The 113,739-nt window shown below is 53.1% G+C and overlaps 3 protein-coding genes across 8 annotated transcripts; 1 reads left to right on the plus strand and 2 right to left on the minus strand.

Moving 5' to 3' along the window:
* Positions 1–1,235: 1,235 nt before the first annotated feature.
* On the minus strand, positions 1,236–11,159 carry SET (SET nuclear proto-oncogene; the record flags this gene model as incomplete). 2 transcript variants are annotated; one of them, XM_084236756.1, is made up of 8 exons in its annotated part: positions 1,236–1,265; positions 1,953–2,099; positions 2,179–2,349; positions 2,921–3,034; positions 3,140–3,243; positions 3,553–3,695; positions 4,319–4,376; positions 11,051–11,159. In XM_084236756.1, 8 exons carry the CDS (start codon positions 11,157–11,159, stop codon positions 1,242–1,244), a joined length of 870 nt encoding a protein of 289 aa, XP_084092882.1. In that variant the 3' UTR covers positions 1,236–1,241. The 2 variants fall into 2 exon arrangements, with proteins under 2 accessions (XP_084092882.1, XP_084092883.1); XM_084236757.1 differs by lacking the exon at positions 11,051–11,159 and adding an exon at positions 5,663–5,735.
* A 22,704-nt stretch (positions 11,160–33,863) lies between these two features.
* DYNC2I2 (dynein 2 intermediate chain 2) lies at positions 33,864–48,514 on the plus strand (the record flags this gene model as incomplete). The annotated part of the gene is given in 10 exon segments (XM_084238433.1): positions 33,864–33,997; positions 33,999–34,146; positions 43,289–43,537; positions 45,561–45,670; positions 46,108–46,265; positions 46,579–46,688; positions 47,121–47,288; positions 47,456–47,688; positions 47,934–48,091; positions 48,276–48,514. Coding segments are annotated over 10 exon segments (1,707 nt in total).
* Positions 48,515–48,613: 99 nt separating this feature from the next.
* Positions 48,614–103,716, minus strand: SPTAN1 (spectrin alpha, non-erythrocytic 1; the record flags this gene model as incomplete). Of its 5 annotated transcripts, XM_084236758.1 has the most annotated exons (58): positions 48,614–49,042; positions 49,249–49,396; positions 49,475–49,621; positions 49,705–49,758; positions 49,889–50,085; positions 50,398–50,452; positions 51,554–51,616; positions 52,621–52,638; positions 52,953–53,065; positions 53,299–53,595; positions 53,911–54,120; positions 54,627–54,703; positions 55,161–55,320; positions 56,531–56,629; positions 58,119–58,251; positions 58,580–58,701; positions 58,891–59,011; positions 60,032–60,240; positions 62,243–62,347; positions 63,019–63,156; positions 63,355–63,486; positions 64,969–64,983; positions 65,319–65,481; positions 65,556–65,659; positions 66,337–66,483; positions 66,569–66,766; positions 66,916–67,015; positions 69,320–69,501; positions 69,585–69,729; positions 70,002–70,093; positions 70,751–70,798; positions 72,451–72,486; positions 73,250–73,273; positions 73,696–73,800; positions 74,788–74,986; positions 76,049–76,108; positions 77,109–77,257; positions 78,193–78,327; positions 78,583–78,675; positions 79,399–79,616; positions 80,040–80,162; positions 80,330–80,573; positions 81,200–81,381; positions 81,846–82,050; positions 82,228–82,383; positions 82,514–82,591; positions 83,414–83,524; positions 84,034–84,171; positions 84,973–85,074; positions 86,808–86,943; positions 87,532–87,686; positions 87,764–87,908; positions 88,054–88,187; positions 89,479–89,625; positions 89,918–90,058; positions 93,929–94,054; positions 95,249–95,488; positions 103,684–103,716. In XM_084236758.1, 58 exons carry the CDS (start codon positions 103,714–103,716, stop codon positions 48,917–48,919), a joined length of 7,533 nt encoding a protein of 2,510 aa, XP_084092884.1. In that variant the 3' UTR covers positions 48,614–48,916. The 5 variants fall into 5 exon arrangements, with proteins under 5 accessions (XP_084092884.1, XP_084092885.1, XP_084092888.1 ...); XM_084236759.1 differs by lacking the exon at positions 51,554–51,616; XM_084236762.1 differs by lacking the exons at positions 51,554–51,616; positions 76,049–76,108; positions 103,684–103,716 and having other exon boundaries at positions 95,249–95,485.
* Positions 103,717–113,739: the final 10,023 nt, after the last annotated feature.

A 113,739-nucleotide genomic window follows, 5' to 3' on the forward strand; every position in this document is an offset into this window, starting at 1 on the left:
GCATGAGGCACCAGGTCTGATGGTGGCAGCAGGCACTATTATATCCAGGTAAATAAAGGCCTGTTTAAAAACGCCAATTTGATAAAACTTAAGGATACGACATAACTCAGAACTGCGTTTTGAGCAATCTGGTATCCGGCATGATGTGACAATTTTCACAAACTGATGGCAAATTGTACCCATGATGCTTCCAGCTACGGGGACATTAATACATTGATTCAAATCCCTTTACTCAGTCCACATAGCCCTGAGGTCATCCTGCAAAGTGCGTATCAAAAAATACGAGTTAAGGTGACAAAGTTTGACGATATGTTACATCAGTCAAACTTGGAAAGTCATATTAAGTTTATCAGTTCTGAGAGAAAAGCATCAAATCCTTTGTGTACACATTTAGTTTTATTGTAACAAAGCAACTTGTACACTTTTAACGTTTAAAACTGAGCATCATCTTTCCTTTCCAGTGAAACAAAAAAATTTAAAAATAAAACAGGAACAAAATTACAATAGAGAATGTCAATTCCAAATAAGATCCTACAGGTTCTGCTGATTCTCCCATTGAGTGGCAGGGCTCAAGTCATCATTAGGAGAGAATTTTATTTTAAAAGTGTCATCTTAAACTGCAAGGATGTCCGTTAAACATCACAATGAAACATGCCAAAGGAGAAGCCATGTTGTCAAAATGCCCACTTAACCCACCCAAACATCTCAAACCCACCCTTTTGCTGACCTTCTATAACCCCATTTTTTTAAGTTTTTTTTTTCTTTTTTTAAACAAGAGAAAAGTAGACAGATACATGTTGGTAAATGCTAACTGTCCATATTCACATAGAGACACAGTGTAATCTCTGAGCCCAATATACAGAGAAAGGAGGAAAAAAGCTAGAATTCTATGCACTACTACACAGGGGCCTAGCACCCTCCAGCTTCCAGCAGAGCTAAGGGAGCAGAAGGTTTTTCTTTTTTCCCACAGAGCACGGTGGTGTTGATTCCATAAAGTTTTTGTTGAGACAGGAAGGGATAAAAATGAATTTGGAACAGAAAGGAGTAGAGAGAGATTCTTTTCCCACTGTATTCTGCTCAAGGTATTTCCCCCCAAAATAAGTTGAGAACCATGGTATAAAGGAGAGAAAAGAGACCTCAAAAAACAGGGCGACTGAGCACAAGGGGGAAAAAAAAAAAGACTGCAACTTGCTCCCAGGGACTGGAGAAAATTAAAAAGGTTGGAATCCATCAGTGTTCCATTAGTCATCTTCTCCTTCATCCTCCTGTAAGAAAAAAACGGGAGGGGGGCAATTAATCTTCACTTCAGGGTTAATTCTAAGGTCTTCTCCCGAAGTTCACATGGCCCATGATGGATTCCGCAGAACCTAGAGACAACCTGCTACAGGCCATCTAGTTTTATGAGCCTATACATCAATCTGCATCAAATTGATGGTTAAGACCTAGTGAGATGTATTTCAAATGAATCAGTCAACTTTGCAGCACTAACCAAATCACTGGATGTCTTTCAGACCAAATGATCTGAAGCAAAACCCAATCAATCCCAACGTCACAATTTTTAATTTTGCAAAAGATACTAATTTTTTGTTATTTGGGGGAGATTTCTCAGAACTTGACCTCCTGCATGCTCCACGTTGCTTTCGTTAAGTACTGTTTAAGGAAAGATGGGACTGATTAGTCATAACACTAACCACAAAAAGCAGAACTAGTTAAAAAATCATTGATACAGTGAGCTTCCCAAACTTCCTTCCTTCAATCTTAGCTAAATACTTTATCTTTGCTATGAATTCTCCCACCATTAGGTGAGTCTGTTCCATTACACTATATATATATATATATATATATATATATATATATATATATATATATATATACACACACACTCCCAAGTAACTTGGTGAGTTCTTTATCTTTAATGATTGCCTTTTTGGATTTAACCAATTTTCTTTTACCTCTCCTTCCTCCCCCTCATCATCATCTTCATCTTCTTCACCTTCATCCTCATCCCCTTCTTCATCAATGTCTTCCAATCCTTCTTCTTCTTCATCATCATCATCATCTTCTTCTCCTTCCCCTTCTTCATCATCCATGTCAGGAACCTTCAAATAAAAGTTTCTGTAAGAACTCATTTTCAAACAAACAAGTGGAAACTCAAATAAAAGAAGGTTCTCAGCTCACCAAGTAGTACTGTAATGGATTTGGCCAGATATCATCTTTGATGACCTCTCCTAATTCATCTGCACCCGCATCAGAATGGTCAGTAAACCAGGTAAAGAAGCTCTCTGGCTCCTCATGCTGTCTCTTCCTGCTGGCTTTATTCTGTGTTTGACTTGAACGTTTCGTCAAATCCTAAACAAGGACAGAACAATTTACGGCACACGTTGTCAACAACACTGAAATTAGGGTTTAAACAAAACTTTAACCCCAAACAAAACATAAACCAAAAACAGTAAACGACGAACATGGGCATATTGGCTGTTATTTATTGATCTGAAAGAACTATCGTTTACAACAGGTTGAAGAGAATCGTCCTCAATTTCTAGGTCTGCCTTTAAAGACTTGTCAAATTTGTACGACAAACCTGTCCAAAAAAGGGTATCACATAAATTTGGCTTTTACAAGTCTTTCTACCAGTACCTTAACACAATTTACAATACATTTAACTCTCAAATGCAGACAAGAATTACGGGAAGTGGTAAGCCATTGAAAGAGCTCAGCCACCCAATGGAAAAACCAAAAGGGGGAAAAAGAAAAAAGAACATTTCTTCAAAATCTTTCATGATCATAAAGAACGCCAAACCATAGTCTTTATCTTTAATAAAAAGCAACTTGTTATAAGGATCTGCCTTTAAAACAGCATCAAAGCACAGGTAAATGATTCAATATGCAAAATGTCATCTTTACCCAACTTGCCGCCTACCTTTCCAGATTTCCATTTGATTTCAGTGGACTTTGAAGAGGGATCACCACTCTCATTCAGATGAAATTCTTTGGAGAGAACTTTATTTTCGAAGTAAGGGTTTTCATCAAAATACTGTAATAAATGATTAGACAATAAGAAATCAATACCAACAGCTCCTCTAACCAAATCTCAAGTTAATTTCCACAGTAGCAAACAAGATGTATTACTGATACTTACAAAATCTATTCTGTAACCTGATTTAATATCTTCAAATTCTGTCACTTCAACTCTTGTCAAATAATGCAGTGCCTCTTCATCTTCCTCCCCAAGCAGTGCAGACACTAGCATCAGGAAAATATAGGTCAAGTGAATATTAAAAAGGCAAACAGTAAGTAACTGCTCTTGTGATTTCTTTTAAGATTTCCCAAATTCAGTATCTTTAGGGCCATAGATCTATTAGCTGATATCAAATGCCTGAATATCAGAGCGGTGACTATCTTTTATCAAGTAATTAACAATCCTGCATTTACGCAAATAGAAAGATTTAACTCTAAATCTTCACCTAGTGTTTCAACTTCTGCATAAACCCAACACGTTGGGCCAAGTGCTCACCAAGGCCCTCTGTTCTGTACCAAGTGGACATACCATACCTTGTGGATGGTTGACAAATGTTGTTACCCAAAAATTTGGGATTTTGGCGATCAATTCCGACCTCTTCTGAAAAAATGGTTGGCGGAGTTTGTTATATTTCTGTTCTACTTTCAAAATCTCCTCACTGGCTTGTTCGTTAAGTCTAAAGAAAATTAAATGAAAAAACATGTTGACACCAACGGTACTTGACAAATACAAAAATTACCCAGAATATACAATATTTTTAATTAGCCTTAGGGCATTAAAAGGTACCTATTTATAATAAGTCAGTCACCACAAAGATTATGGATAGCTGCTCACTCACATCAAAACTCAAATAACAATCTAGCCTCCATCATCAACTCAACTGACATTTTCTAAAGCTCGCAAGCTGAGTATGTCAGCAACACTGTATTTCCTGCCTCTACTCTATCCACAGACTATCACCAATTATTTCCCTCAAGCCGTTCAAGTAGAAAACAGTTGCTAGTCAAGCAACAAAGTTGTAAGTGGGCACCAACACGAAGCCCTAACTGGACTATCAGCAGTCCCCACATACATTTCAGACAAATTGTAGCCTTTGGAAGCAAACTCAATCTGTACAAGGTTAATCAAATGACCCTACGTTTATTTCACAGAAAATTACCATCTCATTATTTCAAACTAAATTATAATCCTCTCCACTTAGCCAGGGAGTACTTATCTGACCACAGCAGTTTCAATGATTACCAGACTGCAAGATGCATCTCATAACTTTTCTAAAGTAAGTTAACAAAAAACAGTTACCTGTCTATTTCATTTTGTACTTCATCAATATGTTCAATTGCTTCTTGCTGCTCTTTTTCTGAAAGAAAAAGGTGCGTAAGACTCAGTATCAAGTGGAAAACAAACCTAGCCAGTCCCCCTGATGCCAACACTGCCTGTGATATGGGAATTTATCAATAAAGCTGCTAAAAAAGAAACCGCCCACTACAACGCATGCTCTCCACGTGTTCCATGTGTGTGGCTGACAAATTACTTTTTAATTAAGTCTATTCGCGAATCATGCGGTTAGGCTACTCAAAATGCCGAGTTCCATTACAAGAAACAGACCAAGTGTTAAAATCTGTTAGGGAAGAAACAATTCAGAGATCTGTCCCGCCGGCCACACCACCTGCAGCAGACTAGGAGCCACGCACGACCCCCCCAAATGCCCCGACACCGCGGCGCAGCCCAGGACGCCGAGCCGTCGATGAGGCTCCGCGGGGCAGAGTCACTTTCGGAAAAGTTGGGAGCAGCGCGGCGCCCGGCACCGCCTCCCACCGAGACCCCCGACGCGGCCGCAGGGGCCGGCCCCGGCGCCGCCGCCGCGAACGCGCGCTGGACCCTCGGGGACCGGGCACCCCTGGGCGCCCATCCGCCCGTGCTCACCCCTCCGGCCCCGGCGCGGCCGGGCCCGCGCGGCCGCGGCCTCCCCGGAGCAAGCCCCGGCCGGGAAACTCGGCGGCGCGGGCGGGGGGGCCGGGCCCGGGGGGGCCCCGGGAAAGGTGCCCTTTTGTCCGGCGCGGGCCGCGAGGGCCGCGGAGCCCGGTGGGCGCGCGGGGCCCCCCGGCGCGGCTCATTTCCGGCGGCCGCGCCGCCCCCCGCCGAGGGGCCCGGCCGGGCCCGCGGCGCACCCCTCGGCCCGCCGCGCCGCCGCCCCACGTGGGCCCGGCCGGCCGGAGCATCCTCCGCGCCGCGTGCCGGCCCGCGCCCCGCCCCGCCCCGCCGCCCGCCCGCCGCGCCGGGCCCCGGGAGGGGGCGCGGGGGCGCCGCGGCGGGCCGCGCGCGGGGGGCGCCGGCGGAGGCCCGGCCGGGGCCGCGTCCGGCCGCACCATGTGGCGGCGGCGGATGGAGCGAGGCATCATGGCGGAGCACAATAAAGAGGCTCGCGGAGGGAGGGCGGGGGCGCGCGCGGGCGGGAGCGGAAGGGGGGTCTCCCCGCCCGCCGCGCAGGCCGCAGCGCCCCCGCCTCGCCGCCGCCGCCGCCGCGGCGCCACCCGGCCCGGCGCGCGCACAAAAAGGGCGCCGAGCCCGCGCCCCCCGCGCCCGGGGCCTGCGCCGGGCGGGCGCGAAGATGGCGGCGGGGCCGGCCCCCGCCCGCCGCCGCACCTGAGGTCTCGTCGGCCCCGTCGTGGTTGGAGTTGAGCTCCTTCTTGCTGACTTTGGCCGCCGGCGCCGACATGGTGCCTCCGCGTCGGCTCGAGCGCGGGCGGGCGGCGGCTTCCTCACGCCACGCGCGGCGCCCGCTCGGTCCGGCCGCTCCTCGGCGCTCGTCCGCGCTCCTCGCCCCCCCGGTCGCGCGCGGCCTCGCGGCGGGCGGCGCGGGCGGCTGCGGCGTGCCGGGCCCGGCCCGGGCTCCTGCGGCGGCGGCGGCGGCGGCGGTCGCTCCTCACTCGCGCTCCGCGCCCGGCGCTGCTCGCTCTCCCGAGCCGCCTCCTCCTCCACCTCCTCCTCCTCGCGGCGCGGCGCGGGGCGGGCGGCAGCGCGCAGGCGCGCCGGGCCCCGCGCACGCCCCGCCCCCGGCCCGGGAGGCTCGCGCCGCCGCGCCATTGGCTGGGGCGCCGGGCCGAGGGGGCGGAGCCGCGGCCGAGACACTGGGCCGGCGAAGAGGCGGGAGGCAGAGCGCGGCGACGTACGGCCCGGCCCCCGGCGCCGCGCGCCCCTCCCCCGCCTTCCCCTTCTCAGGCCGACCCGGGACTTTTGCGCGCTACGGGCGCGCGGCGGCGGGGGGCGGGGCCTCGCCGGCAGCGCGCAGGCCCCGGGCGGGCGTCACGTGGTGGCGGAGCGGCTTCCCTGCTCCGCGGGGCGCGGGGCGCCGCCGCCCCCGGGCGCAGGCCGAAGCCCGCGCGGCTTCACCTCGGGGCGCCGCGTGCCCCCGCCCCGGCCCGCGCCCCGGAACGTGCCCGGGGCGTCCCGCGGGAAGGCCGGCGCCCGGGCGGACCCCTCCGGCTCGGGGAACCTGAAGCGGCCGGCCCGCCGGGACCCGCTCCGGCCGTGGACTCCTCGCGGCGCCCCCTGAGGGCGCAGCCCCGTGCGCCCCGCACCTCTGTCCACCCGAGCTGCAAAGTGCGGGGCCGCCTGAGGAGCGGGGCGCGGGAGTGGAAGTCGCCTGCAGGCAGGAGGGTCGCTTTGGCCCCAGCAGTCCCCAAAGCGCCAAGAACCAGGTGACGCGGAAGCCCCAGCGAAGCCTGCTTGGGAGGCCAAGCCTGAGGGAGCCCTGGGCTCCCGCCCTCCTCGGGACCCCAGGAATAGACCTGGAAGAGCTTGAAACCTCTCCCAGGGTGCTGGTAACCAGAGCTGGGGGCTGGATGATTTGTCTTTGCGCTCACATCTTCCCATCACCTCTTAAAACTCAAGCACAGGGGCCTCCCTGGTGGCGCAGGGGTTAAGTCTCAGCACGAAGTTCCATCCCCTGAGTCCCGTCCCTCGCCTGGAAGCCGAACCATAGGGCGCAGCAGACCCCTTCTGTCTCCCCGCTGCTCCCCTCAGCAGTGTGTTTCGGTGGATCCGTCCGTTCTGCTCCCCATTCTGTCTCTGATGAATGTTCTCACCCCCTTACACCTCTGGCCTACTCCCCAGTTCTTGTAGGCTTAAGTAAATAAAAATAAATCTTTAAAACAAAAAGCCTCCAGCACAGTCCATGGTGATGGAGGACTGATAAATGTGAAGTAAACGGCACACAATCCAGGAGAACACAAATGGCTTCTTGGGACTTCCCTCAAAACACAGATATTCCTCTTAATCCTTCCCCTCCAGACTTGAAATATATATATATATATATATATATATGAGAAACATTTAAAGGTGGGGAAAAGTGTCTGAAAAAACAACTGGAACAAATGAACTTATGAAAAAGTTTTCTAAGAAAAAAAAAATGCCGCTTAGCTTTTAAGAATCTTTTAGTTACCTGCAAATCAACTCACATCAGGAATGGAGAATCCTTGATTATTCCTTAATACCAAAATTAATGCAGGTTTTTCTTGAATATCTTCATTTTTTAATTAAAGATTTATTTATGCATACAAGAACTGGGGTACAGACCAGAGGTGGAGGGGGGCCCGGTGAGAGGATTCACCAGAGACAGAGTGGGAACAGAACTGCAGTCATAGGTTGTGTCTTAACTCCCTGGGCCACCAGGGAGGCCCTTGAATATCTTCTACATTTAAAAAGGCAATGTAAAAAGTCTCCTATTTTCCATAAGGGATAAATGTGTTACAGTCAATTCCTTCCCTTCCAGATCTTATTCTCAATCGAATCCAAATGATGCCAATTTATACCTATCCCAATGGACAGGCTTGTTATAGGAAGAACTATTAGCACTAGTGACAAGCTGGTGTTTGACAACCAGCTTCCAGAAGAGAAAAACAAAAACAACCCCCTCATTGGTAGCACTTGCTGATTTCAGTGGTGTATAAATACTATCACCAAGACTGTATTCAAGCTCCTGCTGCAGTGTCACTGGAATAGAGTTAGAATAACTGTTTTCCCACTGCACTGCTGAAACATGTGCCCTCAGCACAAGCAGTGCCAACTACGTGCATTTCCCTCTTTAATCCTTATGAAATACAGGGTAGGTAAGAACATGGTCATTTCACAGATAATCTCATTTAATGCAAGTGACAGAACTGAGATTCAAAGCCAGGTGGGTAGATAAAACCCCTGCCCTAAAACGGGGTTTGGTTTTGTTTTGCTTTTTCACATGACCTACAACAGGAAATACATTTGACACCAGGACCCAGCAGACAGATCAACTTAGACTAAGGGTGATGTTCCTCTTAATTTTCTAATCTACATTATTTTCTTAAAATGCAGGTCGAACTCCACTAAATTGATTTCATGACACTAATGGGATGAAAAGCACAGTTTGTGAGGACTTGCTTTTTTCACACACGAAGCCTGCTCACAGGTGGGTACCAGTGACCCAGAACACCTCCAAAGTGCCCGATCTACCAGTTCCCCACACATCCGCAGGAGCCCCAAGGAATTAGTAAAGCCCTCTAACTAAGCAGTGGGGCTGCAAGTCTTCCTACTCCATGCCAGACCCGGGAACTGCCCTGGCCTTTCCCACAGCACTTTTCCAGATCAATGCATGCCAGGAGCACACTAGGAAGTGCAAGAGAAAGAGAAAGCAAAAGGGCAAGAGAGTCAGTAAACAAGGGAGTGGTGTGGACACACCAGGGATGTTTCACCGAGCGCGCACACAGGAGAACCAGGTGCTGCTTTCCTTCTCCCCTCTCCAGCACCAGGAGCTCTGCATGCTCCTAGGCCTCTCGCCTTACTCAGAACCCCTTCTTCTCTCCTCCCCAGCTTCCTGTGAAGGGGAACAAACCCATAGCTTTAGCTTTCAGATTGGACAGAAAGATGCCAGAGTCCCCTACAAGGTGGCAGAATCCCAGGATGCCTGGAAAATCTAGCTAGGATGGCTGTCACACTGCCCCCACCCATCAACACACCTCTCTGAACCTCTTTTTTCTGATCTGAGAATTGGGGTTATCCAGGGATACTGGTGATGAATAGAGTACTTAGCACAGTGCCTGGAAGATAAGTTGCCACTGAGCTGGTATTTGGTTTTAGGGGGGACCACCTCCGAGGGGCTGTGCTTGCACCTTCCTGTTCTTTCTGGTCCAGTTAATTCTCCCAGGAAGCTGAATGGAGGGAGACCAGAAGGACATTTTGCAGCTCCCATCTGGAAGGGAACTTATTATCCTTCTTGAGAGCACTGATTATGCACCCATCGGCCTGCAGTGTTTTACTTCTATTTAAACCTCACAGTTAGGGGCCTCCCGGTGGCGCAGCGGTTGAGCAATGGGTTGCGAAGCTGCCCGCGGCCTCTGTGGCGGCCTCTGCGGCGCCGGTTTGATCCCCGGCTGCTCCCCGGCCACCGGAGGAGGGTCCCACATGGCCCGCAGACCTCTCCTGCCGCCCGCTGCTCCCCTCAGCAGTGTACTTCAGTCCTTCTGCCTGCTCTGCTCCCCGCTCTCGCTCTGGTGAATTCTCGCACCCTCCCGCGCTTCTGACTGTACCCAGTGCATGTATAAACAAAATGAACAAACAAACAAACAAATAAATAAACATGCCTCTATTTAAAAATAAATAAATAAACCTCACAGTTAGTCTATTAGGTACTGCTGAGTCCATTTTACAGGAGAGGAAAAAAAACACAGGTTATGTCACTTGCCCAACAAGGTCACTTCACCAGCCAGAGCAGAGTTTCAAACCTGGCAATCCAGCTTTACCAGGGAGGGGAGGTGGAGGTGGGGGAAACATAGACTAGTTTGCATCCCATTTGGAAGGGGAAGGACTAACCCAGTAAGATCACACTTGCCAAGTAGCCCAGATGCACAGAAGCCTTTTCCTGGGGACTCCTCATCCAGTGCTCCTTTCACCAAGATGGCTGGAGCCAAGTCAGCAAACTAGTAAGATCCTTGAGGCCCGAGTCCCTGGCCTCCCCTTCCCCCTCCCCCAGCCAGCCTGCTGCCACATTTTCCCCAGCACAACACTATTCTGCCTTCTTCCTATCCAAAAGCACCCCGAGAAGGCCCCACTACATCCCCACTCTATTAGGGAGGCCTAATCACCAAAACAATCCACTTTGTGTTCTGCTGCCAGCCATGTGTCTGCAAAACTGCAGCCCTCACCTCCAAGTTAATGGGGATGGGGGGAGGGGGACAGACACAAAACTGACAATTACAGTGTAAGACGTAAGAACCAGGCTGGGGGGACTAGGCGCTGCCAGAGCAGAAAGGGGGCACCTAAAGCCCAACAGCATGACTGAGAGGAGAAAGACTGCCAGTGACTGGCGCGGTGAGTCCGTGAGGTGCAGAACACAGGGAGGCGCAGAGCGATCGGACGGAGCTCGGGGAGGGAAGGAGGGACGGGGCTGGGGGGAACGTGACCCTGGACAGGCCAGCCCAGACCAGATGAGCAGGGCTTGTCCAAGTTGCTCAGTCTACACCTCCAGGGCAATGGGAGGGCAACCGAGGTTTTTAAGCCCGGAGCGGGGTGCCTGGCTTTGCTCAGGCTGGAGGGGAGGCGGGAGCTGAAAGACAGAAGGGGTGGCAGTGACGCGGCCCGAGCTGTGGGCAGGCAGGGGCACCGGGAAACAAAGGTATCGAGGAGGTGGATCCCCCAGACTCGGGATTTGACAGGATGTGGAGGGATGAAGGAAAGAAAGGGGCCATGTGTGTCGCCCCAGCCTGAGGCTGGCTGGCGGTGCCACTTCTTTAGACAGGGAGCCCCAGGAGAGTCAGTTGGGGACTGAGAGGCCAACCCAGCAAGTGTGCTTGGGGGCCGGGATGAGCACCCACGTGCTCCACATGTCTCCTAGTTTCACCCCTCCTGGTTCTTCCCATAAACCTAATCCATTCACCCCACCCTTAACAACCCTTCAGGGGAGTTTGCGGTAACATTTCAAAAGGCATAAGAAGAAAAGATAGCAAAATGTAAATAATCCACCTAAATCCCTTCTTCTCCCAGAAAATGAACGCCAGGACATACCTCCCTTCTGCTCGTCCAAGGAGTTTGAGGTCTCCTCCGGCCTGGGCACGGCAGGAAGTCTTGATTTCTTTGCTTGAGGTTGGAGTGGAGATTGGCGTTTGGGGGCCATGCTGCTAGGAAAGTCCCAGAAGCAGATCCGAGGGAAAGGTGCGCCTGGAAGAGACTCTGAGGACTGAGGCTGCCAGGTGACCCAGCTTTAAATCTGCTCTGGAGCCGCGGGGCCTGGAGGGGATATTTACATGACAGTGGAACACACACCCATTCCCCCTCCCCCAGCCTCATCCTCCCTACCCACCCTCCAATCAAGATCAAATTCCTTTAGTTGCTCCCAGCGTTTCTCTACTGGGGCCTTCTGGGCATTGGATGGGTGGGGGAGGTATTTCCTTGTGGGGAGTAGCGCTCTCCGCTCTCTGGCACTCTCCTGGTCTAACTTGAAACACAAGCAGCCCATCCCCCAGTCCTTTTCCCAGTCCTCTAGGATTAGGCCCCCTTTGAGAACTTGTGTTTTTTTGTTAAACTATGGCCTCCAGAAGATGCTATTTCCTCACCTCAGTCAGGAACATTCTTCAGTATTTCCGCCCCCAACCCCCATATCTCGCTAATTCCTTCCCCACTTCTGGGTCTCCGCTGAAGGGATAAATGCATGTCCAAATAAAGGAGTCCCAAACAAGAATTACAAAGGAAAGGGGGGAAAGTAGGCACCCCTGAGAGGAGTTAAAAGGGCCAACCATTCACCACTCATTTCAAAGACGGCATCTTGTCTGGGCAGAGGCTTACAAACCCCAGTGCCTTTGGGAACCTTCAGGTGATCACTGTAAGACCGGCCACTGGCGGTGACAACAGCCAGGGGCAGGGAGGTGGCACAAGCGCCTGAGGCACTGTGCTGGTCACGGTTTGGCTGCAGTTCCGCTCCTGACAGAAATACACCAATATGTGTGGTCAGTGCAGAAGAGAGTTCACAGCAGCAGAGTCCTAGTAGCCAGATCTCTGAAAACAATACAAATGTCTATCAAATATGAAAAAGTGAATGGAGCCCTTGGAAGCACTGCCCACAGCGGAGGTGACAGAAGAGTGACCCCACAGGAACCTCAGCCACTTGCTGCATCTGCCTCCAGTACAATAAGAGGCAAACCTGATCCCCTCTGTTACAATTCCAGAGCTGGGGGGGGGGGGGTGTTCCCTTGTCATGGGGAGTCACTGGAAGGGGGCAGTAGGGTCTCCAGAGCGCTGGCTACACCCCCTTCCTGGGTCTGGGGATTGCTGCACTATTGGGTTTGCTGTGCAAAACCTGCATCGCCAGGTCTTTATTTTCTAAAGAAAAGCCAGCGATTTCTGTGGGAAAGCTCTGGATTTTTAAAAGTTAGTAACTAATTAAATGTTTTAAAACACACTTTGTAGGGCCTCCCTGGTGGCACAGTGGTTAAAGACACAGCATTATCAAGCTATCACCAGCCATTGCAACATGAGTTCGATCCTGGCCAGGGAGCTGACCCACATAGCACAGAAGACCTCTCCTGTCTCGCCCCCTGCTCCCCTCAGCAGTGTCCTTCGGTCCATCTGCCTGTTCCCTCCCGCGCCTCTGACCTGTACCCCAGTTCTTGTATAAATAAATAAAATAATTTAAAAAACTGCAACTGATATTAAAAAAAATTATTTTAAAAATATTAAACCCGGAATTTCCATATAATATATTAAAAAAAATAAGGATGGTGGCCTAGGGGTAAAGTCTCAGTGCTATCACCCCTATGGCCTGAGTTCGATCCCTGGCCAGCGAGCTACCCACGTGGTGCAGCAGACATCTCCTGCCTGGCCTGCTGCTCCCCTCAGCAGTGTATTTCAGTAGATCTGCCTGTTCTGCTCACCACTCTGTCTCTAGTGAATCCTCTCACCCCCCCACACACTTCTGATCTGTACCCCAGTTCTTATATGCATAAATAAATAAAGCTTAAAACACAAACACACACACACACACACTTTGTAGACCAAATAAAACATGTTGTTAGGCTTCTTTCAGCCTGTGACCCCTATGTTCCCAACCTTTTGCCTTGTCCAAAGAGTTTCCATTTTTTCTTTTTTTTTTTTTTAAAAGATTTATTTATTTATACAAGCACTGGGTACAGTCAGAAGCGCCGGAGGGTGAGAGAATTCACCAGAGCCAGAGCGGGGAGCAGAGCAGGCAGAAGGACCGAAGTACACTGCTGAGGGGAGCAGCGGGCGGCAGGAGAGGTCTGCGTGCCATGTGGGACCCTCACCCGGTGGCCGGGGAGCAACCGGGGATCAAACCGGCACTGCAGAGGCTGTGGGCAGCTTCGCAACCCAGCACTCAACCGCTGCGCCACTGGGGAGGCCCAAGTTTCCATTTTTTCAATATATTTTTTTAAAGATTTATTTATACAAGAACCGGGGTACAGGCCAGATATGTGGGAGGGTGAGAGGATTCACCAGAGACAGAGCAGGGAATAGAACAGGCATGCGTTCATCCCAGAATATATGGCATTGTGAAATTGTACTGTGTAGTTTTAAATATTCGCTTTCAGTTATAAGATGAATTTTTTTTGAAGATTTACTTATTTATTTATACAAGCACTGGGTTCAGTCAGAAGCGCGGGAGGGTGAGAGAATTCACCAGACTCAGAGCGGAGCGCAGAGCAGGCAGACTGACAAAGTACATTGCTGAAGGGAGCAGTGGGCAGCAGGAGAGGTCTGCGCACCATGTGGGACCCTCGCCCGGTGGCCAGGGATCAAACCGGTGCTGCAGAGGCTGCGGGCAGCTTCACAACCCTGCACTCAACTGCTGTGCCACCAGGGAGGCCTCTATAAGATGAATATTTTAACTAATGTTCTTTTGAAATACAGAATGCATTTTGAAATGAAACTTCGTTATAAAACAACTTACCTCAAAAGAGAAAAAATAAAATTCCCTTTGATAGGACAACAAAATAAGGTCAGTTGTTCATATTGAAATGCTAACACTTTCAAATGCAGTTAAATGAAATATATATTTATACTGAATATAAATGACCGAACTATACTGCTGAGGGGAGCAGGGGGCCAGACAGGAGAAGTCTGCCTCGCCATGGGGATCGAACCGGCACTACAGAAGCTGTGGACAGCTTCACAGCCCTGTGCTCAACCGCCTGTGCCACCAGGGAGGCCCGAGTTTCCATTTTTTTCTCTTTGTTTTTCCCCATTAAATACTCTCGACAAAATAAATCGGAGGCATAAGTCAAAGATGTCAATACTGACAACAAGTTGAGCTTTCTCTTTCTCCCCTTCCCGTCACCTCTTGCTCCCTCCATCCCTCCATCCCTTCTCAGCTTCAAGGGACTTCTGGTTCCTTAAGCATGTTTTGAGGACCAAGGTTCTTAAGGTTTCATTTTACCCAAATAATTGTTTACAAATTACTTCTGAGATATTTGCAGTTACAGTGTCTTAATGTCCCAAGACAGGCAGGCTGGAGCCCAGATTTACGAGGGGCGAGGGTCAAAGAAGAAGACCTGAGTTCTAGCTGGAACAACTGGTCAATTGGCCCAGGAGTGCTTTCTCACAGGCCTAAGTCTCAGTGCCCACATCTGAAAAATGGGTAACAGCTGCCACTGTCTTTTAGGGCTTTCAAATTCAGGACCATGGCTCAGCTTTCCCCTGTTTTCACCCCAGAAATTGTCCAAAAACAAAAAAATGAAAATTTTTGTAAAAATATTTACATACAAGGGTGTAGACCAGAGGTGTGGGAAGGGTGTGGATGTGAGAGGATCACCAGAGACAGAGTGGGGAGCAGAACAGGCAGATCCACTGAAATAGACTGCTGAGGGGAGCAGCAGGAGACAGGAGAGGTCTGCAGCACCCTGTGGGTAGCTCCCTGACTGGCTAGTGATCAAACTTCACTCTCCAGTGGCTGGCCATGGCTTGCTAGAGCTGTCTTCATCCCCTGAGCCACCAGGGACACCATAGATTGCCTTTTTTTTTTTCACCCCACCCACCTGAGGCCCTAAAGTTTGCAAATACCCTGCCCGGGAGAAGGGGTGAGGAGAGGGGCCGTGGGTGTTGGGTACAAGGCGCCTTTCAAGTTAGACAAGCGCAGGAAGCCTGATCATCCTGGGGTAATAGGAATATATATCCCTAGGCATGAACAGGTACATGGGGTGAGGGAGGGTGGGGGGGCTTGACTGTTGTGCTTTGCATCCCAGAGCCTGATCAGTGGAACCCCTTGGTAATAAGATTGGATCAATGGGTGGGAGTTGGATGTCTATCATTGGACTTACCCTCCCTAAAGCCCAAAATCCAGTATTCAGTCTGACCCACCTTCTCTGTCAATAAAAGGCCAGGATCTTGCTCTTGGAAGACATCCTCATCCTGCATTGAGCATCCTGCATCCTGTAGCCCGCTCGACAACATCAGTTTCTTTTTGATGCCAGAATTGTCAGGCCTAGTCTCTCAGCCAGGAACGGATCCCAGGCTGCAGGGCAGCACTGAGCCCCGGCCACTAGACCCCCACGGGTTGGTGTCTCACGGAGCCGCAGCAGGGACTTCGCAGAAGCTCAGGCAAGCAAGCAAGAAGAGGCAGGTCAGGTTTGTTTAGAAGAAAAAGTTTATTGAGGAGGAAAAGAGCAGAAATAAAGTGGGACTCCCAGGCCAGGGAACCAGGCCTGGGAGGGGCAAGGAAGCCAAAGTGGAGTCGTGTCTCAGGGAATATATACCTTTTTCCCCTCATTATTCTAAAGTTCCACCAGTCTCTCTGTGATTGGTTAGTTCTCGGCTATCTCACTTAATTTGCAACTGAGTGGGGATCTTCACATTCCTTATCTAACAGCTTTCTCTTTCCCCATTAGTTGCATCTTTAAATTTATGGCCCAGTCTTCTGGATGGGCATCCCTGCATTGAAGTTAAACAGCTGCCCTTCTAATGTGTCCATAAATTAAACCACTCTCCATTTCTCCAATCTCCGCCTCCCTTTACCACCTGAAGGAAAACAGGACTAGCATTAACAGTATTAATATTATTCGTGGTCCTGGGGTGTTTGTTTTCCTAATGGAATTGGTTATATTTCTTTGGTTGTCCTTATCTCTGAAGCCTCCCTAAATTCTTCAGAGGTCCCCTCCTGCACTGTCCCTAAAAACTGCCTAATAACCCTAGCTTGTCCTGTCTCATTTTCTTTATCACTGCGGGTGTTGCTGACACAACAGGTGGTCTCCTTACAAGGGGCAACTTAAATGGACACGGCCCCTAGGCAAGGCCTTTAGCCATTAGGGCATCTAAGCAAAACAAAAAACAAAACTGCAAAGCATAAGCCTAAAAATTGCCCTTCTAGGAATTTATCCCACAGATTTACTGACAACTATGAAATGGCTTATACCAGGCAATTAATTGCAACATTGTAAAGGCAAAGGTTTGCAACTTAATAATTTGTTACGGTACCAGGGAACAAAGGGTATAATCCATACAATGGACTATCCATACAGCAGAAGTTCTGCAACTATCAAAACAAATAGGGAATCAGAGATAGGAAGAAGTGAAACAAAAAATTCTAAAACGGGGGCCTCCCTGGTGGCCTGGGGGTTGTCTCAATGCTATCACCACTATGGTCTGAGTTCTATCCTGGCCAGGAAGCTGACCCATGTGTCGCAGCAGATGCCTCCTGCCTTGCAACCCTCAGCAGTGTATTTCAGTCCATCTGCCTGTTCTGCTCCCTACTCTGTCTCTGGTGAATCCTCTAACCACCCCCCCCCACCTTTGGCCTACACCCCATTTCTTCTACGCAAAAATAAATACATAAAGTCTTAAAAATCCTAAACTAAGACCATAACCATTTGAGTAAAAGGGAAGTAGGAAAAAATACACCTGTCTGTTTTCTTACCCCTATACCTCTAACACAGCTTTCATAGCCTCCCCTGAAAGTGATATATAAACACTTGGGAGGGCCCTGGGTGGTAAGAAATGACAAGACCCAGATAACAGGGTGATGTTTCACTCTTTATTCTACTGACTTGTGAATCTCAAGACTATATTACATTAAAACATTTTTACCTGGGGCCTCTCCGGTGGCGCAGCGGTTGAGCGCTGGGCTGCGAGGCTGCCCGCAGCCTCTGCAGCGCCGGTTCGATCCCCGGCCGCCGGCAAGGGTCCCACATGGCGTGCAGACCTCTCCTGCTGCCCACTGCTCCCCTCAGCAGTGTGTTTCTGTTCTGTTCCTCGCGCTGGCTCTGGTGAATCCTCTCACCCTCCTGCGCTTCTGACTGTACCCAGTGCTTGTATAAATAAATAAAATCTTTAAAAAAAAAAAAAATTGGGCCTCCCCCGGTGGCGCAGTGGTTTAGCGCTGGGCTGCAAAGCTGCCCGCAGCCTCTGCAGCGCCGGTTCGATCCCCGGCTGCTCCCCGGCCACCAGAGGAGGGTCCCGCATGGCACACAGACCTCTCCTGCCGCCCGCTGCTCCCCTCAGCAGTGTGCTTCGGTCCTTCTGCCTGCTCTGCTCCCCACTCTGGCTCTGGTGAATTCTCTCACCCTCCCACGCTTCTGACTGTACCCAGTGCTTGGATAAATAAATTAATTAATTAAAAAAAATTTTTTACCTGATCTCAGGTACTTAGAATCAACCATCCTGCTCACCAGTGCATAGACCCAATTGGCAGATGCCAGAGTAAGTTCCAACATGCAAGACTCCACCTTTCCTTTCCTCTATAGCTTCCAACATTTTCACTTCCTGGATTCCCAGAGTTGTTATTAAGCAATTGTACAACTTTTTTCTATTCCAAGAAGAGCTGCCTGCAAGGTGGGGGCACGGCTAATGGACTCCCTCCACCCCACCCAAAAGCCAATAGGCTTTTGCTGTTCTGTAACCCTGAGGTCAGGTGCCCTCTGGAAGCCAGAAGTTTCAAAAATATCTAACTACATCATTTTGTTGTTGTTTAGTTATCTGTGCAGCTCGAGAGGCTCCATGAACTAGGCACTAGCGGGAGCCAGGGCACTTACTAAGCATGATCCTTTTGAAAGTCTCATCAACATTTCTAGGATAATATTATGTCCTTATTTTACAGATGGGCAAATCAAACCAATTGAAGCATCTGGACTTACAAAATCTTGTCCCAAAATAAAAGGACTAGGAGAATTTGGGCCCGTCATCCTGACTTCTGTATACCCAAGGGGACTCTTAATGTGATGCAAACAGGTGGGTTCCTTGCTACCCAGAGCCTGGCTTGTCTGGCCCCCAGACCTGGATCCCCTCAGGCCATCTCCTGGTAGATTTCCCTCCCAGGTTCTCCGTTCAGAGGAGGCACTGGGATGAAGAAACCTAGTTATCAGGTGCCAGAGCACAAAGTTCACTGTTCCTCTTTTATTGCCCCACAGTGCCTTGGCTCCTTGATACTCATTAAAATTACAATAGCTACTTAATCTAGCACTATCATTAAGATTTAGAATATTAAGATCAAAAGGTGGGAGAGTAGAGCCTCCCTGGTGGCACAAGGGGTTAAGACACAACCTATGAAGCTCACCTCAGCCTCTGTAGCCAGAGTTCTATCCCTGGCCAGGGAGTTGCCCAAATGGCTCAGCAGACCTCTCCTGACACGCCTGCTGCTCCCCTCAGCAGTGTGTTTCAGTCAGTCTGCCTGTTCTGTTCCCCACTCTGTCTCTGGTGAATCCTCTCACCCCCCCACAACTCTGGCCTATACCCCAATTCTTGTATGTATAAATAAATAAATCTTTAAAAAAGGTGGGACAGGTATCCCACTTTTTTTTTTTATGCATAGAATTGGGATCTAGGCCAGAGGTGCAGTAGGGGGTGTGTGAGAGGATTCAACAGAGACAGAGTGGGGAGCACTACCGGCAGATCTACTGAAATACACTGCTGAGGGGAGCAGTGGGGAGACAGGAGGGTCTGCTGCCCTGTGGGTCAGCTTGCACTACCAGGGAGGCCCCAAAAAGAAATCTTTTTTTTTAAAGATTTATTTATTTATTTATACAAGCATTAGGTAGTCAGAAGCGCGGGATGGTGAAAGAATTCACCAGAGCCAGAGCAGGGAACAGAACAGGCAGAGTGACGAAATACACTGCTGAGGGGAGCAGCGGGTGGCAGGAGAGGCTGCAGGCAGCCTCGCAACCTAGCGCTCAACCACTGCGCCACCAGGGGAGGCCCCAAAAAAAAAATCTTAAAAAAGAAAAACCTTGACAATGGACATTTCAGATGTTCCTGCCTAGCTGAGCTCAACAATGTTGTGATGAGCATCCCAGCAACTACATCTGGGCATCTATCTGTGATTATTTCCGTAGAAAACATCCCTAGAATGACAATTGCTGAGTGAACAAGTATGTAAATTAGTGTTTTTAACACTTTGCCCAATTATTCAGGGCTCTCCACTGTGTGCATACTTCACTCTGCCTCATTCTCTGAGCTTCCAGAGAAAATTTCATCTCGGGTTTGATATAAGGAGTGAGATAGAACCATTTTTCAGATGTTTCTAGACTGATGGTACATCTTCTTTTGTAAATTGTCCATTCATGTCAATTTGCCCAGTTTCCTATGGGCTGTTTCTCTTTGCTTTGTTAATTTATATGTGCATTTCGTATCATAAGCACATAATTCTCTCATGCGTATTGTGATCACTTTTTCTCTCAGGTTGTTATTTGCTTTTCATTGTATTGATTTTTTAAAAAAAATGTATTTATTTATGCATACAAGAACTGGGGTGTAGGCCAGAGGTGCGGGGGGTGAGAGGACTCACCAGAGACAGAGTGGGGACCAGAACAGGCAGATCTACTGAAATACACTGCTGAGGGGAGCAGCAGGGAGACAGGAGAGGTCTGCAGCACCATGTGGGCTGCTCCCTGGCCGGGGATCGAACTCGTGCTGCAGTGGCTGCAGACAGCTTCATAGGTTGTGTCCTAACCCCTTGTGTCCTAACCCCTTGATTTTTTTTTTTTTAATTTTACTTTTGCATAGAAAAACTGGGTACATATAGGCCAGAGGTTGAGAGTATTCACCAGAGACAGAGTGGGGAGCAGAACAGGCAGATTTACTGAAATACATTGCTGAGGGGAGCAGCAAACAAGACAAGAGAGGTCTGCTGTGCCATATGTGGGTCAGTTCCCGGCCTGGGAATCAATCTCAGACCTTAGTGGTGATAGTGCTGAGACTTAGCCCCTAGGCCACCAAAAAGGCCCCCTGTATTGATTTTTTTAGATGTTTTAACACTTTGGAGTTTCACTAACATATTTTTTTTTCTTCTACTTATTTTGCATAGAAGAACTGGGGTGTAGGTCAGAGTGCAGGGGGGTAAGAGGATTCACCAGAGACCGGCGTTTGGAATAGAACAAGCGGATTGACTGAAACACACTGCTGAGGGGAGCAGCGGGTGAGACAGGAGAGGTCTGCAGCCCCATGTGGGTCACCTCCCTGGCCGGGGATCAAACTCAGGCCATAGTGGTGATAACATTGAGACTTAACCCCAGGCCACCAGGGAGGCCCCTGTCTTCTTTGTGAACCTTGCCTGTTAAGACCCATCGCAGTTCATTGTGGAGTATGATGTGAGACCGGGATGTGATTAGGCTTCTTTCCCAAATGATTGGTCAGTTGTCCAACACTTTTTTTAATTCAATACATATTGATTAAGTCTTTTTTATGTGAAAATTCTGGTTACAATATAAGGATGGGGGCCTTACATTACCTATCACATTATTTTTTCAATAGGACTGGTACTGTAATTCATAATGTTGACCAGAGAAATTGATATATTTATTATTTATTTATTTATAAAGATTTATTTATTTATATAAGAACTGGGGTACACGCCAGAGGCACCGGAGGCTGAGAAGATTCACCAGAGACAGAGCGGGGAACAAAACAGGCAGGATGGGGCCTCGCTGGTGGCATAGGGGTTCAGATGCAGCACTATGAAGCTGTCCACAGCCTCTGCAGCGAGGGTTCAATCCCGGTCAGTGGGGGAGATATCCACATGGCGCAGCAGACCTCTCCTGTCTTGCCTGCTGCTCCCCTCAGCAGGATATTGCCTGTTTTGTCCCTGCTCTGTCTCTGGTGAATCCTCTCACCCTCCCGCACATCTGGCCTGTACTCTGGTTCTTGTATGCATGAATAAAAAATCTTAAAAAAAAAGAAAATTCCCTATATCTGAGACTTTGAAAACTGCAGGGAATTGACAGGTCAGCCTTGTGACCCACATGGCTTGTATGGAATGACTGTATTATGTTTCCAGTCTGAGCTACCATGCCTTAGTTTGCAAAAATGGAAACCATATAGTCTCATCATGCAAATCTCACAGACTGGTAGAATGTATGTGGTCTCAGGGACTTAAGGAAACAGCATTGACTGAACAATTTAAATACTCCAGGGTCTGCCTGGTGGCTTAGGGGTTAAGTCTCAGTGCTATCACCACTGTGGCCTGATATAGGTCCCCCGCCAGGTAGCTGACCCACATATGACACAGCAGACCTCTCCTCCTTGCTCACTGCTCCTCTCAGCAGTGTATTTCAGTGAATTTTCCTGTTCTGCTCCCCACTGTCTCTAGTGTATCGTCTTACCTGCCAGACCACTGGCCTGCACCCCAGATCTATGCAAAAATTTAAAAAAAAAAGGAAAGAAAAAAATTAATACTCATTCTACTCTGAATGGTCACAGTTGTCATCATTGCAAAATATACGTGAGACTGGGGCCTCCCCCGTGGCGCAGAGGTTGAGCGCTGGGCTGTGAAACTGCTGGCAGCCTCTGCAGCGCCGGTTCGATCCCCAGCCACCGGGCGAGGGTCCCACATGGTGCGCAAACCTCTCCTGCCACCCACTGCTCCCCTCAGCAGTGTACTTCGTCGGTCTGCATGTTCTTCTCCTGCTCTGGCTCTGGTGAATTCTCTCACCCTCCTGCACTTCTGACTGTACCCAGTGCTTGTATAAATAAATAAGTATTTAAAAAAATATATATATATACACACACACATATATATATATATATATATATATATATACTTGAGACTGTTTTTGGATTTGCTATTCAGGTAAACCCTTATCTTTTTTTTTTTTTTAATAATAAATTTTATTTTTATATTCCCCCATACAATTGCAAACGCCCCATTCTGACCCCAATCCTTCCCCTCCCGCCCCCCACCCCCCAAAAAGTGTCTCTGGTTCATAGTTTTTTGTTGATTTTGATTTTCACTTTCTTATATTCATTTTCCTGGTCCCTTATTTAAGTTCTCTAGATTCCTGCTATGAGTGAGACCATCCGGTATTTTAAACCCATATCTTGATCATTTCGGTACCATTCCATATTCTTTATCTTATTTTACTTAGACTCTCTCTCTTTTTTAAAAAACAGCTTAATTTACATGCCATTATTTTACTCATTTAAGCATAAAATCAATGATTGTTTGTATATTTACAAAGCTGCACAACTATCACCACTTTCTGGTTTTAGAATATTTCCATCACCCCCAAAAAAGCCCCATGCCCCGGGCCTCCCTGGTAGCGCAAGGAGTTAAGCATCAGCACTATGAAGTAATCTGCAGCCACTGCAGCACGAGTTTGATCCCCGGGCAGGGAGGTGACCCACATGGCGCAGCAGACCTCTTCTCACTCGCCCGCTGTATTTCAGTAGATCTGCCTGTTCTGCTCCCCACTCTGTCTCTGGTGAATCCTCTCACCCCCTCCCTCGCACTTCTGGCCTGTACCCCAGTTCTTGTATGCATAAATAATCTTTAAAAAAAAAAAAGCCCCATGCCCATCCCAGCCCCTGTCCATTTTTTCATTTCTTTACATTTGCCTTTTCTGGACATTTCATATAAATGGAAGCATACAATATGTTACCTTTTACATCTGACTTTATTTCTTCATATGTGGTAGGACTTGGCCGTATCATTATTCTTCATTTTAGAACATTTATTGAGTATTCTCTTGGGTTTATTCTTCTGAATGAAGTAGGGCAGAAGTCATGTTCATAAACCATTTTATAGATCAAAAGAGATCGCCCAGCTAGCTCCCAGCTTAGTCATTCGTCTCTGAATAAATCTTTTAAGATTTTTTATTGATGTCACATTGGCTTATACCATTCTATAGTTCTCAGGTGTGCAGTGTTACCACTCAGCATCAGTGCCTACACAATAGGATCCCCACCATCTAGTTCCTACTCTGACTCTAAAAATAAAATCTAGGAGCCTCCCCGGTGGATTAGGGGTTAAATCTCAGTGCTCTCACCACTGTGGCCTGAGTTCGATCCCCGGCCAGGGAGCTGACCTACATGGCGCAGCAGACATCTCCTGTCTCCCTGCTACACCCCTCAGCAGTGTGTTCCAGTAGATCCGCCTGTTTTTCTCCCCACTCTGTCTCTGGTGAATTCTCTCACCACCCCGTACCTCTGGTCTGCACCCCAGTTCTTGTACGCATAAATAAAAAAAAATAAATCTTAAAAAAAATCCATTTTCAAGGGACAGAGGATATATTTATTTTTAAGGGCTAAAGGACTAAAAAAATGGCTCTAGAGACATTATCACAAGGAATTATATTGTAGCCCTGGAAGAAATACATCATAACCTTCATCAGTAACTGACTAAAGGTTAATTTCTGTTTAAGTTCCTACCAACAAAATAAATCTGTTCATTTTCCTGGCAAATCATTCTTCCTTTGTGAACCTCAGTTGTTTGCTTCTAATCTGTATAATGGGGACTATCTTTATTTTGGGGTACTGAATATTCACCTACTTGCTTTGTCTCTACTCTCCATCTGTGGGGTCCCACTGGTACCCCAAACACAAAGCACTGTGCTGGATAGGTTCTTTACTTACAGGGACCATTTAATTATCTTTTTTTTCATATTGGTGAATAAGTCTTCATTCTTTTTTTTTATGATGTATTTTTATTTATTTATGCATACAAGAACTGGGGTACAGGCCAGAGGTGCGGGGGGTGAGAGGATTCACCAGAGACAGAGTGGGGAACAGAACAGGCAGAATGACTGAAATCCACTGCTGAGGGGAGCAGCGGGGAGACAGGAGAGGTCTGCTGTGCCATGTGGGTAGCTCCCTGGCCGGGGATGGAACTCAGACCTCAGTGGCTGGTGATAACTTGATAGTGCTGAGACTTAACCCCTGCGCCACCAGGGAGGCCGGCAGGACTATTTATTATGCTCTTGTAGCTGTTCAATGCGGCAAGGCAATAGCATCTCCTGTGTGTATTCTTTCAAAGTGGATACATACTTTTTGAGGATTAACAATGTTCCCAGTTATGGGGGAGCTGGGAGACACCAACCACCAGCAGGGAAACCAACAGGGAACATGCCATTCCCAGCTGAGAAGGCCACCAAGAAGGCAGCCAACCAGGGTGCATAGAGAATAGGAAGGAATGGCTTTTCCTGTCAAGTCTTCAGGGAAGGTCGGCCTAAGGAGAACATTTTCATTCTCAGACAGAAAAAGTTTCTTGAGCAGATGGGAGACAGTGTTCCAGGCAGAGGAAACTGAGGCACAGAGAGGGACAAGAGGGCCACAAGGTCACCCACTGATGGACAGGAGAGTCAGGACTGAAAGCCAGACTCCTAGCAGGACACTAACCAGTGGCGCGTGGAGGCTCAGGCGCAGCAGTCCAAGATGGTTCTGGCTTGCTGGGATCCAACCTATAGTCATTCTCCTGGGTGTGGGAGGATGATCATCCTGGGCCCTAGGAGGTAAAGGGGGCAGGCGTTTCAGCCAGCCCCCACCCCTCCCTTCCTTCACACTGTTTTTCTTTAAGATTTATTTATTTATACATACAAGAGCTGGGGTACAGGCCAGATATGCGGAGGGTGAGAGGTTTCACCAGAGACAGAGTGGGGAACAGAACAGGCAGACTGACTGAAATACACTGCTGAGGGGAGCAGCGGGTGAGACTGGAGAGGTCTGCTGTGCCATGTGGGATTCTCTCCGTCCGTCCGGGGACGGAACTCGTGCTGCAGAGGCTGTGGATTGCTTCATAGTGAGGTGCTTAACCCCTTGTGCCACCAGGGAGGCCCCCCTTCACCCTGTTTTAATGAGTTTATTAGGTTTCCTTTGTCTTCTGTCAGTTTTCAGTTTTCAAACTTAGGCCTTCCCAGGTGGGGGTGGGCTGGGGCCTTGGAGGAGGGCTAGGAGCAGGACAAGCAAAGGTGCAGGGCCAGGCCGGGAACCTTAGGGTCTGGAGGGGTTGCATTCTCCCTCGGTTTCACCTGTCCGCTCTGGATAACACTGTTGTCCCACCCCCACACTTCTCGTTCCCTCCCCTGCTTTATTTTCCTTCAGGCTTGCCCTAGTCTAGGCATTCAGTTAGCAGTTGTTGAACGAGACAGTTACTTGTAGCTTCCATGTGACAGGCAGGGGTTGAACCTCTTATCTTCCCTTCCCTCAGCCCTGTGTTCCAGGTCACTGGAGCCTCCCACCAGACATAGAGACCCTGAGCTTCTTCCCACACTCCTCACCCTGTAACCACTCAGGTGTGTGGCCTCAGCTCCGAGTGTCAACTCAGAGAAGACAGAACAGCTCCAGAGCACAGAGTCGCTGCCACACAGACCGTGTGGGCTACCCATGTGCTGAGGGAGTGACTGCGTGGCTGGCCGAGGTGCACAGGGTCGATGGCTGAGCAGGGCAGGCTGCCTGCCTGTTGCCTAGAACTCCGGGGGATTTTCCTTCTCAGTTCACTGGTGCTGCCCTTAAATCATTCTGGAATTCCTCCTAAGTAAGTAGGTTGAAACTTCAGAGTGCAAAAGAGTGGCTAGGGAACGCCAAGGCTCACTAAGGGCCTCCTCATCCAGGACCTGTTCCCGCTCAGCCCAGGCAGCTGCTTCTAATACAGAAATCCAGTCAAGTCGCTCCCTTGCTGAAAACCCACCTCCAATGGTTCGGAGGCCTACTGATAAAGTACAGGCTCCTTGTCCCTACTGTACCTGCCCATGTGGCAGCATCAAGGACCCAGTGTCTCTCATAAGCTCACGGCCTTCTCTGGAGACTCCCCTTTATCCCACTCCTATCTTTGCCTTAAAGCTAGCCTTGCCTGGTTGACTTTTTTCAGACCTCAGCCTTGTCTTCCTCGAGGCCCTTCCTGATGCACAATGTGGTGGCGCCATGCTGAGCTCTCAGCCCCCCTCACCCCTCAGAACCAAGGCCCGGCTCACCTAACTATCTCTCTTGTATGGACGGTAAGCTCTTTTTTTTTTTTTTTTTGCAAGATTTATTTATATATACAAGAACCGGGGTACAGGCCAGATGTGCAGGAGGGTCAGAGGACAGAGGGCAGAGTGGGGAACAGAACAGGCAGACTGAATAAATACACTGCTGAGGGGAACAGCGGGCGAGACAGGAGAGGTCTGCTGCGCCATGTGGGATTCTCGCCACCATGTGGGATTCTTGCCAGCCGGCCGGGATCAAACCCACGCTGCAGGGGCTGGGGACAGCCTCACAGTGCGGTGCTCAACCGTCTGTGCCACCAGGGAGGCCCTGGACTGTAAGCTCTTTAAGGGCAGAAACCAACACAGTCCGCAGAGCCCAGCAAGCACCTGACACATCAGTGATGGTGCCCTGGCCAGGAGGGCACTTGTTTGGATGCCAGTCATGTGTGTTTGTGTGTGTGTGTGTGCGCGCTCAGGTCTAATCTTCCCCATCTTCAAGCCCCCCCCCCCACACTTTGTGTGGTCTCTCTGATCCCTGATGGCGTTGGCGGTAATGATGTTAATAATTAAGAAGTGTAAGTACTGATAACATCATTTGAGCTGTTTTGTGTCCCAGCTCCCCCATGGGAACCCACTTGGCTCATTCCCATCCTGTTCAACCTGATGAGATGGACCCTCGCATCCCAACTTACAGGCTGGAAAACCGAGGAATAGAGTGACTTTAAAAAAGGAGCATGAGCTTCTGGATGGAATAGTTCTGGGTTTCAATCCAACCCCCATCACTCTCTAGCTCTGCAGGACCTGGGGTGAATTACTAAAGCTCTCTGCGCTTTCCTAATACCCAACCTGTCCCATGTTGTGAGGATTCATGTAAATAGAGTGCTCTGTCTACTCGGAGGTGTTTTCATAATAGAACCAGTGGTTTCATTCTTGGCAAATGGTGGAGGCCCTCATCTGTCATTCTTGAAATGGCAAAATGGTGGAAATGAGGGGTTGCCCTGGATAAAGGAGGGGGCAGGGTCAGGAGGGAAGAAGGTGTGGCTCTAAAAAAGCAGAACTGGGGCCTCCCTGGTGGTGCATGGGGTTAAGCACAGCACTATGAAGCAATCCGCAGCCTCAGCAGCATGAGTTTGATCCCCTGGCCAGCCAGGGAGCTTCCCACATGGTGCAGCAGACCTCTCCTGTCTCCCCACTGCTCCCCTCAGCAGTGTATTTCAGTCAATCTGCCCGTTCTGTTCCCCACTCTGTCTCTGGTGAATCCTCTCAACCCCCCGCACCTTTGGCCTATACCCCAGCTCTTGTATGCATAAATAAATAAATAAATCTAAAAAAAAAAAAAAAAACAGAAGTGGAGGGGTTCTGGAGTGATGGAAACTCCTGTATCTCTGCTGTCTCGGTGTCTAGGTTATGTTGTACTAGAGTCTTACAGAAATTTGCCATGGAGGAAACTGGGTATAGGGGGCAGGTGATCTTGTCTTCGTCCTCACACCTGCTTGTGAGCCTACAATTTCCTCAAAATAAACATTTATTTTTTTTTTAAAAAGCTAAAATCAAAAACCAAAACCTCCTCAGCCTGGCCTGGCTTCCCCTTTGAGCCCTCCCTCCAGGGAGGGGTTCCTCTCCACCCTCCTGACCTTCAGACCTCCTTGGAGAGGTTTCTTTCTCAGGAGACCAGATTCCAAGTCCCTTGCTTGATCTGGGGGCACTGGAGTTTCTCTCCTCTGGCGCACTCGCTCCTCAGAATTGCAATTCAGCAGCAAGGCAGCCATGTCTGTCCGCCTCAGCAGGTCAATCCACCGGCCTGGACACCATGGTTGTCACAGAGCCCAGCACTGTGCCTGGCATGCAGCAAAGACTAACTGAATTGGCATCTAGCCAGCAGTAAGGTCAGTTTCTGGCTTTCCAACCAGGTCTGACACCCTTTAAAGTCTGGACTGGGCCCCACCCTGCTCATCAGGCCATTTCCAGGAGGTCCTGTGCTTCCTACCTCCTGCTGCACAAAATGTTCAGCGTCTGCTCAGAGAACATTCCAACGTGTTCAAGGTGGGTCTTGCAAAGGGTCCAAAGAGAAGGCATCTCATCTGAAAAAGCTGGTGGCCATTATTTTTTTAAAGATTTTATTCTTTATGCATAAAGAACTAGGGTGTAGACCAGAGATGCAGGGGTGGGGTGAAAGGATTCACCAGAGAAAGTGGGGAGCAGAACAGGCATATCTGGACCTCCCTGGTGGCACAAGAGGTTAAGCACAATGCTGCTTCGCCTCCTTTATCTCCACCTTTATCTCCACCTTTAGTTCCTCCTCCTCCCTCCAGTCCTCCTGCTCCAACCCCCTCCTCCTGCGAACTCTGCTCTCCCTTTCAGTCTCCTCCCCTCTGGCACACGTGCCTGCTCCAGACTCATCCTGAGGAGGAGCTGTTTCCCCAAGTGCCTGGTCCCCCTAGGTATAAAGCTCTCTCCAGCACAGCTCAGCATCAGTCCCTTCATTCACTCATTCCTTTTCACAGATAAGTCCCATAAAACTCAAAAACTCCCAAGGGAGAAAAATAAAACTAACCCACAGGCAACGGCTATCAAAATTTTGGATTTCTAGTTCTAGGTTTTGTTAGAGACATTTTATGTGTCTAAAAAGAAAAAGGGGGACCTCCCTGGTGGCACAAGGGGTTAAGTCTCAGCACTGTGAAGCTATCCACAGCCACTGCAGTATGATCGATCCCCTCCGGTCAGGGAGCTACCCACATGGCACAGCAGACCTCTCCTGTCTCCCCGCTGCTCCCCTCAGCAGTGTATTTCAGTAGATCTGCCTGTTCTGCTCCCCGCTCTGTCTCTGGTGAATCCTCTCGTCCTCCCACACCTCTAGCCTGTACTGCAGTTCTTGTATGAATAAATAAATCTTTTTTAAAAATAATCTTTAGGGCCTCCCTGATGGCGCAGGCGGTTGAGCGCAGTGCTGTGAAGCTCTGCAGTGCCAGCTCGATCCCCGCTGGCCTCAAAGCAATCCACATGGCGCAGCAGACCTCTCCTGTCCCACCTGCTGCCCTCCTCAGCAGTGTATTTAGTCATGATGCCTGTTCTGTTCCCGGCTCTGTCTCTGGTGAATCCCCTCACCCTCCTGCACATCTAGCCTGTACCCCGGCTCTTGTATAAATAAAATAAATCTTTAAAAAAAATAAAAAGGATACACTGTGGGTAAATAGCATCTTAAGAAAACTTTTCTATGCCTTAAACATTTAACAGTTGCCACTCTTTTTTTTTTTAAAGTTATTTATTTGTTTGTTTGTTTATTTGTTTATTTATACAAGCACTGGGTACAGTCAGAAGCGTGGGAGGGTGAGAGAATTCACCAGAGCCAGAGCGGGGAGCAGAGCAGGCAGAAGGACCGAAGTACACTGCTGAGGGGAGCAGCGGGCGGCAGGAGAGGTCTGCGCGCCATGCGGGACCCTCCTCCGGTGGCCGGGGAGCAGTCGGGGAGCAGTCGGGGATCGAACGGACGTGGCAGAGACTGTGAGCAGCTTTGCAACCCAGCGCTCAATCCTCAATTGCTGAGCCACTGGGGAGGCCCAACAGTTGCCACTCTTAAACATCTACATAAGAATTGTGTCAGAAGCATACCACAAGCCAGCTTTCTCGAATACATAATGACACCTGCAGTGTACCTGGAGACTCAGCTTAGAAACTAAGGATGACTGAAGGGTCACAGTAATGCTATTTTTTTAGAGAATTATTATATTTATTTATGCATACAAAAGTTGGGGTGTAGGCCAGAGATGGGAGGATGAGAGGATTCACAGAGAGAGTGGGGAGCTGAACAGGCTGATCTACTGAAATACACTGCTGAGGGGAGCAGTGGACAAGACAGGAGAGGTCTGCTGCGCCCTGTGGGTGGCTCCCTGGCTGGGGATCGAACATGTGCTGCAATGGCTGCGGATAGCTTCACAGTGCTGAGACTTAATCCTTTCTGCCACCAGCAAGGCCCAGAATTTTTTTTGTTTTCATCTTTGTGAAGTGAGATTTCTAGTTGAAAGAGGGGGCACACTTTAAGGTCCAATTACCCTCCAATTAGGTTTTCCCAATTTACAATCACACCCGATTCCTGTGTTAGGTTCTTCCTAATGTTGGCTGTTTTCTCTACTTCCCCTTTTCTTCCGGACATCCTCTGCAGGCTGGCTTTTGTCCCCATCACTCCACTGGAATTGTTCTTTATCACCCAAAATGCCAATTTTGAGGACTGATCTCTATCACTGTGGATGTGTTTGGCCACACAGCACGCAGGACTGCCTTTCTCTTCCTGAACTAGTCCCCTTCGATGGCAGGCAAGGCAGGGCCTCTTGCATGAGCTCACGCTGTAGACAGGACACTAAGATGCAGGGAAGCAGCACGACTGTGAGGACCCAGGGCCACTCAGACCTCCCGACACCCATAGACTTGAGCTTCTTTTGTGAGTGTGAGTTTTAGAATCCTTGGAGGTTTGGAGATTTTTTTTTTTTTAAAGATTTATTTATTTATGCATACAAGAGCTGGGGTGCAGGCCAGAGATGCAGGGTCTGAGAGGATTCACCAGAGACAGAGTGGGGAACAGAACAGGCAGACTCACTGAAATACACTGCTGAGGGGAGCAGCAGGGAGACAGGAGAGGTCTGCTGTGCCATGTGGGTAGCTCCCTGGCCTCTGGGGCTGCAGAGGCTGCAGACAGCTTCATAGTTTGCATCGTAACCCCTTGTGCCACCAGGGAGGCCCGGTTTGGAGATTCTTTTGGTGTGAAAAGGAGAATCCACGAGAATTTTGTCTGGCTCTACTTTCTTTCTAGGAAGGAATTTCTTTTGTGTTTTTTCCAGTGTTGCTAATCTAATCTTTGTGGCCTTGGCTGAAGGGAAGCCTAAAGAGGAGCAGTGCAAAACTGGGGGGCAGTGCAAAGGGGCCTCTGATTGGGCAGTTTCCTCTGATTCTCAGGTCCCCTGAGAGTCCGGGGATAAGAGGAAAGTGGCCCAGAGGACCTGACCAGAGGCCTCCTGCCAAGAGTTCAGAACTAGGCTTCGGTGCCAAGCAGCCATCCTTGAGTCCTAGGCAAATGTGAGCTAGGCTTTACAAGGTGACCTTGAGCAGTTACTTCTCTGACCGTCAGCTGCTTTATCTATTGTCTAACAGTCGTTTCTTCAGAGTTGTTTTGAGGATTGAATAAGACTCACATGCGTGAAACTAGAGTCTTTGCTGTCACACAATAACTGGAAGTTATTTGGGTCTTGAATTTCGACAAGCACATTTCTTTTTTTTTTTTTTAAAGATTTATTTATTTATTTATATAAGCACTGGGTACAGTCAGAAGCGCGGGAGGGTGAGAGAATTCACCAGAGCCAGAGCAGGGAGCAGAGCAGGCAGAAGGACTGAAGTACACTGCTGAGGGGAGCAGCGGGCGGCAGGAGAGGTCTGTGCGCCATGTGGGACCCTCCTCCGGTGGCCGGGGAGCAGCCGGGGATCGAACCGGTGCTGCAGAGGCTGCGGGCAGCTTCGCAACCCAGCGCTCAACCGCTGCACCATCTGGGAGGCCCAAGCATATTTCTATATACAACCTCATCTGTGATTCCAGCTCCTCAAGCACACTCTGGATGGTGGGGGGTTTTGTGTATAGGGAGTGTTATAGCTGCTCAAGCCTCCATTTGTCTTCCGGCATTTCCTTGTGTGCCCAAACAGCTGGTCCTCATTGCTCCCAGATTTCACCCTCCACATGGTTTTTAGAACCTATTTGTGACCAGACAGTGGCCAGGAGGTAGCCTGGCCGTTGAAGCCTCTGGGCTGGCCAATGCCAAGGTACCAACACGTAGGGACTTGTGAAAGCTGTTACACTGAGTGTCCCAAACTTGGGGGCCGGTGCACTCCCCCCAGGCCTCTTCCTGGACTTCATGATGGCTTCCTTCAGGACAGCCCTCTGGTGAGGAGCTTGCCAGCATGGTACGGATATAGCCTCTGCCAGAGCTCAGGACCAGCCCTCTGTGGGCCAGATTCTGGGTGAGGTTTGGTATGCCCTCAGCATCTTGGGGTCCAACATATAGAAGGCCTGTTTGGAGTCATTAACTGACCCATCTAGCCCTGACTCATAATGAGACTGGAGCTCATGTCTTAATTTTAGGGTTTCAGGAGCTTTATGATAGAAGAGTGGTGCTCCAGTTAACAGTGTGCCTTTAGGCGCCTACTGGCTCAGGTGGCTCTAAATAAGGAGCCCTCAAGTCCATCATTGCTCTTCTGATTGCTTGCCATGACTGAATGGCTTCTCTGTTCCCAGTCAGGTCTTAGTTCCTTCTTGCAGGCACACCATTCCCTATTTGGTGACAATGTAACATTCCCCTTGAGGTTTGAAGCTCAGCTGAACTTGCAGCCATTCCTGCCATTGAGAAGATATCTCCATAGGACCTGGTGCAGTTCGGGTTCTCCTGGTCACGTTCCTACTTTGGTTGTATAAGGCTTTGGAACTGCTACAGGAAGATCCACCACCCAGCCTTTTGGGACTCATGTTCTAGGGCGCCCCAAGGGGCTCATGGGCTCCCAGCGGTGGTAACCAGGATCAATGGACTGCTGCTGCCTGCTTCTCTGGCTTCAGGGCCCAGAGAGTCCTTGCAGAACTCCAACACTGCAGGGTACCACCAGGGAAGTGGCAAATGGGTGGGAGGTGAGGGAGGTGCAGGTGCAGGAAGGAGGTGCTGCTCCCCCTGCCTCTTACCTTGGCGTTGTTCTCACCCTTTCACTGTGGGTCCACAGCACAGTTTTAGTTGGTGGGAACACATCTATGTCACTGAGTACGTGGCTTGCTAGTCCCTGGAATTGGAGTCATCCCAGGCCTTCTGAAGGGTTTTCTATAAGAATTCGGCCAGCTCATGGTCGTGACTTTGGTCATAGCTATGCGCTTCAGCCTTCTCAGTAAGTAGGGGTACATTTCTGCCCCCTTGTCTGCAACGATTTTTGATTCTCTGATTAAGCGAATTATTTTCAATTAACACGAAAAGATGTGGTCCGGTTCAGGTTTGCATGGAGATCTCTTAAATCACCATTCTATTAGGCCTCCCTGGTGGCGCAAGGGTTAAGATGCAACCTCTAAAGCAATCCGCAGCCACTGCAGCAGGAGTTCGATCCCCCGCCAGCCAGGGAGCAATTCACATGGCGCAGCAGACCTGACTCGCCCCCTGCTCCCCTCAGCAGTGTTTTCAGTCAACCTGCCTGTTCTGTTCCCCACTCTGTCTCTGGTGAATCTTCTCCCCGCTCCCCGCCCCGCCCCGCCCCGCTGGCCTCGGTCCCAGCTCTTGTATGCATAAATAAATAAATCTTTAAAAAAAAAAAAAATCCCCATTCTATTGAGGCAGACACTGAGACTCAGAGGGGGAGCACCTGGCTTCGAGGTGTCAGCTAACTGGAGCTCAGCGGTATTCGGCTTACCCGGCTGCTCAAACAGTGCTGCGCCCCACGGCTCCAGAACACTCCACCCAGCCCCGGCCGCAGTGTCCCGCCGTCGCCTCTGCGCCTGGCCTCTCGGCGCCATCTTTGAGCCTGGCAGAGGTGCCCAATTTCCGCACTACTTTCCCCTCTGGGAGTAGCCCTACGTGCCCCCAGCGTGTCCCTTTTGGAGATGGAGTCTTCAAAACTAGTCAAACTTATCGCACCAGCCGAAAATACACCATTAATCGCTTTCTCCGAGGCCTTGGGGAGGCGCTGTCACCAATTGAAAAATGGCGCCGATAGCCTCATCTTCCCAGTCTTCCGCTACGGAGGCGCGGGGGCGAAGGTCGCGTCCCAGTGCGCCGGCGCCAGGGGGCGGAGCCGTTTCCACGGCAACCCGCGCGCAGCCCAGGCAGCTCGGCCGGCGGGAAGCTCGGGAGCGGCGAGCTGGCGACAGGCGGGGCTGCGAGCGGCGCGGGGCCCGGGCGGCCGGGGCCGCTGCAGGACGAGACCCTGGGCGTGGCGTCTGTGCCCTCGCAGTGGAGGGGCGCCCAGGGCATCCGCGGGGAGACGGTGAGGGCGCGGGCCCGGCGCGGGCGGCGCGGGCGGGAGGCGAGGGGCCGCCGGGCCAGGCTCCGACGTCCCACCGTTTGTTTTTGTATTTTGATCCCCAGAAACGAACCCCTGGGATGCGCTCACCCCGGTTCCCCCAGTCTTTGAACAACAGCAACAAAGTTCTTTCTTTAAAGAACTACAGAGACCCCACGTTTTGAAGGATTTCGTGGGAGCTGCAGGTTGTGGGCATTTCCAGCCGACTTGGGTTTTGCGACCCGAGCAGATTGCGCGCCAGGACGCTTCGGTTTTCTAGTGGTTTCGTCAGAAGCACACAACGGGGGGCTTTGAGGAGAAGAGGGGCTGCGCCGCGGGGGTGGGTCCTCTGAGGGTTGGCTGCGCAGAGCGCTGGGGGCGCCACCCCGGGGGGGCCCTGCTCCCTCTCGGCGCGCGTGGGGGGCCGCGGGGCGCAGCCCTTGGCAGCCAGTGAAGCCGCAGGGTGTAGACGGCGAACAAGGGGCTGTGCGCCACAGAAAGTCAGGAATTAAGAAGGACCGGGCTGGGGAAGAGGGTGGTCATCATTGGGGGGGGGGGGGGCGTTTGAGCAAAGACTTGGGGAGCCTCAGCCAAGCGGATACAAACTGGGTCCAGGCCCAGCCGCTGTGGGTGCAGAGGCCAGGGGTGGTGGCAGGAGGTGAAGCAGTTGGGGAAGGGGAGCGTGGTCCCGGGTCAGGTTGAAGAGGCAGATCAAATAGGGCCTTAAAGGTCATTTTAACGATGTAAAGATGGTGCCTTATTTTCAGTGAAGAACAGGAGCATGAAGACGGGTGGGGGGCGTCGCTTGTTTCCCAGAAGAGAAAGCTGAGGCTCGGCTTGCACCTGCAGAGCCCAGGTCTCTCCCACCACACCAGCTTCAGGCCGCTTTGCAGTGACCCTAGAGAGAAGCGAAGGCAGTGGATATTTTAGTGAAATTTGCCCATCCAGTTGCAGAGAAAGGTATCCCTCGCAGCCACTGGCCTGAAGAGAAAAGACTTGAAATAACTCTTGTTTGCCGAGGATTTCCAGTTTCAGAGACTCCAGATTGGAAACCGCTGATCCAATCTGCCCTTTTTTCCCCTGAATGGTGAGGCTTGTTAATGTGCCTGTAGATCCAGCTTTCACCTGTCGGGCCCTAGGAACTGCTGCAATAATTGAGGTGCTTTCCTAGGTGAGGCGCACGGCGTGAAGCAGTCTTACCTGGCTTGCTGACGGAACTTCTTTCATAGTTACAAGACTATCGCAGGCACCTGAAGAAAGCAGCAAACGGCTTCTTCTAAAATAAGCTTTTTTTTTCCTCTTTAGAAAGGTTATACCTGTGACCAAAATTTAGAAGAATCTGGATTAGCAAAGAGAGCAGAAATAAAGATTGCCCCGCAATCTCATACCCCAGCCATGGTTTCTCCTGTCCCGTCTCTATTTTGTCCATTTCCCCCCACATTTTTCTTTACAAAAATGGCATTTTATGGATCCTCTTACTAAACCTTGCCCATCCTGACAGTTGACTTTTTTTTTTTTACAACTTCATTTAATCTAAACCAACCCCTGTGGATGGGTTTAAGGTTGTTTCCAGCTTTTTCCTATTATCAATAATATCACTGATGAGTGTTTAGCTAACTTTTTTTTTTTTTAAGATTTATTTATTTATTTATTCAATCACTGGGTACAGTCAGAAGCACGGGAGGGTGAGAGAATTCACCAGAGCAGGGAGCAGAGCAGAGAGAAGGACCAAAGTACACTACTGAGGGGAGCAGCGGGCGGCAGGAGAGGTCTGCGCGCCATGTGGGACCCTCCTCCGGTGGCCGGGGAGCAGCCGGGGATCGAACCAGCACTGCAGAGGCTGCGGGCAGCTTCGCAACCCAGCGCTCAACTGCTGTGCCACCTGGGAGGCCCATTAGCTAACTTTTTATTTGGCTTCTTAATTATTTTGTAAGTGCTTTGACTAATTCAAACCATGTAGTGAAGCAGTATTGGAATGTCCTTCCATGTTCCAGTGATGGATTTAAAAAAATATTTTTTAGTGTTAATGATCTTTGGTCTGACTCGACTTTTCTTGTCCAGAGGGACAAGAGTCTGGGATTTGGGTGGGAGACCTGGGTTGGCCTGGGGCCGGCACCTGCGGAGGGGATCTTGCAGGAATACTTTCTGTGGGGTCCAATGAGATTGCAGCTAGGAGAGCAAGTTTTAAAACTCAGTGTTCAGGGTCAGGGGGAGGGTGGGAGTCTCAGGAACCAGCCCCTGTGGAGGCCCAGGGCCTCTCCCTCCCTCCCTCCCACCCTGCTCAGGTCTGTGTCTCAAACAAGGCTGACCATTGCATGCTGGAGACTCTTGAGGGGTGTAGGTGCCTGAGTCTTAGCCCCCCATGATTCTGACTTAGCTGGTATGTGGGTGACCCGGGAATCTGGTTTTCTAAAAGCTCCGCAGGCCCTGGGAAGGCAGAGTAACACTGCAGAACCACCGCTTTCATCCATCCACATTCTTTACAAACAATGTACAACTCACCACCCGCAGTGCTGTCGAGGACATCCCCAGTGGGCAACCATTACCCCCTGGCTCCCGAACCCCTCCTGGGGGGCCTTCCCGCGCCTGGGCCGTCTCCTTGGGATCGTGAGCTCCTGGGGGGCAGGGGCAGCGCCTTGTGAGCTTTCGCATTTCAGAGGAACCAGGGAACACTTGTTGGGTGATTCTTGTGCGCCCTCACCCCATGGGCAAGCTTCAGCTGCGCGTCTCCCCGCCGGGGTGGGATCGGCCCTGCAGCTCCTGGCGCCCCCTGCTGGAGGCGTCTCCCGCCTGCGCCTTGATTCTTGCACTTGGTTTTTCTAGAATTTAAGCTGGTTCTTTTTTTTTTTTTTTTTTTTAAAGATTTATTTATTATTTATACAAGCACTGGGTACGTCAGAAGCGCGGGAGGGTGAGAGAATTCACCAGAGCCAGAGTGGGGAACAGAACAGGCAGACCGACGAAATACACTGCTGAGGAGAGCAGTGGGCGGCAGGAGAGGTCTGTGCACCATGTGGGACCCTCCTCTGGTGGCCGGGGAGCAGCCGGGGATCGAACCGGCGCCGCAGAGGCTGCGGGCAGCTTCGCAACGCAGCGCTCAACCACTGCGCCACCAGGGAGGCCCCTAAGCTGGTTCTTAACCTTTCTGGGTTTGATCTAGATTTCTTCTCAGGGCACATGGGAAGGGATTAAAAGAACTAAGACAACGCAAAAATGACCTTAGTAATTACAGTTCGGAAGGAGGGGTAGCCCAGCAGGCGCCTGCTTCGGGAAGTGCCCATGGTCACCCTCTTGGTTGACAGTCGCTCCACATCATCCTGTGAGGGGCCGTGGCCTTGATCATCTCCAAGGCAAGTTCAAGTGAGCCAGAGACTGGGCGTGGAGGCCCGTCTGTGCAGGGTTCAGTTACCCCTCGCTCTCGGAGGCCGCGCCGGAGGCCGCTCAGCTGTCCACGTTGCCTCCACTCACCTGCTCACCTCCACGCGATCTAGACAGTTCCGCTGCCGCGTCTGCTTCTTGGCGTCAACCTGAACTTGATACCTGGGTCAAACTGGCGGCGTCCATGCTCGGGGTTTGTGGTATGGGGTGGAGAGAGCCCTGAATCAGGTGGAGTCAGCCCGGCTCCTGGCACACCTGAGCCTTCAAGAGTGCGTGGGCGGGACTGAGGAGAGTGGAGGTGAAGGGAGCCTGAGGGAAGGGGATTCTGGGAGGAGCCACTGAGGTGGCCTGAAGGGAAGTGGCAGGGTGACCCCCGGCTGTCACGCCTACCCTCTGGGCAGCATCACCCTGGGGGCTCCCCTTTGATAGCGCTCCTCAGCCTCAGGAGGAGCCCTGTCCCACCTGCCCCAGGTGGAACCCAGGCCCCCAGAGTAGGGGGACAGTGGAAGGGGGTCATGCGAGGGTTGACTACACCAGGCCAGCGTGGTGGCGGGGAGGGAGGGGAGCTGACATTGAGGGCGAGGCCTGTATCTGGTGTTTGCAGCATCAGCGTCACCTGGGGGCTGGTTAACAATTCTCTGCCCCACCCCAAACTCACCAAACCTGAAACTGGTTGGAGGCAAAAAGGGGGCAGTCCGCAGTTTGTCTTCTAGCCTCCAGGTGATCCTGGGGCCCCTCACCAAGAACACTGGTCTAGGTAGTCTAGAATGTTCTCTCAGGTTCCCTTCCGCTCTGGGGTCAGGTGGCCAGCTGCTTGGGGGTGAGGTGAGAAGCTGTGAGCTCAGCACCTGCTGGTGGTTGTTGCGGCCCAGGGGAGTAGGGGTCCTCTTCCCAGACCTCACTTTCCTCTCTGTGGGTGCTCCGTTTCCTCAGGTGCAGGCCACCCCACCCGGCCCCACAAATTGCAACAGATCTTAGAAAGGAGCATGTCTCATGACGGGTCCTTGTGGTGACGTCGCCTCCCCACAGAGCGGTTGCGGGCGATTGGTGTGATTCGCTGCCCAGTCACAGACCCCCGGAGCGTGTTTCCATTAGGCCGGGGGCTCGGCTTGTGGCCGTGAACCCCTCGCCTCCCCCGGGTGGACACCGGCAGTGGCTCTCCCTGGCACGCGGCTTCTGAATGGCTGAGTCTCACACGCACCTTAGACCCTGGTGTCCACGAAGTAGGGAGAGCTGGTCCCCTGTCGCCTGGCCGTGGCCATCTATGGGCTGGTGGGCCCTGCCTGTCCCGGAGGGGCCGCTTCCTCCGTCATGACAGGTGTCCCTGAACTCGATGGGCCTCGAAGTCATTGTCCTTGAGAGCAGCCCAGACCCCTTACTTCCGGGCGAGGTCTGGGAGTTAGGCCGCCCCCTGGGGTTTCCTTCCATGTGGGAGTCTGCCTGCAGGTACCGGGGCAGCCCACACCAGCTCCTGCCCCCTCTTAGGATGCAGAGGCCTCTTCCGCGCCTCAGTGGAGGGACCGCTGGTCCTGAGAAACCCCCGGGGCCCCTGCACCTCCCGGCTCAGCTGTGGCCATGCCTCCCCTGACGCCTTCTCTGTGGCGCCGGTGGCTGGGCTCATCACCCAGTTTCTACGTTCAGTTCCGGGGTGCCTGGCTAACTTGGTGACGGTCAGTTCTGGGTCTCCCTGGGAGAACCCCCGTGGCCCAGCCCGGGTCAGCGCATGCTTCTCATCCGTCTCTGTGCTGGGGCCCAGCCTGTGGCTTGGGTAGGAGGTTTGCTGAGAAATGGGTGCCTGCGGCCGGGTCCCCGGAAGGTGTCTCCTCGCCTGTCTGAGCCCCTGCCACGGAGTCCGCCTCCCGCCAGCTCTGCTGTGGCCACTGAGGCTCAGACGCAGACCCGGAGCCGGGTGGGCTTGGGCTGGCAATGGGTCCTTTCCTCCTCTGGCTGCCCAGTGTGAGCCCCCGCCCCCCGCGGCCCCTCCGCCTCTGAGCTGTGGGGGGCCGGGCTGCACCCAGCGCCCTGCGCCTTCAGCACTGCCCAGGCCGGTTCTCGGGGCAGGCGCCCAGGGTGAACAGATACTGACGCTGGTTTCTTGGCAGTCCGCAGAAGGAAGTGCCCGTGCGGTGTCATTGGCTGCGCGTTGTTCTCTTCCCAGAAGTCTCCTTTGGCTTCTGCCCACTTGCCTGTGTCAGCAGGCCCTGCAGGGATGCCGAGGGGTGCAGACAGCTGTGCAGAACGTGCTCTGTGGACCTTTTTGCTGGGGTGATTTTTTTTTTTTCACTTTTTTTTGTTGTGTTAAAACAAAATTTACCATTTTGACCTTTCTATGTTTTCCTCCTTAACCATTGTCTCTGGACGGTTCGCTGCTGTCCAGTCTGCACGTGGTTGCGCAGCCGTCACCAGCTGCCCTCTGTTCCCAGAACTCTTCGCTTTGTCAGTCTGGAGCGCTGGCCCCACTGTGTCCTGACTGGCCCCCAGCCCTGGTCCCTGCCCTCCCGCCATTCCACGCTGACTCTGGACGACTCCAGGCCCCTCATGTAGGCGGGATCACAATGTTTGTCCTGTCACCGCCGTGTTTCACTGGTGTCCTCTCCCCTGGGCTCATCCGTGTCGTGTCATAGCAGGGGCAGAATTTCCTTTTTCAAGGCTGAATAATATTCCTCCCCATCGATGACCATGTTGTGCTCACCCATTGGGTGGTCGCTGGACACTTGGGTGGTGTCTGTCTTCGGCTCTTGCGCGTGATGCTGCTGTGAATATGGTCGCACAGTGTCTCTGAGACCCTGCTTTTGGGTCTTTGGGGTACAGACCCAGAAGTAGACTTGCTGGATCTGATGGAAGTTCTTTTTTTTTTCAAGATTTATTCATGGCGGCCTCCCCGGTGGCGCAGCGGTTGAGCGCTGGGTTGCGAAGCTGCCCGCAGCCTCTGCAATACCAGTTCGATCCCCGGCCTCCGGTGAGGGTCCCACATGGCGCGCAGACCTCTCCTGCCGCCCGCTGCTCCCCTCAGCAGTGTACTTCGGTCCTTCTGCCTGCTCTGCTCCCCGCTCTGGCTCTGGTGAATTCTCTCACCCTCCCGTGCTTCTGGCTGTGCCCAGTGCTTGTATAAATAAGTAAATCAATCTTTAAAAAAAAAAAGATTTATTCACACAGACAAGAACCGGGGTGCAGGCCAGATGCGCGGGGAGGTGAGAGGATTCACCAGAGACAGAGTGGGGAGCAGAACTGGCAGACTGATGAAAGACACTGCTGAGGGGAGCAGCGGGGAGACAGGAGCGGTCTGCGCACCAGGTGGGATTCTCGCCAGCCGGCCGGGATCGAACCCGCGCTGCAGAAGCTGTGGACAGTTTCACAGCGCTGCGCTCAACCGCCTGCGCCACCAGGGGAGGCCCATGGAAGTTCTGTCTTTAATTTGGGGGCCGCTCCATTCTCTTTTCCACGGTGGCTGCACTGCACTGTAGCATTCCCCCAGCAGTGCCCAGGGTTCGATTCTCCGTGTCCTCACCAGGGCTTGTTTTCTGCTCTTGGCCGCAGCCCCCTGATGGGGGTGGTTTCTCCCGTGGCTTGAGTCCCTCAGTGATCGGTGATGTTAAGCTTCTCTTCGTGTGTTTGTGATTTCACAGGAATTTTTATACTGAGACCATCGTGCCACATTCTCTGGGAAACGCTGCGTCGAGTTTGTCCGGTGGGATCGGGGCGGGATCTAGACGGCCGGGAGAAGATGCCTCAGGAGGGCCGTGTAGTGTCAGGGGCCGGGCTGCCGGGTTCAGGCTCTTGCTGTGCGACCGTGGGGGAGTTGTTTAACTTCTCTGTCCGCGGCGCCACCGCCGGCGTATAAAAACAGGATTTGATTGAGAGGGGGGCTGTGAGGTCAGGTGACCCTGTGAAGCTCTGGGGACAGAGCTAGCTGGTCCCGCGCCCGTCCTCGTGGCGTCTAGGAAGTCTGAGCCTCACCCGCGATGCCTGGATGTGAGACGTGTGTGCGCGCCCCGATCCTGAGCCGGCCGTTCCTTCCTCGGCGTGCGGCTCCCTCGTGGCCACCTCCAGGCCTGTGGCTTCCAAGTCCCATCTCGTCTGGCACTTTCCAGAGCCTTCTGACCGCTCTGGGGCGTTCCGACCCCTGCCTGTGGATGTCTGGGAGGCGTCTCCTGGAGGGGGGCCGGGCAGCACCCACAGACGCCTGTCACCCTGTCACCTGTTCTCAAAGCAGACAGCACAGGGGCTGCTGGGACACCTCCCGCCTGTCTGTGCTCCCAGCCCATCCCGTCCTTTCCACTCTCTGTCCTCAACATCTTGGAGCCCCCGGGTCCCCCACCTCTGCGACCACACCCTCTCTGCCCCGGTCACCCCCCCGCCTGGGCTGCCAGCCTCCTCCTCACACCCTGCTTTCTCCTGAGCAGCCAGAGGGGCCGTGCCGGGTTCAGGTCCTGACCCTGTTTGTGGGGTCCTGCGCTTACACCCAAGGAAACCTGCTGGAAACCTGCCCTCTTGGCGCTCAGACCCCTGGTGGCCCCCACGTGCCGCCTCCCTTCGGCCAGCATCGGAGCCCCACCCTGCGCCCCGCCCGGACACTCCTTCCCGCAGCGCTTGTCCTTGTCCTGCTCCGCTGCCTGCCGAGTGCTGCCCGGCCCCCCTCTCCCCCCCCTCGGCCTCCCTGGCCGCGCCCGTCTTGCCCTCAGTGCCACGAGCGCTGGCGCCGTGTGCATTTGATCATTTGATCAGTTCTTGTCGCCAACAGCCTCCTCCCGGGCGCGGGACTCTTTCACAGTTTCTGCTCCATCCGTTGCGCCCAGGCAGTGCCTGGCAAGTGGAGACAGAGGCCCGCTGGGAAGGCCCATGTCCATGAGAAACGGCGACTGGCAGCTCCTTCCCTGGCCGGAGCCGCAGCCCGCCTGGGGGCGAGGGTGGAGCGGCTGGCAGGGTGCGGAGCGGGCAGGTGGGGAGTAGCCTGCCTCCTGCCAACTTGCTCCCCATGCACACGCGTGCTGCCTGCGGTCACGCGGGGCCTTGGCAGGTACCCCGGCCCCCGAGAGGCACTGCCAGGGCAGGGAGAAGCCAGCGAGTGCTCTGCAGATCTCAGCTTCCCCGCGTGCCAGCTCTAAGATGACGTGCTTTTCAGCTGTTGGCATCTTCAGAACGGGCACTCCTGGCTCCCTTCCAATGTCAGGCTTGTTCTGGGTCATGTGGCGCCCTGAACCACTCACTGTGGTCTGGGGGTGGGCCAGCGCTCTGGCTGGCAAGCTGGGGGTCCCTGTGGTTCCTCCGTGGGCTAGGAGGGTGGAGGGGTCTTCGCACCCGGCAGACTGGGTTCCTCTTCCAGAGATGGACTAGTTCCTAGAGGAAGCGCCAGACTCTGGGCGCACGGAAGCAGCAGCTCCGCTGGCCTGAGCAGAAATGGCGCGGAAGGGGGTGCTCAGCCGGGGGGAGGGCGAGCCCGGGGTGGTGACCGGCGCGCGCAGCCCAGCGGGGACTGCTCTTGGGTTTTGAAATTGAAGAGTAATTGACATAGGCCGTTCGCTCCAGGTGAAAGGTCAACGGTGGCCTGCAGCGCCAGTGGCCGGCTGGAGAAACGACTCCCTTTCAGTGACTTTGACACTGGCGTTGCCGGCTGCGTTACAGGCCGTGCATTACTTCTCCTTGGCGCGTTTCGGAGAGTCGAGGGGCTCATGTACTTCCTGACCCCCAGCGTCAGTCTCCCCACCTTACCCACCAGTTGCGACTGCTCAGTGTCATTCTCCTCCCCCAGAAAAGCTGCCAGACCGCCAGCATCGCCACGGCCGAGGCGTCGGCCCAGACCCGGAAGCGTGCGGACGCCGAGGTGCAGACGCAGGCCCCGGCGCCGGCCGGCGTGCTGGCTGTGTCCCGGCACGAAGGCCCGCGGCTGGCAGCCTTTCTTCGCCGAGTGGAGCCCCTGGTTATTCGAGAGCTGAACAAGAACTGGCAGAGCCACGCCTTTGACGGCTTTGAGGTGAACTGGACGGAGCAGCAGCAGACGGTAGGGGAGCCACACGGGCGGGGTGGAGGGGGGGTGCGGGCTGGGCCGCTGTCTCCCTCCAAGGCCGCAGGTCCAGCCTCCCTCCATGCCTCGCCCTCCCCTTTTGCAGCCCCAGTCACAACAGTCCCCATAATGGCACCAGCGTTCACCCAGCTCTTACCTTTTGCCAGGTTCTGACCTGAGTTAGTTTTATAAATCACAGCGCCTTCCCTGCTGTCGTTGAAGGAGGTGCAGCCTTGACCTCCATTTGATACTTGAGACGGATACCAGGAGGTGAAGTAACTTTTCCAGAATCACAGTGAACTAGCAGCCAGTGGAGGCGAGATTTGAACCAGGGAAGCTCATTCTGGATCAGCTCCCTTCAGGCGCTAGGGAGTCTGGGCTTTCACTTACTCCTCAGGGCAACTGTAGGAGCTCCACTTGGTGGACGGGGATCAGAGAGGCTAAGTGACCCGGCCAGGGTCGCACAGCTGTGACAGGCCTGGTCTGCCTGGTTTCCCTGCTGTGCTCTGGGCCCCAGCACCTCCAGGGGTCTGGAGAAGACCCGGCCCTGAGTGCCGCCCAGTGAACCCCGAAGTGCCCCTGGGCACAGCCTCAGTGTCCCACGCGGGCGCCTCTGCGTGAAGGGCCACCCACCCCGCCACGCCAGCCTCCATGTTCCTGGTCAAACTTACGGTAATGCGATGTTTTCGTCCTTTCGCCACTGAGTTAAGTGTGTTTCCAGTGGGCGTGAGCTCAGCCCGTCCTCCTGCTTCCCCGCGCCGTGCTGGTGGCCGCCCTGTGCCCACCAAATCGCTGGCAGGCCTTGGAGAGTTGGTTGGTTTGAGAGAAATCCTCAGAATCGCTCTGAAAAAGTCGGCAGGGCCCCGCGGCCGCCCCGAGCGCTGGTGTCTTGCGCAGCCTCCGCAGGAGGAACCCAGGGGGTGTCTGCCCTCCGCCTGCTCTGGCCTCTCCCGCTGCCGACGCCCCATTTCCCAGCCGCCTTCCAAGTGCCGGCCTCCGCCCCTTTACAGGATGTTCTGGTCACGGAAGCAGCCACGTTCCCCACAAGAGGCCCAGTCTTTATGGAACGCCCGGCGGGGGGCAGGCCGCGCAGCCTTGGCCTGTCCCGTGCGGGAGCGACATGCGGTGCCTGTCGCCGCCTCGTCAGGGAGAACTTCCCAAGGACGGGGACGGCGCCGTGCGGCCCGCTGTCCCCTCGTCCTCCGTCTCCTGCGAGGGCCCTCCCAGCGGCTGCAGGTGCAGACGCCTCCGCCTCAGGCCCAGGCACGGAATCCCAGGCATCCGCTTCACCTCTAGAGCCCGCCGGCCTGTGCAGTGCCCGGGGTGGGGGGTGGGGGGGTGGTGTGTGTGTGTGTGTGTGTGTGTGTGTGTGTGTGTGTGAGACTGAGGGTCTCACACACTGAGGGGGTGCGGCTATTGCCCCCCCACCCCCCATCTCTCCTGCCCTGGGGGAAGGCGCGCAGGACATCAGCCCTCCCGCCGCATGGTCTTTGTGCGGACTTTGTTGCTTTCCTGGGAGGTTTCTTGAGGGAAGCAGCGCAGAGCTCTCCCAGGAGCTGCGGCCCGTGTGCACTCGCCTTCCAGAGCGTCTGGCCTGGTCCTCCAGCGCCAGCCTCGGCCGCCTTCTCCCTCGGGCTTCGGGCTGCCGCGCGCTGAGACGCCGGGCGCTGGGGCTTCCACAGCCTTCTTTGCGCGTGAGGTGCCTCCCTGTGACCTTACGGGACCCCATCACCATTGCTAAGTGGGTCTCTGCGGCACCGAGTACAGGCCCTTTGCTGGGCCCGCCCTTCCCCGCCAAAGCCAGAGCCGTGGGAGGGTGTCCGGGGAAGGTGCCGAGGGCCGCCCCTCAGCACCTCTCCCTCCGGGTTTCTGGCCGCATCCTCTTTGGCACCTGACCCCCCGAGTGAGCAGTGGACACGAGCCACTCAGGGCCCAGGCCCAGGCCCGTGTGGCTTTGGTCGCCATGGGGCGCCCTGCTGGGCGGATCGGGCCTCAAGGTTGGTGTCTTCGTCGCTTGCAGGTGACCTGCCTGCACACCCTGGGCTACCCCCCGGCCCAGGCGCGGGGGCTGCACGTGACCAGCGTGTCCTGGAACACCACCGGCTCCGTGGTGGCCTGCGCCTACGGCCGGTGCGTAGGGTGGGGTGTCGGGGCACGGGGAGCACCTCAGGCCCTCACCTGCACCCGTCTCTCTCGCGCCTGGCGAAGAGCTGGCCGTCCCGGGGCTGTCTGCTCGGGGCTGCCCGGCAGCGCTGGCCCTGGCTGGCGGGGAGGGAGGGCTTCTGGCCCCGAGGGCGCCTGCTGCCTGCCAGCCGGCCGCCTTCCCTGCTCGCCCCACGCCCACTGACAGCCACCCCACCCCTTCTCCATGAGCTGCTCCCCGACTTAGCCAAGTGGGCCCCCCCTGCCATGTCACGGGCCCATCCTTGGTTCCTGGGTTCCCTTTTCTTGGGGTGCCCTGGACGAGCTTGTGCTGGTTGGGCCTGTGTGTGTGGTGGGCCGGGGTGGGTGGGGTGACAGGCTGGGAGCCAGGAGGGCGGCGGGGCCAGCGCGGTGCGTCCCCGCAGGCTGGATGACGGGGACTGGAGCACCCTGAAGGCCTTCGTGTGCGCCTGGAACCTGGACCGGCGCGGCCTGAACCCCCGGCAGCCCTCGGTGGTGGTGGAGGTGCCCAGCGCCGTCATGTGCCTGGCCTTCCACCCCACACAGCCGTCCCACATCGCAGGTCAGTGGCTCTCCACTGGGCCCTCAGCCCCCAGGCCGGGATGTAGGAGGGGCCGGGAGGGGCGTGGAGCTGCAGCCAGGAGGGAGCAGCACTGGGCGGGCCGGGCCTGAGGGTAGGGGCTGCGCCTGCTGGGCTGTGGGCGCGGGGTCATGCAGAAGGAGGCCAGTGCTGGGCCCCACAAGTAGACTGCGGGGTGGGGCCGCAGGGCCGCGCCTCCTGGGGCGGTTTTCCGGGTGGGCGGCGGGGCAGGTGCTTGGCCAGGAGCCGGCTGCAGGGCGCAGTCTGCTCCTGCTCAGCCCCTTCGCTGCCGCAGGGGGCCTGTACAGCGGCGAGGTGCTGGTGTGGGACACCGGCCGCCCCGAGGACCCGCTGCTCTGGCGCACGGGCCTGACCGACGACACCCACACGGACCCCGTGTACCAGGTCAGAGCCTCCTCAGGTCCCGCCGGCACGGGCCCGCCCCTGGGGCAGGGCGGGAGGGAAGGCAGCCGCCTGGCTTGGCCCTGGGGGAGGGCGACGTCACTGGGGTGGGGGCTTGGCCCTGCGGGAGGGCCACGGCACCGGGGAGCTGGCGGCTGCTGTGCATTCGAGAGCTCTCGGCGCGCGTGTCACCGCAGGCCCAGGCCACCCCCAGCCTCCTGCGGGCTGCAGCGAGGGGCTCTGCGTCCCGGCTTCTGCTGGGGGAGGGCCCTGGGGACCCTCCGGTCATGCCCCTGAGGATGAGGCTGGCTGCCAGGCCTCCCCCAGCATTGTCCCTTATTTCCTGGAAGAGAAGGGGGGGTGGAACGTGACACCTGGTCCTGTTCGGAGGTGGGGGCAGGACGCCCTTTCCAGCCTTGGCCCTGACCTTCCCAGGTGCTGTGGCTGGCAGAGCCCCGGCACAGCCACCGTTTCCAGCTGCTGAGCGTGGCCACCGACGGCAAGGTGCTGCTCTGGCAGGGGGCCGGGGCCGGCCAGCTGCAGCTCACGGAGGGGTTCGCCCTGGTGGTGCAGCAGCTCCCGCGGAACACCAAGCTCAAGAAGGTGCGCGGGACTGAGGCCGCGGCCCTGGCCGGCGGGACGTCCCCGAGGAGGCCAGCCTGGGGGTGGAAGGGCAGGGCCGCCTGGGGGCCAGCTGAGCTGGGCCCGCGGCGTGACCTCTTCGGGCCCAGCGTGCACCAGAGCCTGTGACCGCCCCTGTGACTCTGCAGCCTCACCGCGGGGAGACCCAGGTGGGCGCCACGGCAGTGGCCTTCTCCAGCTTCGACCCCAGCCTCTTTGTCGTGGGCACGGAAGGCGGCTTCCCGCTCAAGTGTTCCCTGGCAGTGGAGGAGGCCGCCCTCACCCGGATGCCCAGCTCTGTGCCCCTGAGGGCCCCTGCGCAGTTCACCTTCTCTCCCCACGGCGGGCCCGTCTACTCTGTGAGCTGCTCCCCCTTCCACAGGTAGGGAAGGCCCCGGCCTGGGGCGGTGCCGCCGTCAGCCCCGGGGTCACAGGCACGGGTGGGGGTGGTGGTGAGGGCCACACCAGGGAGCTGCCCAGGTCACCCCACGTGAGCCCTGGTTTCCGGGGAACCGGGCGAGGACTGGCCCCAGGTTTGGGGGAGGCTTTTCAGGGAGGGGCCCGGCAGAGGCTCGGCCTGCCCCCACCCGGCACTCACCCCCTCCGGCTCTCTCTGCTCGCGTGTAGGAATCTCTTCCTGAGCGCAGGCACCGACGGCCACGTCCACCTGTACTCCATGCTGCAGGCCCAGCCCCTGACCTCCCTGCAGCTGTCCCATAAGTACCTGTTCGCCGTGCGCTGGTCCCCGGTGCGCCCGCTGGTGTTTGCTGCCGCTTCTGGGGCAGGTAGGGGATGGGTCCCGGGCGTGGGTCTGCGTAGGCGACGCGGGCCCAGCGCAATCCTGCAACCCCAGGTTGGGAGAGCTCACCTGGCCTCACCTGACTTCCTGCGGGGGCCTCCCTTTCTCCCAGGGGCAGGGGGCGCTCTGGAGAGGCTGAGGCGGGACCCCTCCTCTCTCTCTCCCTGAAGGGGACGTGCAGCTGTTTGACCTCCAGAAAAACTCCCAGAGGCCCACGGTTTCTATCCAGCAGACCCAGGATGAAAGCCCGGTTTACTGTCTGGAGTTTAACAGCCAGCAGACCCAGCTCCTGGCGGCGGGCGACGCCCAGGGCACGGTGAAGGTGTGGCAGCTGAGCTCCGAGTTCACCGAGCAGGGAGCCCGGGAGACCGAGGCCCTGGACCGGCTGGCGGCAGAGGTGGCCGCTTGAGGCGGGGGCGCCAGCAGCCCCAGCCCAGAGGCAGGTGGGCGAGGCCGAGCTATGTATTTTTGACGGGGGCTGAATGAAGACAAGACAAGCTTGCGGGGGAGTCATTTATTTGTCTTTTACATGAAAACAAAATCGAGGGAGGGAGACCGAGGGAGGCGGCCAGCAGCTTAGGTTTTTCTGACGTCGGAATGGGCGGCTGCTTCGCGGCAGGCACGGTGCGCCCACGGCAACGTGGTGACAGCGACGGGACAGGAACTGGCTTATTGAAGCACCGTTTCTACTAAATCTTACCCCAAGGCTAAGCGGGCTCAAGGCTACACTGGAGAGCAACACTGGAATACTGAAGGGCGCAGAGTCGACATGCAGCAAGCAGCGTGGGCCGGGCCAACCGGGAGCTCAGGGTCAGTTCACGAAGAGCGAGCGGGTGAACTCCACGTAGTCGAAAGCGGTGGGGAGCTCGCGGCCCTTGCCGTCCACGTAGGGCTTCATGTGGGACACGCAGTAGTCGGCTTGTTCCCGAGTCAGGTTCTGGGGGAAGATGGCGCCGTCAGCCCGCCGCGCCCGAGCAGGGAGGCCGGGCAGACCGTCGAGGCCGCTCGGGCCCAGCCTGTCGGTGGCTCGAGACTTGGCCCAGAGCGTTTCATGGTAGCCAGGCCCAAAACCCCCGCTCGGGCAGGGCAGGGCTCCAAAGTGGGGCCTGAGCACCGCCCTCCCGGGGCCCGGCCCGCCCGCACCTGGTACAGCTCCTCCTTGGTCACGTAGGGCTTCCCCTCGGAGCTCAGGGCCCGGAAGGCGCTCTCGATTTCCTCGCTGGACTTGACGTTCTCCGTCTCGCGGCTGATCATAAACGCCATGTATTCCTGCAGGGAGACGTGGCCATCCCTGGGGAGAAGCGGGTGCCATGAGGGGCAGGCGGGGCAGCTGGAGGCGGAGGTGCCCCCACGGCTGCCCGACGCTCACCTGTTGGGGTCCACAGTGTCCAGGATCGCCTCGAACTCCGGGTCGGGCTCCCCTTCTTCCACCATGGGCAGGTCATAGCCCAGGGAGCGCAGGCAGGACTTGAACTCCTGGTGGTTCAGGCGGCCGGACTTGTCCTTGTCAAAGTGTCTGCGGCACAAAGCCAAGGGCAGCTCAGCACCCAGGCCCGGGGCTGCTGCCTCCCCAGCTGGGGAGGGCGCGGGGATACTTACTTGAACATCATGCTGAACTCTTTGAGGGCCTCCTCGGTCACCCCCGTTGTGTTCCTGCAAGGAAGGACGGAATCAGGACTGCCTTCCGCCCCACGCAGCACGGGACACGTTCTGTTCCCCCCCAGCTGCTGGAGCCGGGTGGCCTGTGGCTTGGACCGCCCCCCGCGCTGCCGCCTGGGCCCACCTGGCCTGGATCTGCTGCTCCAGGTTGTGCTGCATGCGCATGCCCAGCTGGTCGAGCTGGTCCCACTGCTGGGCCAGGCCCACGGTGCTGTGCTCCGTGTACTTGTTGTCCAGGATGAGCGCCTCCTCCATGGCGGCCCCCAGGTCCTCAATCTTCTTGAGCTGACTTCTCATGGCGCGAATCTCCTGGTGCTTGCGCTGCAGGGAGGAGGCAGAAAGGCATGGGGCGCGGCTCCGGCCTGGTCACCAGGCCCACGGGCCTGCTTAACAGCCCTGTCGCCCTGGCTCCGCCAGCCTGGCCCGCGGCCTCGTAGGGCTGGGAGCGGGAAGGCCTCCGTGACCAGTCACCGCAGCAGCAGGGGCTGACCTGCAGGACACCGTGGCGAGGACAAAAGGCCCCACCCCCGCCCCCCCATCAGAGACAAAGACTGAAACAGGGTCCTGATTAAGCCAATAAAAGGGAGACCCGGCCAGCCCCTCTGTTGCACCTCCAACCGAGCAGGTACTCACTTTGGTGGCTTCCAGCTGGGATTCCAGGGTCCCGGACTCCTCCACCATGCAGGACCTAGACACAGATGTGCAGTGAGGAGCGCGGCCTGAGGGCGGCACGTCCCGAGCTCCAAATGCCGCGCTACCGGGTAAACCAGTGCCTGGAGGCCTCACGTTCCTTATAGAAGGAAGTAGGACCCACCAGCTCCCTTCTAAGTGGCCACAGGAGCCAGGGAGGGCAGGGACGCTGCAGCTCATGGTGGCACAGCCCCGCCTGCTCCCTGGCCTGGACCCTCTGTCGTGTGACGCCTCAGGCCCAGCGGGTGTGACACAGTGCCTGGCCAAGCCCGGGCGGGGGTGGGGGCCTCGGGAACAGAGAGGCCGTTTTGCTTGCCACCTTGTGTGTGGGGGGGGAGGCCTCGGGGAGGGGAGGCAGAGAGGTGCCAGGCAGCCCTGAAAATCCCTGGGGTCTCCAGCAGATTCCTGCAGGGGGGGAAGCCACATTCTAGGGTGACAGCGGTGGGGGGAGAGGCACCCCTCTGGGTGTGCTGAGAGCATGGCCAGATCGGGGTTTTGAACGTGGCTGTCATTTAGCCTGGAGGTGGCGGTGGCTGTGCCTGAGCCCCGGATGCAGCTGCGGAGCTAGAGACAGTCAGTGCCGGAGCCTCCTTCCAGGGCCCGCCCCTGCAGGGCAGAGGGCTCCGGGGAGCCCCCACCTCCTGACGCAGCACAGTGCGAGGTCACAGAAGGGCACCAGTGAACGAAGACAACAAACGAGTTGGGGTTACGTGAACGACAAGTCACACTGCGTGTGTCCACGGTGGGGTTTCAGCCCAGCCTCCCGGGAACCCCCGTTTGCCCCAACCTTCCCTCTGACAGCCAGCGAGCCAGGATTAGCTAGGCCGGCTCCCCGAGTTCAAAGTGCTCTAGCAAGGCAAGGCACTGGGCTTCCTCCTACCCCCGCAGATCAGACTCACAGTCACGCCACGTCCCCCAGGGAAAGCACACCCCCGGGACTTGGGGGCGGGAGGCTGGGTGCAGGTGCAGTGGGAGGGGGACAGACCCCTCTTCCCAAGCGGCCGAGGGTGGTGGGTTAGTCAGAAAGCGGAGCCGCCTGGGGAAGTCAAGAGTGCATCGGTAAACCACAGTGAGGTAAGAGAGAAATAAGGAGAAGAACCTTCCAGACAGATCATCCCCAACTTCATATTGATAGACACGAATGACCCGACGATACGCTATGCTAGTCAAAGAAAAGAAACCAAATGAATACACCAGAGGAGGGGCGCGAGCACACGAGACAGACACGCCACAGGCCCAGGCTGGTGGTGCGCAGGCGGGGACCGGTGGAGGTGGTACCCATGGCCAGCCTGCCGGGACAGGCAGCCTGGCACCAGCGCACGCTGGACAGGGCTGGGGAGGAGGCACGCGGACAGGAGCTGGCACCTCCCGGAGACGAGACCCAGACCAGCTGGCGCAGGAGGGGCGCGGGCGCCAGGGTGGCTCAGAGCTCAAGTTAGAAGCTGCGGTCCCTGGACCCACTCCGCTCCCCTCTGCGAGCGTGGCTGGGCCGGGTGACCTTATTCTCCCATCGCCACCTTTAAGTACCCGATTTTCCTGTCTGCAGAGGCTCAGGAGAGCTAGCCTGAGCCGCTGCGGCCCACTGACCCGGCCCTCAGTGGGCCTGGGAGAGGACAAGATGACGACCTGGGCAGAGGCCCAGGCCTGGGGGTGCAGGAATGGACAGTCCTGCTCCTCTGGGGGCTCCTCCCGAGCCCTGTCTGCATCACTTGGAAGCCCTGGCACCTCTGCTTTCTATGAGGGCAAAGGGTACTGCCTCCCCCCTCCGGGAGAGTCCCCGTACACTGGCTTCCTGCTTCATGCCTTTGATCTCCTAGGGGCTACGCATGGTCTGGAGGGGACACTGGGAAAGCAGAGGCAGGAGTCTGGTAGCATCCAGGCACCGAGCAAGCACGGGGATCCTGAGGCTTTGGCCTCCGGCATGATCACACCCCTGACCTGAGGGCACCCCTGGGGCGGGAACAAAGGAGGGAAGTGGCTTCCCTCTCCCCCCTCCCCCCGCTGACCGCAGGCTGTTCAGGGGGGAGTTGGGGGAGCAGCGGCCCTGGGCAGGAAGGCCCATCCTGGGATCCTCTGCAAGCCAGACCACAGGGGGGCCGGGGGCGGAGGAACAAGCACACAAGACACCACCACACCACGGGCCCAGAGAAATAAGACAATATTAACCCATCGAGGAGATACGTTCTGTGGTGATGGCGTCCAGGCCGCCGGTAGTCCAGGTGGAGTTGGGGGGGGCGGTGGTGGCAGCAGCAGCAGTGGGAGGCGGGGACAGAGACAAAGAACAAAAAAAGAACAAAACCAAGAACGTCAGCAACCACGCTGCAGTCGCCTGCGCCATTTGCTCCAGATCCTGCCTACTCTGGGCCGTGCCCAGTCCCACCGAGCCCAGGACCCGGCCCCTGGGCCTTGGGCCAAGTCCCCATACAGCCCTCTGCCCACTCCAGCCAGCGCAGGCCCCACCCCGGAGCTACGGAGCCAGGGGGCAGGGCGGGCGGCACCTGGTCTCCTGGATCCACTGGTGGAAGGCGTTGGCGTGCTGGGCGAACTCCTGGCGCAGCTTGTCATTCTCCTCCTGCCGCCGCTGCTCCTTCTGCAGCTCTAGCTCCCGCTCCTAGCGGCCAAGGAGGCAGAGCCGTTTACCCTCGGCCCACCTCCGGGGTAGGCGCAGAGTGGACGTGGCGCCACCCTCTGGAACTGACCCGCTGGCCTTAGAGTTTGGGAGGAGCAGGAATGGCTGGCACAGGGGGAAGGGACTGGCGGGCCGAGCAGTGGGTGGCACCCAAGGCCTGTGCCCCCCGCATCCCTGTCCCAGTGGGAAGAGCCCCGCCCCAGCGGGACGGGCACCTTGATGATCTTCTGCAGGTTCCTCCAGGTCTCCTCCAGCGCCTCCATGGTGAACCAGGTGTAGGGGTTGGAGGCCACGCGAAAGCTCTTGATCTGGCGGTCCAGCTCGGCCAGCTGGTTGAAGTCAGCCTGGGCTGAGCTGAGGGAGGAGCGGAAGGCGTCGTGGGCCTCACGCAGGGCTTTGATCTCCTCCAGGGAGTTGCAGCGCACCGGGTCTGTCAGGTCCTCCTCTGCGTTTTCAAACCAGCTGTTGAAGGCTGAAGCCTTCTTGGCGAAGGTGAGGAAGAGGTCCTCCACCTGCAACCAAGGAGGCTAAGCTGGGACAGCTGCGAGGGCTGGGCAGGAGGGCAGCCCAGGGGTGTCGAGTGGGAAGGGCAGGGCAGTGCCCCAGGGCTCAGGGTGAGGAGGGCTGGTTCCCTTCCCTGCCGCCTTCTTCCCACTTCTGTGAGTCCTTTCTGCCCTCTCCTTGTGCTGGGGGCATCCTCTGTGGCTGCAGCCGCCTCCAGGCCCTGTCTGACCTCCGTGCTGAGATGCAGCAGAATGCCGCCCACAGAAGTTGGGCCTGCCCGCCCTGCACGCTGGGCCAGCTGAGCTCTGTGGGGGCCACCCTACCTTACGGAAATGACTCTGAGCTTCCAGCAGCTTCTTTTTCCGGGTGGCTGAGTTGGCTAGAAGCTGGCTCCATCTTTTCATGAGGGAGGCATGCCGAGCCTCGATGGCCTTGGACTGAATGTGCTTGGCGGCCAGCAGCTGATCTTTGAGGGCGGTGATGTTGGCAATGCCCTCCTGCTGGAAGGCCTGCAGGCCGGCATCAAAGGTTTCCTGGAACAAGGAGAAGCCGGTCTGCAACCTGAACTCTTTCTGGGTATCTCAGTTCAGATGGTACCAGCATCTGCCCAGCCAAACTGTCGCCAACCGCTCCACAGCATCTCCTCAGACAGCTGGCCGCTGCCTGTCCACCGCCTTCCACCTCAGTGGCCCCCGTACTCTAGGCAGACTGAGGCACTGGGGTCCCCCACCACCTCTGCCTAGAACAAGCGCCCCACTCAGTCCACCTGTCGTGATCTGACCTAGCTCAGATTCTGTCGCCTCCTAGAAGACCTGTCCCATCCCCCTGGCCTGCTGGAAACTGGCCAGGTCCGTCTTGGGCGACGCCACATCATGTGCTGTGTGCTCAGCACTCTCAGATCAGCACAGGGGCCTGGTCTGGAGGCCACAGGGCCCAATGGGGAGTGGTCTTGGTCTCGGTCTCAGATGCAGTCCACAGCCACCCGCCGGGAAGAGGCATTTGAGAAATGTCAGCCACCAGCGAAGTGGCCCCCACTGACCTGCTTGGTAAGGAGAGTCTGGACAGACGACAAATCCCGGCCGTAATCGTCCGTCTTCAAGCTATTCTCCTTTTCACCTAGAAAGCCAAGTGTGGAGATGGAGCGCACTCTCGGTGCAGCGAGGTGAATTAACAGGAAAGCAGAGGATCACAGTCCCGTCACATTTAAACCCCAATATTCCTAACAATAGTCGTGAGCCCACATCTGCTGGCTCCTCCCTGGACCCCAGGCCCCACCCTCTGCCTCGCCGTGAAGAGGTCCTTCCTGCCCGTCCCAGATGTGGTTCAGTTGCTACTTATGGGACAGCAACCACCCAGGTCACAGGGGTCCCGAAGCCTAATTCCTCATGGCAGGGGGCTGCAGCGACCTGGCCATGTAACTACAGCCCACTCTGCTCGGGTGTCACCTGCTGCTTGCAGCTGCGCAGGCCTCAGCTTACGGACTCCTGCGGCAGAGCCGAATGCCGAGGAAGGAGACCTGCTGGCTCCTCCTGGCCTGGGGCTAGGGCCCGGGGCCTCGCCCGTCACTGCTCACCGATCCAGGACTCCACAACGTCAGCCTTCCAGTTGAACTGAAGGAAGGCCGAGTTCTCGTCAAGCTTCGCCTTCCTCTGGGCCGCAGCCTTCTCCAAGTCTGACACTTTGCCGTTCAAGCCCTTCATCTTGGAGGAGATGCTCTCCTCGTGGTGATTGTTCTGGCCGGGAGAATCACATTCTGGTCAGTGGCTAGTTCCTCATCCGTAGGTCCCTGCTGGGAGGCTCTTCCCTGGAGGGACCACTGCCTCCTGCCCACAGCCAGGGGGAGCACAGCCACCCGGCTTTTCCACGTGCACCAGCGTGAGAGGCTGCAGATGAGCGCCTTTCACCTGAATACTGGCCACTCCCCTGCCAGGACTTGATTCTAAGGAAATAATGAGGACTGTGCTGAAAAGCTAAGGTGCAACAATGTAGCTGTTAGTTATGATTTTTGATAGCAAAAAATCAGAAAAAGCTTAAAACACAGGCAGGCCACTACCCACCCCAAAAATGTCTACTTTCAAGTTCTTGATGGTGCGAAAGCAGCAACTAGTCAGTAGAACTCTACTATGAATTTTGAGGTTTTCCTGGACATGAGGGGGCTCCTCGTGGTGCTAGGCAACAGCAAGAACCTGCAGCTCCGACAGCCCTGCCAGCACGAAGGGAGCAGCGCCCAGCGGGCCCGTGTCCACAGCCTTTCAGCCCACGCTGCTCTCATTGGGGAGCAACTTCACGAGAGACGAGAAAGCTCTGCGGTTCTGATCTCTGGTCAGGGGGCCGCATGGGTGATTTTTATGATTTGCTTGTACTTTCTACTCTCTCTAGAAGGAGCTTTGTCATTTGAAGTGTCTCAGCTGAAACGAGAGACGCACACTCTGGGCGGGCTCGTGTCACAGAAGGCCCGACAGGGAGGTGTTTCTGTTTAACTCAGGCAGGAAGAATAGCTCTGCAGAGTAACTCTCTTAGCTGGCCCCAAACAAGGGAAACAGCCAAGTGGTCGGGAACCTTTCCCTTCCCCGGGGAACACAGTGATGGAAGGGCAGCAGGCGCCCTGGTGGAGATGGGCGGGGACACGCCCCCACGGCCGGCTCACCACCTTTTTTTTTTTTTAAAAAAAGATTTATTTATTTATTTATTTATTTATGCACGCACTGGGTACAGTCAGAAGTGTGGGAGGGTGAGAGAATTCACCAGAGCCAGAGCAGGGAGCAGAGCAGGCAGAAGGACCGAAGTACACTGCTGAGGGGAGCAGCGGGTGGCAGGAGAGGTCTATGCACCATGTGGGACCCTCGCCCGGTGGCCGGGGATCAAACCGGCGCCGCAGAGGCTGCGGGCAGCTTCACAGCCCAGCGCTCAACCGCTGTGCCACCAGGGGAGGCCCCGGCTCACCTTCTTAATGAGGTCTTGTCCATTAGCGCAGACGTCGCTCACCCGGTCCTTGTGCACAGTGAAGTCTGTCTCAAAAGCTTCGTGTTTCTTCAGCAAGCCCTGGAGTGAAAGCAAGGCCTGCACTGAGCACCCAGCAGGGGCCAGCCCCAGGATGGAGGGCGGTAGTCTCGGTGGGGATGGAGACGAGACAGGGACAGAAATACCCCTGCAGTGAGACCAGGATGCAGCCAGAGGAACTGGCCATCAGGGCAGGCCCTTCTGAGGGCCCAGCTCTTGCAAATCAGTACAGTGCCCTCTGTTCCTCGAGAAGGCCACAGAGAACACAAAGCAAGTTTCAGATAAACACCAACAAAACCTCACATCCTGAGGTCTGGCTTGAACACATTTCTAAAGGACGGTGAAGCCTCTTTTCCTCAGCTGTTTTAGTACTGAGTCTGCCTCAATCCTGCAGAGGACAGAAGTCACTCTCTCCACAGACAGGCTCCCTGTGGCCTTGCGGAGCATGATTGTGGGGCCTCCCTGACTCTCAGGACAGACTCTGCCGCCTCAGCCTTCACCAGCATCTGGCCGTGAGAGGCAGCTGCCCCAATCACCTGGGGAGTCCAACCCTCCACCTAGTGACCCCTTGCTCCCTGTGATCACTTTGGCCACAGAAGGCAAGGAGTAGGGTGTTAGGGGGCCACCTGAGCCCAAGTGATGAGACACCTGGCAGCGCTGGCCTTGCTGACGGCTGCCTAGGGAAGGCAACCGAGCCTGCGTGGAGATGAGGCCTCCCAGAGGGGCTGAGGGGGCCCAGCCAACAGCGGGCGGGTGATCCCATGGAGCACCTCAGCCTGAATGAGGCTGTGCCAGGGACGCAAGGACAGCAGCAGAGGGATGCCCTCAACTCCCAGTCATGGGAAAGAAGCTGCTGTTCTGGGGGCTGTTACATGGGGAGCACATGATGGGTTGAAGGCATCCCCTAAATGGTAGATGGCATCGGGAAGGGAGGAAGGGGTCTCTGCAGATGCAGTCAAGCTCATCCTGAACTGAGCCTGCTCTAGTATGACCGTGTCCTTACAAGAGGAGGGAACTCTGGACACACACCCAGCAGAAAAAGGCACAGGAAGCCAGGAGCCGGGGAAGCAGCGGTGACAGGAGAGGCATGGCTGAGGTGGGGGGCTGGGGGTACTGCCACAGCTGCGAGAGGCAGGGGCGGCCTCTCCCCTAGAAGTTTCAGAGGGCAAGGCCCTGTCTATACCTTTATCCCAGACTTCTAGCCTCCAGACTGTAAGACCATGAACTTCTACTGCTCAAGACGCCATCAGTGGTACCTGGGGACGGCAGCCGTTGGGAACGGAGTCCTTGCAGCGGTATGGGGGTGACGCTAACGACACCCTGACTGAGGATGGGCTCCTAACGCTGAGCAGAGAACCAGGCCAGTTCTGCCCACAGCTGTCTCTAGCATGAGGTCCTGAGGGCAGTGACTAGCAGTGGTCCTGGCTGCGGACTCTGCGGGCCCCAGGGAGCCCAGCCCTGAATGGACAGGCAGGAGTGGGGATAGTGGGCGCTGCTAAGGGGGAAGCAGCGGCACCCCAGGTGCTCTGACCTGGATAGCAGCGAGAGTGTCCCCATAGTCTTCACTGGCCACCAGGGTCATCTTCTCATTGATCCAGGCCTCCTCCTCCTCCACATTGGCTACAAACTGCTGATATTCCAAGGACTCTTCCAGCCGCTGACCCCTAGTGACAAGAGACAAGGAAACTCAGCCATGACTCCTCAAGCTGGCTCCCGAGAGGTAATGTATACTTGTAAGTGCTCCTGAGAGCGTGGGAGTGAGCGGCACAGTCAAGCCTCCTGCGATACAAAGCAGACAGTGTTGGTCAAACATGAAATTCTGGAACCGTCTGTGACCCAGATTCACACCAGGGCCCAGTCAACACAGGCCGTGAGAGGCCCGCGTGGGCCCCTGGATACCAAGATGAGCCGAGGCGCAGCAGAGGGTGACCTGGGGAGCAGGCGTGGCTGCCGTCCCCCCAGCAGGACGTGTGCCCTGCACCGGCGGCTCACCGGGCTGCTGCCAGCTGCTTCAGCTCCTTCCAGTGCTCCACGAACTGTGCCAGGCGCTGCTGGATCTCCTCCTTCCCGATGGTGTTGTCGTCCGACAGCTTCTTCCCGGTGTCCAGGACGCCCTACCGGCCGAGAGGTTTGAGATGAACAGCTGCTGCCTAATTCCATGAAAGGCCGCAACATCACACTCAGACCTTCTCCTTCCTGGTTCGGGACGAGGGGTCACCACACTGTGGCAATGTGGCAGCAAGAGCAACGGAGCTCTCTGTGTCCTGTGGGCCCCCCGCCGCTCCCGGCACGGGCTTGCTCACCTGAATGGCCGGCTCGTGTGCAGCCAGTTCTGCCTCCAACCGTTTGTGCTTCTTCCTCAGGTTCTGAACGCCGGTTAGGTCTCGACCGTAGTCCTCGGAGCTCACCAGCAGCTTCTTCTCCCTGGATGATGCGGGCAGGTGGGCAGTCAGTCTTGGCACCACCATGGTTTTAGCAGAGGTTTGGCCAAACCTGAGACCCTGCGATGTTCATCACCCACACCCACTGACCCCCAAGACAACGCGTGCCAGTCTGCGGAAAATCAGAGGCTGCTTCCCGATCAGCCGTGCCTGCCGCGTGCCTGGGAGCACATTCTGCTCTGTCCGCACAGGGGCTGGGGTGCTGCGGCGCTAGGAGGCGCCAGTGGCTTGGCCCCACCCACCCCCTTCATCAAACACAAATCACACAGAGAATGTGAAAGTGTTGACAGTTTGTTTGTTTTTAAAGAAGTGAGAAATTAAGAGACTTTCCATGTTACATCAACCGGAAAAGGTAGACTGAAATCTTTGGTGGAAGGAGGGCTCAAAAAATTAAAAGAAACAGGGCCTCCCTGGTGGCGCAAGGGGTTAAGATGCAGCCTATGAAGCTATCAGCAGCCACTACAGCAGGAGTTCGATCCCCGGCCATGGGGCTGACCCACATGGCGCAGCAGACCTCTCCTGTTTCCCCGCTACTCCCCTCAGCAGTATATTTCAGTCAATCTGCCTGTCCTGCTCCCCACTATGTCTCTGGTGAATCCTCTTACCCCCAGCTTCTCTGGCCTGCACCCCAGTTCTTGTATGCATAAATAAAATCTTAAAAAAAAAAAGTCAACCAAACAACTCTCCCAAGAACTGCTTTTCCTTGGGTGCTCAGGCTGACTTTTTCAGAGAGGAGCTCGCTCCAGTGGTGGAAGGACAGGGTCCACACCAGTCCCGGTGGCCAACATGCATCACACGCCTGCCTGGAGCCCAATACTGAACATCGCCACTGGGAGGGCCCAATGAGTATCCCAGAGCGGGAACCCTGGGCTTTTCCCAGCATCGCCACCACAGCCCAGGAGCTACGGAGGCCAGGGACGCTGGAACTCCTGATCGACCCTCCACCCTGGGGGCCTCAACTCCCACCATTAAAAGCTCGAGCCTGAGGTCCAGGCACACATACTTGATCCAGGACTCCTCGTCATCCATGTCCCGGAAGAACTGGTGCAGGCGATGGGACTCATTCAGCCTGGCTCGGCGGGCGGCTGCCATGCTCTTGATCTTCTGGAAGCGACTGTTGATGGTGTCTCTCTTGTCCTTCACTTGGGAGGTGTCGAAGGCACTGCTGGTCATCAGGCTGTCAGCTTGGCTGTTAAGGTCCTTCAGTCGGTCCTGGGGCAGGGACATGATGGGAGAGGTCAGAAGTCCAGGTGTCCCGAGTTTCCACTGGAAAACAAGGACTCGGAATTCCTCACTGACTAGCGGTTTGAGATTTATCTGTGCGGGGCACTGATATTTGCCAAATGTGTGTGTATGTGGATCCCTGGGGTTCTAAAAAGCAAAACTACTTTTGTGACAAGACATCAGCCTCCTGGCTGTGTGGAGTGGCGGCACTCAGGCAGTGGGAGGCCAGGCCAAGAGCAGAAGTCTGGCTCTTCACGGCCAAGTGCTCACAGTGAGAGGCTCGTGTGCTTAAGGCAGGCCACGAAAGTGCAGCAAAGTCACTGACTGTGCCAAGCTTCCACCATGGAGCAGAGGCCACTTCAGCCCCATCTGGTGAAGCGGGAGAAGTTGCTGTCTCCTGAGCGCTGCGGCCGTTGCATCACGGGCCACCGTTTCTCCTTGGAAGAACCACCAGCAGGAATGACGGTCTTTCAGAATTTATTCATTCTCAACAAGCAAGATCGGATCCCAAAGTAAACCTGTCACTTTAAGGAAATCTGAGTTTATCACTAAAGATAAAAATCCCACATTTAGTGAGGAAATTAGAATTTTGGAAAATCTGCATCCACCTCCACAAGCTGACAACTTCTGATGCATAAAGATGCTGCATTGAGACCGGGTGGGGTGTGGACAGTGGAGTCTGAGGTCATGAGGACAAGCAGGAGACCTGTGGGACACCGCAAACCAGTGTTTCCAAGTGACTGCGACATCACGTGCGGGGGGCAAGACTAACTTGGGGCCTCCCCGGTGGCGCAGCGGTTGAGCGCTGGGTTGCGAAGCTGCCCGCAGCCTCTGCAGCGCCGGTTCGATCCCCGGCTGCTCCCCGGCCACCGGAGGAGGGTCCCACATGGCGCACAGACCTCTCCTGCCGCCCGCTGCTCCCCTCAGCAGTGTACTTCGGTCCTTCTGCCTGCTCTGCTCCCCGCTCTGGCTCTGGTGGATTCTCTCACCCTCCCGCGCTTCTGACTGTACCCAGTGCTTGTATAAATAAATAAATAAATAAATAAATAAATCTTTAAAAAAAAAAAAAAAAAAAAAAAAAAAAAGACTAACTTGAAGTCCAAGACGAAGTTGTGGATTTTTAATTTTTTAAAGATTTATTTATTTATGCATACAAGAGCTGGGGTACAGGCCAGAGATGTGGAGGGTGAAAGGATTCACCAGAGACAGAGTGGGGAGCAGAACAGGCAGACTGACTGAAACACACTGCTGAGGGGAGCAGCAGGCGTGTCAGGAGAGGTCTGCTGAGCCATTTGGGCAGCCTCTGCAGTGCTGGTTCCATCCCTGGCTGCCGGGCGAGGGTCCCACATAGCGCGCAGATCTCTCCAGCCGCCCGCTGCTCCCCTCAGCAGTGTACTTCAGTCTGTCTGCTCTGCTCCCCGCTCTGGTGAATTCTCTCAACCTCCCGCGCTTCTGACTATACCCAGTGCTTATATAAATAAATAAATAAATCTTAAAAAAAAATGTTGCTAGAGGGCTTCCCCTGGTCGCACAGCAGTTGAGCGCTGGGCTGCAAAGCTGCCCGCAGCCTCTGCAGCACCAGTTCGATCCCTGGCCACCGGGCGAGGGTCCCACTTGGAGCGCAGCTCTCTCCTGCCGCCCGCTGCTCCCCTCAGCAGTGTATTTCGTCAGTCTGCCTGTTCTGTTCCCTGCTCTGGTGAATTCTCTCACCCTCCCGCGTTTCTGACTGTACCCGGTGCTTGTATAAATATATAAACAAATCTTAAAAAAAAAAAAAAAAGCTCCATGTTAATACTAGTGAATACTGCTAAAACCCATGTCACAAACTCAGGGTGGGACCTCATAACTGTTCTGAGCACAAAATGGCACAGACACTGCCGTGTCTGCAAACCTCACTTCAAGCAGCACATGCCCTTCCCCAAACATGCTCCATTGCTTCAGCCAGCACGTGCTGTGGGCCCTGCATGCTGGCTAGCTGTCCCCTACTCACCTCGTGGGCAGAGATATCTGCCTCCAGCAACTGATGTTTCTTCAGCAAGTTGTTCACAGAAGCCAGGTCTTTGCCGTAATCCTCAGAGGCCAGCAGGGCCTCCACCTGGCAGTAAACACCAAAGGGGGAGGAAACTCAGTGCTCTGGAAAGCCCAGGACCCTCTTCTGCTGTTCCCGGTCCTGGGACACAAGCGTTAGCTACTGTGATGCCCACTCAGCTGGATCCGTTGGCAGGGTCCAAGACCTCTCTCTGTCAATCAACGCACACTCAAGAGCTGATGAATTAACCACTCTGGTTAAACCAAGGTCACTGAGCCCTCACACTGTGGCACGTGGCAAAACACACAGCAATCCCACTTCACGTACTACAGCTGTGTGCAAAAACAGGCTTTCATGGAGAAACCGACAGGCCAGAGGAGAGCTCCTGCAAGGCCCCATTCTTTCCACCTCCCGCTCCCTCCAGATCCATGCAGAGAATGCACCCTGGACTCTGAGCCCTGACGTGCTGCTGTTCAGCAGCCATCCGGGCACTCAACGGGAACTGCCCAGCACACGCTCCACATCTCTTCCGACCTGCACCCCCCATGGAGCCCCACCCAAACTAACCTCTTCCCTAAATGGTCATGCCCTCTGCTGACAAGTCCCTACAGCACATGACTCACACATCTGATGAGATTTCTAGTGAGCAGGCCCAGGGGAGCCTGCCTTTCCAGAGTTCTGGCCTTGGTGACTGACTGACAGCCCCGTGAGGGGAAGGGGAAGCCGTGCAGCATCACCTCAGAGAGCCAGAAGTCGAAGTCCTTTATTCCGGTGTTAAAGTTCTGCTGCTTGTTGGCTTCCTTTAGTTTCTGGCTCTTTTCCGCTGACTTCTGAACGAGGAACTGCCACTGGTCAGCTAAGGCTGCCAGCCGGGCCTGGGGGAGGAGATGGAGCCTTTGCAGATGGCGGAGTCCCTGAAGCAGCCCGGGAGGACTCTCCGAGGACATGGGAGACACCGCTGGTGCCCTTCTCACCGGCGCTCCCCACCCATCACACCCCACAAAGTCTTCTCATGGTTTATTTTCTGTCTGCCTCAAGGATGTTACAGGAGGGCAGGAGCCAATGGGCCATACCTTGACCGCGTCCTCACTGCCTGCACAGGCCCCGCGCTCAATGAGGGAGTTGCCCATGTCAATGACCCCACGGATCCGGTCAGCGTTGGCGTGCAGCTCTGCTTCGAAGGCTTGGTGCTTCTGGTGCTTGCTCTAAAAACATCCAAAAAACCACATTTCAAAGCCAGGACCTGCTAAATTGTATTTCTCAGGGAGAAGGGAATTCTCAGGAGGAAGGGAATGGAAGTAAACGTCAAGAACCGGGGGGCAAGTGTCGACACTTTTGAAAGGTCATCCAAGAATTTTTTGAAATATTGCAGGGGTCAGTTTTGGGGAGTTCAGCAGGAGGCTGTGCCAGGGGAAGGGAAATATGCCAGCTCAGGAGTAGGAAAACTGAGTAAATTCTTAACCCAGCTTCAGGGAGCAACGCCCCGAAGATGTACTTTCTAATAACTTGCAGATGATGGTGATGGTTTGGAATCTACTTGTACACCAGTTTCCACCCACAGCTTTCTTGTTAGTGAACAAAAGTGCTGCTGCAAACCACAGTGTGGCCATCTCAGCATCTGAGGCAGCATCAACATGAAGCCCGTGCATGAAGGCCAGGCTGTCCGTCCACACGGGGCACACCACGGCTTCTGCTGCCACCTCGCTTTTGCTGGTGTGGTGTCTGTCATTAACCCAACTCCAGGATGTGGTCCTTCTCAAACCTGACTATGGGAGGAATCAGTTTTTGCTAGGTAAAGAGAGGGCTGGGAAAACGATGGGGTCCTGACGCCAAGACCTGGTATGGTTTAAGGACTCCACAAACAGGACAGATGCGAGGACATAGCAGTGGCACAACTCTAGGTGAGAAATGCGGGGCCTCAGGGGAGGGAGTTATTTGGGGAAAAGAACTGAAAGAAAAGAAGCGGTACAGTTGAGGGAGGATTCTGCATCAAATGTTTCATTTCAGGGGCAGCAACCGCCAAGGAGGGAGCCCGCTGGGGCTGCCCAGGCACCTGTGCCATGTGTGCATGGCCTGCCCACGTCAGGAGGCCAAGGCCTCAGGTGCCCAGCTGTCCTGACAAAACAAGGAACCTCTTCGGTTCCTTGTAAGTGGAACTTCTTCATCCATGTAAGTGATTTCTGAGCTACATCTGGAAAGTCCCTTTCACTCACCCCTGGGTAACGCCTGACTTTTACCTTAGTTCCCAACCGCCTGCCGTTAGAATTGGATGCAACACCCTGCCTCCCTGAGTGCTGTCCCTTCCCAGGGACCAGTACTTGGGCTGCAAACTGGGTGTGGAACAAAGCCCTCGCCCTCGGCCACTGAGGACCACAGCCCACGCAGGACTGAGCCCAAGTTACATGGAAAAAGTGGAGACAAGCACCTTTTGAAAGAAAGCAGTCAACTACTGCCCCCCAAATCAAACATTGTACAGAACTTGCCAAAGTGATAAACTGGGAGAGGAGGGAACAAGGGCAGCAGGCTAATTACGCGAGAGCAAGCCATAGCCCACGGGACACGGGAATGGACGTGATGGGTGATCAGAAATGAAAGGATGAAGACACCAGCAACAAGACTCCATACAGAAGGACACAAATACTGCAGCTCATTAAACTAAAACTCTTTAAAAAAATAAAAAAACTTACCAGCAGCTTGGAAAGCTACAAAAATAGATTAAAATAAGAGTTCAGTATACAGCCGTGAACACACACGCCAGCCATAAACACTACTCTGCTGTCACACTTCCCCGGAAGCTCAGCGCTGGGTTGCCACAGATCTGTGGCAGCGTGGTGTCAAGACACACAAGGAAAGCCACTCTGAGCTTGCTGAGGCTTCCGTAGGCTTGTCCCCGGCTCAGCATAGTGAAACATTTCTCACTGGATTCCCCATGGACAGGCGGAAACTGTCTCACAGCACATTTGCCTGGTAAGGCAGCTTTGCCAATAAAGCTCCTCAAGGGTGCAGGCTGTGTCCGGAGGCCGGCGGCCCAGCGCACCTGGATGTTGGTGGGGTCCTTGTACGACTCGTCGCTGGCTGTCTGCAGCTTCTCGCTGATCCAGGCCTCAATCTCGTCCACATCCCGGCTGAACTGTTGGAGGGTCTGAGATTCTCCTAGCTTGGACCTCTTCTCGATCATCTGAGCTTTCAGACGCCGCCACCTGAGAAAGAGAAACCGACACAGAATGTGGCTGTGTAGGCAGGACACGCGCGCCATCGCACGCGGGCAACTCACCTGTCCAAGACCTCGCTGCGCCGGCTGGCGATGTCGCCTTTGGCATAGTGGCCTGCGGCGATGAGCTGGTCTGCGAAGGACTGCAGCGCGGCAATCTTCTCCTCCTGCCGGCAGACAAAACGTGAAGTTAAGGTGTGGAGGTGGCGCCGCCCCACCTGGACGGCCAGTGTTGAGGATGGTTACTGGGTGACTGAGAACTACGGTGACAGGATCAGAATACATCGACACTTTAGAAGGCGAGCGTAAAAAGCCAGAGGAAAGTTTGATTTCAATCATTACTTGAGTAGAGTTTAACTTCAGAAGATTCCTGGCCACTCAGGGGAAAGGCAGAGGCCAGGACACCAGTAGACGTTACATAAAAATCAGGCTTACGAGGAAAAGATTGTCAAATCCTCAACAAGATGGTGTGAAGATCAAAGTCTCACGACTTGCTGAGTTGGCCATGCACACGTGTTCCCTAACATGCCCACACATCTGTTTCCTTCCCTTTGTGTCCCCCGTGGCCTGCCATTGAAGCCTCAGGACACCAGCGTTTATATGCAAAGTCAAGCAGGTTCCCTGCGTGCACGCCTTGTCCTAAACTACAGGGTGCTTCCTGGAGATATAACGCACCTGTCACTTCTGTGGCCTCAACACCAAGAGTTTTAATTGAAGGAAATTGCCAAGCTCGACAGCGTAGATAATCACGTCACCAACCAGGCAGGAAATGAGAAAAACCAACGAGGAATGATAGAAATTTGAAAAAAATCCAGATTCAGACTGAAAGGGGCAAAGGCCTCACCTGGACATTAATGGCTTTGTCAAAGTCCTCGTGTTTTTTGATCAGGGCCTCCACACTGTCCAGCGAGTCTCCTTTGTCTTCGGTGTTCAAGAAGGCCTCCCGGGCAGCCATCCAGTTCTCAGCCTGCTCGCAGTCCCGATGGAAGAGCTGGTGGGGGAGCAGCAGGTGAGAGGATGGCGCTTGGGCAACGAACCCCAGCAGCCGAGCAGGAGCCATGCCTGCGCACACGCACCTGCAACTCGAGGCACTGGTCCAGCATCATCCTGCGCTGAACCCAGGCCTTCTCCAGATCGGCACGCTCCTGATCTAGAATATCTAGTTTCTCCTTGATCTCTGGGCTGGCGTAGTGCCCATGAGCCAGCAGCTGCTGCCCAAACTGCTCAAATGCCTGGAAAGTGCCAGCCCTGGCATCAATTTCTGTCCGGTGTTCCTGCCAAGAGGAGAGAAGGAATTAGGCAGCTGGCAATGGTCGCCCACTTCAGTGGACCACAACTCACAACAAAGGCAGTGGGGCCGGAGGAGGTTGCCCTGCCCAGAAAAGTCACTGCGTTTCTGCTCTCAGCAGACAGGGCCACCCACCTGGTGTCGCTCCAGCAAAGCCTCAGCTCCGGTGACATCCTTGGCAAGCTCGTCTGAAGACACCAACCCTCGTATGCCATTGATCCAAGACATGAGGTCCCTAGAAACCAGACCCACAGAGGAACGGCTAATATGTTATCTGGCAGGCAAGCCTTCTGCCTAGGAAGGAGAGAACCGCTATTTCTTGCCTCGGAAGGTCACAAGTTAACCTACTGAACAGGGCTAGAGCTCTGAGCAAAAAGGTTTCAGAGCCTCTTGTTCATCTTATTGAGGAAAACTAAAAATTCCTCAAGAAAAACAGTCTTGGGTCACCCTGGTGGCGTAGCGGGTTGAGCGCAGTGCTGTGAAGCTGTCCACAGCCTCTGCAGCACGGGTTCGATTCCTAGCCGCTCAGGGAGATACCCACATGGCGTGGCAGACCTCTCCTGTCTCGCCTGCTGCTCCCCTCAGCAGTGTTTTTGGTCCGTCTGCCTGTTCTGCTCCACACTCTGTTTCTGGTGAATTCTCTCACCCTCCCGCGCCTCTAGCCTGTACCCCAGTTCTTGTATAAATAAATAAATCTTATTAAAAAAAACAGACTTGTTACTAAGATATTCTCACCCTAAAACTGAAATAGTACAAACAGAGACCATCGCTATGGCTCACATTTTCCATAGCATCAAATGGAAACACCGTTCTCAAGGACTGTGGCTGGACAGCCCCAGGCTATGCATGCTCCGGCCAGCTGCATGCGGTGTCCACGGACAAGGGCCCCAGAATCAGCGTGTGTAGTCACACATCCTCTGCTTCTTCTACGTAACACGTGCTGACTAGGCAAACCATACGCAGAAAGCAGGCTCGATGAGGAGCAGGGTTTGTGAGTGCTTTGTGCTTGGGGGTGCACCTACAGAAGGTGCGGGACCAGTTCCTGTTGCTGGCTGGAGAGCGCTAACACTGCAAATATGCTCAGTGCCACTGAGGGGGTGGGACGCTTCGAAATGGTTATCTGTGTGTTGTGTGACCATAAACCTCACTAAAAGGAAAAAACAAAGAAGCCAAATGGGGCCGCCTCCCAGAAGTGTGTGGAAGGGAAGCACATCATCTCCCAACTCCTACCCAATCCAGGCAAAATGTTTACACACACACACTCACATACAAGCATGAGACTGTTTACACACACACACACACACACACACACACCCTTATACAGAGGCAGCACAAAACCACAAGTGCCTGTCCCAAGTGGCCTGTCAGGCAGCTCATAAGCCGGCCTGGACGGGACACAGCACAGCCCTAACAAGACGAGGCGCCACATCACAGGATTCCCACAGGACAACTGTCCTCGGCTCTTCCAAATGCGACTGTCACGAGGGGCCTCTCCAGTGGTGCAGCGGGTTGAGTGAGGCGCTGTGAAGCTGTCTGCAGCCTCTGCAGTGCGGGTTGATTCCCAGCTGGCCAGGGAGATACCCACATGGCACGGCAGACCTCTCCTGTCTCGCCTGCTGCTCCCCTCAGCAGTGCTTTTGTCTGTCTGTTGTGCTCCCCGCTGTCTCTGGTGAATTCTCTTACCCTCCCATGCCTCTGGCCTGTACCCCCGTTCTTGTATAAATAAATCTTTAAAAAAAAAAAAAAGTGACTGTCATGAGAGGAAAGATGCTAGGGGTGGTGGGACACTTCTATATTGGAGGAGGCATGACTAGCAGGCCTCATGGTACTTCTCTACTAGATCGTGGATCCAAAAATCAACACTAGCTACATATACTCAGGGCACCTGGAGACACGGCATGGCTGGGGCGCTGCTGTCCAGCCATGCGCTGCTCTGTGACACTTTGGCCAATGAGGAACTGCACTTGCCAGTGTCCCACAGGGACACCACGGAGCCGAGGAGTGCGGCGAGGATGCATGCGCTTGCACGACGGAGAGGACGCTGCCTTGCTCAGAACGTGTCCCCACCATGAAGTGACAGAAGAGCACTGGGCCAGGTTTCTCGGGGTGCTAATGGAGAGGCAGCCCCACAGGATTAGGTCCTTGTTCTGGGAGACACATGACACATGCTGAGGCTATGGGTAAGGCCCAGGTACCTGTTCCGTTCATGTGGGTCAGAAAAATAAATGCAGAGGAAGCAATGTCACAAAAAGCTGATGACAAGTGAAGGGTACAGCTCGTGCAACATCCCTGTAGCCCTCAAACTTCTCTTAATACAAAAATTTGTGAAAAGACTAAGTGACATGTCCAGGAAATGAAAAACACATCTAAGAAGAACTGTACCACCACTTGGCGGCAGGAGGGGAGGGCGTGCGCATGCGCCCCTGGAGAGGTAAGCAGAGAAGGGGAGGTTGTGGGTCTCACACGGAGCTTGATTTTCTGAGTGAAAGGCACCAGGAGATGGCCCTGCGCCCTAGAGCCCAGGGGGCACAGCTTTTACCGGAAGTCGCTGAGGAAGCGCTGCAGGTCGTGGGAGTCGCCCAGCTTGGCCTTGCGCTGGTCCGCGCGCTTCCCCAGGCTGCTCCATGCCTGGTTCAACTCCGTGCATTTTTCCTTGAGGTCTTCTGCTGACTCAGGGTGGGACTGGATCAGGCGCTGGGCCGTCTCCCCAAGGGAATTGACCTGTGGGAGGAGAGCAAGAAACAAGAGCGCTCAGCTGGGGAGCCTTTGCACGTGACTCCGCTGGGGCCATGGTGTCTTCGCACCTTGTCTCCAAGCGCCGCGAGGTCCCTCTCGAAGCCCTCGTGCTTGCGCTGCAGGGCTTGGACACTGGCAAGATCGTGGCCGTAATTATCTGTGTTCAGAGCCTGGTTCTTCTCCTCAATCCACTCTTTGGTTTCATCGGCATCTCTGCAGGTGAAACATACTCCAGGTTAATAAAGGCCGAGAACAGCTGCCGCGACGACAGGACGAGCAGGGGTTTTGCTCAGCGGACAAGAACACTGTGGGGGATACCCCAATTGCGCTAGAAGGCGAGACCTCCTCTTCCCGAGCAACGCCGCTGAGTCGGGTGCTCCTGGGGCCAGAGCACAAGTGTCAACCCGGCACAGCAGGCAGAGGTCTCAGCCAGCGTATCTGGGAAGCGTGGGTGGGAACCCCCTCCAGCCCACACTGCCCCTCACCTGTGGAACCTCTGCACCTCATGGGCGCTGCCCAACACCTGGCTCCGCTCCTCGGCCAGCTGCTGCAGGGACCGCCAGCGCTCGTTCAGCTCCTGCAAGGCGACAGTGCAGGTGAGCTCTTCTGTAAGCCCTCTGCCAGCACACCAGGCTCCAGGAAGGGCCAAGGCCCAGAGCTCTGGAGGCCACACCTGAAAGGCTGCGTGCATAGGTAATTTCCTGTTTCCCGCCTTCCTAGTGGACACAATGAATGCACAACTCCAGCAAACGTCCAGAAAGTCAGACCTTCACCAAAATTCTACCAACACCTGACCCGGAAGCACTTCTGAGGCAGCTGGAGAGACGCAGCTGATTTATCTGACTCCACACCAAGCCCACTAGCCCTTCAGCATGGGTTTTGTAGTAAGTGCCGAGTGGATACATCCCAGGATCTCTGCTCTCCCAGCACTGAGCACATGGGCGCCAGAGAGGGAGCTGAGCCCCTGCTATGAGGAGGCGACAAAGGCATGGACCATGGATCACCTTCCGGAGCAGATGCCCCCTGCAAGCCAGGGGAAGACCAGCTCTGTCACCAAATGGAAAGACCCCACCAGGAGAGGTGGCCAAGCCAGCTGCTGCCATGAAGACAGCTGCTCTGACCTGGGACCCAGGAGGTGACAAGTGCACAGCTGATGTACTGATTAGGACAGAGCTCCGCTGAAGACAGAAAGAAGCCAGGGAAGAAAGCCAGGGTATGGGCCAGTGTTTCTTACCTTGATGGAATTAAAGGTGGCCACGGTGTGAACCATCAGGCGAGCAGACTATGGAGGGGAGGAAAGCAGAAGAGCAAGAATAATCAAGTGTCTGCCAATTATGGCACAGAAATTTGAAATTCAAGCACCATTAATTAGGCCCCAATTGTCAACCAAAATTACCTTAAAGGGATACTGTCAAAATTCTAAGCAGGAACATTAGTAAACTACTAGAAAATCATGGAAAAACCCAAGTGCGCAATCAGACCCAGCTCAATGGTTATTTTTGGAGAGTGAGTGGGGAGAACCACAACTGAGACCACTGCTTAGACAGGAAAACAGCCAAAGACAAAGGAGCAGGTCTTTTTCTCCCCTACACCACAGAGCAGTCCAGAAGACACACTCAGTTTAACAGATGCTGGTGGCTGACACTGATATTAACAGTGAAATACACCTATCATTTCACCTCTAGGTGTGGTTACTGGTGCTTTTGAACAGTGTCCCCTTGAACTAAGGGCAACAGCCTTACCAGATGGAAGAACAAACCAGCGAAATGAGCTTTCTCGTAATATAGCTGCTGCTTTTAAAAATAAACTTCTTTTGGATCTCAGAGCCTAGCTGGTTTTATCTGAAAGACCCTGGGACACAGGACAGCATGTGACCTGCACGCACGCACATGGCCCCAGCACTATCACCAGTGTGGGCATGCACAGGGTTCAAGGGCAGACCCAGCCACCAGCCACTTCCAGACGGGGGTGTCTGTGTTTAAAAATCCATCTGATGTATGTTTCTGAAAGAATACTTAAATGACCAGAAGTCAGAGGTAATGCTGTTGCCTATTCATGTCACCAATGATTAAATTTTGCTTTGTGAGAAAATTTAAAATTGAGAAAAGGGGAAAAGTGGAATCAACTGGAAAAGTCACACCCCCTTCCCCAGCCAAATTTAGAGTCTATTCCATGAGCAGACCACCCCGAGGGGAGACGCAGGTAGGGAGGTGAACAGCAGGACAGAAGTAACAGGCCCTTCAGCTTAGGTCAGACAAGAGGGCTGAGGGTGAGAACAGCCATCCTGGAGGCTGGAGGGTTTCTAGATTTTCACACCCTCCTTTCTCAGGAAGGTGGACTCTCAGAAGGGAGCAACCTGCCTATAACCAGGAGGAAAGATGCTAGGGTCATGCTTTACGCAACCAGTTCCAGGGTCAGAGCTATCCAACTCCAGGCAAGAAGCCTGTGCCCCGTAAGCCATTCCTCTTCTTCCTTGTAAGTCTCTCCTCACAATCTGCTTTATTCTGTGAAGCCTTTCTTAGGTCACAGGAAAAAGAGCTAGATAGCTGATGAAAGGTGAGTCTGCCTTCCTTTTAATTCTGTCAGCTTTCCCATCAAGGGCCAAGAACTTTTTGAAGGCGCTTCCACTGGGGGGGCCAGCCCTGACTACACGGTGCCGCCTTAGCCAAGTGTCCTCCGGCAGCAGCACGAGTGATGATGCATCTGCCCCAGCATGCACTGAGGTCTGAGGGGAACACTGCTTCTGTGTATGAAGCATCACATTTTAAGAGATAACAGCTTCATAAAATGTCCGGAAGAAACCAGCCCCAGCAGGTCTAGAGACCACCACAGGCTCAACACAAGTCTGAACTCTCAGAAACAGGCTCACCAGGGAAGGACACTAAGTGTTTAATTTGTGGAAGCCTCTGGAAACACGACCTAGGGGCATCTTACCTTCCACGGAGAGGCACTCTTAGTATCCGCTTCGTCCTGTCACAGAAAGAGGAGTTCAGGCAAGTGAGGACACAGTGCTGACCATCTGCCTTTCCTTCTAACTGTGAGGCAGTGAGAAATGCCTGCAGGGCTTCCCCCAGACTCTAGCAGTCTGGCTGGGACAAACACCAGCTGCCCAGAGAAGTGAGGAGAGCAGAGGACAGGACCAGGCTAATTTTTTTATGCAGAAGAACAGAGAGAATGAGGAAATTTAATTTAAAAATGATCAACCTGTGTTACATTCATGGACTTGGAAAGGGGTAATTTAAACCTAATGGATAATTGGGCCTCCCTGGTGGCGCAGCGGTTGAGCGCTGGGTTGCAAAGCTGCCCGCAGCCTCTGCAGCGCCAGTTCAATCCCTGGCTGCTCCCCAGCCACCAGAGGAGGGTCCCACTTGGCGCGCAGACCTCTCCTGCCGCCCGCTGCTCTCCTCAGCAGTGTACTGCGGTCCTTCTGCCTGCTCTGCTCCCCGCTCTGGTGAATTCTCTCACCCTCCCACACTTCTGACTGTACCCAGTGCTTGTATAAATAATAAATCTTTAAAAAATAATAAAATAAACCTAATGGATAATTGCAGAAAAAGTGTAAAGAGACCAAAGAAAAGAACTTTTTTGGTCTTTTGGAGAACAGCAAATAGAACCAATTTCTAATTCTTTTCCACACAAAACACCTGTGAGGCTCTGCAACAGAAACCCTTAACAGGCACTGGACTGCACATGCTTCCCCAGAGCTACTCCCCATGGAGCAGCGGGCACTCACCCTGGGTATCGCGCCGTACACCTCCTGCAAGAGAGGAAGACCGGGGGGTTATAGGAGATACACACACCTCTCAGCAGTGCCCACTGAGTCCAGCCTAAAGGCACAGGTGAGAATCACAGAAAGAGGGACAGCCCCATGGGGTTGAAGAGCTTCCCGAAAGTCTACTGGAGACCAATGCTCATGGGTAAAGCTTTTCATTTACGTGAGCAACACATGAGTTTACCGCCAGCGATGGCCTTTTCATGATGTTTCATGGGCTCAAGGGTGTGGAAGTAAGGGCGCTGGCCCACGGAAGCTGAACACAATGGTTTAAGTCACAAAGGATGCGACATTCCCTGGTGACAATTCTGCACTACGGACCAGGGCTTGTTGGGCTGTGAAGGATGCAGGAAGGAACCAGGTTACGTCCCTGTGGCCCAGAGGCTGGTCCAAGAGCAGACACCCACCTGCTGCTGCACAGCCTGCACTTCCTCCGCCATCAGCCCTTCTGACTCCAGATCTTCTGCCACCTTATTAATGTCCTTCAGCCGTGACTCGTTGGCCTTCAGATCCTTTAAAGCAAAAAACACAGTAACTGAGACCACAGGAGCAAGGCAAAAGCAAAGGGGCACAGGGCTCATGAATGACAGCTAGAAACGCTGACTTTCTGTGTGGTAAGTATCCAAGAAGCTGGCTTCCTAGTCCCCCGACAGTGACTGTGTGGTACGTATCCCAGAGGCTGGCTTCCTAGTCCCCCGACAGTGACCCGAGACCGGCAGTCTTGACTGTCACTATCAAGAAGTGAGAAAATATGAGGTGACCACAGTTTGAGTGTCTCAAACTTATTTGGTTATTGTAATTAACAAACCATGATGCTAACTGCATGGATTGTTAAAGAAACCTTTCTTTAGGGAGGGAACACACTGTTTTTAGAAAATGTGTTACTTTAATGCCCAGCCACTATGGGAGAAACATTCCCCCCCAGCCCTTTTCAATTGGTAATAAAAATACTTTTAAACTGGAAAATGGACAAACAAAACGTGGTATATGCAAACTGAGTATTATTCGGCCACAAAAAGGGAGCACTGACACCTCTACCCAGCGGGCCCTGGAAACACTGCTCAGTGGACACGATAGGTCATGAGATGCTGCATCCAGAATGCATGAATAGAGACGAGCAGCATGCAGCGGTGGCCAGGGCATGGGAACGGAGGGGTGGCGAGGGTTTGTGATGGCTGTGTGGTTCTCCTTTGAAGTGTAACATTTTGGTGCTAGGTAGAGGTGATGGCTCAACAACACAGAATGTACACGATGCTTCTGAATTGTACACTTTACTCCTTCCATCTTTTCATATTTTTAGATTTAGAAAAGTTCTTAGCATGAGAGAAAATGATGTGTTTCCCTGACACGAACTGGCCCAGGACAGCAGAAGTCACGTGAGACTGCGAGGTTGGAGGTGGGGCACGCTTACTGTTCTCTCTCACAATCTGTGGTCACAAGTCAAGAGAACCAAGCCCTTGAACAGTATTTATTTCACCACAGCTGCTGGACTGCCCTACCTTCTGGAAGTCGTCGAACTTCTTCTGCAGCACCTCCACCTGCTCTAAGTCTGCGCCCACCTCCTCGCTTGTCAGAGCAGCTTCCTTCTCATTGATCCACTGCTGTAGTTCGTTCGCTTCACGGAACAACATGAACTTCTTGCAACTCTTCTCCAACATACCTTTACGCTTCTCACCCAGCTCCAGCAGAGAATGGTATCTGGTGCAGCAGAGAGAATGACAAGAAGGGCAAGGAGACAGTTAGCTTTCTAGAGAGGCCAAGATAAAGGCAAACACCAGGTGTCTCCGAGATGTCGATCCCGGCCATGAACGCGTGACAATGGCGCCCTGGTGACAGAGTGCTGGACAGAGATGAAGATGAAGCACCGAAGGGCCACAGGGTGCCTCGGGGATGAGCACCCACTGACTGCTCACAAATGGGTGGCCAGATCAGCAAGGCACCCCTGGCCGCATTTGCACTCACAACATCATGACCACACACAACCCAAACGTAGCATTCAGCACACATGGGCTCTGGCGGCCGCAGGGAGTGGAGCGTGCCAGGCACAACACCCACAGGGGCTCCTCCACTCGCTCCGCGGGCAGGACGAGGCGTGGGAAGGGGATGGAGCTTCAGCGGCCTGGGGGAGCACACCGGGCCCTTGGGACAGCAGGGGCTTCCCTATGTCTCAACCTCAGGGGAAAAGGAGACAGGTACAGGATGCCTGTTACTGCTTTGTCAGCTGGCAGGTCTCTTAAGAAGAACCAAAGGGTGTTCTAATCTTCGGGAAATAATACAAAAGCTGAACACCTGCTCTTCAGAGATGTGAAAATGAAAAACCCAATAAAACTGAGTTAAATGGTTAAAAAAAAAAAATCTATATTCACCATCAAATCAAAGCTGCCCAGAGGGGGAAATAAAAAGCAATGCATTACCAAGAACCACAGCACTTTACAGAGAGGCATGTCCTTTCCCTCCTATGGAGGGACACTTCCGACTGGCCATAGACCTGCGCCAGTGTTAGCACGACCATGTGGGCCCGCGGAGAGGTGGGCCACAACACTGAACATATAGCCGCACGCAAGGCCACCACGAGGAAAGGGGCCGTCAGGGCCAGCGCCACCGACACCTCCTCCCGTGTGAGCGGAAGCTGCTGCACAGAAACGCTCCCCCCTCCTCATCTGTCTGGATGAACGAGACCCTTCTGAGAAAAGCGGCTGAGGGAGAACAGACAAGGTGGAGCATGGACACGGCGCTCAGCGAGGCTTGTGGCCTACTCACAGTTCTTCCACCTGTTTCATACGCAGAGATACACTGCCGGCCTCCTTAGTTATGCGTGTCCTGCACAGGGGGGCACAGCAAAAGCATGCACGAGTTAGTGGATTAATCGAGAGAGAGGAAAAGCGGTGCTCCGATGGTGCCAGGACGGCCGAGGCTTAGAGGGGAAATTAGGGAGTCATTCAAAAGCTCTTGGAAGCAGGCCAGGCCATGAATGAAGTCACAGTCAAGAAACAGCATGAAAATTAAATGAGGGGGTTATTACTTCACCTTCACTTTCCTGAAAAATTGGCCACTCTAAGGGCAGTCAATTCGTCCGTACTGGACAAACTGGTGAGGGCAGAGAGCAAGGCCAGAAATAAGCACTGCCCTGAGAGAAAGTCTTTCCTGAGAGCTAATCTGCAACATTAGCCACATATTTGGTCAACTTATTGCTCTTACACGTCTGGCCCAGGCCCAAACCTCTTACTCTCACCTCTACAGGCCTAGCAGGAGTCTGTTAGTAAACACAGAACCTTTCCAGGGGTAGACAGGGTCAAATAATTCTAGCCTACACTCCAGTGAGAGCACATCTCTCCTGGGGCCCACGGCTTTCAACAGGGTTAAAACATGCCCTCATGAAAGGACAAGGCCAACGTGGGGCTCAGCTTTGAGAGAGGAAGAGTCCTCCCATTCTCCTGACACAAGGCATGGCAGAGGTGTACTCCCGAAGAGCAATTTAGAGAAGGCAGAGCGGTGAGGGTGTGGAACACCTAAAAATCCGATTTCAGAAAGGATCTCCTGAAGGGCAGGACAAAGGTTAAGATAATGATTTAAACAATGCAGCTCAGACAGTCATGAGCGTGCAGGGGAGGGGAGGCACACAACACACTGGAAACAGGTATCCGGCGGGGACATTCGTTCCAAACAGAATGTTCTGGGTTAACTAGGACCTGGGAAGGCAGGGAAGTTCATCCTGGGGTACAGGCAGAGGAACGTTCACTAAGGAAGCCTGTGGAGGCCTCTGCAGGCTGAGCCCCAGGGGCCTGGAGCTATGGGATGGACAGACAGACACAGCCCTTACTGGTTGTCAATCTGCTCCTGCCTCAAGGCGATGCTGCCCTGCTCCTCCAGGAGGCTCTCCCGGGAGGCCGACTGGGCAGGGTCCAGCTTCCTCACGTAGGCAGCCGGCACGAAGCCCTGCCGGTCGTTCACCTCCACCTTCCACCAGTCCTAGGGGAGGAGAGTAGGAAAGAGGGGGCTGAAAGCAAGGCCCAGGTGAGGAGGACACCTGCTGCCCACATGTGCACGCACACAGACAGGCAGTGCCCGTGAGAGCCGCAGCCATGCCAAGAGGACCCCACTGCCGCGTCACGGGGCTCTGCGCAAGGACTGACATTTGCTCCCTTACAGCCTGCCAGGCAGGGAGGCCACAAGTGAGGCAGCAGTGAGCCCACAGGAAGGACACTGTCTGCCCAGGACTGCAGAACCGTGCTGCCCATGCCGTGGCCACCAGCTGCAGGCAGCGCAGTAACTGCAAAAAACAAGCACTAAATGACTCAGCAGCACTCGCCCCATTGTAAGTGCTAGCAGCAAGTCACTATAGGCAGGGTCAGTCCACATGTAGCAAATGCCTACTCTCACTGGAAAGTTCTGTGCTGCTCCTGAATAAGCTGAAGGTAGGCCAGAGGGTTGGTTTAGGTTTAAACCAGAGTCATCAGAAAGAGAGAACTCACGGGTTTCTGCAAACTCTTACGATGAGAAAACACAGGGTGATGGGAACAAGGAGGTCCTCAGGAGCTGAGGACAGTCTCCAGCCTTAACCCAGAGGGGAGGGAGCATCTCTGGGCCCAGCCGTACCTCCACACCTCCCATAAAGGCGACCATGAGACCAGAGGGTGCCAGGGCAGGAGGGCTGACCAGCCAGGCGTTGTTACCCAGAGTAGCAGAGTAGCCAAAGCCCAGTGGTGACACCTTCGCTGTCACAGTACCACGTGCAGCAGCCAAGGCAGACTGTCACCTCCATGCTTGCACTCCTCAGAGGAGAAACCCACACCAAGTGTCACTGCAGACTCTACACCCGTCTCACTAGGGAAAAGACACCCCCAGGGTCTCTTCACTGGGAAACACAGGGTTGACGGAAGCGCACACCCCACTTGCAGCCTTGCCTTGTTGGTGCTGTTCAGCAAGGTGAGGATGTCCCCTTTCTTCATGGTGACCTCTCGAGGACTCTTCTCCTGGTAGTCATAGAGCGCCAAGACCAGCTCCTTTCCAGTCTCATCATCCATGGGGGCCACTTGTTGCTAAAATCCGAAGGAAAGGCAAACACAGTCAAAGGCTGGCCAGGAAGGGTCATCTAAGCCCTTAGCAGCTGACCAAGTCGACCAAATACACACGAGTTCTCTGACGCTACCAAGAAAATGCGATTCAAGAACTTCAACTGTTGGGTCTCTTTTCTGGGTCACAGACTTAGCAAGATTACCCATGCCCACAGTTCCTGCTGCAATCGGCGCCCTCAGCATCCCCTGCCTCCCCTGATGAGACTTGGAGCAGCTTACCCGGCATGACTGTGCCTGCTCCCGCAGGGCCTGGATGCTGCTGCCATAGGCGCTGAGATCCGACATCAGAGCCTCATGCTTCTTCAGTAGAGCCTGAAACCAAGATCACAGAGTGGCCTGCTCAGGGGACAGTTCCCTCTGCACCCGCACACCACCCTCCTCCAGCACCTGCTCAGTCCCACTACGAGGCGTCCCTCCTGTCCTACATAGCTTCCCCCTTTGAATGAACACTTAATTTGGAGAATATACTGAGACAGTATTACCTTGGCTCCCTGTCTTTACGTACTTAAACACGCACGCCTGGACTATAGAGATGTAAGAACAGTGCCGCAGGTGTGGGGGAATCTGCTGCACCTTCAGAACCCACCGCCCCTCGAGGACACGCCCTCGCTGGGCCACCCTTGAGATTCCTCATGCGCCACTGTGGCTGCTTCCAAAGCCTTTCAGTCCTCCCACCTTTGGGCGGTTCACATCAATATTCAACTCATTCTGGTTTTTGTGAAAACCAGCAATGTAAGAGGTAGGGAAGGCACCACCTGCAGCCTCATGAATAACATGCAAGAATTTCAGTCTAAAACCAGCGCTCCTGTACATCCATCTGCATGTGGCAGGGAGCAGCCATGCCAGGACCAGTGAGTGTTAATGGCTAGAGGTGGCAACAGTCCCCTCTCCTTCTGGTGTGACTGAATTTTCACAGTAAAATGTGAAAAGCAGATTCCAAAACACATAGGGGGACAATCGGCACCAGCCTTGCAGAGTCACTTTCCTAAATGGGTCCCCGGCCCCCACCCAGGCAGGCTCCCAAGCTCGGGTCACCTCCGCAGAGTCCTCGTCCTTCCCGTAGTCAGTGCTGCCCACAATGGGTTCCTTCTCCCGCATCCAGGACTCGGCTTCGTTGGCATCGGCGAAGTACTGCTGGGCCTGCAGTGAGTCCTCCAGGTCCTGCCGCCGCTGGGAGGCCTTGGACTTCAGGGACTCCCACTTCTGGTTCAGTTCGTTAAGCTTGGCCTTCACGTCCTCTGCAGCGAAGTGGCCTGGAAGGCAAGTGGGGAGGGAGGCCATGAATGAGAGCGGGCACCGTGGCATGGCCGCTCTCCACCTAGGTGAGTCAAGCCTGGCATGATTCCAAGTTTTAGGTTCAGCCTGGGTTCTAAACCTTAACAGATTTGTTCCTTTTAAGAAGATTTTAAGAAGATTTCCCCAGATGGCACTGGCGACTTTATCACAAAGGGCAAAAAGACAGCCCCCACCGCTCCCGTGCTTGTCCCAAGCTGGGAGCACATGTTGTTGTCCCTGACTCAGATAACAAAGGCAGGTCACAGAGGGAAGTGCCAGTCAAGGTCACACAGAGGAGAATGGGGATGGCGTTCAACACGCTGCCAGCCAAACCCCAGTGCCCACGCTGACCCAAGGGGGCTGGAGAGCAAGAGCAAAGGCCTCCTGCAACAGCCACACACCTTCCTCCACCATGGCGTTCCCCTTCTGTGTCACTGCTTTGATGCGGGGCTCATGTCCAGCAATCTCTGCCTGCAGGGCTTGGTGTTTCTTCAGCAGGTTCTGGACTCCGATCAGATCTTTGCCTGAAAGCAGCAATGACCTCCGCGTCACCCACGTTATCAAGAAGTTGTTAGCACCATCACTTGGCTTCCACCAGGGCTAAACCTGACCTTGCCCGTGCTACGTTTAGCCCCCTTTATGCCACAAGGGAGACCCTTTTCCCAATCGATTCCCATCAAGGGAGACTGACCTCTGTTGGTGGACGCAGCAATGGGCTCTTTTTCTCGAATCCACGTCTCCTCATCCTCAACATCACGGAAAAGCTGCTGCAGACGCAGGGAATCAGCCAGCTTCTGCTTTCGGGCAATCATGGGCTCCTTCAGAGCCTCGTAGCGAGCCACTAGCGCCTCTTGCTTCTTCTTAATGTTTTCCGCATCAAAATGGCCAGCATCCTGGAACTGGCGGGCCTGAATGGTGATGCCATCGATTCGATCCTGGAAATGGGAAAGGCAGAGTCTTGAATGCTCGGACAGGCCTGGGTACAGTGTTCTGGACATTTCTAGGCAGGCTTTATTACATTGGGGGTGGTGTGATCACACACAAGGAAAAGTCAGCGTGATCCTTTCCACCCTCAGAGCAGTCCTTCTGCCATCTCGCTCCCAGAAGGCTCTGAGGAAGGACAATTCATCTTGAGCAGGACATAAGGTTCTCTAAGAACATCGACACATTGGGCCTCCCCGGTGGCGCAGCGGTTGAGCGCTGGGTTGCGAAGCTGCCCGCAGCCTCTGCAGCGCCGGTCGGTTCGATTCCCGGCTGCTCCCCAGCCACCAGAGGAGGGTCCCACATGGCGCGCAGACCTCTCCTGCCGCCCGCTGCTCCCCTCAGCAGTGTCCTTCGGTCCTTCTGCCTGCTCTGCTCCCCGCTCTGGCTCTGGTGAATTCTCTCACCCTCCCGCGCTTCTGCCTGTACCCAGTGCTTGTATAAGTAAGTAAATAAATAAATCTTAAAAAAAAAAAAAAAAAAAAAAAAGAACACCGACCATTTCTTCCATCCCCAAGCTAGTCCGGTCTCCAAATCACCCTGTCTGTGTTCACCATGGCGCGCCCAGCCCACCCTCTACCTGGTGCGCAGCCACGTCAGCCTCCAGCAAGGCGTGCTTCTTCTGGAGATTCTGGACGTTGGTGAGATCCTTGCCGTAGTCATCTGAGGCCAGGTGGCCCTCCACCTCGTACAGCCACAGCTCAATGTCCTCCACATTGCGATTAAACTGCTGCTGCTGGTTGGCCTCCCGGAGCTTGATTCCTGGTCAAGGGGCAAGTTTAGCTTTCTGCGTGTGAGCATCGCCCTCTGTCTGTGCTGCTCACTGTGGTGGTGTCTTAGCGACAGATAAGTAAGGCTTTTAGTTTGGCTGTACCTCTATTTGAAAAGCAGAGAAAACAAACTGCACCCTCCACTCTCCCTTCTAGATGCTGAACTGGAGGCTGTTTAAGCAGCGAGACAGAGGCTGCATCTCTGGGCTCACTGCTGAACCTTGAGGCCCCAATCAGTCAAGGCCAGTCGGCCACACCACCCTTTTCACTCTGGCCCCCATGCACAACCACTCACCAGATGAGCAAGGTACCAAGAACCCATGGCCAGCCACGCCTCACAGGGCATGAGCCCCAGTGCCCGGGTCACCCTCCACCTGCCCCGTGGCGTGTTCCTACCACTCCCCAGGAGGGTTTCTTTGCCGACATGCCAGCCTAACCACTGCCACATTCTCTCACCTTTCAGTTCAGTGGCCTCTAGTAATTTCTTCCACAAACTGATGACCTCGTTCATACGGGCCGCTACTTCCTCCTTGGCATAGTGGTTGACGTCAATCAGCTTCTGTCCCGCTTTCTCCAGGGCATCGATGCGGCTCTGGTTTGCTGAGAGCTCAGCCTCAAAAGCCTGATGCTTCTGCACTTTTCCTTGCAGGTTGGACGGGTCCTGCCAACCAGAGGAAGGAGGTGCTACCTGGAGCTCTCCACGCTTATCTTTACGGGGGCTGCTCACATTAAACGGTGCCCCTTGGGGATTCCTGAGCTCTTTCTCTAGCTCAATTCATTCATGAGGGCTGTGTCTTGCTTGCTAATCTGGTGCTACAGGGAGGCCAACAACGCATACCTTATAAGCTTCATCTGTGGCAGTTTTCATCTTCTCATTGACCCAGCTCTTGAGCTCGTCAGAGTCCCGGAAGAACTGCTGCAAGTGGAAGGAGTCGGCCAGCTGGGCGCGGCGGCACATGGCTCTCTCGTGAAGGGCGTTGCGGCGGCTCAGCAGCTGAAAGACAAGGATCCCAATGAATCTCCAGGTCTTCCCACAGATTTCCGGCTCGAGAGGCTGCATTGCTACACCATTGTGGGAGGGACGGCCATATACGGAAAGGTAGGTGCAGAGTCTGGAGACTTACAGCATCTCGGCGAGTAGCCACGTCTTCCATTGCATAGTGGTTGTTCTGAATCAGCTTGGTTGCAAATTCGTCTAATGCCTAAGAAGGAGAATGAGCGTTCACTGGGAGTCCAGAAAAAAGTAACTAGTCAACAGATCACAAAACACCATAAACCTCGACACAGGGGCCTCCCTGGTGGCTCAGCGGTTGAGCGCTGGCTTGCGAAGCTGCCCGCAGCCTCTGCAGTGCCGGTTCGATCCCCGGACGCCGGGCGAGGGTCCCACATGGTGCGCAGACCTCTCCTGCCGCCCGCTGCTCCCCTCAGCAGTGTACTTCATCACTCTGCCTGTTCTACTCTCTGCTCTGGCTCTGATGAATTCTCTCACCCTCCCGCGCCTCTGACTGTATCCAGTGCTTGTATAAATAAATAAATTAAAAAAAAAAAAAGTTAAAAAAAAAAAAACCTCGACACAGGTCAGCTTTTGCACTAAGGCATACATGACATTTATCCCTTAGCTTCTGAGTTTTTGCTCCATGTTATTAATCAGATATAATGACATCTCGCTAGCTCTGTTCAAGTCTGGAGACATCACTTGCAGCTAATGCCATGACATCACCTGAAGGGACTAAAGCAGTCAGGCACCCTCCAATTCCTTCCTGTAAGAGGTATTTTCAATGGGAAAACATCCCTTAGTGAATTCTCACCATAATCAGCGGAGGGAAATCTCAGCATGGAGGTTTACATCACTATCAAGTTGTTTCCCCCCAAACAGCAGGAAGCACCATCGTGAGACTGTCAGTACCCACAGAAGTGCCTTTCACAGGAGACCCCCGCAAATCTGGTCTTAGAAACCACTGAGAAAAAGAAGCTTCTGCCTACTCTGAGGGTCAGTAGATGCAAAAAGGAAGAAGGGGTCTTACTGTAATCTTCTCCTCCTGGGCACTGAGGGATTTCTCAAAATCCTCATGCTTCTTGAGAAGAGCTTCCACACTATCCAAGGAATCCCCCAAGTCTTCATTCAGCAGGAATGCCTTGTGACAGGAAACAGAATTCAGAACAGTATCTGCTTTCTTTCATCTCCTCAGGCTGGAAAGCAAAGGCTATTTGGGCCAAAATACAGGAAAAAGGAAAGCGACCTTATGGGTACTAAACTTCTAAAACCTCTGGAACGTCCTTTTAGGTTCACTTATAACTAACTGAACAACAGCATTAAACCTCCGTTTGATTTTCCTATCAAAATTTTTTTCAAGTTGCTTCTGTTGCTATTAGGTGTAGATTATGTGTAACACTAAGTTCTAAGGAAAATAATCTTCAGTTCAGAATATCACATGCATCTGAAAAGCAGGAGCCTTTTCTAAAGGCCTGGTACCCTTAGCCACAGAGGAGCCAGCTGACTGGCTTAGTGCCCTCTCGTCACTTGATTCATACCCAGACCTCGACAACTTCCTGTACCAGAGACCAGACTCTTGGGGGAGTTGGCGAAACAGAAACAGAGACTTCTTTTCTCACGGGGCTGGCAAGACTTCTGCCCTCAAGTCACCTCCTGTTTGCTCATCCAGTTGTCCACCTGCTCAGTGTCGCGGTAGAAGAGCTGTAGGTCCATGCACTGTTCGTACTGCTGCCTGCGCAGCTCCCACAGCTCGAGCAGTGCGGCCCTCTCCTCGGAGAGCACAGTCAGCTGCAGGCAGGAGAAAAGAGGCAGTTGTGAGCTATCACACTCCCCGCACTCCACAGCCTCATGCTAATCTGTGGGCCCCTTTTCTTATTGCAATAGGGGGAGAATAAAAGTCATTGGTCGGTGTCAGTCAATTCACAGAAGTCACATGAATCCTGGGCAGCTTGTCTATTTATGGTGAATCTATGTGGGGTGGCCCGGCTCTAATGCCCTCAAGTTAATTTATCACCACATTATCACAAGTGATTTTAGATAAAAAAATTCTTGGTAGAAGACACAAGCATCTACCTAAAAGTGAGCCAGTATCTAAGGGGTAGGGACTCTCAGCTGAGACTGGGTACTCCATAAATGCAAGGCTGCCTCAGACCCAATTTTTAGGCCACAGAGTTAATGACAGCAAAGAGTGTCTTTGAAATGTCTCTTCTTGGTCTAAATACTACTGAAAAGTGTATCATTATTGAATGTTCCTCAGGCAATACTATACTCATACTTTGAGACATATAATTAAGTACACATACACATATAATTTGATAAAAATTTGTTCTCTTGGCCCCAACAACTAATGCAGGAGCCAACTCCCTGCCAAGTCCCCTTTAAAAGGAAATGTCATGTGTCTTCCATATGAAAGGGACTGTCTGTCTCTGACCAATGACCTGTAAATTGATCTCTTTTGAAGTCTCTGAAAAGAGGAGCTGCTCCTTAATCTCTAGGTGAGATCTCAAAGTTTCTCATACAACACAGGGAGGGCAATGACCCTATCTGAGAGCTTTCAGGGATGTTTAGGGAAAAACCTTGGCCTCTTACCTTCTCCTTCACCTCATCAGAGGCGTAATGCCCAGCAGCAAGGAGGGCCTGTCCGGATTCATCTGCAGATTTAAAGCTATCTTCATGAGCATCGATTTCACCCTACAGGGGAAAAAAGGCATAACTTATGCCCAGCATATTCTAAAAGAATACTAAGATGTTGAATTTAAATAATCACTACAGATCAGAATATCACATCTAGATGAGGAATAGAAGTAAAATAAGAGAGCCTCCCTCTTGGCACAGGGGTTAAAGTCTCAGAACTATGAAACATTGCCAGCCACCATAGCACCACTTTGATCCCTGGCCTGGGAGGTGACCCACATGGCGAGGCAGACATGTCCTGTCTCCCCTCAGCACTATATTTCATACCTCTGCCTGTTCTGCTCCCCACTCTGTCTCTGGTGAATCCTCTCACCTCTCCCCCCGCACCTCTGGCCTACAAGCTAGTTCTATGCATATATAAACTTATCTTTCAAAAAAAAAAGTAAAACAAGGTCAGGTTCTCAGTATCCACCCACCTCAGCCATCCAACAAGAGAGCACTGCTCTTCCTGCTGCCCTCTCATGCCTGCCAAGTGCCACCCCAGTGGGGCTGACCGTTCTCTGCTCCGGGTGTCAGCTTGGTCCCCTTTGTGCTGAAAGGACTTCCTCACTCTGATTTTGGGCACCTGCTAGAGTGAGCCCTTCCCTGGCCTCATCTTACTCTTCAAAATTCCCTCAGATGTCTTTGAATTTTTTATTTCCAAATCAATTTTTGAATCTGCTTGTCTCATTGCAAAAACAAACATGCCCACTAAGACTCTGACTGGAGCAGCCCTGACTGTGCCCATCCTGGGCAGCTTTCATGTACTGTCATTCTGCAAAGTTTTACACTTCTACACGGCATCTTCCATAACTTTTATTAGATTTATTCTCAAGTGCCTCATATTTTCTGTTAAGTATTTTTAAAAATTATGTTTCTAGGGCCTCCCTAATGGCGCAAGGGGTTAAGACGCAAACTGTGAAGCTATCTGCAGCCTCTGCAGCACAAGTTCGATCCCTGGCCAGGGAGCAACCCACATGGCGCAGCAGACCTCTCCTGACTTGCCCGCTGCTCCCTCAGCAGTGTATTTCAGTAGATCTGCCTGCTCTGCTGCCCGCTCTGTCTCCGCTGAATCCTTTCACACCCCCGCACCTCTGGCCTAGACCCCAGGTTTTTTTTTAAAAGATTTATTTATGCATACAAGAATGATGGTAAGGCCAGAGGTGCGGGGAGGGCTATGTTTGAGAGAATTCACCAGAGACAGAAGGGGAGCAGAAAAGGCAAATCTACTGAAATACACTGATGAGGGGAGCAGCAGATGAAACAGGAAAGGTCTGCTGCGCCATGTGGGTAGCTCCCTGGCCAGCCAGGGATCAAACTCGTGCTGCAGAGGCTGCAGACAGCTTCACAGTGCTGTGCCTAGCCCCTTGTGCCACTAGGGTGGCCCATCCCAGTTCTTGCATGAATAAATCAATCAATCTAAAAAAATTTTTAAAAAAAATTGTATTTACTCAAATCAGCTGTGAAATCCAGCATCTCAACAAAGACTGCTGATGAAGCCACAAGACTGAAGTGCCTCTACTGCGTCACAGCTGGGCTCTCTGGCCTCATGGCCAATATTAATCCCTCATCATCACACCACTTGGTCCTCCAGAGAAGCACATTAAGTCAAGGCTCCAGAGGCACAACCCATCACTATGCTTCTGGTGAGAGTCCCCCTTGAACAATCTCAGCCTCCCAACAGAGAGTGGCAGGGACACACGGGTGTGTGCAAGCTGACATCCTCACTGTGGACGGTCCGGGTGCATTACCTTGTGCTCCTGATGCCTGTCCAGCAGGGCTTCGGCCCCGGCCACATCGTTGGCGAGTTCGTCTGCATTGATGAGGGCTTTCATCTCTGTCACCCAGCTGGTGAGGTCACGGAAGTCAGCGAGGAAGCGCTGAAGCCTGGGGAAGCCCAAGGGAAGTGCTTAGAGGTGTCTGGTTGAGGGGTTGAAAGGGCCTCACTGAACCTCCAGATTCCATATTCTCAAAAGTCTGACAAACCATACACACTCTAGTCCTGGGAAATACATGATTCTTTCAGTCTAGACTGTAAAATAAAACGAGAAAAGGCTAAACTCAGCCCTCTAAACTCAGCCCTCAATGTCGATGTCCTGGTCAGGAAAAGCGCTCCTTGCCTTTCCAACCTTGACTGACTCAATTCTAACAGGGTACTTCACATGGCGCTCAGGTGGCTAAGGAGAGATTTCCAGCTTCTACCAGTCAATACGGTGAAAGAGGATGGAGAGTCAAAATTACAAATACTGTGTCTATACACACACACACACAACACAGCCAACAAAATACCCACCCTCCTCCTTCCTGCTATCTTCCCCATCCCCCTCCAAACACAGGAATGAGGAAGTCACCTGCATTTTCCTAGCAGAGAACACCTGGCACGACAAGCAGCCGCTTCTGTGCAGCACTGACCCTTAACTATCCTCTCTTCTCTGAGAACCCCCCGGGGCTGCTAGCACGGGACAGTGATTCCACCTGTACGAATCATTGAGACGTGCGTGTCTCTCGGCGGCCAGAGTGCGGATCTGCTCCCAGTTAGTGATCAGCTCCTCGCGCTTCACCTGGATCTGCGTGGCGCTCAGCGGGTGGGACTGCTGCAGGCGGTCGGCCTCGGCGCACAGAGCTTTGACCTAGAAGCACAGGTACTCAGAACTGCTCCTTGGCCCTCAGCTACTGATGGACAGAACCAACCATTTCCCAAACCCACCTTGTCTTCCAAGGCAGCAAGATCTCGCTCCAAGCCCTCGTGCTTCCGAAGCAGCGCCTGAACGCTTGCCAGATCTCGGCCAAAATCATCAGAGGCCATTAACTGCTCCTTCTCCTTAATCCAGCTGATAGTCTCGTCCACATCTCTACGGCACAAAGATACCAGTGAAGACACGGAAGGGTGGTGGGTGGGCTGGGGCACCAGCTGGCCAGGACCCAGGCTGTTCCGTCCTCTGATGAGCTCACGCCACAGAGGGTGCCTGCTCCTTGAATCCCACTCTGGCTGGGTACCTGTTAAAGCGCTGAACCTCGGCGGCCCCAAAAAGCTTCCCCTGTCTCTGAAGAGCCAGTCCCTTTAGCCGCTGCCAGGCTGCGTTCACTTCATCCTGTTTAGTCTTGATCAGTTCCTCCTCGGGGTGCTGCTCCTGAGAGGAAGAGAGGAAGGGATTAGAGCTGGCCCACAACCTCTAGCTCCTCCAAGTTACCCTGGGGTGGGTGTCTTGAAGTGCCTTCATCATTCCGAGAATTACTGAGTGTTGGTGTGGAATGAGGCAAAGCTCGCTGTGTCCTGTTGTGTAGAAAGGCAGAGCCCCACCTATCTCGGAGCAGTGACCAGGCTGTCATACAGCGCTCAGGTGAACGGCACCGAAAGCCTTCATGTCAGCAGATGCTTCAGCCACTTCCGGGCAGCTTTCTCCGAACATCCACCTCTGCCCCAAGTGCCTGACCATCCGGGATTTCCAAGTGTTCACAAAAAGGCTGCTGAGCACGCCTTCCTGTATGCATGGTCTTTAGGGTTTGCTCCAGACTTCAGAATGGAGATACTTCCCCATCAACCCCACTTTCTTTTGTTTTAATAACAATAACAAAGACAACGTGTCAAGTAAATAAAAGTGAAGTGTGTCAGGGCTCTGGGATTCATGTGGGAGATCTTGGGGTTGGCCTGACTCATTTCTCAGCATTTCCTGAGGTTTTGGGGGGATTTTGGGAGAGGGTACCACAGCATTTCCAGGATTTTGGGGGGAGGGTACCACATGTGTCCCTGCACAAGGGTGGGGTATTTCTGAGGGATGTTTATTCTTCTTTCCCTTCACTGCTGACCAGAGAGGACACAACTACCTGTCTTGACACAGATCTATACATTTAAAATGTTAGTCCCCCAAATAAAATTCCTCTAAAAGCAACAATGACGTAGTTCCCACTAACTGATGTCTCTGGTGCGCGCTGTCCCTGTGGAGAGAGTGAGAGAAGCTGCGCTCCCAGGACTGTGCAACAGGGAACAGGGAAGGGGGGCCAAGCCCTCCTGGAGGCCCCTGAGCTCCCAGCGGAGAGCCCGGGAAGGTGCACATCCAAAAGGAAAGGCGGGGCAGGCATGTGGCCATCTGCCAACCCCACGAAGTTTTGGCCACCACACCCTCGTCTGAGAACCTCTGTGTCAAGCTTCAGCAGCCCAATAAACCTGCACAAGCCCCACCCGAAAGTGGGTGGAGGCTGCAGATTACCTGAACTCTGCCCTTCCTGCGGGGCCACAGTGAAGAGGCATTTTCTAATTTAGGAGGAGCCAGGACTGCCGCCTTGTTTAGCTCCAAACAACGCCCAGATGGGCTCACAAAACGTGGCTCACTCAGAAATCAGGCAAAGGATCATCAAAGTGTTCTTCTGAAAACACTAGAAAGTGAGCTAATGGTGCTGTGAGAAGCACACACTGTGATTTACCTGAGTGAGTTTGGCAGCAAACTGGTTCACTTCATTAACTCTTTCTTCATGGGCAGCCATATCTGTTTGAAACTCTTCAAATTTCTTCTGTAAAACCTCCACATGCTCCAGATCCTGGCCCAGCTCCTCAGAAGTCACAATTGCTTCCTATCCAGGGACGACACCGGAAACAGAGTCACCAACACCAGCAGTCTGGTGGCTCCCTCAGGTGAGAGTTCTGTGTGGTGTGCCTTTAGCTCCTCTCCTCGTTAAGAGGTTGTGCTCACAGCATTTCTGTGAGAGACCCCAGCTTTGGAGTCACACCCGAGAGCAGAGGAGAGCAGCCAGAGGCCCCGCAATCCCACCACCACTGCCTAACTGGCTCTTGGCTGCAGAGGCGGGGAGCCCCAGCCCTTTCCTGCGATGCGGCTCACTGGGCGCTTTCCCTCTCAGAACACACCTTGTCATTGATCCAGTCCATCACATCTTCACATTCCCGTAGATACTGCACCAGCTTCTGCGCCTGCAGCAGCTTGACCCCCTTCTCCCGCATCTTCTCCAACAGTAACTCCCACTGGCGGTGCAGCTCCATCAAGCGAGTCTGGAGGTTAAAGAAAGTGAGACCCCCCTGTACAGCTCACAGCTACTTCATGACGTGTGGCTCCTCCAGAGACCCTGCAAGTCAGGAGCCCGTGGGGCTCTGAGCAATCTTTTTAAAAGACAAATCCTAAACTGAGGGGAGATGGTACTTTTAACTGAGAATGAAAAAAGGGACACACTTCCTAGGGGGCTGAAAAAGGGACACACTTCCTAGGGGGATCTTTCACAGGTAGATTTACCCTCCTTTACTTCAAGAGATTAATAATTGTTAATCACCAATGCTTCATATTACTTACAATTACTTCGATATTACAAGTTATTACTAGTAGAGTGGGATTCCTAAGTCAAACAACTACTAGGGCAGGAAAGGTGAGGAATTAACATGGAAACCAAGCAGAAATTACCAGTGGGTATATTTTGAATTAATGGAGATAAAGGGAAAAAACAAGACTTGCTAATAAACATCATAAACATTAAAGATTAATCACAATGCATGGGCAAACAGAAATACATTAATATAAAAGTAGAAAAGATGGGGCGTCCCCGGTGGAGCAGCGGGTTGAGCACAGCGCTGTGAAGCTGTCTGCAACCTCTGCAGTGCGGGTTCGATCCCGCCAGCCGGCAAGAATCCCACAAGGCACAGCAGACCTCTCCTGTCGCACCCGCTGCTCCCCCCTCAGCAGTGTATTTCGTCGTCTGCCTGTTCTGTTCCCCGCTCTGTCTCTGGTGAATCCTCTCATCCTCCCACGCCTCTGGCCTGTACCCCAACTCTTGTATAAAAATAAAAAATAAATATCTTAAAAAAAAAAAAAAAAGTAGAAAAGATGAGGTCCCAAAAAGTAACTGGTTAACAAAGAAGAGCGTTGGCAGAAAAGGTTTTGGAGTTTTGGTGAAAATACAGTTTGAACAGCTCAAGTGGGGTTCATTTCAAACTTCACCCAAATGGCAGCCACAGGCCCAAACGCTTCCCAGCATCTTTGGGTTTTCATAGCACAGTCCGAGTGAGGACTCGTCAAGAACCACGGGGTTCCGCCATCAATTCAGGCCTAGCTGACCAATCTCAGTGGTCGACTGTGCCTACCCAAGATACTGGGAGTTGCTGTACCACACTGACAGGAGTGGAACAAACACAGAACACTTAAAAGCTAACAGACACCTGGGATCCACCCATTGTTGAGATGTCACTCCCAGGAAACAAAGAACTTGAAAGCCATGGGGTAGTCAACATGGGTGGATTCTCTTAGGACACGTATGTAATGTTTCGTTTGAAAGGAGAAGGCAGCAGGGGGAAGTAAGTGCTCACACAGGTCACTTCCACCACTGATGGCTAACACTGGGCACCACCACGAGAAGGAAGTGAAAGGCATTCCAAGGTGGGGGGCAGGGGGAGGGAGACAACCAACAGCAATCCACACTCCACCTACTCGGATGTGGGACCCAATGTGGGTGGCAGTGACTATGGGGCGCCACGCTGTCCGGTACGGTGTGAATGTCTAAATCAGCGACAGACAGGTTATCCAGGACCTAAGAACAGCCTTCACATTCCACCCACCTTCCTCCACATTCATGTTGCTGCCAAATTTAGGTGCTGAGTTTTGAGGCCTGATATATGACCAAGCCAGGCTCACCCTGGGAAGTGTGAGCATGAAAGTCAAGAGTCCTTTGCTTCAATTAAAAAGAGCCCACAGAAACACCTCAAGTCAGTCTCACAAAAATCATCTTCACACTGTCAAGTACAGAGCTAAGGCAAGGCCTGCTCCAGTACTGGGACAACTTTCCCATTCCTGGTGTATCTGATCTTGTAAATGCTGCAGTCAGAGTCCAGTTGCACAAGCTCACTTTTGTGTGAGTGGGCAGGAGGCAGGCGCACCTGAACACACAGAGCGACAGGGTGGAGATGAGTGCCCGTTCTGACTCAGGTGCATTTCTCAACAGGGCATGAGCAAGCAGCAGGAACTTTCAGAGAAGCAGTTGGGGAAAAGTCAAGGAAAGTCAAACAGAACGAAATATAGGTTGGAAAAAGAAAGCAAATAGTTGTGACTAGGGAAGGAAAGGAGAGCATTAAAATTCAAGTCCCGTTTCCTATCAGGCTGGTAAAATGGACAAGGTACTCAAACTTCTCTGTGCTTCAGTCTCTACCCTCCTGCAATCTCGGGATAATTTGGACCTTGCAAGTGTGTCTGAAGATTGGAGATAACACATGTCAAATTCCTAGCAAAGTGCAGCACACAAATAGCTACTAAGAGCCACTCAACAGCAATGAAAATCCTTTTAAATGTGGCTTCACACAAAACACAACAAAGCAAAAACGGACAATTATAAATCAGACATATTGCAGGGAAGGAGGAGGGAGAAGGATCAGAGGGAGGGAGGAGCACAGGGGACTGAGGTGATGGTGCAGGGGTGCACTGGGGAAGGAAACTCTATGGGGACTACACCTGAGGGGGTTGGGGGAAGCAAATATTGTTTAAAAATGAACAATGATGTAAAAAATAAAAAATATATATATTTAAAAAATGGCTTTAGTAGGAGCTAAACAGGGCTGTTAGCAAAGTGGAATGGAGAGCCCATGGGACCCCACCCCCAGATTAATCCTAAAGCCCACCACTTGATCTAGTTCTCATGCCCTCACCTGTAACCTGGTCATAACACTACACAGCAGCCCCACTCACACTGGGGAAGCAATCTGTACCAGGGAAATAATCAACATGTCGATGTCACTTAGTCCAAGATGGTCCACAAAATAGTGGTAAGATGGGCAAATAAATATTTGCATTTAATTGCAGAGACATGTACCACATTACCCAAATCTGGGTAATTTTATTTTCTTTTTACAATTATTACTACTAATAATTATTAATAATGAGCTTATGGTTAATTGCAAGTGTTCAAAACAAGACTGCAGAGTATTCTAGAGCAAAACAGAGCTAAGTATTTATTGCTGGAAACCACAAGACCAAATCCTAAGGGAATGAAACACCACCAGGGGTGCCAGAAACAGTGGGAGAGGAAACAGTTCTAGCTGCGGTTTCAGGACGTAGCCTTCATCTAAATTTCTGGGATTGCCTTGACAGGCAATGGACTGAAAAGGCTGGTCCAAAATAGAACATGACTTTGGAGGACAAAGAACAAAGCACAAGACAGAGATGAGGGAAATCAAAGGTAAGAGCACCGACTTCGAGAAACCGAGTGTACATGCCTCCACCCTGCAGAGGCCTGCTTTTCCTTAATATCTTGAATTGCAAATATTAAACAAAGCAAATATTAAGCAAAGCCAAGATCCGTTACTGAACCAATGAACTAGCACTAAAACAAGCCAGACTAAAGAGTGAGCACTCTGGCTTCAAAGTCAGCCCAATCACCACTGTGACTGGCCAGCAGGTGCCACGAGCATTCTTTACAGCTGGACCCTGAACTGGCGTGTTGATCAAACCTCAGGAAACCCTTCCAGGAACAGAGAGCAAGCTTGCCAATAGTGATGGGTGTCTGTGATTCATCCTGTTGATCTTTCCATCCTCATCCCCAAAACCAAATTCACTAATATTCCCTACCCACTGTTACCACGTGTCAGCGTTAAGAGTTTAATTCATGCAATCTTCTTTAAATGATAATCACATTCTAATCTGTACAGCAAAATAGTAATTCGGCAAAAAGTATTAATTTCCTGAGTATACACATACTTGTTTATATTCAAGCTGAGTACAGCAAAGGAAGGATTTGGAAATTCCTCGAGGAGACTCCGCGAGTTCTTTTAAAAAGCTGGAAAGTCTCTGTTTAAGAACACAGATCGCAGGTACGCATTCACTGACTCCCTCCCACCCACTCCCCCTACCCCCCACTCCCTGCCAGATGAAGGAACCATCCTACTCACCCTTATGGTTTCAGAGGCGAAATGCCCTTCAGAGATCATCAGGTTTCCAGTTTCGTCCAGCTTAACGATGGCTCCAGAGTTGGCCTGCACTTCTGCTTCAAAGGCTTGGTGCTTCTGCAGCTTGCCCTGTCAGCAGACCACCAGCTGAGCTAGAGATGCAACCACACAGCACCCCTGTGGGGCCCTCGGCCCCCATCCTCCCTCCCCTCCTTAATCCCATGCCCTCTAATTGCAGACACGGAACTAGCGCCCTGGGCATCCCACCCATCTGCCTTTTCACTCAGACGTGCCCTCTGGGAGTTGGCCATCAAGGGTCACCAACTGTGCATATGGTAAGAAGCGATAAAATACCCTATTTATTCTTTATCAGGAAATTAGGCTTTGTAAGGACATCCAAACCCTTCTGGAAACAACATAACTGACAGTTTTCTTAGTGTGAAAAGCTTGCCTTAAATACCCCACCACGTCCCCTCATGACATGACACTGTGAGCTGGCTTCAGAAGCCCCACTCTGTGACTCGGCGTCCACGTCCTTTCTCAATGCCTCTTTCCATCAAGTATGGAGCTGGCGTGGGCTCTGCTAGCCAGGGACTGCACCTAAACCCACCTTCACATTTCAGACGACCTTGGAGTAGTGAAAGAACCACGGACTCAACTGCTGCTCCACTTGCTAATAAAAAGCCTTTCACCAGAATCAATGAGAATGGTTTTTGTCTCTCTCTTTTTTTTTTTTGGTGGGACCCTCGCCAGTGGCAGGGGATAGAACTGGCGCCGCAGAGGCTGCGAGCAGCCTCGCAACCCGGCGCTTAACCGCTGCGCCACCAGGGGAGGCCCTGTCTCTTTTTTTTAAACAGCTTTACTGAGGTATAATTTGCACTATAAAATTCACTTGTCTTAATTGTATCCAATTCAATGATTTTTAAAGGCTTGGCTTGTGATAAGACCAATGAATTGCTTAAAGAGACTCCTAATATAAATTTTTATAGACACAAATTTTCACCAAGAACAACAATGTCAGCACACCTTTCTCAAGGACACACAGTCCAAGAGATGAACTCAAATCTCCCCTGAAAAATGCTGAAGGCTCAGTGATGGTGGCTTGGCGGCGCCCTGCCTCCAGAAAAGACAAATGGACACTGCGAGGCTCCCCGGTCACGAATCCACCCACGAGGGCTCCCCAGAATGCTGAGTTAGTCCTGCCTCAGCTAGTTCCTCTTGCCCACTCTCTCGAGGTCATAATTAAATGACTTTTTTATAATTTTGGGGCAAAGGTATGAGTTCTTAAATTTCAGCAGGCGTCTCAGGAGCAATCGGACACACCTGCAAGTTGGTTGGATCTTTGTAATTCTCATCAGAGGCAATCTGAAGTTTCTCCTGGATCCATTTCTCCAGCTCCTCGGCATCTCTTTGGAAAAACTGGAATCGATAGGAATCTTCGAGTTTCTGGCGCCTGAGAGTTGAGAGCTCCTTGAAGCGGTGGTACCTGTCCAGGACCTGCTGCCGCCTCTCCTGGATGTCCTCTGCTGTTTCCAGCACTTTGACCCCACTTGGGTCCATTTTCTGAAAAGACAGAATGCCCTGCATAAGCACCATAAGCCAGGAAGACGGATTTAACAGAATTAGGAGACAAATGATGTGAGAAGGTAGCACCTACTCAGGCTTTAACCATGAAGCCCGGGTCCTATTCCTTAATGCTTTATAAAAATAACAACAGCAGCTCTCCTGCCCACCTATTTTTTTTAAAGATTTATACAAGAACTGGGGTACAGGCCAGAGGTGTGGAAGGGGAGAGAATTCACCAGAGACAAAGAGGGAAGGGAGCAGAACAGGCAAACTGAGGAACACACTGCTGAGGGGAGTAGCAAGCGAGACAGGAAAGGTCTGTCTTGCCATGTGGGTTTCTCCCTGGCCTGCCAGGAATGGGAATCGAATTGGTACTGCTGAGCCTGCGCTCAACCCACTGCACCACAAGGGAGGCCCTCTCCTGCCCACCTTGACCCTGCAGGTGTTTCTTTTCACACACCTTCTCCCTTTGCTAAACAACAGCAGCAATAGCGGGGGCTCTCTGCCCACCTGTGTCTAGGCAGGGGTCTCCTTTTTCTTATAAACCTGTCCTTAAAAATGTAAAGAAGGGGCCTTCTGGTGGTGCAAGGGGTTAAGCACAGCACTGTGAAGCTATCTGTAGCCTCTGCAGCACTGAGTTTGATCCCCGGACAGCCAGGGAGCTGATCTACATGGTGCAGTACACCTCTGTTTTGTCCACTGCTCCCCTCAGCAGTGTATTTCAGTCAGTCTGCCTGTTCTGTTCCCCACTCTGTCTCTGGTGAATCCTCTCACCCCCACACCTCTGGTCTGTACCCCAGCTCTTGTATGCACAAATAAATAAATCTTTAAAAAAAAAAACAAAAGGTAAAGAAAAAGAAGACTACCACTTCCCTACAGCACCCACTCCAGGCCCTCAGAGGTTGCCCAACTACATGGCAACGAGACCAAGCCACAAATCCACGTGTTTACACGATCTGTTGAATCTGAAACACCAACTTTGGTACTCAAAGAATTATTGAGAAATTCACTCAAAAGTTCTTTCAACTGGTCTCTGCATTTCATTGTGTGAAGATTAGATGGAATTTACTCTCACTTATACCAGGTTTTCTATCCTTCCAGATCTCAGTCTGTTATTCAATGAATAAAAGGGAGTGATTACAAAGCAACGGTCCTTTACATCAATAACCAGTAGGATCTACCCAGTCAAAGTAAGTGATTCCCCAGTTTCCCCCAAATATCAAGTCTTCTCAGGCCACACAGTCTGGGCACCCAGTGGGCTCAGTTTCATCTGCATGCACAGTTTACAGAGCAGTGTGGCTCAGGAAAAAAGTGACGAAAGACTTATCCTGCTTTACTCCTACTTGTTATTCTGGAAAGCAAGGAAAAAGTCCAGCTTCAATTTCAAGCGAACTACAAATGCAGACTGGCAGGCTGCCAGGCACGCGCCTCTTCCCTGTAGCACTCCATCTGCCCCAACTTTACACCCTCAGATTTCTGGACAGTTTCACCAAATTTTAACGCCAAAAAGAAAATCTGACCTACTTATGGGAGGAACCTAGACTGTGCCACTGGCTCTTCACAGGAATAAGCCCGTTTATTACCCTCTACCAACCAGAGGCCCACAGAAAGAAACAGGTAAAGGTTAATGACCGAGTTTCTAAATTTGTAGCAACATGTGACCTTGCTCCACTCACCATCCCTCTCAATGCTTCCATTCCCTGGAATGACTAAAACTGGCAGGTGGAAATGGCTTACGATCCTTCCACCTTAAAAATCACATGCCGCAGGGCCTCCCTGGTGGCGCAGCGGTTGAGCGCTGGGTTGCGAAGCTGCCCGCGGCCTCTGCAGTGCCGGTTCGATCCCTGGCTGCTCCCCGGCCACCAGAGGAGGGTCCCACATGGCGAGCAGACCTCTCCTGCCGCCCGCTGCTCCCCTCAGCAGTGTACTTCGGTCCTTGTGCCTGCTCTGCTCCCTGCTCTGGCTCTGGTGAATTCTCTCACCCTCCCGCGCTTCTGACTGTACCCAGTGCATGTATAAACAAAACAAAACAAATAATAAATAAATAAATAAGACATGCCTCTAGGAAAAAAAATTAAAAAAAAAAATCACATGCCGCAGAGGACAGCCCGAGGTTTGGAAAAGCAGCAGCCCAAACAAGCTACGGTCTCTTGTCTTGCAAACATACCAGGCCAGGTAGGTTCACTGTTGGCTCTAGCAATTGGAAGAACTATAGCGCCCTTGGCATCATTCTCACAGGTTTTATTGGTACGCAGGGGCAACACACCGGCAGGGAGCCAGCAACTGGAGGCCCCTGCACATCTGTTCCCTCTTTTCTCCGAGCTTTCTCTGGCATTCTTCGTGGCCTCTTCCTCCTCTCAGAGCATTTCTGCCCTTGCTGGCTGAGAGTCACGCCGCCCTCACAGCTCTGACCTCTAGGCTCAGGTGTGCACACTTGCACATGTATGCACACCCATGCTCAGGTGCCCATAGTCAGGCATGCGTGCTTCTACATCCACACACCTTCTATATTACCAAGATCAGGTCCGCAGGTGAAGGGCACAGAGGCCAAAAAAAGCCTGACCAGCTTCATTTACCTTACACCCCTCCAGCTCACAGCTACTGGGAAAACACTGGAGAGCTCGTCCACTGCCAGGAAGGGTGCTGAGGCTGAGGAGGTCAGCGAGCAAGCCTCTACATTGGCCGTGAGGAGACAGAGTGAGGTCAGACGCCAGCTCTTTAGGGAGTAAAGGGACATGGGACCGCGAGAAAGCACTGTCTGTACCTGATCACCGAAGGACCACCTTCCTCTGAAGGCTGCATTCCCTGGGCAAGTAATGAGGAGACTGTATTCTCTCCACCTTCCCTTCGAAATTACTCTCCACTAAATAACCAGTTAACATTTGTTACTTTTCTCCTTCTAAGTCCTACCAATTGGCCCTCCCTGGTGATGCAGGGATTAAAGTCTCAGCACTATCAAGCTATGGGCAGCCACTGCAACCTGAGTTTGATCCCTGGCCAGGGAGCTACCCACATGGCACAGCAGACCTCTCCTGTCTCCCCACTGCTCCCCTCAGCAGTGTATTTCAGTGAATCTGCCTGATTCACCCCCCACACCTCTGGCCTGTACCCCAGTTCTTGTATGCATAAATAAAGAAAATAAATCTTTAAGAAAAAAGTCCTGCCTAATTATTTTACTATGAAAGAAACCTACTCTTTGCCACATCGTGCTGTGCAAGCTCTGTGAGCTGACAGCTCTCTCCTGAGACAATCCACCTGGCTAGCAAGACCTTCTGATCAGCTCAACACACCTGCCCGCCCACATCTCTCAACCGCGCCCCTCCCCTCTTGGCACAGAGAAGTATTCGCCAAATACATGATTCTCTTTACAGACCCCAAGCCATTTGCATGTGCTTCCTTTGTGTAGAAGGCTCCATCTCTTCTTTCCTAAGGAACTCCCATTCATCATCTCAGCACCCAGCTGAAAGGAGTGAGCTGCAGGCCCCTGCCACCTGGACCCACCTTTCTTCCCTCCTCCTCAGATCTTATCGCACTTTTCTGCACCTTCACAAAGCACTTGCCTACACTTCCCACGGTCTAATTATACGGAGCAACCTAATCTTCGTGCCCCAATCTCCAGCACACAGAAGTCATTAGAAATGTTTGTTGAGGGCCTCCCCGGTGGTGCAGCGGTTGAGCGCTGGGTTGCGAAGCTGCCTGTGGCCTCTGCGGCGCCGGTTTGATCCCCGGCTGCTCCCCGGCCACCGGAGGAGGGTCCCGCATGGCGCGCAGACCTGTCCTGCCGCCCGCTGCTCCCCTCAGCAGTGTACCTCGGTCCTTCTGCCTGCTCTGCTCCCCGCTCTGGCTCTGGTGAATTCTCTCACCCTCTTGCACTTCTGACTGTACCCAGTGCTTGTATAAATAAATCAATCACTCTTAAAAAAAAAAAAAAAGTATGTTTAAAAAAAAAGAAGTGTTTGTTGAATGAATGATGAATTAACGGTGAGCACTACAGCTGATACATCGCAAAGGGTGAAGGGAGAGCTCAAAAGAGTTTTTGCCTAGATTTCCTTTCCCATATTGTCAAACTGGAATTCTATCCAGGTAAAAGCCAGATTCATAATGAGAAGAGCAAACAAAGAATGTGCTGACTAAAGCTTCAAAACAAGGTGTCAACCTAATGAGTAAGTCTGAATTACTCACCCTGCATGGACCACATGGCAGTACATTCGAGAAATGAGTTGCTCTTTTCCCACTGGTAGGGTGTGGCCTGGAGAAAGAAAGCTCCGGAAGGCAGGGCTCTGTGTCACCGATATGGAGGTGGGCCTGAGAAAAATCCTTTCTATTCTAAGTGGACTTTAAGAGAGTCCTGAAAACCCAGGACTGAAGGCAGCCTGGAAACATGTCTGTTCAGAGCAGTTTCCGTGGTGACACCAGGCAGCAGGCGGGCTTCCCACGGCTGCCCTGAGGGTTTGATGTCTTTCTATACTTCTTAGGTTCTCCTTCCTCGGGAAGCAGTTAAGATGGAAAAACAGCAGGAAGTGACATGTCTAATGTGCTTGTTTACAAAATTCTCTTGTAAACAAGTTTCCTGAGGAAGGTGGGTTACATCCGAAACATTAACTACACTGCCAAGAGTCCCTGCGAGATGGCTAACATCTGTGGTGACTGTCCTGCCTCCTGTGTCACTAGAGGCACTGCATTTCTAAATTCCTTTGGAATGCTGCTCTGGAAATTTCTAAGAAATCCCATCATAGGGCCTCCCCGGTGGCGCAGCGGTTGAACGCTGGGTTGCGAAGCTGCCTGCAGCCTCTGCAGCGCCGGTTCGATCCCCGGCTGCTCCCCGGCCACCAGAGGAGGGTCCCACATGGCGCGCAGACCCCTCCTGCCGCCCGCTGCTCCCCTCAGCAGTGTACTTCAGTCCTTCTGCCTGCTCTGCTCCCCGCTCTGGCTCTGGTGAATTCTCTCACTCTCCCGCGCTTCTGACTGTACCCAGTGCTTGTATAAATAAATAAATAAATCTTTAAAAAAAAAAAAAAAGAAATCCCATCATAAAGGAGCATCCCTTCACGATGAGGAAAGTCCCATCATAACACTGCAAGGGCTCCACCTGGGCAATCACCCCTGCTGGGGTCCAATCGTGCATTTGGCCCTACCAGCCCAGGGAGACAGTCCAGTGAGGCCTGCCTAAAAGGCCCTCTTTGTCACCCCAGTGAAGTAGAACAAGTCAATTCTATACCAAGTGCTTTGGTCAGGCAATAATGGACTTTTCTTTCCTGCAGTAGATCAGCTGACGTCAGGAGATGGAGCTCTGCCAAGCCACAGCTGGCCACAGCTGGTTGTCCCTGGGGAGGCAGCCCATCTAAGAGCCACCACACGCTGCGGGTGACATTCAGAATTTCCACTTGTGTGATTAAGGAATTTAAGATTACAGGTTTTTAAGAGTCCGCCCCCCACCTTTTAACCTGGTAGAGGGCTGTCCCTAGTTTAGCTATACAAGTCCCAGTTCCTTCATTTCACCAGATTACATTAAACACAGGAAAAAGCAATTATGTCACCAGGAACCTCTGCCACTCAAAACTATGTGCGAGTCGGCAGTTTCCTGCCTAGGTGCACCACTTGTTCTGCAGGACCGAGGCTGCAGCTGCGAAGCCCCACCCTGCCCAGAAACATGCAGAGAAGGCCAACTCCACAGAAAAGGTCTCCAGCTGTTCCCAGCCTTCATGGGATTAACGCCTTTTGAGAGCTAGAAAGGAAGAATTTGGGAAATGTGCCATTAAAAAACAATCTCCAATCTCAGCAGACTATCTGTTCCTAGCAATCCACTGACGGCTTATCTCAGAGCAGCCTGTCAGCTCTGACTATGCCAGCTAGTCTATGAACTGGGAGACTGAAGATAAGGAAACAAGCACTGAAAGCTTCCCCTGTGTGTTTTGGGACACCGGCCGACTCAAGGTCACTAAAGAAAAAAGTCCTACTGTTGCAAATATTGTTAGAGGAGACTGAAGGTGCAGGGTATTTACAAATGCTGCAATGCAGCAGTCAAAATGTTAGCTGCATCATTCCGCAAGCACTGTGAACTGATCTCAGGGGAATATAGCAGGAATTACAACTATGTCCTCTACTGTAGTAAATAAAAAGAACCTGTCAGCATTCTCAAGATTGCCAGCTCTGTGGGGAGAAAGAAGGGGTCTAAAGCTATGAATCTTAAAATTCCATTTAACCCAAAGACATAACATGCCTGAGAAGGACTCATCACCTGCCGCCCCCCCAAAAACACACACACACAGCATCAAGGGAACAGGGGTCCCACAGAGGAGGCCAGGCATGAACGCATGTCTTTGCCCTCTTGAGAAATGCCAAGGGACAGCTGTTTGGGCGGTTCTTGGTATGTAGGGAATCTTTAATGCTCCAACCTAATCTGAAACTATGGACCCCCTGTGCGAGGGGGTACGCCTGTCTTTGGAGGGCGGGGAGAGGCAGTGGGCGAGGACGACAGCATGTTAGGCAACAGAAAAGACTGCAGATACAAACATTTTCAAACCAAAGGTCAAATGCTTTGGATTCTGCAAACTTGGCACCTGCAGTGAGTAGTGAGGACACCCTCCCCTCACAGGGATCTCAGAGAGTAGAAGAATTCAGCAGTTTCTCTGGAACCCCAGAAGAGAATAAAATTGTACTGAAAGGAGTCACTATTTGAAACAAAGCATCTTGGAGAGGTGTCTGGAATACTACAAAAGGAATTCTGATTTCAGGCAGGATACTGGATGGACTTTTTGGAAGGAAAGAGATTTCAGGGACTAACAGGATGAAGAGAGCATGTGGCTCTATTCAAAAATTCATAAACATCACCCAAAGCAAAAGGTCATAAAAACCACTTATTAATTTTATTTTTGTTGCTTAGTCAGAGCCCAAAGGAGCAGAACAGACGAGGCCATTTTCCCCATGGCTTAGGGATTCCTGTTACCAAATTTTACATTTCCAAAGCAAGAGAACTATATCCATGGATGTGGAATAAAATTCCCCAGAACAAGCCACCCCAGAATTGGTTAGCACCCACAAAATCTTATACCAGCTGATTCTCAGCTCAAACGAGGTAACTCAAAACCAGTTAAGCTGCAGATTTTAGTGGCATATCTGATGGTAAGTAGAAGTAAATAATACGTAAAGAATTTTAACCAAGAATAAAAACAAATATTTCTTCTTAAACTACATTCCAATCAGGATTGTGGATCCACATGTCAGTCTTCAAATTGATTAATTCATTTCAACTCATTAGCATGATTCTGCAGTGAGCAGGACTTAGCTTTAAGAAAGCAAAAGATTCATACTGCATTGCATCAAAATCCAGAAATGCAGACTGAGAAAACTTACTTCCGAATGCTTCCCATATGCTCTCTTGCTGGTACTTACCTTTTAACCTGTAAAATTCAGATGAGAGCTCTATAAGTGCAAAATACCATTATATGGACATTCAAAACAGGAAAATGTTATAGTGTGGCCCATTTTTATAAACCTTGTTTAAATAACTAAGCAGTCTGATTTATAAAAGGGCCTGCCTTGGATTTATCGCCTATAATCACTAGAAATTTGTATAGTTTACATTTTTCCTTATGGGATTACCTAGACATTAATTTTAAGTATTTTTTTTTAAAGTCCAATTTAGCAAACACTCAAAAACTATATACAAATAAAACAAATGTATAGTGAGCTTTAAAAAAAAAAAAACAAGAAAACAATTCCATTTTATTACGGGTATTGTGGCAGAAAAAAAATGGAAACAGGAAACAAACCCAAGTTTACATAATTTGTCAAATTTTAAAATATGATTTTTTATAACATGTTTTCAGATTTTTCCCCAAATAGCTAGGAAAATCTGATTATCCCTTGGTTCTTAAGAACCAAGTAACCATTCAAAAAAAATAAATCAGCAGACACTACATGCAAACACCAGTAGGGTGACAAGAAATGAAGATATTCATGCCTTAAAAAGAGTAAAAAAACAGGAGGCTTTGGAAATTTCAGACTAACTTTACTATGACGTCTATTCATGTAACACCCAAACCCCAAACCTAGCCAACTGGTTTAACAGGAAGGTCATGCAGCAGGTATCCCTCTCTTTGGATCATTCAACCTCTTGGACACAAATGGTCTCCACTGCAAGGCAGGCAACCCCCAAAAGGCCACACATTTCCTGCATGCGGGTCAAATACCTGGACTCTGCGTTTACGAAACGATGACAACATGATGGAGGAATGTGGCGTCTGAAGGGGGGAGAGCGAGATAACAAGCTTCTGAGGCAAACCCAACCAAATAATTTCAAAATGAAGAAAAGAGACGTTTAAAAATATATGAATACAGGTAAAAATCAAATTTCATACATTTTCTTATTCTACAGAGCTTCTCAGTCTCACCGGGGATTTCAAATGTGGCGAGAACACGTTCCCTGATTTTAGCAGCTACCGTCTTTCTAGACGGGCTGCCTTGGCCAAGTCACGCCTGCTCTGGATCTGTCTCCCCACGTCTCTAAGTAAAGATACTGCATACACTCTGACACACTGAACAGGCCCCCACTAACCCACATTCCGCTATACCGAGAGCCCCAGAACTGGACGGTCCCCAACAGCCCCTGCCACCTGATAATAAGCTAGCACGACTTCATGAAATCGTCAGAAACAAGAAAGAAGTCAAGCTACAGAGAGGTGACCTGGGCCCAGTTACGGGCACTTCCTTTTCAGAATACTATTTCCTGTTTCAAACTGGTACAAGAGGAATATGGAAAAAAAAAAAAAAAAAAAAAAAAAACAGCAACAGGAGGGACCCGACGCCCAGCTCAGCTGCTCCTGTCTACCAGTCCCAAGTGACCCCTCTGCCTTCCTCCTCCACTCTCGCCACCAGGCCTGTCTGCTCGGCGATGGGCTGGCTGCGGGGACCCAGCACACAACTAGTCAAGTCCTCCAGCGGCCCCCAGCACAGAGCAGGGGACTGGCCTGGCGCCCACTGTCCTCAGTGCAGGTTCAGCAATGACAGGACTGGGGACTAATCCTGACATCACTTCTCAGGCTCTGCCCTTCCCTTTAGCATGAAAGTAGGTATGGAGAAGAGGGAAAAGTCGAACCCAGGGAACCAAAAGATAGACTTAAAAAATAGCTCTCACTACCAAAACCTGGTCCTCAGATTTCTTGACAGGCTCCGATGAGTGCCTGCGACATATCAGATTCCCCCAGTTATCTGATTACTACAAACACACGGCCGAGACCAAAAGCACAGCAGAGAATGTTTCTGAGCTGACAGTTTCCCATGGGAAAGGCTTCGGACCTGTCCAGCGCAGAGCAAATCCTTTCCAGTCTCGTCTCCCGCCCTGGTCCCTGGAGAGCAGCTAACACACTTCGAGGGTCCCCCTGAGTCACTACTGGCCCAATTACTAAAAAAGGCGTACTGTTAATTTCCTGCACAGGGACCTTGCTGCAGCATTCTTTTTTTCCTGCAGGGCATTTTTCAAACTTTGACTTCAATTTGACCTTTGAAAATCCAAGCCATGAGCTGCAATGAAAGGGGAAATAAATGACTCCTTTAAGGAGCTGGGGCCTTGGCTCAAAGGCTTCACACGCTGGGTGTTCCTACTGCCATTCTTCGGATTGTCTGTGTGCTGGCTGCAAGACACCCCCACCCTTCCATCTTTGATGCATTCCATTTTACTTAAGTCCAATTGCTATGACAATGCAATTTCTCAAAAATCACGATGAAAAAAATACTTCACATGCTCTCCCTCCTCAGCCATGATGGTGTAAGTTCTTTTAACTACCACAATGCAGACAGAACAAAGGGCTACATAGTTGAGGCTGGATTATATAAAAGAGACTCGACAAGGTGCTGCAGCAGTTCGAGCCATCTCCACCCAGTTTTCGGGGCTAGTCAGGCTTTTCATTTCGAACACAGTCAACCCTTCGTCTTGTTTATTTAAAATCTTTTATTCCAGGACATCAGAGACTGCGACAGGCGATTTTCCTTGGGAAGCATCTCATCCACTTCGCAGGGATGACTTGCAAACAAAAGACGGCTCTAGCACTCTACACCGCACGCCTGGAGAAATTTCTGATAATTAATGACACTGTCCCCGACTGGAAAAACCCGGCCTCAGGAATAAAAGGGGGAGAAAAAAACCCTCTAAGGCGTGAAGTTATGGCCTTTGGTTCCCACACCAAGCGAAAGCCGCGTCTACCTGTTATTTACCAGCCACCGCGGCTGGGCAGGCGGGAGCCGGCGGCCGGGGCCGGAAAGGCGCGGCCAGCCCCGGCCAGGCCCCGCCGGGCGGCGGCTGAGGACGCGGCGGGCGGCCGTCCGCGGGGCTCCCCCTCCCCGAAGGCCGGGCCGCCGGGGCCGGGGATCCGGAGCGGCCGGAGTCGCTCCCCCCGGGCGGGCGCCGGGGTGGGGGGCCCTGAGGGAGGGGGGCCCTGAGGGAGGGGGGCCCTGAGGGAGGGGGGCCCTGAGGGAGGGGGGCCCTGAGGGAGGGGGGCCCTGAGGGAGGGGGGCCCTGAGGGAGGGGGGCGAGGGCCCGCGCCCCACCTGGCGCCGGGCCGGGCGGGGCTGCCGGGGCGGGCGCGGGGTCCGGCGGCCTCGCGCCCTCCGCCCAGTCAACGGCGCCCCGGGCGCGCGGCTCGGCAGCGGCCCCCACGCAGCCCGCGCGCCGGGGCGGCGGCTCCCCGCGACGGCCGGGGGCGGCCCGGCTCACCTGTCCGCGCGCCGGCCCCGCCCCGGCCGGGGCGCCCGGCTCCCTCCCGGGCCCGCTCCCGCGGCCCGGCCCGGCCCCCCGCTCACCGGCTCCTGGGTGGTGGGGGCGGTGGTGCGTCGGGCCGAGGGCTGCTGAGGGAACCGACCGGCCTCCGCGGCCTCCGCGCCTCGCCGTTCGCTCCGCAGCGGGTAGTGGCGGCGCGCGCGCCCCGCCCCTTTTATAGGCGGCCACGCGCGCCCCGGCGGCGGGCGGGCGCGAGCGCGGGGGCGGGGCCTTCGCGGGCTCGCCTCCCGACGCCCGGCGGAAAGGGCCGAGCGCCTCCGGAAGGAGCCGAAGCGCCGGGGGAGGGCAGAGCCGCGCCCCGGTGGGCTGGGGAAGGAGCGCGCGCGCCGGGGGGGGGGCTGGGGTGCAGGGGTCGCTGCCTCCGCCGCGGCTGGGGCGATGCTCGGGCCCGCACGGCCCTGCCCGCCACATGGATCCCCCACTCCCGCCCTGCAGAGATTCTGGCGCGCCCCACCCTCCACCCCTGGGCGCCCTTCCAGGACCGCAGCGAAGGGCGGGGCGGGGCGGGGCGGGGGCCGCCGCTGCAGTCTGGCTGAGGATGCTGAGCTCCCCGACCGGAAAAAACGCCCCGTCCCTAAGGGTGAGGTCACCCGCAGCCTCTCTTCCTGCTGCCCACTTTCCCTTGGAGGGCTGCTGCGCCTCTGGTGGGGCTGGGGTCACAGACCCCAAGAGAATTTTGGGCTCCGAGTTTAAGGAGGTTGGTTTTTTAAAAAAGGCCAAATCCAACCATTAAAAAAGAAGTCGACTCATTTGCAGTTATTCCCGAATTTGGGGAGTTAAAAATTCCTTAAATTCTTACAGCGAAAGCTTTCTCGCAGGTCCCCGTGAGACGTGAGGCATCAGGCCTATTAATAAAGACCTTGAAGTCCTTCCTGCCCTAATTGAAGTTCCTTATGGTTCAAGCTCTCTGCTGAGCAATTCATGCATTACCATTTTTTAAAATCTTAGCAATAATTTTGAGGTGGGTGTTACTCGCCCGTTTTACAAACCAGCATGGACGTGGAGGGTGGGTGGCTTGTCCTAGGTCAGGAGGCTAGCAACAGCAAAAGCATTTGAGTTCCAGAACCCCTGAAACTGTGTTGGCCTGCTTCCTGCTCAGGAAAGGGAGACATGGGGTGCTGGGTGCTGAGAACAGCTATAAAATAAGAGGGTTTCTGTATCTTTGTTTTAACAGTTTGAAGACAAACTGACTCTACATTCTGCAGCCCTTTCCCCACCCCCATTCCGGTGACAGCTGGGGCGCAGCCATTGGGAGTTACACCCAGATCATTCCTGTGCAGTCAGGCAGACCTGCGGTCCTGCAGCTCAGGAAGGCCTCAGCTTTGTTACCAGGCAGCTTTCTTTAAATAAATATAAAGGCCCTGGGCACTGCACCAGAACTCGGACCCAGGCCCAGCCCCCAACCTCCTGGGCCTCTGCAGTTTGGCTTCCTCCCTGGTGCGTAGGGTCTGCAATCTGTCAGTAGCCCTGATAGTGAGGGAAAATCCTCCACACTCACGCCCTCACAGAACAGAAAAGGAGTGGCCACACCCCAGAAGCAGCTTTGCAGAATCTGGAGGAAAAACATAGGAGCTGAGAGGCATTTCCTGCAATCTTCAGAGACAGCAGGACCTGGTAGTTTCTCCCCAGTGTGTGCGTTTCTGGGAACCGCTGATGGCGTCCACTGCCTCTTCTCCCGTGAACAGCAGCAAAATGTTCAATCAGATATTGCACTCCAGGCACAAAATGGCTAACGCCATGAGTGCTCCCAAATTCCAAGGCCGCTGCTCCCACACAGAGCAGGTCTCAAGACCACGGCAGGGAGGGTTTTCCTTTTTAAATTACGCTGGTATCCTAGTGAATTAAGGGCTTTGCTGCTTTTGCCAGAGAGACCTGTGCCGAAGCTTCTGTACTGATGCCAAAATAAAAATCTTAATCGTGGATCCTTTGTTTCATCTGAAACATGGCCACAAGACAGAACCTCTAGCCCCTTCCACCTCCCACTCGCTCACCCACCCCAGGCTGCATTTGGCTCTGGGAATAAGATATTTAAAACGCCCTTCACGTGTTCTATTGTCTGCCTACCCCACCTCCCACCAATTTCACCAGATGCCTAACACTTGTTAGGTGTGGGGAGAGGCAGATGATGAAGTAGATGATGGGCCTGTTTTCTGAGAGAAGCTCATTCAGAAAAAAGCAGCCAAAAAGGTACAGGGACTGGGAAGCAACCCTGTAACCCTCGTGTCCCTGTTTTCACCCACTTGGCTCTTGGCCTCCCCAAGAGCAGGGGGCGACTGAACCCAAGGCTTAAGAAACTTGGTGACCTCCCTGGGAAACACACACACGTGCACACACCACCCCCTCCACTTAACAAACAAGCACCATTTCCACTGTTTTTCCTCCCAACAGGCGAGCTGGTTGGGCAGGGGCCCACGGGCTAGTGGACACGCGATATCCTGCGCCGTTGGGGCCAGCATGGACTACCACAAATCTTCGAAACAGCGACTTCAGGAAGCTTGAGGACATGCCTGTGAAACCCACCAGACACGAAAGGTCAAATATTTCAGGATTCCACTCGTGGGAGGTCCCTAGAGTAGCCAAATTCATACACACAGAAATGGAGCAGGAGGGCCAGGGGCGGGGCAGGAATAGAGATGTGGCATTTAATGGGGAGAGAGTTTCCATATGGGAGCTGTCTGGTGGTGACAGGTTATACACAACATGGTCAATCTCGTGGCATGTATATTTTACAATGAAGAAACAATTAGCAAAACAAACCTTTAGACCCTAAGAACAATGAGTGGGTAAATCAGGTGAAAGGGGTCAATGGTACTGTAGTTAGTAAAGGGCAGAATTGGACTTAGTGGTGAAATTAACACCTAGATGCACCTGTTAATTTTAACCCTACACACCTGAAACTTACATGTTGTATTGCAATGACACTTCAAAAGATAAAATTACCAAAACACTGATTGACCTCAGGGCCCACGTTTGAGAAGTGACCTTGACAGGCTAGCTAGCCTAACAGGGCTCGGGTGACAGCTGAGAGGTGCGCCTGCAACCCTGGAGCATGTTCCCAATGCCGGCTTATCCACATCTGTACTCCTGTGGGTCAGCCTGCTGAGACCCCGCATCGCCATCCTTCCTGCTCATCTTGAACATAGAGTTGGAATTGGTTCCACAAATCAAGTCAAACCTTTCAGCTTCCCATTGCCTACAGAACAGCCCATCATATCTAAATTGCTTAGATTCTAGAGGGTCCATGAGCTCGTTTCACCTTACCTTCACACAACATCATGTCCTGTTGCTTTTCTCCAGATCTGAGCTGAGCCACTCCCTTAAATAGGTTATTTATTTTTTTCAAACATCATGCTTTGGGCTTATACTTTTCTCCCTACAATTGTAATGTCCCTGTCGGGAACATCCCTATTAACGGTTTCCCAATATCCACCTCTCATTTTTATTTTTTATGTTTATTTATTTATGCATACAAGAGCTGGGGTACAGGCCAGAGATGCGGGGGGTGGGGGTGAGAGGATTTAGCAGAGACAGAGTGGGGAACAGAACAGGCAGACTGACTGAAACACACTGCTGAGGTGAGTAGCAGGCGAGACAGGAGAGGTCTGCTGCGCAATGTGGGTTTCTCTCTGGCCGGCCGGGGATTAAACTTGTGCTGCAGAGGCTGCGGATTGGTTCATAGTGAACCAACCAAACCCATTGCGCCACCAGGGAGGCCCCTCCACCACTCATTTCTGACGAATCTTTCCCGTTTTGAATTTATGTAAGTAGAACCTTCCTAAAGGAGCAGTTTGGCAGTGCGTGCCTTCTGACACAGTGGCACCACACAGCAAGCTCTTGGAAGGAAACCATCAAAGTAGCATAGTTAAGGCATCCAAATATCCTGCAAAAAAAGGTTCTTTTTCTTTTCTTTAGATTCTGTGCATTTTATAATGGCGGGTTGCCAAGCCTGGGAGACAGGATGTACAATGGACCTGCATCTGCCCACCACCCGGCTCCGACAATTGCCAACACTCTGCTGTCTTACTTCCTCTCTCATTTCACCCAGCTCACCTTCAAGACATATTTCCCAAACTTCTGGGACTGCTGGACTCTTTTTTAGGGCCCTGAGCAGAAAAACTCCCTGGGAAAAGCTGCCCTAAATTAAATCTATATTATGTGCGCCAATAATTTTTAGCTCAAACCATCAAACACTGCCAAGTACTTAACTCATAGTCTCCATTTAATTAAAATTCTACATCCAAGTCACCCATTTATCTTGATGAGGAAGTGTTCGGTAAGACCTGTTCAAAGTGAGCTTTTCATGGCTGAAACAGGCTGTTGGCTTCAAGTAACCTTTGTCTCCATGGTCCTGCTTTCAGGGTTGGAGGTCTTAGAGCTTGGTTTTATTATTTCATCAGAACTTTCAAATTTACAGAAAAGTCACAAAAACTACAAAAATTCCACCCATGCACACCTCACCCAGATTCCCTAATTTGTTAATGTTTGGCCAGGCTGGCTTTATTGTTCTATGGATGGATTTCCTCACACACACATACACGGAGACATATGCCCTCCTCCCCTTGACATCAACTGAGAATAAGTTGCAGACATCAGGCTACTGATGCGCAAGTACTTTGTGTGTATGTTAAGAACAAGGACATTCATTTTTATAGACACAAAGTCAGGAAACTAATGTTGATAATTCTATGACCTAATGCGTAGGCCTTATTCAAGTTTTGCCAATTGGCTCCATGTCCTTTAGCAGATATTATTTTGGTCCAGGTTCCAGTCCAGGATGATGTGTTATATTTAGTGGAAACATCCTGAAGGAGTTAAGAGAAGAATGCTTCTTGAATGCACCATCTTTATAAATTGGGGTTTTTAAAAGAGGGAGCCTGCCTGTAAGCCGGAGGATAAATGGGTGTTTCTGTAGGTTCATCAGACAGCTGGAAGGCCACAGCACTCATGCAGAGCCATGAGAAATCTATCAGGATTTCTCTAGGTGGGACAGAGAAAAGGGGAGGGAGTAACCAGACCTGAAACAGAAGCCCTGTGGCCCTTGGCTCGGGCACTGAGAAGCCCTCTGAACAGAATCAGGTCACTGCTGTGTTCCTAGAAGCTGGAGAAGCAGGGGGACACGCCTACACCTGGGTGGGAAGCCCCCACAACAGTTCCATCCCTCTGTCCAAGGGATGTGAGCATTTCTGTCTAATTAGAATTTTCACCTTACAAGTGTGCTTTAAGATGATGTAGGACAGCGATAGGACAAAAATGTGGGCGCTCTGCCTGAGAAATGAGGTCAAGCAAGCAGGCAAGTGAGTACTTGAATTTAAAAACTGAATGTAGTCCTTAGTATTCTACTCAGCGCATCTGACGTGATGCCCATGAGGAGTCCCATCTGCTGGCCAGTAATCCCCATCTTGGAACAATACTACAAGGGGCCTCTCAGCCTCCCATTGCTCTTCTTGTTTTATCAAGAACCCATTAGGGGGGCCTCCCTGATGGCATAAGGGGTTAAGACGTAACCTATGACGCTAACTGCAGCCACTGCAGCACGAGTTTGATCCCCAGTCGGCCAGGGAGCAACCCACATGGTGCAGCAGACCTCTCCTGACTCGCCCACTGCTCCCCTCGGCAGTGTGTTTGTCATTCTGCTTGTTCTGTTCCCCACTGTCTCAGTGAATCCTCTCACCCCCACATCTCTGGCCTGTACCCCAGTTCTTATATGCATAAATCTTTTTTTTAAATTAAAAAAAAAAAGAACCCATTAGGAAAACCAGGTGTCGGATGACAGGACGACTGTAAACCCTGTCTGTAGAAAGAGCCTCCAAATACTCTGGCAGGTTATTTTCTATGGAGTGGGACAAACTCAAAGTGCAGGTGACCAAAGACATTTTCTTGTTTAGGGATTTTTGACATTTCATTCTGGGAAGAGGAACTAGTCCTCTGTAATCTTACTTAGGACCCGCACACCCAACACGGAAGGTAAAGCTGCTATACAGAGGGTTCCAGATGCTCCTCTCCCCCTCCACCTCCTGGCTCCCACTCAAGGGTGGGAGCTGCAAGAGGCCAGTAGCACCCTCACCCCACAGCTCACAGGCCTTCACTTAGTAACAGGCCTCGTCTCCAGCAGATGGCAGCAGGAGCTCAGAAAGGGGTGCCTTTTAAATACCTGCACAAAGCCTCCAGTGCTGACTACAGGGGGGAAGTGCAAATGGCAGATGTACCTGGGGTCTCCGCCTACCCGGGCCCCAGGGCCCAGGCTCCTGGGCCAGGACCAGCTGGCTGGCAAGCTCTGCCCTAAGATGCTGCTACCAGACAGTTGGAAAACTACTCATCTAACAACTTGTCCCATTTTTTGGTCCCACAGGTGGGGATACTAAGGTTCGGGTCACAAAACCTAAAAGTGAATTGGGCCCAGGTCTCCTGACTCCTCCTGCAGTATTCCTCCTGCTGCATCACAGTAAAAGACTTCAGCACTTTGCTACTTCTGCTAGATGAAACAGGGCCAGCTGTTGGCACATAATTCATAAAGGAATGCCAGAAAACAGCAGTTCTCCCAAGGTGAAGGTGAGGAAGACAAAAGAGAAAAAACACAGACGCATCCATGCAGAGACTGTACCTACCACACCCCTAGAGACTTACACAGCTCAGGGAAGGAACATGACCACACCAGACCCGTGAGACCAAGGGGCTGTGAAGAATCAAGCTTTATTCCTTAGTTTTTGGCACCAGAGTCAGTAATTCATGCAAAAGGTCACTTCAAGCCGCTCAAGAGCAGCAGGGGCTGCCCCCCACCCCACCACAGGACATTCAGCACAGAGTAAGGTGGGGCCACCCCTCCAGCACATGCAACAGTCTTTCCACACAATCTCAACTCTTATCTGACAGCCAAGCTCTGGATGTTTGTAGTGGCTTTTGTCAAGCAAATCTATCACCATCAATACTCAGAAGACCTAAAACTCTAGCAAGCAGTTCTCCCTTCCTCCCTCACACCCCTTACTCCACCCGGTTCACTGTGGAGGCTCGGGCCGTGTGGAATGGTGCATGCCCACCTCAAGTCAAGCTGAAAAACAAAAAGGCACTGCCCTGGCTCGCGCGCCCCCTCCCAGGGCCCAACTCCAAAGGAAGAGGACGAACGGTGCTTCTTGGCCCAATGCGGTATGTGCGCCGGTCCCAGGACACCAAGCACTTTGGCGCAAGGCCTCAGCTCGGCTCCAGCAGGCCGCGCCTCTGAATTTATAATTACTGCGCAAGCTGAGAAAAGCCAAACAACTGTGACTCAGACGTGGAAGTAAGGATTTGGATGCTTTGAAGGGGACTTTATGCGCCTTTGCTCTTTCTGGGAATTCCTCTGAACAGGAATTGGGGTGGGGGCGAGGGGGAAGTAAAAGTGGTGTGCTCACTGCAGCTAGGTGAACTGGCTGAGGTCTAGTACCTACTTTCTGAAAGATACCAGAGACAAGGAAACAAAGGGTGAAATCGAGTGCTAACA

This window comes from Talpa europaea (genome assembly GCF_964194135.1).
Source record: "Talpa europaea genome assembly, chromosome: 7".
NCBI lineage: Eukaryota > Metazoa > Chordata > Mammalia > Eulipotyphla > Talpidae > Talpa > Talpa europaea.